This window comes from Neoarius graeffei, chromosome 6 (genome assembly GCF_027579695.1).
Source record: "Neoarius graeffei isolate fNeoGra1 chromosome 6, fNeoGra1.pri, whole genome shotgun sequence".
Classification (NCBI taxonomy): domain Eukaryota; kingdom Metazoa; phylum Chordata; class Actinopteri; order Siluriformes; family Ariidae; genus Neoarius; species Neoarius graeffei.
Window position 1 is genome coordinate 78,093,703 of NC_083574.1, and position 144,179 is coordinate 78,237,881.

The 144,179-nt window shown below is 43.9% G+C and overlaps 1 long non-coding RNA gene across 1 annotated transcript; it reads left to right on the forward strand.

Moving 5' to 3' along the window:
- The first annotated feature begins 18,597 nt into the window (after nucleotides 1-18,597).
- LOC132887526 (uncharacterized) lies at nucleotides 18,598-81,347 on the forward strand. The gene is made up of 3 exons (XR_009654851.1): nucleotides 18,598-18,667; nucleotides 80,691-81,133; nucleotides 81,229-81,347. It is a non-coding gene; the product is annotated as an uncharacterized LOC132887526 (long non-coding RNA).
- The last annotated feature ends 62,832 nt before the right edge of the window (nucleotides 81,348-144,179 follow it).

The following is a 144,179-nucleotide window of genomic DNA, read 5'->3' on the forward strand; positions in this document are numbered from 1 at the left end:
ATACGCTCGGCTCCGCAGGCATCCTGCGCTCCAAATCACTCCGCCCTGAACAGCGAGTGCCCTCTGGAGGGTGCGCACTCCGGCCCTGCGCAGCTCACAGAGCGCGCAAGTGAAGTGCACGAGCCACGATTCGGGACTGAGCCGCTGTGTGTGTGATCCCAGTGCATATCACTTACCACTTGCAAATGGAAGGATGGCAAGCCTAAAGACAATCATAACTACACAATGGGCAGTATTTGCATCAGTATTTGCAGTATTTTCATACTTTTATACTCTTTAATGAAAGGTGACACAAGGCGGAAGTCCGCGCCGTTTTTCAGCAGTCGCGTCACATGACCAACGCCAGCAAATCAGGAAGGTGGATGTCACAGTGACGTTGTCCAATGACGACGCCAGCTAGAGCTCAGCACAGCGTATCCGCATATTCTCAATGTTTACACAGCACCGGACCAGACACGATCTAGATTGAATACGTGGACCCTGGCGGATTCCCGTTTCCCGGCGTTTCCAGGCGGTTTAATGTAAATGGACAGTGCATCTGCGAAGAAAATGAGACAGGTACGGTCTAATGTAAACTTGGCCTGACTTGGCCATTCCAAAACATTAACGTCATTCTTCTTTAACCATTCTTTGGTAGAACGACTTGTGTGCTTAGGGTCGTTGTCTTGCTGCATGACCCACCTTCTCTTGAGATTCAGTTCATGGACAGATGTCCTGACATTTTCCTTTAGAATTCGCTGGTATAATTCAGAATTCATTGTTCCATCAATGACGGCAAGCCATCCTGGCCCAGATGCAGCAAAACAGGCCTAAACCATGATACTACCACCACCATGTTTCACAGATGGGATAAGGTTCTTATGCTGGAATGCAGTGTTTTCCTTTCTCCAAACATAATGCTTCTCATTTAAACCAAAAAGTTCTATTTTGGTCTCATCCATCCACAAAACATTTTTCCACGTGACCAAGTCATGTGATGCTGCCATTTTGGACGGCACGGCTCAAATCAGTTTGAATGCGAGGAAGGCGACAAACGAAAAACATAAAAGAAAAAGGAGCAAGATGCAGAAAACACCTTCACTATCCAGCGACGTAGGGCATTTACAGGGCGAGCAGAGGGAGAGGTATTTGCAAAAATTGAGGTTAGCAGGCTTAGAGAATGACGTTTACCTGCTTCCACCAGGATTGTTCACTGACCCATCGCCATACACAGGTTTGGACGATTAGAATAGAATATTGAATAGAATATTATTTTCCTTTTGATGAATAAAGTTTATAAATACTACTTATATCATGTCATAGCCAGAGCGCGCTAGCGAGCTCCGGCACCCGGGCGCGTTAGCGAGCTCCGGCGCCCGGGCGCGCCAGCGAGCTCCCCGGCGCACCAGCGAGCTCCCCCGAGCACGCCTGCGAGCTCCCCTGAGCGTGCCAGCGAGCTCCCCCGGCGTGCCAGCGAGCCCCCCCGGCGCCCCAGCGAGCTCCCCTGACACCTGAGCGAGCTCCCCCGGCGCCCGAGCACGCTAGCGAGCTCCCCCGAGCGCGCTAGCGAGCTCCCCCGGCATGCCAGCGAGCTCCCCCGGCGCGCCAGCGAGCTCCGGCGCCCGAGCGTGCCAGCGAGCTCCGGCGCCCGAGCGCGCTAGCGAGCTCCGGCTATGACATGATATAAGTAATATTTATAAACTTTATTCATCAAAAGGAAAATAATACATGACAAACAGGAGAACAAAATGTCTGCTACATGCAACCCTAGACAAATTAACACTGCCTTGTTTCACTGCTCAGATGGGTTAACAAACACTGACCCATTTACTTTTTGCTATATATTTTATCAAAATTGCGTTGACTGATAAACTAACCTGAAATTAAATGATCACTGCAAAGTCTGGAGTACTCTGTTGGCTCCCAATCCTGTCTCTTCACAGCTGCAATCCATTTGACCCTCTTGTCTGGGTCAGTAGGAAACCGGTAAAAGGAGAGTCCTGCACGCTGTCCCTGTCTGTTGTGGCAGCCCACAGCACAACAAGCAAACACCATGGTTATTTATAGAGTGCTTACTGACAAATTAATCTATTCTAGGTGTCTGTAACATGTTTTTTTTCCAAGCTGGTTCTCCCTCTCTGTCTGCAGCGTTAGTATGTAGCTTGCTGTCCAAAATGGCGGACACCAGGGCGTCATGTGACCCTGTGATGTCAGGTGAAATACCTCAATAGCCTTCTGGCTTGTCCACGTGATCTTTAGCAAACTACAAGCAGCAATGTTCTTTTTGGAGAGCAGTGGCTTTCTCCTTGCAGCCCTGCCATGCACATCATTGTTGTTCAGTGTTCTCCTGATGGTGGACTCATGAACATTAACATTAGCCAATGTGAAAGAGGCCTTCGGTTGCTTAGGAGTTACCCTGGGGTCCTTTGTGACCTCACTGACTATTACACACCTTGCTCTTGGAGTGATCTTTGTTGGTCAACCACTCCTAGGGAGGGTAACAATGGTCTTGAATTTCCTCCATTTGTACACAATCTGTCTGACTGTGGATTGGTGGAGTCCAAACTCTTTTGAGATGGTTTTGTAACCTTTTCCAGCATGATGAGCATCAACAATGCTTTTTCTGAGGTCCTCAGAAATCTCCTTTGTTCGTGCCATGATACACTTCCGCAAACGTGTTGTGAAGATCAAACTTTGATAGATCCCTGTTCTTTAAATAAAACAGGGTGCCCACTCACACCTGATTGTCATCCCATTGATTGAAAACACCTGACTCTAATTTCACTTTCAAATTAACTGCTAATCCTAGAGGGTCACATACTTTTGCCACTCACAGCTATGTAATATTGGCTCATTTTCCTCAATAAATAAATTACCAAGTATAATATTTTGTCTCATTTGTTTAACTGGGTTCTCTTTATCTACTTTTAAGACTTGTGTGAAAATCTGATGTTTTAGTCATATTTATGCAGAAATATAGAAAATTCTAAAGGGCTCACAAACTTTCAAGCACCACTGTATGTTTCAAACTGTGGCCTTAATGAGAGGCAGGAAAGGTCAGACAAGTGGTGTTTCCCTGTCAACAGTGTCTGCTTTTTCCTCTGCTCTTTTTTCCTTGCTGCATCCATCACTCTCTTTTTTTACTCTCATCTTTTTTCTTTTTTTTAACCTCAGTGCACCATTATGTAATAGATTTTATCGGTCTGTCTCTGTAGCTCACATTCCCCTGAGCACAGTGATGAGGGCATCAACCACTGAGCTGGAAAATGGCTTAATTATAGCTGGTGTTTAAGATGGAGAAAGGAGACATGTGTTAACCCAGAGATATGTCTCTTTGCATGCATGCCCCCCAGTCGTGCTCTCCCAGGTACTCAGGTCCACTTTGCTGCTTCCTTAATATGTAATTTCTGGCTGTCTCTTCAACTTTCTAAAACTCAGGAAAAATTATGTCCATAACTTAAGGCCACAAATTAATAATAATAAAAAATATATATCCCCGCTAATATAAGTTATACACTTTGACATTTTGCACCTTATTATGGCTTTTTGCAACAACAACAAAAAAATCTTTACAAGCGGATTAACTTCAATGAAACTGTTCTCACAAACTCCACTTATAAACTCAAGTATAGACTATCATGCTAATGAGCTCACAAAAAAGGGTACTGGAAACAGCACACTAGTTATGTGATGAATTCTAATGATTTTTGATGTTATCTATGACTTAATTGCTTGAGTTGGAATTCAGATCTAAGTAAATGCCAGAGATCTGGGGACAAGTGAATGGACAGACAGAAAAAAAAGAGACAGACTGGTAATCTCGTGGAAACGCTCTCAAGCAAAAATTATTCAAAGTCAAAGAGGTTGGTGAAAAGTTTAGACCTTTATTAAATCAATTAATAAAAGCCATACAGGCTGCAGAATGAACTGGTTCCAAATCTCAAATCATCCATTTTTTTAGTATTCCACTAATGCCAGACTTACAGTATACAGTTCCTTGCAAAAGTATTCATCCCCCTTGGTGTTTTTCCTGTTTTGTTGCATTACAAGCTGGAATTAAAATGGATTTTTCGGGGGTTAGCACCATTTGATTTACACAACATGCCGACCACTTTAAAGGTGCAAACTGATTTTTTTATTGTGACACAAATAATAATTAAGATGAAAAAGCAGAAATCTGGAGTGTGCATAAGTATTCACTCCCTTTCATATGAAACCCCTAAATAAGAGCTGCTCCAACCAATTCACTTTATAAATCACATAATTAGTTGATTAAGATCCACCTGTGTGAAATCAAAGTGTCACATGATCTGTCACATGATGTCTTTATAAATCAACCTGTTCTGGAAGGACCCTGACTCTGCTACACTACTAAGCAAGCAACATGAAAACCAAGGAGCATTCCAAACAGGTCAGAGACAAAGTTGTGGAGAAGTATAGATCAGGGTTGGGTCATAAAAAATATCCCAAACTTTGAATATCTCACAGAGCACCATTAAATCTATTATAGCAAAATGGAAAGAATATGGCACCACTACAAATCTGACAAGCGAAGGCCATCCACCAAAACTCACAGACTGGGCAAGGAGGGCATTAATCAGAGATGTAACAAAGACACCAATGATAAAGCTGAGGAAGCTGCAAAGATCCACAGTGGAGATGAGAGTATTTGTCCATAGGACCACTTAAAGCCATACATTCCACAGAGTGGGGCTTTATGAACAGTGGCCAGAAAAAAAGTCATTGCTTAAAAAATCACGTTTGGAGTTTGCCCAACAGCATGTGGCAGACTCCCCAAACACATGGAAGAAGATGCTCTGGTCAAATGAGACAAAAATTGAACTTTTTGGCCATCATGGGAAATGCCATGCGTGGCACAAACCCAACACTCTGAGAACACCATCCCTACAATGAAGCATGGTGGTGGCAGCAGCATGCCGTGGGGATGTTTTTCATCTGCAGGGACATGAAAGCTGGTCAGGACTGAAGGAAAGATGGATGGCACTAAATATAGGGCAATTCTGAAGGAAAACCTGTTTGAGTCAGCCAGAGGTTTGAGACTGGGATGAAGGTTCACAGTCTAGCAGGACAATGACCCTAAACATACTGCTAAAGCTACACTGGAGTGGTTTAAAGGGAAACATTTAAATATCTTGAAATGGCCTAGTCAAAGCCCAGACCTCAATCCAATTGAGAATCTGTGGCATAATTTGAAGATTGCTGTACACCAACGCAACCCATCTAACTTGAAGGAGTTGGAGCAGTTTTGCCTTGAGGAATGGGCAAAAATCCCAGTGGCTAGATGTGCTAAGCCAGTGGTTCTCAAACTTTTTTCACCAAGTACCACCTCAGAAAATACTTGGCTCTCCAAGTACCACCATAATGACCAACATTAAAATACAGTCGCATAGTAGGTCTAAGTATTCATTAAAAACAAGGCGGAGGTTTTATTTAACAAGTATATTTAATATTGTTGGCCACTGTAACATTACGCACAGTACTTTGAACAGTAACACTGTGTTTAAATATAGGAAAATAAAACACTGTCCTTAAATAATGAATCAAATAAAATTAATTGCACATAAAAGTAAAATAAACATTGTACTAAAATAAATCAAGCTGTATGGCAAAATATCTACTGTTCTTAATGCGCTCAATCAGTGTCTTTTTAACATCGTCAGCCATGTCGTTTATTCTCCTTGACATGGTGTCATTTGAAAGCGGCACCAAGTTTAACTCTCTGGCAGCTTTCTCTCCACACATGATATGTGTCATCTCTTTGGCTAATGGTAAACACAGCAGTTCCCCGATTGTGTGCGGCTTACCGGCTCTGGCAATCAGGAGGCTGGCACGATATGAAGCTTCCTGTGCTTTGGCTACGGGTGTACGATAGGACAGAATGGTGGACTTGGACTGCTTCAGTTCATCACGTTTTCGTAAGAAAAATCCATTGGTTTGTCCTTTAGTGCTGTGTGTTTGGTTGTAAGATGCCGTTTGAGATGCGATGGTTTCATGGACTCATTGCTCAGAACGTCGCCGCATACAACACACTGCGGCCTGGGCAGCTCCTCTGTCCCGCTCCAAATGAATCCCAGTTTTATGTATTTTTCATCATACTTCCTCCTTACTGGTTTCTGCCATTTGCTAGCAGTTCTGGGGCTGGTTTTGCCACTGTCGTTAGCATCCGTGCTCGGCTCACGCACGTCCTCTTCATTTCTCCCTCTCTCCTGATCCACGCTCCCATTCATGGATTTAAGCCACAACAGTAATTTTGTCGTACTCGTCATAATTAGCAAAGCCTTTTCCCACCTTTTCCCATCACAGCCTTGTCTACCAATGGCGGATAACCGTCTGTCAGCGGAACCGGCGGGAATGCATACGTATGCTACGTATGGCTACCCAGAAGCACTTGCAAACTTTTTTAAATTATTAACTTAATTTGTATTTCCTTTCATTTTCTTGTCATCGGTTGATAAGATATTTTCATCCATTCGGATATTATGGATAGTATTTCACTTTTTTTTTAATTTATATTTAATTAAGTGATTCTTTGGCGTACCACTAGAATGGAGCCCGCATACCACTAGTGGTACGCATACCACAGTTTGAGAATCTCTGTGCTAAGCTAATGGAGACATACCCCAAGTGACTTGCAGCTGTAATTGTAGCAAAAGGTGGCTCTATAAAGTATTGACTTTTTTTTGGGGGGGGGGTCTGTGTGTGAATACTTATGCTCACTCCAGATTTCTGTTTTTTCATCTTAATTATTATTTGTGTCACAATAATAATTAAAAAATGTGCACCTTTAAAGTGGTAGGCATGTTGTGTAAATTAAATAGTGCTAACACCCCCCCCCCCCCCCAAAAAAAAAAAAAAATTCCAGCTTGTAAAGCAACAAAACAGGACAAACACCAAAGGGGATGAATACTTTTGCAAGGCACTGTATAAGCATACATTTCCACTTCTCTCTTCAATCACTTCTACAGGAAGGGACAGAGCAGGCTATACTTCCTTAGGAGGCTGTGGTCCTTTAACATCTGCAGGAAACTCCTGTGTATGTTCTATCAGTCTGTGGTCGCCAGTGTCCTGTTTTACACCGTGGTGTGCTGGGAGGGCAGCACATCCAAGAAGGACACATCCAGGCTGGACAAACTGATCAGGCGGGCTGGCTCTGTGGTCGGCATGAAGCTGGACTCTCTGGTGACGGTGGCAGAGAAGAGGTCTATGGACAAACTGTTGAACATCATGGACGATGCCAGTCACCCTCTGCACACTGTCACCAGCAACCAGAGGAGCCTGTTCAGTGACAGAATGCTCCTTCCCAAGTGCAGGATGAACAGACTCAAAAACTCCTTTGTTCCTCATGCCATCAGACTGTACAACTCCTCTCTAGGGGGGCGGAGGGGTGACAGGAGGACAGAGGACAGGAAGGAGCAGTAGCCTAGCCTAACAATAAGCAATACCAGACAATGTGCAATATAATGTGCAATATAAAGTGCAATATCTCTCCTGCCACTGCCCCCCTTTTTTTCTTCTTCTTTCCTTCCTTCCCCCCTCTCTCCCCTTCCTCTCTTCCCCATATCTTATTCTTTTTATATTTGTATATGTAAATACTTAATTTATTTTAATTTATCTAGAAGTTTTCCTCTATTTCTTTTCTCTGTTTATCTGTAATGATGCTGCTGGAATCTTAATTTCCCTGAGGGAACCCTCCCAAAGGGATCAATAAAGTTTTATCTAATCTAATCTAATCTAATCTAATCTAATCTAATCTAATCTAATCTAATCTAATCTAATCTAATCAATATCCCCAAACTGAATTGCACTGTTCTTAATTCAAGGACAGACTTCCCTGATTATTCTTAATATTAAAACTAACCAATATGTATCCAAACAAGGCTTTTCAGGTCATTCCAATAATATACATCCAAATAAGTCTTGGTTCTTGTTTAAGGTTATTTCTAGTTCAACACATGCTTCAGGGTTCTATTAACAGTATAAAGCTTTGACAAATCTATTTGTAATATCAACTTCATTAACTCTTTACTGAAAATCAACATGACTGGCTTTGAATCAAAATACAATCATAAACCAAATTATTGCTTATATGATGACATCAATGTCAGCCCTGTGATGACCTGGCGACTTGTCCAGGGTGTACCCCGCCTTTTGCCCGTAGTCAGCTGGGATAGGCTCCAGCTTGCCTGCGACCCTGTAGAAGGATAAAGCGGCTAGAGATAATGAGATGAGATGAGATGATGACATCAAGGCATGTGTGCATGGTTACATATGTGTGTGGTTATATTAAGGATATAAAATCACCACATTAACTCACCAGACATACAAGCAGATAAAGAGTGATAAACACACAGACAGATCGAGAACAAGTAAACATGGACAGTTGAATGGACAGACAGGATGATGGGTAAATGTACAGACAGACTAAAGGACAGGTGAATGGAAAGACACATGGATGGATGGATGGATGGATGGATGGATGGATGGATGGACAGATACAGATGCACACATACATTGTTTTTTAAACATTGTTTGAATAATGCCAGTGTTCCTGCTGCCTAACCCCCCCATAGGTGACAGTATCTGGAGACCAGAGAGCAGCCTTTGACATCATGGAGAGGCAAAGTTTTTGGTGTAGTGATTAACAACCAGCCAATCAGCATCACATCGCAAAATGTTACACTGATCAGTAAAATGGAACCATCTCTGAGTCAATCAGGTGTGAGCTCTTATGTACTGTAGTTTCAATGCACTTTAACAGAAATTTTAAATGACCACAAAACCACCATGGAAACAGCAGCAATATGACAAAATGGGGAGTGGGAATATGCACATTGCAACCATTTGTGCTGTCAAAGCATGTAAATGCAACCTTGGGCTGAAATATTTTAAAATGATTCCAGATAGCTGAGATAAGTCAGAGACATTTGTCAGAGAGGATTTAGCTGGGGGGGCAAAAAAAAAAAAGTTCTACGAATTGCAGCTACAGTGTGCGAAACCCACAGTGTCTTGCAAAAGTATTCATCCTCCTTGGTGTTTGTCTTATTTTGTTGCATTACAAGCTGGAATTACAGTGGATTTTTGGGGGGTTAGCACCATTTGATTGACACAACATGCCTACCACTTTGAAGGTGCTATATATACACAGTATATATTTTTAAATTGTGACACAAACAATAATTAAGATGAAAAAACAGAAATCTGGATTCTGCATAAGTATTCCCCCCAAAGTCAATACTTTGTAGAGACACCTTTTGCTACTATTACAGCTGCAAGTATCTTGGGGTATGTCTCTATTAGCTTAGCACATCTAGCCACTAGGATTTTTGCCCATTCCTCAAGGCAAAACTGCTCCAACTCCTTCAAGTTAGATGGATTGCAGTGGTGTACAGCAATCTTCAAATTATGCCACAGATTCTCAATTGGAGTGAGGTCTGTGTTTTGACTAAGCCATTCCAAGACATTTAAATGTTTCCCTTTAAACCACTCCAGTGTCACTTTAGCAGTATGTTTAGGGTCATTGTCCTGCTAGACTGTGAACCTTTGTCCCAGTCTCAAACCTCTGGCTGACTCAAACAGGTTTTCCTCCAGAATTGCCCTATATTTAGTGCCATCCATCTTTCCTTCAGTCCTGACCAGCTTTCCTGAAAAAAACAGAAATCTGGAGTGTGCATAAGTATTCACACACAGACACCCCCCCCCCCCCCAAAAAAAAAGTCAATACTTTATAGAGCCACCTTTTACCAGCTGCAAGTCACTTGGGGTATGTCTCCATTAGCTTAGCACATCTAGCCACTGGGATTTTTGCCCATTCCTCAAGGCAAAACTGCTCCAACTCCTTCAAGTTAGATGGGTTGCGTTGGTGTACAGCGATCTTCAAATTATGCCACAGATTCTCAATTGGATTGAGGTCTGGGCTTTGACTAGGCCATTCCAAGATATTTAAATGTTTCCCTTTAAACCACTCTAGTGTAGCTTTAGCAGTATGTTTAGGGTCACTGTCCTGCTGGAATGTGAACCTTGTGAAGGAAATTTAGTGAATGAACATTCCTGTTCTCTGTGTTTCTGTGTGTTGAGCTCAAGTGGCCTAGTGTACTGAGAAAAGTTGTTTTCCCACATGCTGTAATCGCCTTTCTGTGCCCTTGGCTGGTGATAAGCAGGGTGTCTGGGTTCTCCCTAACCACGCATTCACCTGCACATCCCAGAGCACACCAGGTGCATGCTTTAACAAAGCTTCATAGAAAGTCTTGAGCCAATCACGTACAGACGCCAGCAGTAAGCGAATGCCTTTAGAGTATAATAGATAACAGCCACTAAGACACAACTCAGAGTGCGTACTTTCAGCATCATCCGAAGTGGTGTCCTCTTCTTCTTATTATTATTATTATTATTTTCCCTTTCCTATTTTATATCTCTGTTTTATATAATCTACTATAATAAATAACTGAAAAGACAACTGCTAAGCATTCTGAAGTGTTTATTAGAAGTTTCCTTTACAACCTTCATCCCAGTCTCAAACCTCTGGCTAACTCAAACAGGTTTTCCTCCAGAGTTGCTCTGTATTTAGTGCAATCCATCTTTCCTTTGATCCTGACCAGCTTTCCTGTCCCTGCAGATGAAAAACATCCCCACAGCATGCTGCTGCCACCACCATGCCTCACTGTAGGAATGGTGTTCTCATGGTCATGGGAAGTATTGGGTTTGCACCACACATGGCATTTCCCATTGTCTCATCGATGGCGGCGTGAACGGACGCAGTGGCCCCTCTCTTTCCGCGTTTAGTGTCTAAAAGTGTGTGTTATAGTGCATGTCTGTGTGCTTTATGTCTATGCACGTGTGTGAGTAGTGCACCGACGACGTCACTCACAAGATATCGTCACCACTGCCTTCTGGCTATAGGAAACAAGAACAAACATCTCGTCTTGGACCAGAAAATCACAGAGGAACTTCGAGGCCTGGGTCTTCTTTGCCGGACTACTACATCACTGGACTCACCTGCTGTGTCTCACCTAGAGAGGAGGTGCCAGAAGCGGTGTGAGAAGAAACAGAAGCATGGCAAGTGCAGAGGCATCCAGGTTAGGCTAGCTGCTAGACCACACAGACCTGCGATACCATCCCTCATTCTGGCCAATGTATGCTCACTAGGCAACAAAATAGACTCCATAGAACTCATGAGAGCTGCACTACATGATGTGGAAGACTGCTGTGTTTTCATCTTTATGGAATCCTGGCTGAATGACAACATCCTGGACTCCTCTATCCAGTTAGCTGGGCTAACATGCTACCATACCGACTGAGCCTTTACGGAAGGAGGCAAGACCTGCTGCGGGGGACTGTGTGTTTACATCAGCGATGCTTGGTGCCGGAATGCTACTGTTGTGCACAAACACTGTTCTCCACTGCCGGAGTTTATCATCATCAAGTGCCGACCCTTCTACCTACTGAGGGAGCTTACATTGATCCTGCTTGTTGCGGTTTACATCCCTCCCACCACCAACACCAACATTAGGAGTGAGGCACTCAATGAACTCTACCAGGTCATCAGTGAACAACAGACAGCGCACCCAGATGGATTCCTCATCACAGCAGGAGACTTCAATCGTGCAGATTTAAAGGTTTTACTGCCCAATCTACATCAATGTGGACTTTCCAACAAGAGGAGACAACTTACTGGACTTGGTGTACACAACCCACAAAGGACCTTACAAGACCTCCCCCTCTCCCACCTGGGTCTCTCTGATTACATCACCATCATGCTGAAACCTGCATATAGACCCAGAGTGAGAGCCATCAGACCAACACAAAAGCAGGTACATGTGTGGCCAGAGGGGGCCTCCCATGCTTTGAAGGACTGTTTCACACTACACACTGGGACATTTTCAAAGAAGCAGCCACTTACAATGACCACATAGACATAGAGGAATACACAGAGGCTGTCACAGCATACATCGCAAAATGCACTGATGATGTCACTCACTGTAAAACCATCACTGTTTGTGCTAACCAGAAGCCTTGGCTGATAGGAGAGGTTCACAGGCTCCTGAGGGCTCAGGATGCAGCCTTTAGGGCCAGTGACACTGCAGGACTAGCAACAGCCAGAGCCAGCCTGTCCCGCGGCATCAGGGAGACAAAATGTCAGTACAGAAAAAAAAAATTATTTGGACACTTCAGCAACACCAGAGATACACAGTCTCTCTGGCATGGCATCCAAACCCTCACAAACTACAAACCACCACCATGGACCTGTGAGGGTGACAACACATTGCTAAATTGCCTTAATGACTTCTTTGGACGCTTTGAAACACAAGACAATACACCAGCACAGAAGACCATTCCTCCCCTGGACAAGTAGGCCATATGTCTGGCTCCAGTCAGTGTGGAAAGGACCCTCTCCAGGATTAACCCACGTAAGGCAGCTGGACCAGACAACATATCTGTTTGTATTTTGAAGGACTGTGCCATGCAGCTCAAGGATGTCCTCACTGACATCTTTAACATCTCCCTGAACCAAGCTGTTGTCCCCATGTGTTTCAAAGCCACAACCATAATACCAGTGCCAAAGAAGCCCCTCCCATCCAGCTATAATGACTATCGGCCCGTAGCACTGACTTCTATCGTCATGAAGTGCTTTGAGCGGCTGGTCATGCAGAACATCAAGTCCATCCTCCCTCCCTCCGATGACCTGTTCCAGTTTGCATATAGGTCAAACAGGTCCACAGAGGATGCTATCTCCACTGCTCTCCACCCAGCCCTCACTCACCTGGACTCAAAGAACACCTACAGTATGTGCGAATGCTGTTCTTGGATTACAATTCTGCATTCAACACAATCATTCCCCAGCAGCTAATACAAAAACTCAGACATTTGGGACTCAACACCTCTCTCTGTAACTGGGTGTTGGACTTTCTTACAGGGAGGCCACAGAACGTGTGGGTCAGCAGTAACACCCCCAGGACCATCATGCTGAGCACAGGGGCCCCACAAGGGTGTGTGCTCAGCCCACTGCTCTTCACCCTGCTGACCCATGACTGTGTACCAACCTACAGCATCAACCATATCATCAAGTTTGCAGACAATATGACTGTGGTAGGCCTCATCACTAATAACAATGAAGCCAACTACAGGAATGAGGTGAGCCAATTGATCCAGTGAAGCAAAGACAGCAATCTTTTCCTGAACTTGGGGAAGACCAAAAAGATTGTGGTCAACTTCAGGAGAGGTACCTCACAGCATCCCCCTCTGACCATCGATGGTGCTGCAGTGGAGAGGGTGAGCAGCACCAAATTTCTGGGGGTGCACATCGCTGAGGACCTCTCCTGGTCCAAGAACACTGCATCACTGGCCAAGAAGGCTCAAACTCACCTCTACTTTCTCTGCAAACTGAGGAGAGCATGAGTCCCACCCCCCATCATGTGCTGATTCTACAGGGGCACCACTGGGAGTGTCCTCACTGGCTGCATTACTGCATGGTATGGAGGCTGCAATGCCTCCTGCCAGAAGACTCTGCAATGTGTAGTGAACACGGCCAGTAAGATTACTGGTACCCCTCAGCCCTCCCTTATGGACATTTACCACTCCTGCCTCACCCACAGAGCCATCAGCACCGCTAGTGACACCTCCCACCCTTTACACTAACTCTTCAGCCTCCTGCCCTCAGGGAAAAGGTACCAGAGCCTCTCGGCCTGCTCCACAAGACTGATGAACAGCTTCATTCACCAGGCTGTCAAGATGCTGAACTCTGTCCACTACCTACCCCCTGCCCTTGGACTGTAACACATTAATTTATACAAGAACTGTATCTCAGCTGTTTGCACATCACACCACAATCATTTGCATCATTGTTGTACCTGCTGCTATTGGTCATTTGCACTACTGTCCATGTACACCTCATAAGCTGCTCTTCTAAGCACCTTCTCCATTACGGTTATTGTATTGTATTTGCACTACTGTTATTTTGTATATTGCTTGACTTTAGAGTGTATTTTTACCTATATTATCTATTTTTAAAAATATTTTTACTTGATTGTATAAGTAAGGTGAGAGAGAAACTGCATTTCAATTCTCCTATATTTCCTGGATATATAGTGAATTGACAATAAAAATCTTTGAATCTTGAATCTTTGAATCTTGAATGATGGCCAAAATATTCAATTTTAGTCTCATCTGACCAGAGAATCTTCTTCAATATGTTTGGGGAGTCTGCCATATGCTGTTGGACAAACTCCAAATGTGTTTGCATCAAAAAAAAAAAGAAATGATGTTTTTCTGGCCACTCTTCCATAAAACCCTGCTCTGTGGAATGTATGGCATTAAAGTGGTCCTATGGACAAATTCTCCCATCTCCACTGTGGATCTTTGCAGCTCCTTCAGTGTTCTCTTTGGTGTCTTTGTTGCATCTCTGATTAATGTCCTCCTTGCCTAGTCTGTGAGTTTTGGTGGGTGGCTTTCTCCTGTCAGGTTTGTAGTGATGCCATATTCTTTCCATTTTGCTGTAATGGATTTAATGGTGCTCTGTGGGATATTTAAAGTTTTGGATATTTTTTAGCAACTCAACCCTGATCTTTTTCTTTTTTTTTAAATTATTATTATTATTTTTTTAAATTCAAGATTGTGGCATGCACGGATACAGCGGCCCCGAGCTCCCCATGCAGAAGCAATGTATGTTTGTTAGTTTACTTCTAGTTACAGTGGGCCACTGTTTATCATCACAGCAGGATCATGTAATTTACAGTCCAGTGGAAATTCAGAATATTGGCTTAAAAAGCTTCATTCCACCACCACCTCCTAACATCCCAGAGGAGCTACTCAACACATCAGTGCCTACCTGCATTGGCGGAGCTACAGGGGTGGCTGGGGGGGCACTAGCCTCCCCTGGAATCTGATTGGCTACCCCAGGTGCCCCCCCCAGATGATTGACATGTTACGGCACCGCACGAGAAAAGCCAGTTGCATTGAAGTCTGTGACTGCTAGGTTCCTCCTGTACAGTAGATGGCGCAATGCAAGCTACCACAAGGCGTTGCAATCCAATTTACAATAGAAGACATGGGAAAGAAGAAAAAGAAGAAGAAGGAACCATTGAACAGAAAAGGCAGCTGCTCCTCAGCGAGATGGATTTTAAGACTGACCTATATCGGTGAGTACACGACCACAGTTTATCCCAAAATAAGTTAGATGAAGCTAGATGCCTTCTGCATGTTCTTAATAAACAGTGGCATCTTTTGCGTCATTTGTAGAGGCTAGCCGCTAGCCACGGATTACAGCTTCTCTGCCTTAAAGCTAATAAAAACACATCTCAGGACAGCAATGGTCGATGACCGGTTAAATCATCTGGGTATTCTAAGGGTTGAGTCCAGGAGGGCACGTGCCCTTAACATGGATGACTTTGTCAGTTATTTTGCCAATTCTCATCACAATAGAAGAATTATGCTTTTTTGAAGCTAAGATGGGTATTGTTAGTCTTTGGTTATGACCAAGCTCTGCACTGTGTCCTGCTTACCTGTGTAGTACGTTCTACTTAGTTAAATCTTGGTGGTCTTCATATGTCATGTCAAATTGGTAATTGGCAATTTATTTATTTATTTTTTTGTGAAAAGTTGATGGTTTGATGGACTACTGGCTGTGTGAACAACTGACTATATGTGCCTGTGTGTGTGAGTAACTGTGTGACTGTGTAACTGACTCAGTGTGTCAGTAACTGTGTGACTTGAGTTACTATGTGCATTTTAGTTCCAGTCAATGGTGTCAGGGTGTTGGTAAATGCACCGTATTCATTTTGTACATTAATAAACTACAAATTACTCAAAATTACATCTGTGTGCTTAATACGTAGCTACTTAAACATGGTTGTAAATTGAAAGTATTGTTTATAAGTTTATTTATTTAAGAAGGATCAATGTGTATTAATTAACATGTAAATGCACTAGAAATAATCACTGACTAGTTTTCTTTCATCTGTAGTCCCTGGAATTTTAATGTTGAAAGAAAGAAAGGTGTGTATGTATATATAACAAAAAGACAAAAATAATTAGAAGTCATGACATGGCCAAGAACACAAGACAAGAACAGGTGCAACACCATGTAAGAATAAATAATAATAATAACAATAATGCATAATTTAAACACATAAGATAAAAAAACAGATATACAGCACATAATCGCTAACATGAATCGTGAGTGCTCGTGCATATTTGTGTGTGTAGTAGTAGGAACCATTGACCCCCCTGAAATAGTCCTGGCCACCCCCTTGCCCCCCCAAGGAAAAAAGTCTAGTTCCGCCACTGCCTACCTGGATTACCACCCAACAGAGAGGTGGCACAGGTGGAGACGGAACCGGAAACAGAAGCGGGGTAAGAGAGCTAGCATTCATGTTAGGCTAAAGAACTCCCCAAATAAACCTTCTCTACCCAGCTTGTTCATCATGAACACTCAGTCCATAGTGAACAAGATAGACGAGCTGAGGCTGAGGATTTCATCATAAAAGATGAACACCTGCACTTCACTTTTCACAGAAACTTGGCTAAATGCTAACATCCCTGACTCAGCTATTGAGCTATCTGGCTGGACTGTTTACCGGGTGGACCAGACTGCTGAATCCAGAAAGGATAAAGGTGGCGGCATGTGCATTTATGTGAGTAATTCCTGGTGCACTTCCACAGTCATTACTGAACAATAGTGCTTACCAGACCTTGAATTTATCATACTGAGGTAGAGACATTTCCATCTACCAAGGGAATTTACTACAGTGTTTCTCACTGGTGTTTACATGCCCCCTCATGCTAATGTTAAGTTAGCACTTGCTAAGTTGCATGATGCTAGACTGCAAAACACCCATCTAGATGCGTGTTCATTATTGCTGGTGGCTTTAATCATGCCAACCTCAAAATTGTGCTCCCCAAATTTTACTAGTTTGTTGATTTTCCAACCAGAAGAGATAGCACATGGGACCACATATTCTGTAATGCAACAAAAGCATACAAAGCATCCCGCTCCCCCCACCTCAGATGTTTTGACCACGTTTCTTTGTTCTTGACAAACAAGGACAGTAGCCACCACCACACCATGCCAACCCTGAAGGAAGCCCCACCAAAAGCACTGGTGCTTACCTCACATGAGGTGAGACAGACCCTCAGCTACTTCAACCCTAATAAAGTAGCTGGACCTGATGGCATGCCAGGATGGGTGCTGAAACACTGCACAAGTCAACTGACTGCAGTCTCCACCAGCCTGTTTAAAATCTCCCTAGAACAGGCAATGGTCGCCACCTGCCTCAAGTCCACCACTATTATCCCTGCCCCAAAACAGTCAGTGGTCAGGACCCTGAATGACTATCGCCCAGTGGCCCTGACCCCACATTTGTCATGAAGTGCTTTGAGTGGATGGTCCAAGCACACATCAAAAACAACATCCCCCCCCCGGACCAACACCAATTTACCTACAGGTCAAACAGGTCAATGGAGGATGCCATTTCATTGGCCCTTCACACTGCCTTGCAACACCTGGAGGGGCGGGACAGTTAAGTGTGAATGCTGTTCATTGACTACAGCTCTGCCTTTAACACCATCTCCCCCCCCCCATTAAACTGGCCATCAAACTGAATAACCTTGGACTGAGCACACACCTACAGTGGTGCTTAAAAGTTTGTGAACCCTTTAGAATTTTCTATATTTCTGCATAAATATGACCTAAAACATCATCAGATTTTCACACAAGTCCTAAAAGTGGATAAAGAGAACCCAGTTAAACAAATGAGACAAAAATATTACACTTGGTCATTTATTTATTGAGGAAAATGATCCAATATTACATATCTGTGAGTGGAAAAAGTTGTGGAGAAGTATAGATACAAGATACCAGATGCCTTTATTGTCAATGTACAAGTACAGCGAGATGACATGGACTCAAGTCCAACTCATGCCCTAATTTTAAGGGCTCTTGACTTGGACTTGAGCACTGATTACTCGGTCTTGGACTCAGACTCGTGCATTAACTGCATTTAAATTCGTAAATTGGAGATGAGGACTCAAATTTTTTATTGATTTTTTTGTAACATGCTTAAATGCAGAGAAGTCAGCAAACAACAGTCTGGCTGAAGTGTTTGGGAATTCCAGGTGTTTATGTATGGTGTCTGTGATGAAGATTTTTACATCATGAACGCCTTTGCCTGTACGATATGCAAACTGGAGGGGGTCCATCTGGGTGTCTGTAACCTTGATGATGTGATTTTTGACCACTCTTTCCATTGGTTTCATCCCGAGGAAAGTGAGAGCCACAGGCTTGAGGTCGCTCAGCACCTTGATGGTTCCTTTCTTGGGGATTGGAATGACTGTGGAGTGTTTCCACAGCTGGGGGACTGTGCAGCTGCCCATGGAACTCTGGAACATGCCCCCCAGCTGCTCAGCACAGTGCCTCAGAATGTGATCTTTTATGCTAATTTCCTGGAAGAGAATGCAGATTAACCTGTTCATACATCATATTCAGGAACAAATTAATGTTAACAGCACTAAAATGCCTGGAGAGAATGCCCCAGGATTGTCTGCTTTGCTTATACAGACTTCTCGTGCAGTGAGAAAAATGCACTGCTATGTGTTCCTTGTGTAGAAGAACTATCGAGGAGAAGACGGGAACACCCTCAAACTTCAATCATCATTTGACAAGACTCCACCCAGAGAAGTAAGTGACACACTATGTTCATTGCACTGTTGATAGCGGGGCTTGCTTGCTGACCAATGAACTAGTTAGTGTTAACCGTCTCTCATGTTATTTGCCCTGTTGATAGCGGGGCTTGCTGAGCAATGAACAAGCTTTTTATCTGTAGCCTATTAACTAAAATGGGGCAGTCAAGCAGTAACCGTAGTCCAACACAGTAGCAGAGATGGTTTCACATAAAGGCAGCAACAGCCACTGTCAAATGATGCAGTTGGAGTCTTGTTCTCGGACTTGACTTGAAATTTTCTTTTATGATTTGGACTTGACTCAGACTTGAACACTGGGGATTCAAGACTGGACTTTGCAGACAGGATGAACCAAAGATATTTCATCTTTTGTCTGGTCAACTTCATTTCATTTGTTAGTACACATCCATTCCTGCATTTCAGGTCTGCAACACATTCCAAAGAAAGTTGGGATGGGGTAATTTAGGGCTAGTAATCAGGTAAAACAATTGATTATGAAACGGGTGATGTTAACAGGTGATTGTAATCATGAATTGGTAGAAAATCGGTATCCAGGAAAGGCCTAGTCTTTGAGGCGCAAAGATGGGCACAGTTTGTCAACAAATGCATGACAAAATTATTGAAATATATAAAAACAATGTTCCTCAAAGAGAGCTATGAAGGGATTTGGATAGTTGACCCTCTATGGTGCATACCATTAAACTATTCAAGGAATCTGGAGGAATTTCAGTGCATAAAGGGCAAGGGCTCAAGCCACAGCTGAACCCCTGTGGATCCTTCAAACAGCACTGCATAAAGGACATTCATTCATCTTCAGCTGATATAATCACATGACCTCAGGATTACTTTGACAAACCTTTGTCAAGCCCTACAATACAGATTTACATCCACAAATCAAAGTTAAAACTATTCCATAGAAAGGAAGCCTTATGTTAACTGTGTCCAGAAGTGTTGTCAACTTCTGGGTACAGAGGCATCTGGGATGGATCATCACATAGTAGAAACATGTCTTGTGATCAGATGAATCAATATTCCAGGTCTTTTTTTTTTTGCAAGAAATGGACACTGTGTGGTCTAGACCAAAGATGAAAAGTACCATCCAAACTGTTACCAGCAAGAAGTCCAAACACCAAGATTTGTCATGGTATGGGTTGTGTCAGATCCCTTGGCTTACACTTGGCTTACACAGTAACTTACACTTCTGTAATGTCAGCATTACTGCAGAAAAGTGGGACCCAGTCACCCACCTATGGAAGGAGAGTGCACCACTGTGTGTGAGTGCACCACTTGGACACAAATCAGGGACAGCTCACCCCCTGCCTGGGTCATTGGGGCGAGGGTTCTGTCGACTAAAGATCCGAAACACCCTATGACTCAGGGTTCATCACTGAAGAAGTGTCCAAACAGCAGTTTAAGATGGTGAAGGCTGGAGTGCTTCTTGGAATGGCAACGTACTATATCATACCTGTGAGAAATCCTCTGCCCAAGCCCTGGGTTCTCTCATATTCTCTCTCTCTGTTTCTTTGTGACTGTGTGTGTGCGCACATGTGAGAGATCTCTCTCTCTCTCATATTATTTACATATAACACACACACACACATATATACACACATTATATATATTAGGGCTGTCGAAGTTAACGCGATAATAATGCGTTAACGCGATCTCAATTTATCGCGATTAAAAAAAATAGTGCCGTTAACGCAAATTCTAATTTGGCCCTGCGAGTCACCCATAGTTCCTGTTGAGGCTTGTCGCGCGCTGCTTCAATAAAAGTGTGAGTGATGGAGAAAGGTCTGTTAAACGGGAAGTTTAATTTCAAAAGTAGAGTGTGATTGAGCATAGACATATAAACATAGATGCCGCCTTCTGCATAGAATCATACGTCATCCTCGCTGCCATATTGGATGTGGCAAAGTGGAGATTCTTCAACCGTCTCTGGTATAGCGTCTAGACAGTAGCCGAGAATAAAGATGCCTCATTCATGTGCTGTGTTTAACTGTACCAACAGGTACAAACGAGATCATATGGGATTACCTTTCACAGGTGAGACTGGAAAAATACTTTTCATTGTATTTGGTCATTATAACGTAATTTTACAAATAGATTTTCCTGACTTTGTGGCTAATATGAAGTCTCGTGCATAATAGCCGCTCGGTGAAACCTGTCTCCAAACAACAAAGTATTTCCTTCGTAACTACGCTGATAACACTTTGTGTTTTTGTCAAACATTGGAGCTTTGTATTCATTCTGAAGGTTTATTGTTATTAATATTGAATAAAAAGTAACTGGGATACATCATTGTTAATTATTATTCAAATTTTAGGTAAATTATTTTAATTTGCATCTTATATGGATTTTATAAGGGAAATAAGGATTTTGGAGGTTGGTTACACAGGTTTGATTGACCAAAGGTTGACATGTATGTTTATAACCATCACATTAAAAGTTATATGTGTTGTTTTGATGCCTGTTTGTTTCCCAAATATATACGTGTGTGTGTTAATGGGTGAATAAAAGGCATCAAGTTAAATATTATTGTAGAAAGGGGCTTTATGAAGTTCAGTCCATTTACTTTCATTGGTTTACGGGGAAGATTTGCCACATCCAATATGGCGGACATTCTGACGTATCCCAGCAACGGGCCACCAGCTCAATGCAGCGTCTATGTTTATATGTCTATGGTGATTGAGTTGGTTTTGGTATGCACTTATACTTTTGCAAAGTGAGATTTCAGTATGCTGTAGCACTGTGATATGACACTAAATGTCTTTATTGAAGTCCAACTGCAATTTATTTTTGTTTGCACAGTACTGTGAAGTCCTATAGCCTGTGACTGAATACAACTCCAACACAATTGAAGTTTTATTTCATTTTTATTTTCTTTTGTCACACGTCTGAACTGAGACACAGTAGTATGTGACTACATGTTTTATATTTGAGACTACAGCTCCCTAATCCATCACAAAATCCAATTTTGTGTTTTGTATGTTCAGTACTGCCTAGTATGTGAGTGAATAAACTCCCTTACCATTTTCTCTTGTCCCAGCAGTTTTTAACAAGTACTTTTAGCATAAAATATGTTCACCATTTTAATTGTAACATTTCACTTTAAAAGCCTTATTCATTTACATAGATTTTTTTTAAAAATGTGATTAATCACGATTAACTATATGAAATTCTGAGATTAATCGCGATTAATTTTTTTAATCGTTTGACAGCCCTAATATATATATATATATATATATATATATATATATATATATATATATATATATATACACACACTGGACAATTCATTAAATAATTCACTTTATGTCCTTTCCTATCAAAGCTCTCTTCTCATGATGCTTGACTCTTTTGTTATCTTCCTTTCTGTTGATGTCTATCTTTTTGCATATGTTGTATGTGCACTTCTGCCATTCTGTCCTCTTAGTTACAGTATCCTTCCATGTGTGCAGTGCATCACCACATCTCAGGATATCCTTGATAGTATATTTGTATCTAAGAAAAGGGTGACCAATCTTTCTGGAACCTTCTGCAAGTTCACCATAGAGTAGTGCTTTGACTGACCGGTCATCTGGCAGGCGTGCAACGTGTCCCCACCCAATGCAGCTTGTTCCTGATTAGTATGTTTTCAATGTCTTCAGTCTTAGCATGCTCTAGAACTTCATCATTTGTGATGTAGTCATCCCATTTAATCTTGAGAATGGATCCAAGATGCCATTGTTGGATAGTTCTTAGACTTTTGACTTGGTGACAGTATAAAGTCTAGGTCTCACTTCCGTACATCAATGCTGGAATAACACACTGGTTATACACTTCAAGTTTGGTTTCTTTTGTCAGTTCCCTGCAGTTGAAGACTCTGTCCCTGAGCCTGCCCATAGTACATGAGGCAGCTTGAATATGCACAGTAATTTCTTTATCTAACTTGCAGTCATTACTAATGTAGCTGCCAAGATATTTGAAGTGATCAACTTTTATCAGCGTCTATCCATTGATGTAAAAGTCATCTCATTCTCCGACACTCATAGTTTCTGTTTTCTTGGTATTGATTCAAAAGACCCATTTTCTCTGATCGGCAGTTGTAAGCAGACAAAAGGAGTTGAAGTGAAGCAGCATCATGGCAAAAGATGACAATATTGTCAGCGTACTGGGCTTCTCTTATATATCTGGTAAGTACTTTGGTTTTGGATTTCAGGTGACGAAGACCAAATAGGTCGCCATCATATCTGAAGTGGACCTTGATACCATGCATAGGACTGATGTTCTTGATAGCAAGGAAGAGCAGTACAGCAACATATATACCAAATAGAGTAGGGGTGAGCTTGCAGCCTAGCTTTACACCACTGTTGTACTGCTGTCTGTCAATTATCAGTCTTGCATGCATGTCTGAATATAGCTTCTTGGTTATACAACAGAGTTTGGCAGGGCAGCCCAATTTTCCCAACATCTTGAAGAGGAGCTCATAATTTATGCAGTCAAAAGCCTTGGTGAAGTCGATAAAGGCGATGTGTAAGTTCTGTTGTTGCTCTCTGCACTTCTCCATTATCTGACAGAGGGTGAAAACACCATCGATAGTGCCCCTATTTCTTCTGTATCCTGATTTGAGATTCAGGGTAAACCAACTTAACCAGGTGCTGAAGCCGCTGTAAGAGAATGTCACCAAAGGTTTTTCCAACAACACTAAGCAGAGACACACCACGATAGTTTCCACATTGACTGCGGTCACTTTTCTTGAATAGGATACAGATGTTGGCATCAACCCAGTCAGATGGTAGATCTTCTGTCATCTACAAGAGATTAAAAATGTCCAACAAGAAAGATTGCAGGGCGTTGCCACCATGCACAAGAATCTCTGATAAAATACCATCTGGTCCTGGGCTCTTTCTAAGTCTGGTGTTATTGATTGCTGTCTCAACCTCGGCCATAGTAATAGGCCATCAAGTTATTCCATAGTTGGATATTCCTCAATTTCATCAAGGATATCCCATTCAACATCTGTTGGTAGGTTAAGAGGCTCATTAAAGTGCTCTACCCATCTGTTCTTAATTTCCTCTGATGATGACAGAAGCTCACCACTCTTTGTTGTCACTGGATGCAAATTTTTGGATTTGTGTCCATAAACAGCTTTGATAGTTGAATAGAACTCTATGATTTTTCTTCCTTGCATATTGCTCTGCTTGAAATGCTTTCTGCTGGTACCATCTGGTACCATATATGGTCATTCAAGAGCTGACCACACTAGCCTCTTCATGGTGAAGACCAACCATATGTCCTACTCGTGATGCCTCTGTTATCGTCGCAGAACATGGCAGAACTTGGGGAGTAAACCCTGAAAACAAATCCCACTATCTGTTTTGGTGGTGCAGCAAGTTTTCTCTGCTTTCTGTTCTATCATGATGCTTTCCATTCTACTCTATTCTGTCAAATTCCCTCATTTTCTCTTATAGTACATTCTGTTTTCTTGTCATGCCTGTCTATTATACTCTATATAGAATGTGTAATATTTTTGTTGTTCTGTTCTATACCATCATAAAGCTTTCTATTCTATTCTGTACCATGATAATACATTCTGTTCTATTTTGACATGTTCCCTTGTTTTTTTTTCTCTTGTGATGTAATCTATTGTATTGTCATGGCTGCCTATTCTGTGGATAATATATGGAGTGTTTTGTCATGTTCTGTGTCTTCGTGATGCTTTCGATTCTGTCACATTCCCTTCTTCTTTCTTTTAATCTATTCTGTTGTATTGTAATGACTGTCTGTCTATTCTTTTCTACAAACTAAAAATAGTATGTAGTATTTTATCATATTCTTTTCTACTTCTTCAAAATGCTTTCTATTTAATCATATTCCCTTCTGTTCTCTTATAATATACTCTATTATATTGTCCTAATGTCTATCTATTCTAGATTATTATTTTTGTCATGTTCTTTTTTGTTCTGTGCACATACATTATATTCTCTATGTTCAATCTTAATATATATTAATTTGTCATATTCTATTTTATTCTTTCCTAAGTTATCCTACTCTATTTCTATCCATAATGCATTATACTGTCATTCCTAGTCCTGGGTATGACTTTAAACTGCAACCGGTGGTGAGTCTCAGGTCCAGGAGGACTTGAGTATTTGGGGAAAGTGGAATTACCCCTTAAATCACCATTGCTCCCAGGTCCACTCTGACCTGGAGTGGTAGCACCTGCCTGGGTTCCAGCTATGGGTTAAATAGTACATCACTAATAAGGCACTGGCAGCAGGGCACCTTTTGGTACAATATGGCAGATGAACCCAACAGGGTCAATGGCACACCACCTGATGACATGCAGAAGAGCCACTCAAATGGCATCATTCAGCAAGTCAGTTGTCACTTCAGGGCAACTTCCATACCTGTGAGGTCCATGGCACTTTTTTGCACCACTTGGCATCAGGTCTGGAGGTCCAGAGAGACAACACAATGGGGGCACAACATCATTTGCCTTACCTTACTGTGCAAGGCACTTCATTAGGAAAGGAGAATAAGAAAGCCCTGTGGTGATGGAGTAAATGCAACAACAGCAGGTATGAGAAGCTGGAAGTTGCTAGCAGGAACTTTACACACAGGCGGCTCGCATTTGATGGTCGTAGCCTCACTGATGCTCTAGGTAACAGCGGGCTGAGGCAGCATTGTGGGTGTCCAGGCAGCCCTATTTAGGGAGAGCACTTCCTGTCCTGGAAAGGGAAGCCCCAAGAAAAGGTGGGGTAAAGAAAGCTTACCCAGTCCTTACCTGGCTGGCTCACCAAAGCCAGCAGATCTCCATAATAGCAGTAGAAAGAGGAAGAAATAATCCAAGTTGGATTATTGTAATGCCTTACTGTCTGGATGTTACAATAAGTGCATAAACAAGCTCCAGTTAGTTCAAAATGCAGCAGCAATAGTCCTTACTAGAACTAGAAAATATGACCACATCACCCCATCTTATCCACACTGCATTGGCTCCCAATCAAATTTCGTATTGATTATAAAGTACTACTATTGACCTTTAAAGCACTGAATGGTCTTGCACCACAGTACCTGAATGAACTTCTGGTCCTCTATGACCTGCCACGCCTACTTAGATCAAAAGGTGCAGGCTATCTGTTGGTACCTCGTATAGTGAAGGCTACATCAGGGGGCAGAGCCTTTTCTTACAAAACCCCATAGTTATGGAACAGCCTTCCAAGTAGTGTTCAGGAATCAGACACAGTCTCAATGTTTAAGTCTAGGCTGAAAACATATCTGTTTATTCAAGCCTTTTGTTCATGGTGTTTATGAGGTAAAGGTGTAGATCTGGAGGGTCTTCAGACATAGAGTGTTTTGGTAAACTGGGATGTATGGATGCTGTCAGTCCCCACTCGCTTGCTCACTCGAGTTTGTTGACAGTGTAGTGGCTGGCTGCTTTATGTCCCGGGGCTCCCTCATGCCTGTGTTACCTTCTGGTTCTCCCCTTTTAGTTATGCTGTCATAGTTAGTTGCTGGAGTCCCCCCCAAATCTGTCCCTCTGAGTTACATGTCGGTCCTGGGATCGAGATGCTGACCTCTTCTGCTCCTTTGACCTGCCTGATCCATCCTGGTGCTGTGTGTCTGGTTGGAGTCTCATTGCATCGCTCCTGTGGAGGACGGCCCCATGTGGAGAGTTGGGGGTCGCACCTGGAGGTTGCTCTGGACTCTTGCAGTGGTGCTTTTGTGGCTAGGGACTGCAGTTGACTTGCTGACTTTGGGATTGTGGTTGCCATGAACAGTTTTGCGCTCGGGTTTCCATTGGTGTGGGGGGGGGGGGGTTATAGCCTCAACGAAGCTGACTTTATGTTAGGACTGTTAATGTTATAGTCATGTTGTCTGTTGTTGCCCAAATGAGGATGGGTTCCTTTTTGAGTCTGGTTTCTCTCGAGGTTTCTTCCTCATGTCGTCTGAGGGAGTTTTTCCTTGCCACCATTGCCACAGGCTTGCTCATTGGGGGATAGATTAGGGATAAAATTAGCTCATGTTTTAAGTCATTAAATTTCTGTAAAGCTGCTTTGCAACAATGTTTATTGTTAAAAGCGCTATACAAATAAACTTGACTTAACTTGACTTGAAAGAGATTCTGTCAACAAAGGTAATGTGAAGAGCTGAATGCTCAACAGACCACTGTACGGGCCAATCAAAGCTGAGACTCAGACTTGTATTTCCTAGACACAAGAGAGCAGCCTCCACAAAAAAAAAAAACTAGACATAGACAAGTTGAAGAATGATGAGACACAGCACAAACTCAAAATAGTTATTATAATTGCTGTACAGGAAAACGCTCCTGACCAAGAAGACAGAAAATGTCGAGGACATGTGGCAGTGGCTGAAAGATATTGTGTACACAACTGCAAGTGATATACCATATTTGGACAGCAGAAGAAAAGTACACCAGACTGGTTTCAAGCATAGGCTGATTCTATCTGAGCTTTGTTAGAAGAAAAATGCAAAATTTACAACTTGCATCTAAAAGAGAACTCCAATAAAAGCATGAAAGCTTTCAAAGATATTAAAGTGAATGTGCAATGAGAAATCAGAGCCAAGAAAGACAGATGATGGTGCAAGAAAGCTGAGGAACTACAAGAACTGGCAGACAGGAAGGACTACCATGGATTATTCACTGGAATGAAGACTCTATATGGACCAAGAAGCAATGTAGTGGCATCAGTGAAAAGTGCTGATGGAAGTATACTCCACACAAATCTGGAAGACATGAAAAGAAGGTGGAAGGAGCATTTCTCCAATCTCCTAAACCAGCAAGGGTCAGCCGATCCTGAGGCATGTTGCTGGCTTGAGAGGAGACCAACAAGAGAAGATCTGTGTGTACCCATCATATCAGATGAGCTTGAGAAATAACTCAAGGATACTAGATGTGGCAAAGCACCTGGCCAAGATGGCATCCCAGCAGACGTGCTGAAGCAAGGCAGCCCCAGCCTAACAGCAGCACTCTTAAAACTGTACAGTGCATGTTGGGAGAACATGTATCTTCAACAAGACTTCAAAGATACACTAATTGTGACCATCTACAAAAAGAAAGGAGAAAGAAGCAAATGTGAAAACCACCGTGGCATATCTCTGCTTTCCATTGCAAACAAGATTCTGGGCAAGATGGTTCTAAACTGAAATAAAAATATCTCAGAAGATGTACTTCCAGAAAGTCAGTGCAGTTTCAGGGCTGGCAGATCTACCTCAGATAGAATTTTTACCCAGAGACAACTCCAAGAGAAAGCCATTGAGCAATCTCAACCTCTGTACATGTTTTTTGTAGACTTCTCAAAGGCCTTTGACACTGTTGACTGAGAGATGCTTTGGAAGATACTTGAAGGGTATGGAGGCCCAGAAAGACTGATACGGCTCATTAAGCTGTTTCATGAGAATATGTCTGGGAAGGTTTTGATCGGAGGAGACATTAGTGAAGCTTTTCTTGTCAATCATGGTGTCAAACAGGGATGCTTGCTGCAACATTGTTTATACTCTACCTTACAGCAGTCCTAAAGACTATGGGCACTAACCTATATAAAGGAGTCTACATCAGGACTCAATCGGAAGGCAAACTTTTCAATCTTTTCAGACTCAAGTCCTCAACCAAAACTCGGCAAATTTGCACGTGAGAACTGCTGTACGCAGATGACTCTGCATTTGTAGCAACAGATTTGGATGACATGCAGGAATTTTTTTTGTCATTAACATTTTTTATTTATTTTCATTTATGTTCATAATGCAATTACAAGAAACAAACAGTAACAAAAACACACAAACAGGCAGCCATACAGAACCATCACAGCCCTCCCCCATTACATACTGATTGATATACTGACACAATATACACAATGCCCTGCACCCTCCCTAGGAGTTTAAACCAATACTGTAATCAAAATACATCCATGCTTGGCTATTTTTACTTGGGACATTCTGCACCCTTCCAATCATAAATTCAAAGGCAGCCGTCTCTGACATAAGCTGAATCCATTCCTTAACTTCTGGTCTATGTGGGCTCTTCCATTTATGCAGAATAATTCTGGCAGCTACAATAAGACCTGTTATCATTAGCCCAACTTCAGCTTTCGTAAGGCCCTTAGGCATAAAAGACTTATCCCCTAACAGGCACATTTGTGGGGACTCCAGTAAAGGTTGACTGAGCCAGCCCTCAAACTTTTGCAAAACTGCTTTCCAAAAGGGCATCATCAAGGGGCAATCCCATAATGCATGGAGAAGTGTCCCCACTTCCTTATTACACTTCCAGCATTTATTATCCTGGCTTAACCCCATTCTAAACAACTTATATGGTGTATAATAATACCTATGTACAATTTTGTAGTGAATGAATTTATTTCTAGCATCCCTTGTAGCCCTTCCCACATTTGAAATAATGTCTTGCCATCTGTCCTCATCAATATCCTTATCAAACTCTTTTTGCCATATTGCCCTTAAGTTTTCACACAGTTTGGTTTGGATGCTTAACATTTTCTTATAAAATGCAGAGGCAGAGTGTAATACATGTGGAGAATTAAGGGAATCCTGTACCACATTTTCTTTTCCATTTTCTCTCCTCAAACCAAAAACAGACCCCACAGTACTTCTCAACTCTAGATACCTCCAAAAATCCCCTTTGTCAATTAAATTCTTTAAGATCATCAAAAGACATATCTCCATACAGATCTTGAACAGTGCGTATGCCTTTCGCCAGCCATGTTTGCCATAGGAATACCTTTTTCCCGATACAAATTGAGGGATTATTCCATATCAATGAGTAGCTTTGCTTATTGTGGCAGTGGGGGCATGGTCAAGCGTCGGTCTGTGACCGGAGGGCAGAGTCAGGGAAGGTAAGTGGCAGAATCACTACACCTGATGTGAATTAACCTGTGTTTGTGTGTCTTCCCAGCAACCACACCCTATATAAGAGAGAGAGGGCAGAGGAAGGGAGCTCTCTCCCGCACCAGATGACTTGTGTGTGTGTATGTGTGTGGCTGGGAGAATATATGTGGTACTGAAAAGTGCAAATAAAAAAAAGAGGTTTTGGAACTCAGTTCTGGCCTGCCATACTTCTGTGCTTCACCCACCCGCTCTGACTTCTACAGTCGTGCCGAAACCCAGGACCGATCACAGAAGAGAACAGCCCCATGGAGTCTTCCACCTTCGCAGACCTGATCCATGCCCTCACCACGGCCCAACAGAACCAGCACCAGGCGCTGCTCGCCCTCCAAAAGGAGGCAAAGTACAAAGTATTGACGCAGCGGGGCTGAATACTAATGCACATCACATTTTTCAGATTTTTATTTGTTTAAAATTTTGAAGACCATTTATCATTTTCATTTCATTTCACACTTATGTGCTCCTCTGTGTTGGTCTATCACATAAAATCTCAATAAAAAAAACTTTTAAGTTTGTGGTTGTAAGGTGGAAAAATGTGAAAAAGTTCAAGGGGTATGAATACTTTTTCAAGGCACTGTATGTCCTCTATCAGAAGCTCATGCCATTCTATCTTTTGGTACAATATTAGAAAAAGTGGTTTTGTCCAAAACTCCATCCAAAACTTGGTTGAAATCCCCAGCTATGATAACATGCCCTCCACCATCATTCCCAACTAGTTTATTTTATGAAAGAAACTTGGGTCTTCCGCATTAGGGGCATAAATATTGCATAACGTAACATGCACTCCATTCATTTTAGCTTGTAAATATATAACCCTTCCTTCTTTGTCCTTTTGCTCTTTTACAAGAAAAAAAAATCAGATTTTTGTGTACCAAAATAGCTACTCCATGCTTTTTACGAGAATATGAGCTATGAAATATCTGGCTGTGGCAGCAGGGGCGTGGTCAAGCGTCGGTCTGTGACCAGAGGGTGGAGTCAGGGAAGGTAAGTGGCAGAATCACTGCACCTGATGTCAGTTAACGTGTGTTTGTGTGTCTTCCCCAGTGACTGCGCCTTATGTAAGGAGAGAGAGCAGAGGAAGAGAGCTCTCTCCCCAACCAGACGACTTGTGTGTGTGCATGCGTGCGTGGCTGGGAGAGTGAATACTAAACTGAAAAGTGCAAAATAAAGAGTTTTTGGGAACTCCATTCTGGCCTGCCATCCTTCTGTGCTCCACCCACCCGTCCGAATTGCAACAGTGGTGCCGAAACCCGGGATCGGAGCACAGAGAAGAACAGCCCCATGGAGTCCTCCCCCTTCGTGGACCTGGTCCACGCCCTCGCCACGGCCCAGCAGAGACAGCACCAGGTGCTAGTCACCCTCCGGAAGGAGCAGGAGCAATGGTTCAAGGCCCTGGTGCTGGTGCAGCAGGAAGATCATCAGGCATTCCGGCACCTCCTTGCGTTGGCGGAGTCCACCACCTCCACTGCCGTGGGCCCTCCCCACCTCACCCTAACGAAGATGGGCCTGCACAACGACCCTGAGGCCTTCCTCATGCTCTTTGAGCAGGCAGCAGAGGCCTCAGGCTGGCCGGTGGAACAGCGTGCGGCGTGCCTCCTCCTCCTGCTAAAGGGTGAGGCACAGCTGGCCACGCTACAGCTCCCTGCCGACAGCCGGCTGGTCTATGCAGACCTCCACTGGGCCATCCTCCAGCGTGTGGGGTGCACCCCCGAACAACACCGACAGTGCTTCCGTGCTCTGCGCCTGGAGGAAATCGGCTGGCCGTTCACATTTGGCCAGCAACTCTGGGATGCCTGCTGGCGGTGGCTGAGGGCTGACAATCGCGACCCCACGGTAATCGTCGATCTGGTGGTACTGGAACAGTTCATCTCCTGACTACCCGAAGGGACAGCGGAGTAGGTCCAGTGCCATCGCCTGGTGTCGCTGGATCAGGCCATCGAGCTGGCGGAGGACCATTTGGCGGCTGTTCCGACGGCAGGACAGCAGATCTCCTCTTCTCCCCTCTCTCTCTCTCTCTCTCTCTCCCTCCCCTTCTGTGTCTCGTCCTTACCCCGTTCCCCCACCGCAGAGGTGGGGGCCGGCTCCACCCCAGCCGGCCCGCTGCCCCCACGGTGCCCTCCCGTTTCCCGCTTCCGTGTCTGTCTCTTGCCCCCCTCAGGTGAGTGAGCTCCAGACCGTGGGTGCAGACAGAAAGCCCGGGCCAGTTTGCTGGTGCTGTGGGGAGCCGGGGCACCTCCAGCAGCAGTGCTCGGCAATGGAGGTGGGTGCGGTGGTCCAGATCCCCGATGTGCCAGGAGCCGCCCTCGATCGGGCCAGAGCGTATTGCATACCGGTGAGTGTCCAAGGGGATATGTTTCAGGCTCTGGTGGACTCTGGCTGTAATCAGACCTCAATACACCAAAGCCTGGTGCAAGACGAGGCATTGGGGGGAGCACAATTGGTGAAGGTGTTGTGTGTGCACGGGGATGTTCACAACTACCCTTTAGTGTCGGTCCACATTCTTTTTCGAGGGGAAAAATTTAGTGTAAAGGCAGAGGTTAATCCTCGCCTTACCCACTCAATAATTTTGGGGACTGATTGGCTGGGATTTCAGGAGTTAATGAGGCATTTAGTGAAGAGTGGGGCCTGCCGTAGTTCAGCAGGGGGAGGTCCCGGTGTCGCTTTGGCAGGAGCAGCTGTGTCAGAGTCATCTACGTCATCTCTGCATCAGAGCGAGGAGCCGCAGGCTCCTCCTCCTTCTCTTGGGGAATCCCTCATGGATTTCCCGTTAGAACAGTTGCGGGACAAGACTCTGCGACATGCGTTTGACCAAGTGAGAGTAATCGATGGTCAAACGCTCCAGCCAAATGCCACCCTGTCCTTCCCTTATTTCTCCATTATGAGAGATAGATTATACCGAGTGACGCAGGACACTCAGACTAAGGAGCCGATTACACAGCTTTTGATTCCAAAGAGCCACCGGGAATTGGTATTCCAGGCAGCTCACTTTAATCCCATGGCTGGAGACTTAGGGCAGGATAAGACACTAGCCTGAATAATGGCCTGGTTCTATTGGCCAGGGATTCGCGGCGATGTCCGTAGGTGGTGTACAGAATGCTACAGATGCCAGTTAGTAAATCCAGCGGCCATTCCAAAAGCGCCTTTGCACCCTCTACCATTAATCGAGACCCCGTTTGAAAGAATTGGGATGGATCTTGTCTGGCCATTAGATCAGTCAACATGAGGGTATCACTTTATTTTAGTTCTGGTGGACTATGCAACACGATACCCAGAAGCAGTGCCTCTTCGCAATATCTCAGGACACAGTATTGTGGAAGCGCTCTTCCGCGTCATCTCCCAAGACGGAATCCCCAAAGAGATTCTGACTGATCAAGGCACCTCGTTTATGTCATGCACACTGAGCGAACTTTATGGGTTATTGTGAATTAAGCCGATCTGCACCAGCATTTATCACCCACAAACGGACGGTTTAGTCGAACGGTTCAATCGTGCACTCAAGAATATAATTAAAAAGTTTGTTCATGAGGACGCACGCAATTGGGATAAATGGCTCGAACCCCTGTTATTTGCAGTGCGAGAGGTCCCACAAGCCTCCATGGGGTTCTCCCCATTTGAATTATTATATGGGCGTAAGCTGCGCGGCATCCTAGATATACTACGAGAAAATTGGGAGGAGGGACCTTCCCCGAGCAAAAATGAAATTCAATATGTTATTGACCTGCGTGCAAAACTCCACACACACCCCTAACCCAGGAGAATTTGCGGCAGGCCCAAGAACGGTGAACCCGCCTGTACGACAGGGGTACACACTTTAGGGAGTTCACACCAGGAGATAAAGTACTCATACTGTTGCCCACATCGAGCTCCAAATTGATCGCCAAGTGGCAAGGACCCTTTGAGGTCACATGGCGAGTTGGGGATGTCGTCTATGAGGTGAGGCGAACCGACAGGGGTGGGGCGCTACAGATTTACCACATCAATCTACTCAAACTCTGGAACGAGGAGGTCCCTGTGGCGTTTGTTTCAGTGGTTCCGGAGAAGGCGGAGCTGGGGCTGGAGGTTCAAAAGGGAACATTGACATCGCGTACCTCTCCGGTCCCCTGTGGAGACCACCTCTCCCTGACCCAACTCATGGAGGTTGCAGACCGAATTTTCGGACTTGTTCTCGCCCCTGCCTGGCCGCACTGGCCTCACAGAACACCACATCGAGACGTTCCCGGGGGTGGTAGTGCGCAGCTGCCCTTACAGGCTATCCGAACACAAGAAAAAAGTGGTTCGGGAAGAACTCGAGGCTATGCTCGAAATGGGCATCGTCGAGGAGTCCCACAGTGACTGGAGCAGCCCAGTGGTCTTGGTTCCCAAGGCCGATGGGTTGGTCCGGTTCTGTGTAGACTATAGAAAAGTCAACACGGTGTCTAAATTCGATGCATACCCAATGCCTCGTATTGACGAGTTGCTGGATCGACTAGGCACAGCTCGCTTTTACTTGACACTGGATTTGACAAAGGGTTATTGGCAGATCCCCTTGACTCCACTATCCCGAGAAAAAACAGCCTTTTCCACACCGTTTGGCTTACACCAATTTGTTCCACTTCCTTTTGGGCTGTTTGTGGTGCCCACTACGTTCCAGTGACTTATGTACAGGGTCCTCCGCCGCCACGCCACCTATGCGGCCGCATGCTTAGATGATATCATAATCTATAGTAATGGCTGGCCGCAGCATTTAGAACACCTAAAGGCCGTCCTTAGGTCGCTGAGGTGAGCGGGTCTCACGGCCAACCCGAAGAAGTGTGCGATTGGGTGGGTGGAAGTACGGTATCTGGGCTTCCACTTGGGCAATGGGCAGGTGCGTCCCCAAATTAACAAGACCGCAGCGATTGCGGCCTGCCCGAGGCCCAAGACCAAAAAGGGGGTGAGACAGTTCCTGGGGCTGGCTGGCTACTCTCGTAGGTTTATACCTAATTATTCGGATGTCACCAGCCCGCTGACTGATCTCATGAAAAAGGGGGCACCAGATCCGGTCCAGTGGATGGAGCAATGCCAGCGGGCTTTCTCAGAGGTGAAGGCTGCACTGTGTGGGGGGCCACTGTTACAGTCCCCTGACTTTTCTCTCCCCTTTATGTTGCAGACAGATGCATCGGACAGAGGGCTGGGGCTGTTTTGTCCCAAGAGGTGGAGGGGGAGGACCGTCCAGTGCTGTATATCAGCAGAAAGCTGTCAGTGCATGAGGGGCACTACAGCACCATTGAGAAAGAGTGCCTAGCCATCAAGTGGGTGGTCCTTGCCCTCCGCTACTACCTGATGGGATGCCCTTTCAGCCTCTGTTCGGACCACGCACCCCTCCAGTGGCTCCACCGCATGAAGGATGCCAACGCGCGGATCACCTGTTGGTATCTGGCACTCCAGCCCTTTAACTTCAAGGTGATCCACAGGCCGGGGGCACAGATGGTCATGGCGGACTTCCTCTCCTGTCAAGGGTGGTGGTGGGGGGGGAGTTGGCTGCAGGCCGGACAGCCGCCCGGCCTGAGTCGGGCGGTGGGGATATGTGGCAGCGGGGGCGTGGTCAAGCGTTGGTCTGTGACCGGAGGGCGGAGTCAGGGATGGTAAGTGGCAGAATCACTGCACCTGATGTCAGTTAATGTGTGTTTGTGTGTCTTCCCCAGTGACCGCACCCTATATAAAGAGAGAGAGAGCAGAGGAAGAGAGCTCTTTCCCCAACCAGATGACTTGTGTGTGTGCATGCGTGCGTGGCTGGGAGAGTGAATACTACACTGAAAAGTGCAAAATAAAGAGTTTTTGGGAACTCAGTTCTGGCCTGCCGTCCTTCTGTGCTCCACCCACCTGTCCGAATTGCAACACTGGCCCACCCAATCTCTCTTTAATTTTACAGCCTCTGAATCATTCACATGTCTCCTGAATGAAAGCTATGTGGACTTGTTGAGATTTAAGGTATGATAAACATTTCTTCCTCTTTATGGGATTTTGCAATCCATTCACATTCCAGGACACTATCGTCACATAGTTATTCATTGGTCTTAATTAAGAAATTGACTTTTTAATCTGGCATTGAGGTAAATGTGTGTGTCAATAGCCCATAAGAAATAAGAAAAACAAAATATAGCAATAGAGGGGGCGCTGCCCAGCTGCCAATCCAAATTAACCAATATCCATTCAAAAACCCTTGAGAGCAGGGAACATAAAATATAACACCCCAACCACCCCTTCCTTCCCCTCTCTCCATCTTCAGAGACCCCCCACACACACACAAAACAGGCCCATGACGCACACTGAAGTGGTCATCATAACCCCCCCTCCTTCCCAAAGCATCAAAACATTGTTCTTGACACTCCCAATGTGTCTTATTTTGATACTGACTAGGTTATAGGCAGGCTTGGAAAACATATAGTATGGTGCGGTAGATGTCAGGTTACGAGACCAAACAGATATAGAAAACATGTCCTTATGGTGTTACCAGCACTTCAAAAGTTACTCATCCATTGGCTCACGCTCAGGTGACCCATCCAATAATCTCTGTTGCTCTGTCTCTTTATTAAGAAAGTCCATCACCTCTCTGTTGTCCATGAACTTCATTCTTTTCCCTCACCAGGTAAAGCGCAGCTCCGCTGGATAGGCTAAGGTGAATCGCACGTCAAGTGTGTGTAGCCAACTCCAAACATCCTTGAACTTTCTCCTCTTCTCCGCCATCTCTCTCGCCATGTCTGGGAAGAATGACAGCTTACAGCCTCTCCAAATTACATCTTCCTTATTTTTATATTTCTGCTTTGTGGCCCCCAACACTCTGTCCTGCTCCAAGAAACTCAGAAACCAAATGATAACTGATCTGGGCACGTGCCCTTCTTCTGGCATTGGTATCAGGGCTCGGTGCACTCGTTGAACTGTGACCCATCCAATTCGGCCCCCAGAGCCTCAGAGATAATGGTCTTCACACATTAGGACGGTTCACTATCTTCCAGCTTTTCTTTCAAACCAATAAGTCACAGATTCTGATGTCTGTCTCTATTAGCCGCATCTTCCACAGCATAATGCAAGTCCTCACATTTCTTAGCCGTCTTATCCACTTCTTGATGGAGCTGGTAATTCTCGTCCTCAAGTTGAGAGATTCGGTTTTTGGCTTCATTCAATTGGAGCAAAACACTATCCATATCTGTGCGTAACCCCCTATTGGCATCTTTTATTTCCGATATATCCGCTTGCAGCATTGTCAGAAGCTTTCCAACTCTTCCCATCTCCTTCATAGCTTTCTCCAAAGACTGCTGCATGGAAGCCAGAACATTTTCGCTTTCTCCTTTGCTAGCTCCTGCTGTTGCTGTTAGCCTACTAGTGGCTGGTGTACTTGTGTTTTGCTTTGTCATTCTTGTTGTCATTATGCACAAGACACTGAACTTAAACACTATAAGTATCAGTATCACAGTTATCAGTCAAGTATACAATGATTAAGCATAATTATCTAGCGAATTTCGGGTTACTTTGGTGGGGTTGTGGGAGAGCTCCAACTATGCGACCATCTTGCTTGGTGATCCCACTTGACTCCGACATGTAGGAAATTGTTGATCGCTTTGCCACAGCTACAACCCTCATTGGATTGAAAATAAATACCATGAAAATGGAACTCTTGTACCAACCCTCATCTGAGCCACAGGCAAGGTCAAACAATGTTGTTTTGGTCAATGGAATGCCTCTTAGGAGTTCTGAAAGTTTCATCTGGTTAGGCAGTGCAGTTACCAACACAAACTCATCAGACTTGGAGGTAGACTGCCATATTCAAGCTGCCACCAAAGCCTTCGGTGCATTGCAAAAGCAACTATGGTCTCGCCATGACATCAAGAAAACCACCAAGCTGAAAGTATACAATGCCGCAGTCTTACTATCTATGCTTTACACCACTGAATGCACGAGGCTCTACCATAAGCATTTCAAGAAACTGGCCAGGATACAATTCTGACACCTGCATCAAATCCTCAAAATAAGATGGCAGGACAAGGTCCACAATGTAGAAGTCCTCAGGTGAGCCAATACAGTAAGCATGGAAGCCCTGATCACAGCCTCCCAACTTTGTTGGGCTGGACACATCTGGTGCATGCCTGACACATGACTACCCAAAGCTGTTTTCTACTGAGAACTGAGCTGAGGAAAGAGCAGACAAGGAGGACAGAAACTGAGGTAGAAAGATGTCTTGAAGAACAACATGAAGAATGCTGGAATTAGCAATCAGACACGGGAAAGGGATGCCTCGGCTAGAGTAACATGGTGATGCATAGTTAAAAGCTCAGTGTCCGCAATTGAAGACAAGCATCAAAGTAACTGTACGAGGGCTCACGAAGCCAGACATTTCATGGCAGCTCAGCCAGGCCATTCGTGCCACCTCTGCAGATGACTATCACTCTGGTGTGGGCCTCACGGCCCATCTGTGTTTCTGCACATCCTAATGAAGCAGTTATCATCGCTAGTGATGGACATCCAACAATGACTGCAGAAAAGTACATTGAGGTTTTGGAGCAACATATGCTGCCTTCAAAACAACAAGACATGCAGCATTTCAGCAAAATTTCAACATATTTCAACAAGACATGCATTCTGCATGAATTACAAATGAATGGCTGTGGAAGGAGACTGTTCCTGCCCCTTCTGTCCCCAGTAGAGAATGTGTGGTGAATTTTGAAATGAAAATATGACAATGATAACCTTGTACTGTTGCACACCTTAAGACCTGTTTGCAGGAATAATGTGACAACATCTGAAACACTTCATCACTTCGTGTCTTCAGTCCCTAAACAGCTTTTAAGTGTTGTGAATTACAAAGTGGTAAATGATTTACCGTTCCAACTTTCAAAAACAAGTGTTGCAAGAATCAAAATTTAAATGTGTTTATTTTGAAACACAATAAAATTCATGAGGAAAAAATTCAAATAATCTTTTGAATGCAATAGAGGTCAAATATTTACAAATCATTGTTTTCAGTTTTATTTCAGTTTCATCATACTGTCCCAAGTTTCTGATTCGGTGTTGCAATATGTTATCGGGGAGGGGGGGAGGGATTTCTGGCAGAGAATCACTGATGTACATTGCTTAGAATTTAAAAATGATAATAATAAATTAATAATGAAACATGTCAATCTCTCTGTGTGAGGTGCTTGGTGTCCAGGATCATTCTTTTCACCTCACTTATTTCATGTGTAATTCATTGTAGCACTTCCTGATGTGGGTGGAGCACAGAAGCACGGCAGGCGAAAGCTGAAGTTTAAAGGCAAGCACTTTATTCAGCTTTTCAGCATTCCTGCTTTCACTTACTCACACATGCATTGTGGTCAGGGAGAGAGCTCCTTTTCTCTTCTCTCCCTCTCCTTTTATGCTCCATCCCTGTAACAAACACACACACACAGACACATTAATTGACAGTAGGTGGAATGACTTACCTTCCCCGACCCCGCCCTCCATTCACAGACTGCTGCTTGGCCACGCCCCCGCTGCCACATACCCCCACCGCCCAACTCAGGCCGGGGAGCCGTCCAGCCTGAAGCTGACCCCCCCCCCCCGATGGGACAGGAAGTCCGCCACCACCATCTGCACCCCCGGCCTGTGGATCACCTCGAACTTAAATGGCTGGAGGGCGAGATACCAACGGGTGATCCGCGCATTGGCATCCTTCATGCAGTGGAGCCACTGGAGGGGCGCATGGTCTGAACAGAGAGTGAAAGGGTGCCCCAGCAGGTAGTATCAAAGGGTGAGGACCGCCCACTTGATGGTGAGACACTCCTTCTCGATTGTGCTGTACCTGCTTTCATGCATCGAGAGTTTCTGGCTGATGTACAGCATGGGGCGCTCCTTGCCCTCCACCTCCTGGGACAAAACGGCCCCCAGCCCTCTGTCTGATGCATCAGTCTGCAAAATAAAGGGGAGAGAGAAGTCAGGGGAGTGTAAAAGTGGCCCCACACACAGTGCAGCTTTTACCTCAGAGAAGGTCTGTTGGCACTGCTCCGTCCACTGGAACGGATCTGGAGCCCCCGTTTTAGTGAGATTGGTTAGTGGGCTGGTGACATCCAAATAATTAGGTATAAACCTACAATAATAGCTAGCCGCCCCCAAGAACTGTCTCACCTCCTTTTTGGTCTTGGGCCTCGGGCAGGCCGCAATCGCTGCGGCCTTGTTAATTTGGGGACGCACCTGCCCATGGCCCAAGTGGAACCCCAGATACTATACTTCCACCCGCCCAATCGCACACTTTTTTGGGTTAGCTGTGAGGCCCACTCGCCTCAGTGACTTTAGAACGGCCCTCAGGTGTTCCAGGTTCCACAACCAATCTCATCTCATTATCTCTAGCTGCTTTATCCTGTTCTACAGGGTCGCAGGCAAGCTGGAGCCTATCCCAGCTGACTACGGGCGAAAGGCAGGGTACACCCTGGACAAGTCGCCAGGTCATCACAGGGCTGACACATAGACACAGACAACCATTCACACTCACATTCACACCTACGGTCAAATTAGAGTCACCAGTTAACCTAACCTGCATGTCTTTGGACCGTGGGGGAAACCGGAGCGCCCGGAGGAAACCCATGCGGACACAGCGAGAACATGCAAACTCCACACAGAAAGGCCCTCGCTGGCCATGGGGCTCAAACCCGGACCTTCTTGCTGTGAGGTGACAGCGCTAACCACTACACCACCGTGCTGCCCAGCGGCCAATCATTACTGCAAATTATAATGTCATCTAGTTAGGCGACCGCGTAGGCAGCGTGAGGGTGGAGGACCCTGTCCATAAGCCACTGGAACGTAGCGGGCACCCCAAACAACCCAAAAGAGAGCGTGACAAATTGGTGTAATCCAAACGGTGTGGAAAAGGCCGTTTTTTCCTCGGGATAGAGGAGTCAAGGGGATCTGCCAATATCCCTTTGTTAGCTCCAGTGTCGAATAAAAGCGAGCAGCACCTAACTGATCAAGCAACTCATCAATGCGAGGCATTGGGTATGCATCAAATTTAGACACCGTGTTGGCCTTTCTATAGTCCACACAGAACCGGACTGACCCATCGGTCTTGGGAACCTGGACCACTGGGCTGCTCCAGTCATTGTGGGACTCCTCGATTATGTCCATTTTGAGGATGGCCTTGGGTTAGTCCCAAACCACCTTTTTCTTGTGTTCAGGCAATCGGTAAGGGTAGCTATGCGCTACCACCCCTGGGGTCGTTTCGATGTGGTGTTCTATGAGATGGGTACGACCAGGAAGGGGCAAGAACAAGTTGGAAAATTCCTTTTGCAACTTGGCTACCTCCGTGAGTTAGGCTGGTGAGAGGTGGTCTCCACAGGGGACCGGAGTGGTCTGAAATGTTATCTTTTTTACCTCTGGCCCCAGCTCTGCCTTCTCTGGGACTACCGATGCCAACGCCACGGGGACCCCCTCATTCCAGCATTTTAAAAGGTTGAGGTGGTAGATTTGCAGTGCCCCGCCCCTATCCGTTCGCTTCACCTCATAGTCGACATCCCCAACTCGCTGTGTGACCTCAAAGGGGCCTTGCCACTTGGCGACTAATTTAGAACTCGACATGGGCAATAATACAAGCACTTTTTCTCCCAGTGTGAACTCTCTAAGGCGCGTGCCCCTGTCATACAGCCAGCTTTGACATTCTTATGCCTGCCGCAAATTCTCCTGGGTTAGATGCATGAGGGTGTGGAGTTTTGTGTGTAGGTCAAGAATGTACTGGATTTCATTTTTACTCGGTGAAGGTCCCTCCTTCCAGTTTTCCCATAGCATGTCCAGAATGCCACGCGGCTCATGCCCATATAATAATTCAAAGGGAGAAAACTCTGTGGAGGCTTGCGGGACCTCTTGTACTGCGAATAACAGGGGCTCGAGCCACTTATCCCAATTACACGCATCTTCATGAATTTAGGGATTGTGTTTTTGAGTGTTTGGTTAAATCGCTCTACTAAGCCATCCATTTGTGGGTGATAGACACTGGTGCGGATAGACAATCTCCAGTAACCCATACAGCTCACACAGTGTGCGTGACATAAATGAAGTGCCTTGGTCTGTCAGGATTTCTTTCGGAATCCCAACCCAGGAGATAAAGCAAAATAAGTGCTTCCACAATACTGCATGCTGAGATATTGTGGAGAGGCACTGCTTCGAGATCCATCCCAATTCGCTCAAACGGGGTCTCGATTAGAGGAAGAGGGTGCAAAGGCGCTTTTGGAGCGGCCGTGGGATTTACTAATTGGCATTTGTGGCATGCTGCACACCACCGACGGACATCCCCGTGAATCCCTGGACGATAGAACTGGGCCATTATTCGGGCTAGTATTTTATCTTGCCCCAAGTGTCCAGCCATGGGATTAAAGTGAGCCGCATGGAATACAAGTTCCCTATGGCTCTTTGGGATTAACAACTGCATTACTTGTTCATTAGTTTGAGTGTCCTGCGTCATTCAGTACAATCTATCTTTAATAATAGCAAAATATGGGAAGGTTGGTGCCACGCTTGGCTGAAGAGTTTGACCATCGATTATTCTCACTTGGTCAAACACATGCCGCAGAGTCTCATCTCGTGACTGCTGTAATGGGAAACCCCCAAGGGAATCACCGAGAGAGGGAGGAGGAGCGGGCTGCTACCCGCTCTAATGCGATGTTGACAAAGACGGCTCTGTGACAGTTTCTCCAGCCAATGCCACACTGGGATCTTCCCATGACCTACTAGTGCAGGACCCACTAAGTGTTAAATATTCCATTAGTTTTTTAAACCCTGGCCAATCAGTACCCTAAATCAACGAGTGGGTGAGACAAGGACTAACTGCCGCCTTGACTCTATGCTTTTGGCCCTGGAATAGAATATGGACAGACACTAGAGGGTAATGGTGAACATCCCCATGCGCACACACACAACACTTTCACCGCTTGTGCTCCCCCCAATGCTTCACCTTGCACCAGGCGTTGGTGAATTGAGGTCTGATTACAACTGGAATCCACCAAAGCGTGATATGTATCCCCTTGAATACTTACCAGTATGCAATACACTCTGGCCTGATCGGGGGCGGTTTCTGGCACGTCAGGGATCTGGATTACAGCACCCACCTCCCTTGTGGAGCTCTGACCCTGGAAATGCTCCGATTCCCCACCACACCAGCACACAGGCCCAGGCTTTCCCTCTGCACTGGTGTTATGGGTGTCACTCACCTGAGGGGAAGACAACATAGACACAGGAGAGGGAGAGGGGAGGACACAGGTGTGAGGGGCTGGCTGGGGAGGAGCCAGTTGCCGCCTCTGTGGCAGGGGAATGGGATGGAGAGGGGGATGAGAGATGGGGAGAAAAGAGAGAGAGAGAGAAAAGAAGTGAGGGGAGACAGCTCGTCTGCCTGCCATCGGAGCCGCCTCCAGATGGTCCTCTGTCAGCTCGATGGCTCGCTCCAGTGACACACTGGACCCATTCCGCCATTCCTTCCAGAAGTCGAGAGACAAACTGCTCTAGTGCCATCAGATCGATGATCTCATCGGCATCACGGTCTTCCGCCCTCAGCCACCGCCGGCAGGCATCCTGGAGTTGCTGGCCGAATGCAACAGCTGGCCGACCTCCTCCAATGCCAGCATCTGGAAGCGCTGGCAATGTTGCTCCGGGGAGTGGCCGAGCCACTGCAGGATGGCTTTCCTTAGGACAGTGTAGACCAGCCGGCTGTCAGCAGGGAGCTGCTGTGCTGTGAGCTCTGCCTCGCCAATCAGGAGCGGGAGGAGGCGTGCTGCACACTGCTCTAGCGGCCACCCCCACACCTCGGCTGCTTGCTCAAAGAGAGCAAGGAACGCTTCTAGATCGTCCTGCCATCCCATCTTTGTGAGAGTGGCGGCAGCAGTGGTCGATGCCCCTGCTGACATGAGCAGGTGCCGGAACGCTTGGCGATCTTCCTACTGGGCCAGCATCAAGGCTTCGAAGTGTTGCTCCTGTTCCTTTCGGAGGGTGATCACCGCTTGATGCTGGTTCTGCTGGGTGGTAGCGAGGGTAAGGATGAGCTCTTTGAATGGCGGGGACTCCATGGGGTGGTTCCCTTCTGTGCTCCTGGGTTTTGGCACCACTGTAGCACTTCCTGATGTGGGTGGAGCACAGAAGAACTGCAGGCAAAAGTTGAAGTTTAAAGCCAAGCACTTTATTCACCTTTTCAGCTTTCCTGCTTTCACTTACTCACACACTCACTCACACATGCATTGTGGTTTGGGAGGGAGCTCCTTTTCTCTGCTCTCTCTCTCCTTTTATGCTCCATCCCTGTAACAAACAAACAAACACAGCAGGTGGAATGATTTAGCCACTTACCTTCCCCAACCCCACCCTCCATTCACAGACTGCTGCTTAGCCACGCCCCCGGTGCCACATTCATCTATTCTATAATTTGGCTTCAGATTTTGACCTTTCACATGCTGTTACATGGTTAAATAATGTCTTTTTTTGCATAGATGTATGTCAAAATAGCTTTCATGTCTACATCAGAGAGTATTTTATTGCCTTTCACTCCTCATTTCAGGTGTGTGAGTTTTGCCTTTTATGGACACCTGGTAATTTCCAGGTGATTGGCATTCATCGTTGTATACACTTGGGTACAAAGAAAAGCAGTGTTTCTGATTTTTTTTTGTTTTTAACAATCCAGCAGAAAATTTTAGTTCACTATGACTTATGTAAACATTTATCCACAAATTCACTAAAAGATTGATAAATGAGGCCCAATGGGAGCACATGACAACTTATTTACTTCAGACAACTAGAAATTATACATCTATCCAAAACAATAACTTGGTATGACAAAAAATAAAAGGCTCCTCCTTTCCTGAACTGCTACCCAATGGATAGATTAAAAATTATATGAGACTTAATCTAGATTTATAGTGTCAAAATCTGATTTTATGCAACAGCTCCTCAGCAAGCTTGAATACACTGTTTACTTGATGCTTTGTCCACTTAGTCAGACTGTGTTGATCACTGCACTGATTATATTAACAGCAAATACAACAGCAGCAAATGCACAAGTCTTCACCATAGGTGTGATTTATTATGTAACATATTTACAGCCTTCACTCTGATAAGATAATGAACCAGCCAAAACACACCTGCACACACACATTGTAGAGGCATGATTCCTAAACACAAATTAAATGAAGTAGTATAGAGAACTAGAATTAAGACTCAAAGGAGTTATAAAAGTCCATGAAACTATGTCTAGAATTAGAATTCAGAATTGGATCAGAATTAGGCCTTGGATTAGAATTCTAATTGAACTACTACCAGGACCAAGCAGGATTAGTGCAAGGGCCAAGAAAGGATCAGTGTTCTCTTGGGTAGAACATTGAAATGGACTAGAATTATAGGACTAGACACACAAGCTGGAATAGGACCAAACCTGGACATAGGATCAAAATTACACCAACAATAATGCCAGAACTAAACTAAACATGACATTAAGAAAGCTAGAACAAAACAACAACAAAAAAACCCTTAAATTCTGATTTTAATGTCCTATTTGAAATTCTAGTTCTCTTCCTAGTATTCTTAGTTATGGTTCTGCTAGTAATAATTACATTCTACCAAATCGCAGTGACGTACTTCCGGTTAACATGAGATGCACACGCGCGCTGCCGTGAGTCAGTACAACGTTGGACGCCGTGGAGTTCGGAGCTTTCTTATGGTCTTCTTTCTAGAGCTGTGTTTGGTTTTTTTTTTTTATTAAATTTTGTTTTATACGGGTAATTGATATTTATGGATATATTATATTCCTTTTCTTATAATTTCTATGATTTTTTCTTTTAGAAATTTATGACTTCTTTATGTTTTGGGAGTTGCTTTATTAATGTTAGTCACATGGACTCGTATAACTTCACGAGAGCTTTCATACCTCAGTTGGTGTAAAGCCTAACGAGGAAATTTAGGGAAGTAAGTGATAGTCCCCTTAAAATATTCACTACGAAGGGAAAGTAAGTGATAGTTTCCCTACAGTCTAAATTCGTAATACTGTTATTCTACTTAAAAGTCGACAATCTCATTAAAATTGGTAATAAAAAAGGGAAGTAAGTGTTAGTTCCCTAGCAAAAAAAAAAAAGGGGAAAGTAAGTGATAGTTTCCCTACAAATGATCCACAGTCGTATGAATTTTGGGAAACACTACGTTCATAATCTTCGATCTAGCTTTGCTTCGAAGAATATTCAATGAGTGGCGTACAACTCTGCTGTATGGATGCTTCAAACGAATTTTGTTGTTCTTTTTTGAGACAATGACAATAAATATTCTGAATCTGATCGGAATCTGAATAAGACTTGTGAATTCCTATTCACACTACATATATTTATTACTTGTTTGCAACAATTAATATGTATGACCCAGGAACCTCGACTGAAACCACATCCTCAGAAGATTTGAAAACTTCTGTATCTGCCATGTTTTCAGAGATGAAAACTGATCTGAAACAACATGTAGAACAGTTTGTTGCGACTGCCATCGAAAACTACGCTTATAATGAAGATTTCTGGAGTGATGAAGAGGAGGAATCTGGCGGGAATATCTCTAACACAGATCTTGCTGGTGACTTAGAAAAAAATTCTTTCTCAAAATAAAGATCAACAGAAAGAGAAAAATGCTGCCTCAAGCGAGTTCCAGGACCTCGCCCAGGAGTTTGCCACAAGTGAGAAAACAAGCCCACCAATCGATGACAATCTGGTGAAGATCATAGATGGTCTCATTATTAACAAACTACCCAAAGCAAAACTCGACGAACTTACTGACAAATATGCCAGACTGGAAAATTGTAAGCTCTTACTGGCTCCTAAGACGAACAGGACTGTGTGGACTCAGCTTAAAGACAACACCATGAAAGCAGATACTGGAATGCAGAGATGTCAACGGATGTTTTTGACTGCAGCTTATGCTATCCTTGATGCCTTGAAAACAGCATCCGGAGAAATGAAAACCAAACTAGTCCATGCTTTGGTGCTTATCCTGTTTGGCAATAGAGAAATCAATCTGAAGAGAAGAGAGCTGCTAAAGCCAGATCTAAAGCCCAATACAATGCTTTATGAAATGCCTCAACTCCTATTATAACAGAGTTGTTTGGTGATGACGTGGGGGAAAGAAATTGATGCAGTGACCAAAGCAAACAAGTTGGGAAAAAAGCTTATACCCCCTAGGAAGAGTCATGGTTCACGCTTTCAGCCCTATGGCCAGGGAAGGTCTTCAGATCGCTTTGGCTCAGCGAGGGGTCGTTATGGCAGCCGAGGATTCAACAGGCCTTTTTTAGGGGAAAGATACGCCGACCGCAGGAGGACGTCGGCGAAGTCCGCATCCTAAAACAAGAGCACTCAGAATTAACTCCTCCACAACAGGTCAGCTATGATAACTTGATAAATATACTACTCGGGTCACAGCAGCCTTTTATAGCTGGGCAAATAAGCCATTATTTGAAGGAATGGAGAAAGATCACCACGGATCCTTGCATTTTGCAATGTGTAAGCAACTGTCCCATTGAATTTGACTATGATCCCACCTGTATCTGAAATGTCACTAACTATGAGCATAAATTCTCCCCAGCTCAACAAGAGGCCATTGACAATGAAATGGAGACATTTTTGAACAAGCATTATTGAGCCTGCAGTCCCAGAACCAGAAGAAGTTATTTCACCCATTTTTGTTACCCCCAAAAAAGAACCAGGAAAGTTCAGGGTTATATTCAACCTTCAATCTCTGAATGACGCGGTTACCTACCACAAGTTTAAAATGGATACTGTTGAATCAGCTATCAAATTAATGAAACAAGGATGCTACATGTCATGTATAGATTTATGCGATGCTTATTATTCAGTCCCCATTGAGCCCCAGTTTAGGAAGTACCTCAAGTTTGTCTGGAGGGGTAGATTGTTCCAATATACGGCACTGCCCATGGGTTTATCCAGCAGCCCTCGAATATTTACCAAGATTTTGAAACCGGTATTTGCCACCTTGCGATCCCAGTTTGGACACTCGTGTTTGGGATATATCGATGATTCATTTTATACTGCAGACACACTTGCTCTATGTCAAGAAGCCACCTTGCATGCGGCCCAGTTATTCACTAAGCTTGGTTTTGTTGTACATCCCACCAAGTCTGTTTTTCATCCCTGTCAGTCTTTGGAGTTTCTGGGATTCGTTTTAGATTCTGCCCATATGAGAGTCACTATTCCAGATTGAAAAGCATCCAAAATTGTGAGTTTGTGCCAGAATTTTCTGCGGGACAAACTTTTCACCATTTGCGAGGTAGCTTCGCTTATTGGAACTCTTGTCTCCACATTCCCTGGGGTTGAGTTGGGACCGCTACATTATAGATCCTTAGAGCAAGATAAAGACATTGCCCTATGTAGAGCTTTGGGCAGTTTTGATGAATGCATGTCCTTATCGAAAGAAAGCCGAGTAGAGTTGGACTGGTGGATATGCTCCATCCCTCACAGTTCTCGAATCATTGACCATGGGGTGCCGGAGGTTGTCCTTAACACAGATGCTTCTGGAAGGGGATGGGGTGCTACTTCAGGCAGTTGTTCTACTCAGGGTTTGTGGTCGCCTGAGGAGGCTTCTTACCATATCAATGTTTTAGAATTATTGGCTGTCAAATTGGGCTTAAGAGCTCTTCTTGATCAAACTCGAAATCAACACATCCATATCACTTCAGACAATACCACGACAGTGACCTACATTAATGCCATGGGAGGTTGTAGGGCTCCAGCTTGTGACACCATTGCAAAAGATATTTGGTCATGGGCGGTAGAACGTGAGAACTGGCTGTCCGCAGCACATGTAGCTGGAATTTGAAATACCACTGCAGATCATTTATCACGCCAGTTGAACCCTGAGGTGGAATGGGAACTGAGTCCTAATATATTCAGGAAGCTTACACACTGTTTTGGTGTTCCTGATATTGACTTGTTTGCAAGTAGACTGAACCACAAGGTTAAGTCCTATGTGTCATGGAAGCCTGTCCCGCACTCAACATATATAGATGCTTTCTCATTAAATTGGGGAGAATTTGCTAATGCCTATGCTTTTCCCCCGTTTTGTCTAATTGGCAGGTGCCTACAGAAGGTCACCCTAGAGCAAGCCACCTTGATCATTGTTGTCCCAATGTGGAAAACGCAAGCATGGTTCACCAATTTACTAAGTCTGTTGATCGATCATCCTCAAGTTGTCCGAGTGACCAAGGGAATCCTTTCAAATCCACTGCATGGCAAGGTCCATCCACTGAGTCCCAAACTCCATTTTCTGGTATGCAGAATATCAGGAAGGAGTTCTCTAAGCACAACATACCTTCAGAAATTATCGAGGTCCTCCTATGTGCCTGGCGAGATGGAACACAGAAGCAATATAACATCTACCTGCACAAATGGTCCCAGTTTTGTTTACAAAGGAAAGTGGATTCCATGCAGCCCACTGTGAATGATGTGCTCGAGTTTCTCCACGATTTGTACAAGAAGGGCTTAGCCTATTCCACTATGAACACACCGCACTCAGCTTTATCTAATTATTTAATGGGCACACCCTTATCTGGAACTCGTTATACTGTGGCCAATCATCCATTTATTGTTCGTTATTTCAGGGGTGTTTTCAATTGTCGAAAAGCTTTACCCAGGTACTCTGAAACATGGGATGTTGACATTGTGTTAGATTATATGAAGTTATTATACCCTTTGGACAAGCTTTCATTAAAAGAACTTACGTTAAAGTTGGTGGGCCTTCTTGCCCTTACCTCGGGACAGAGATGTCAAACTTTAGTTCATTTGGATATTGAATGCATGAAGAAAACACAGAATTATTATTTATTCCAACTAACGGAGCACATGAAGCAGAGTAGACCAGGAAATACATTTGATTCCTTCTACGTAATAAAATACCAGGAACAGGAATTGTGTGTTTATACGATTATCTTTAGCGAACTTTGTTACATCGTCAGCCTGGACACACAAAACTGTTGCTTTCGTATGTTAAGCCTTTTTCACCAGTTGGAACCAGCACAGTAGGTCGATGGATTAAAACACTTCTTGACTTAAGTGGCATAAACACTGCTAACTTTAAGGCGCACAGCACTCATTCCGCTAGCGTAAGTAAAGCTAGTCAAACGGTTCCAGTAGATACTATTTTGAAACATGTAGGCTGGTCTGCAGAGTCAACATTCCGCAAATTCTATGACAAACCTGTTGTAACGAATGGTGCTTTCCAAAATGCTGTCCTGGAATAAAAAATTGTTTTCTTGCAAGGATGGTTGTGTCCATAATTGTGCTTTAAAATCTCATGTTAACCGGAAGTACGTCACTGCGATTTGGTAGAACTGAAAATTAAACAAGACTTACCTGTAAGTTGAAGTTCGATGATAATTCTACCAAATCCGCAGTGGTACTGAGGGTTAACATGCCCTCCCTTAATTCACCAAACCCTATTTATTCCTAACTATTATGTCCACAACCTTTGAAGTCTGACGCACGGCGGCGCGCGTGTGCATCTCATGTTAACCCTCAGTACCACTGCGGATTTGGTAGAATTATCATCGAACTTCAACTTACAGGTAAGTTTCGTTTAATTTTCAATTTCTACTCACAGCTATGGTTCTAATTAGTCGAGTGACTGTTTTGGTTTCAGTTCTTTTTTTTTTTTGGAAGAGGCCTTTATTTGTCACATGCACACTCAAGCACAGTCAAATTCGCCCTCTGCATTTAACCCATCTGAAGCAGTGAACACACGCATGCACACACATATGGGACATTCTCACAGAAACATACATTTTCACTTTCAAAAATCTGTCGAAAATATATTTTATTTGTTGATCTGAACATGGGGGCGGCACGGTGGTGTAGTGGTTAGCGCTGTCGCCTCGCAGCAAGAAGGTCCTGGGTTCGAGCCCCGGGGCCGGCGAGGGCCTTTCTGTGTGGAGTTTGCATGTTCTCCCCGTGTCCGCGTGGGTTTCCTCCAGGTGCTCCGGTTTCCCCCACAGTCCAAAGACATGCAGGTTAGGTTAACTGGTGACTCTAAATTGACCGTGAGTGTGAATGGTTGTCTGTGTCTATGTGTCAGCCCTGTGATGACCTGGCGACTTGTCCAGGGTGTACCCCGCCTTTCGCCCGTAGTCAGCTGGGATAGGCTCCAGCTTGCCTGCGACCCTGTAGAAGGATAAAGCGGCTAGAGATAATGAGAATGGGATGAGAATGATCTGAACATGTAGTCACATTAAGGACATGTTAAACTGTGAGAAATGCCTATCGTGTCATCTCAGCAAGTTTTTATACTCTAATAAAACACATTTTAAAGCATAGTTCACTGCTAAAATGTCAGGCCCTGTCACAGACAAATTTGTATCTGGAAATGACATGCCCCAGTGAATTTCTTTGTCAAAAACAGCTTTTTCCTATTTGTCACGTGTCCTTAATTGCATTTAATATGGTTTAGTAAGCCCCATCAAAATATAAATAAATTTACAGATAATTATACTCAAAGATGTCTGTGTCATATCCATCAGGCAGTCACATAATTGTGTAAAAACACCATGTACTTTCAAGATTTTTACAAATACTTAATCATGGATACATGTCCCCATTTTGCTCCACACCGTTGCACAGAGCAATTCCTGGAAAAAATGTAAAATAGTTATTTTTTACTCATAAAACCTTGTGTGACAGGACTGACAATGAGACGTGACAGGACTGATGGTTTTGTGACAGAGCTGACTTGCTGCTATTTTTTGTTGAAGGAAAAAAATTTTTTTTCTCTCTCTAAGGTAGTTTTGATTAATATTCCTGATTAAATTTCTTATTCAGATATTTTCAAGTATGACTTGATTAGAAACTGACTGACAAGTGATTTTGATCAAACACATTTTTAATTGATAAAACGTGAAAACAGTATGGTTCATTTAACAACTAATTTCTTTGTGAAATCACTTACAGTTTCACATTCCAGTTACAGTACAACTCATTTTCATTGTGAAATCATTTTCACTTTTTTAACAATTCACTTCATTGTGAAATCATTTCAAGATCAAGATCAAGATATATTTATTTGTCCCAGAGGAAATTTGTCTTGGACAAACACATAGCTGCCACAGAACATCCAACACGACATTGACAATTTCATACGAATGATGACAATACACATAAAGATACATTAAGTACATAAAGTGCACTACCTAAAGTGCAAACCCAAGGTGCATCCAACGTGCCTCTCCAAACTTACATACACACATGCGCACACACACACACACATGCCCACACACACACATGCATACACATGCACACACACATGCACACACACACACCATTACAGGACAGCAACACCAGTTAACAGCCTGAGTTCAGAAGATTCACCGATATTGGAATGAAAGAAAATTTGTACCTATTCAAAAACCTTTTTCTACTTTTAACTGGGACTCTATATCGTCTGCCAGAGGGCAACAGCTCAAACTCTGAGTGTAATACGTGAGAGGGATCTTCAATTATTTTTCCTGCCAATTTGAGTACAGACTCCTCATATATTTCTTGAGTGGTGGGGTGCTCCCTCACCCCCACCACCTTGAGTGCTGAGCGAGTCAGCACTCCAGGCTGCATTCAAAAACAGTAATGTTTTCCAGTTAACAGTAATGTGGGAACATACAAAAACAGTAATGTAGGCCTTATCATTTTTAGTAACATTAAAGTGTAACACCAGCGCTGAAGCTAAGAAGGCTCTTTTTCATCATGTATACAAGTCAAACTTTTGAAACTTTTCGAAAAAGACCGTTGTTAGCTTCAGCGCCAGCATTTCACTTTAACATGGTGCATACAAAAACAATCAACAATAACTGAAATTAAAGAACCCTGCTTGTATTGTGGCACATGAAACATAAGGCCACATTTTGTTTTGTTAGGCTAGTCATCATTATTCTGCACAAGCTTTGCCCCTGTGGATCTGTGGCCTTCCTCTTAAGCCTACTTCTTCTCTGCTGCATTCTCCATAATTTGCGCCGATGGCTTTTCTCTTGCTCGTTCAACTCATTAATGTTCTTCCTCTTTAATTTCTTCTCCTTCCATCTCTCTTTCTGGAGATGTTGTGCCTTTCTTTCTGGGTCTGCATTTCGTCATGCTCGACATTGCCTTTGTCTCTCAGCAGCACTAACAGGAGCCATCTATCTTCAAACTGCATAAATCATAATTAATAGTCATTGACAATGGCTTTAAATTCATTATTGACATTGACATTAACAATAAAGGCAAGTTAGAAGGAATAATTGCATTCATTTTAATAGAAATAACTGACCATCAGGCCCTGTCACAGCTGTGTGACAGGGCCTGATGTGACAGGGTATGATGGTCAGCCATTTTAAACTGCTATTTCTCTGCCTGCGAAAATGCTACCATTAAAACTCTTTTGCAGGTTGACAGGAATTTTAGTAACCTTTTAAAAAATGTTTGAACAAAAATTAATTCAATTCTCTTCTAGGAGTAATCAGCGTGACAGGGTCTGACTTTTTAGCTCGTACCCCTTAAATTTAGCACGGAAAAAAACAGTTTAAAGTCAGAGAAATCAATGTGAGCACTTACCCCTCATCACTGTTGCCTTCACCTTGGTGAAATGATGTCACACCCTGAGAATCATATCCTTAAAGGCATACTGCATATTTATTTGATGTGTTTGTGTTTGAAGTGAATGGCATGATGAAAATTTGGGGACAGTTATAAAATGCCATTATTTTTTTTTTAGATAATGCATATTTTCATATTTTTAATATACTTACATGAAGAGAACATATTGAAGTTTGAATTTAAGAAGGTTTTTTTTTCATTTAAATCACTTTTTATTTTAAGAGAAATGAGAAAGATGTAGCTCTGTTTTGACTGGGGACAGGGCATTTTCCAGGGTTTCAAATTTTGAAAAATGTTTTTAATAGGGGAAAAAACTGTCATATTCCTTTGCAGATCAACTCTAATAATGTAGACATCTGGTCAGTTTTAGACAATTTTGGATTGTAAACATTTTATTCATCAAAACAAGCCCAGGAGAGGAAATGTACTTTTCTGGGAGAATGTCCCATATACCCAGAGCAGTAGGCAGCTATGTTACAGCACCCAGGGAGCAGTTGGGGGTTAGGTGCCTTGCTCAAGGGCACTTCAGCCCAAGGCTGCCCCATGTTAACCTAACCGCATGTCTTTGAACTGTGGGGGAAACCAAAGCACCCAAAGGAAACCCACTCAGACACAGGGAGAACATGCAAACTCCACACAGAAAGGCCTCCATTGGCCACTGGACTCAAACCCAGAACCTTCTTGCTGTGAGGCAAAAGTGCTAACCACTACACCACCGTGCAGCCCATTGTTTTAACTAGAACAAAAAGTAGGAATAGAAGTGTGTCAGCGGGGGCATGGTCAAGCGTCGGTCTGTGAATGGAGGGTGGAGTCAGGGAAGGTAAGTGGCAGAATCACTGCACCTGATAGGAATTAACCTGTGTTTGTGTGTCTTCCCCAGTGACTGCGCCCTATAAGAGTAGAGGGAGAGCAGAGGAAGGGAGGTCTTTCCCCAACCAGAACACTTGTGTGTGTGTGTTCGCGTGTGACTGGGAGAGTGGAAAGTAACAGCTGAAAAGCTAAAATAAAAGAGTTTATGAGAACTCAGTTCTGGCCTGCTGTGCTTCTGTGCTCCACCCATTGCAACAGTGGTGCTGAAACCAGGGACCGGAGTACAGAAGAGAACAGCCTCATGGAGTCCTCCCCCTTCAAGGACATGGTCCATGCCCTCACCACGGCCCAACAGACCCAGCACCAGGCGCTGATCGCCCTCCGGAAGGAGCAGGAACAACGGTTTGAAGCCCTGGTGCTGGCGCAGCAGGAAGATCGCCAGGCGTTCCAGCACCTGCTCGCGTTGGCGGGGTCCACCACCACCGCGGACCCTCCCCACCTCACCCTAACAAAGATGGGCCCGCATGATGACCCCAAGGCCTTCCTCTGTCTTTTTGAGCAGGCGACAGAGGCGTGGGGTTGGCTGGTGGAACAGCGCATGGCGCGCCTCCTCCCCCTGCTAATGGGTGAGGCACAGCTGGCTGCGCTACAGCTCCCCGCCGACAGCCGGCTGGTCTACACCAACCTCTGCAGGGCCGTCCTCCAATGTGTGGGGCACACCCCGGAGCAGCAATGGCAGCGCTTCCGCGTGCTGCGCCTGGAGGAGGTCAGCCAGCCGTTCGCGTTTGGCCAGCAACTCCAGGACGCCTGCCGGCGGTGGCTGAGGGCCGACAACCCAAGGGAATCATCAATCTGGTGGCACTGGAACAATTCATTGCCCGACTTCCGGAAGGAACAGCGGAGTGGGTCCAGTGCCATCACCCGACATCACTGGATCAGGCCATCGGGCTGGCAGAGGACCATATGGTGGCTGTTCTGATGGCAGGACAGCATGTCTCCTCTTCTCCACTCTCTCCCCTTCTGTTCCTCGTCCTCACCCCATTCCCCCACCGCGGAGGTGGGGGCCGGCTCCACCCCAGCCAGCCCGCTGCGCCCGTGGTGCCCTGCCGTTTCCTACTTCCGTGTCTGTGTCTTCCCCCTCCCCTCAGGTAAGTGAGCTCTGGAACACCAGTGCAGACGGAAAGCCTGGGCTGGTATGCTGGCACTTCGGGGAGCCGGGGCACCTCCAGCATCAGTGCTCGGCGATGGAGGTGGGCGTGGTGGTCCAGATCCCTGACGCACCAGGGACCACTCTCGATTGGGCCAGAGCGTATTGCATACCAGTGAGTATCCAAGGGGATACGTATCAGGCTTTGGTGGACTCCGGCTGTAATCAGACCTCAATCCACCAAAGCCTGGTGCAAGACGAGGCATTGGGAAGAGCACAATTGGTGAAGGTGTTGTGTGTGCACAGGGATGTTCACAACTACCCTCTAGTGTCAGTCCACATTCTATTTCAAGGGGAGAAATCTAGAGTAAAGGCGGCGGTTAATCCTTGCCTTACCCACTCGATAATTTTGGGGACTGATTGGCCGGGATTGAGGGAATTAATGTCACATTTAGTGAAGAGTGGGGCCTGCCATAATTTAGCGGGGGAGGTCCCGGTGTGGCATTGGCGGGATCAGCTGTCACAGAGCCGTCTACGTCATCACCGCATCAGAGTGAGGAGCAGCAAGCTCCTCCTCCCTCTCTCGGGGAATCCCTCATGGATTTCCTGTTAGAGCAGTCACGAGACGAGACTCTGTGGCATGCATTTGACCAAGTGAGAGCAATCAATGGTCAAACACTCCAGCCAAATGCCACCCTGTCCTTCCCCTATTTCTCCATTATTAAGTATAGGTTATACCGAGTGATGCAGGATACTCAGACTAAGGAACCGATAAAACAGCTTTTGATCCCAAAGAGCCACCGGGAATTTATATTCCAGGTGGCTCACTTTAATCCCATGGCCGGACACTTGGGGCAGGATAAGACACTAGCCCGAATAATGGCCCGGTTCTACTGGCCAGGGATTCATGGCGATGTCTGTAGGTGGTGTACGGCATGCCGTGAATGCCAGTTAGTAAGTCCCGTGGCCATTCCAAAAGCACCTTTGTGCCCTCTGCCATTAATCGAGACCCCGTTTGAAAGAATTGGGATGGATCTTGTCAGGCCATTAGATCGGTCAACATGAGGATATCATTTTATTTTAGTCCTGGTGGACTATGCAACGCGATATCCGGAAGCAGTGCCTCTTCGCAATATCTCAGCATGTAGTATTGCAGAAGCACTCTTCTGAGATTCCCGAGTCGGAATCCCCAAAGAGATTCTGACTGATCAAGGCACTACATTTATGTCACGCACACTGCACGAACTGTATGGGTTACTGGGAATTAAGCCTATTCACACCAGCGTTTATCACCCACAAACGGACGGTTTAGTCAAACGGTTCAATTGCACCCTCAAGAACATCTCATTTCATCTCATTATCTCTAGCTGCTTTATCCTTCTACAGGGTCGCAGGCAAGCTGGAGCCTATCCCAGCTGACTACTGGTGAAAGGTGGGGTACACCCTGGACAAGTCACCAGGTCATCACAGGGCTGACACATAGACACAGACAACCATTCACACTCACATTCACACCTACGGTCAATTTATAGTCACCAGTTAACCTAACCTGCATGTCTTTGGACTGTGGGGGAAACCGGAGCACCCGGAGGAAACCCACGTGGACACGGGGAGAACATGCAAACTCCACACAGAAAGGCCCTCGCCAGCCACGGAGCTCGAACCCGGACCTTCTTGCTGTGAGGCGACAGTGCTAACCACTACACCACCGTGCTGCCCCCTCAAGAACATAATTCGGAAATTTGTAAGTGAGGACACACGCAACTGGGATAAATGGCTCGAGCCCCTGTTATTCACAGTGCGAGAGGTCCCACAAGCCTCCATGGGGTGCTCCCCGTTTCAATTATTATATGGGTGTAAGCTGCGTGGCATTCTAGATGTGCTGCGTGAAAATTGGGAGGAGGAACTTTCAACAAGCAAAAATGAAATTCAATACGTTATCGATCTGTGCGCCAAACTCCACACACTCACGCACCTAACCCACGAGAATTTGTGGCAGGCCCAAGAACGTCAAGTCCATCTGTATGACAGGGGCACGCGCCTTAGGGAATTCACACTGGGAGATAAAGTAATCGTGTTGTTGCCTACATCGAGCTCCAAATTGATCGCCAGGTGGCAAGGACCCTTTGAGGTCACACGGCGAGTCGGGGATGTCGACTATGAGGTGAGGCGAACAGACAGGGGTGGGGCATTACAGATTTGCCACCTCAATCTGTTAAAACTTTAGAACGAGGAGGTCCCCGTGGCATTGGTGTTGGTGGTTCCAGAGAAGGCGGAGCTGGGGCCGGAGGTTCAAAAGGGAAAATTGACATTGCCCACTGCTCCAGTCCCCTGTGGAGACCACCTCTCCCTGACCCAACTCACGGAGGTTGCCCAGTTGCAGACCGAATTTTCTGACATGTTCTCGCCCCTGCCTGGCCGCACCCACCTCATAGAACACCAAACTGAGATGCCCCCGGGGGTCGTAGTGTGCAGCCGCCCTTACAAACTGCCCGAACACAAGAAAAAGGTGGTTTGGGAAGAACTCGAGGCCATGCTCAAAATGGGCATCATTAAGGAGTCCCACAGTGACTGGAGCAGCCCAGTGGTCTTGGTTCCCAAGGCTGACAGGTTGGTCCGGTTCTGTGTGGACTATAGAAAAGTCAACGCAGTGTCTAAATTTGATGCATACCCAATGCCTCATATTGATGAGTTGCTCGATTGACTAGGCATGGCCCGTTTTTATTCGACACTGGATTTGACAAAGGGCAGATCCCCTTGACTCCACTATCCCAAGAGAAAATGGCCTTTTCCATACCGTTTGGCTTACACCAGTTCGTCACACTTCCTTTTGGGCTGTTTGGGGCACCCGCTAAGTTCCAGCGGCTTATGGACAGGGTCCTCTGCCCCCATGCCACCTACATGGCCGCATACTTGGACGACATCATTATTTATAGTCATGACTAGCTGTGACACCTAGAACACCTAAGGGTCGTCCTTAGGTCGATGAGGCGAGAGGGTCTCACAGCCAACCCGAAGAAGTGTGCGATTGGGTGGGTGGAAGTACAGTATCTGGGCTTCCACTTGGGCAATGGGCAGGTGCGTCCCCAAATCAATAAGACACCAGCGATTGCGGCCTGCCCGAGGCCCAAGACCAAAAAGGGGATGAGACAGTTCCTGGGGCTGGCTGGCTACTATCGTAGGTTTATATCCAATTATTCGGACGTCACCAGCTGACATCGGATGTCACTGACTGATCTCACTAAAAAGTGGGCACAAGATCCGGTCCAGTGGACGGAGCAATGCCAGCAGGCTTTCTCTGAGGTGAAGGGTGCACTGTGTGGGGGGCCACTGTTACACTCCCCTGACTTTTCTCTCTCCTTTGTTTTGCAGACAGACACATCGGACAGAGGGCTGGGGGCTGTTCTATCCTAGGAGGTGGAGGGGGAGGACCGTCCAGTGCTGTAGATCAGCCGGAAGCTGTCGGTGCGCAAGGGCCGATACAGCACCATAGAAAAGGAATGCCTTGCCATCAAGTGGGTGGTCCTCACCCTCCGCTACTACCTGCTGGGGCACCCTTTCACCCTCTGTTTGGATCACGCACCCCTGCAGTGGCTCCACCGCATGAAGGATGCCAAAGCACAGATCACCTGTTGGTATCTGGCACTCCAGCCGTTTAAGTTCAAGATGGTCCACAGGCCGGGGGTGCATATGGTCGTGGCAGCTTTCCTCTCCCATCAAGGGTGGGGGGGGAGTCAGCTGCAGGCCAGACGGCTCCCTGGCCTGAGTCGGGCGGTGGGGGTATGTGGCAGTGGGGGCGTGGTCATGCGTCGGTCTGTGAATGGAGGGCGGAGTCAGGGAAGGTAAGTGGCAGAATCACTGCACCTGATGGGAATTAACCTGTGTTTGTATGTCTTCCCCAGTGACCGTGCCCTATAAGAGGAGAGGGAGAGCAGAGGAAGGGAGCTCTCTCCCCAACCAGAACGCTTGTGTGTGTGTGCGCGTGTGACTGGGAAAGTGGAAAGTAACAGCTGAAAAGCTAAAATAAAAGAGTTTATGAGAACTCAGTTCTGGCCTGCCGTGCTTCTGTGCTCCATCCACCTTAAACTATTGCAATTAGAAGCAAACTAAATTAAGTCTAGGACTAGAAGTCACAAATGGCATTTAATCCAGATGATTATAGAACACGACACTTCCGGGGTCCTCAGACTGAGCACAGGTGCCCCCCACCCCCAGGGCTGTGTGCTCAGCCCGCTGCTGTTTACTCTGCTAACGTATGACTGTACTGCTCCGCACAGCTCAAATTACAATCACTTTTGCAGATGACACAACAGTAGTGGGTTTAATCCATCACAACAAGTCTGCAAACTGAGCAGAAGTCAAACACCTGGTGGAATGGTGTCAGGACAACAACCTAACTCTTAATGTCAAAAGCTAAAGAGATGGTTGTTGACTTCTGGAGGAATCCTGCTGCTCGCTCCCCACTGCATATCAATGGCTCCACTGTTTAACCTGCCAGCAGTGAAGTTCCTGTTAGTGCACATGGAAGACAACCTCTCCTGGACCCTGAACATCACCATCATCGCCAAGAAAACTCAAGACCGTCTACACTTTCTGCGACAACTGAAGAAAACCAGCCTCCCTCCTCACATGCTCACATCCTTCTACCGAGGGACCATCTAGTGTTCTCTGCTATTATATCACTGTCTGATTCAGGAACTGCAATGCCTTTGAACAAAAGTCCCTGCTGCAGATAATGAGGACAGCAGAGAGGGTCACTGGGGTCTCTCTCCCACTCATCTCCAAACTCTATAAGAAGCACATTGTCCATCCTGCCAACAGCATAGTGCAGGACAAGTCCCACCCATTGTATACACTTTTCTCCCTCCTGCCATCTGACAGAAGGTACGGTAGTATCCAAACCATCACAGCCAGACACTGCAACAGCTTCTTTTCCTAGGCAGTCAGAGTCCTCAGCTCACTGTTACCCCAGAAGAACTGACGGTTAAAACTGAAACTACAATTTTCTCATCCATTTCTGATCTATTTGTATTATACTGCCCATTGTGAATGGAATAAAAGTATTTGATGGTAAGAACGCATCTTTTAATTTTCAAGAATTATTATTATATTTTTCACAAATTGCTACTGTCATTTGCCTGTTTGTTTACATTCTCAGTGGAAATGATTTTGTTGGACAATTTGTATAAAGTTTCTATTTAAAGAATTTGCAAAAAAAAGCTCTGTTTCTCAAAATCCAGTGAATGTGGATAGAATAAAACAGTTATTCCACTCAATTTCATTGTATATGGCTTATAGCTGATGAGTCCGACTCAGTTTCATTGAATAACTGTTAAATATACTGTAAGGTATAGCATCACTATGCTGCAGTATTTACTTCTGGTACTTATCTGTAAATACTGTATTTTGCACTTCTGGTTCGATGCAAACTGCATTTCATTGGCTTTATACCTGTACTCTGCACAGTGACAAAGTCGAATCTAATCTAAATAATAACCAAAAGGTCTTAAGGTGTTCAATAGTATGGAGCTGTTGTCATATTCTTTGCTTCAAAATTTGCTATGCATTCTTTATTGGAGACTGAGAGTGCAGGCACCGTCTTCTTCCACCATGATGCAGAAGGTGTTGGTCCAAAATCTCAAAGTACTTTTCTGCATTCATGCTGCCATCAGAGAATTGTAAGTTACCTTTGGCAAGGGCACTGATACAACCCCATACCATGACAGAACCTTGCTTTTGGACTGTATTGCTGGTAATGATCTGGATGGTCTTTTTCTTTTTTCATCCAGAGCACGTGACATCCATTTCTTCCAAAATATCGTAGACCTGGAATACTGATTCGTCTGACCACAATGCATGTTTCCACTGCATGATGGTCCATCCCAGATGCCTCCGAGCCCAGAGAAATCAATAATGCTTCTGGACACAGTTAACATAAAGCTTCTTTTTTACACAGCAAAAGTTTTAACTGACATTTGTGGATGTAAGATAATATATTATTTTATTGATCCCCATGAGGAAAAATTTAAGTGTTGTAGCAGCTCAAGTACAGAGTAAAATACAGATATAGACTAAGTTTGTATATATGCACATACAGTATATATATAAAACAGAATAAAGACAATGCTAAATAAGGATAATTGCTCACAAAGAGAGCAAGAAACAAGAACTGATAGTGAATGGCACTACATCTACTAGTGGTGTACCTAATCTACTGGTGTAGAGCCATATAAAGTAACACAGTGAAGTGAGGTAGCTGTAGCTATGGTGGAACTGTAACAATCGTGCAAGATATGATACAGTACATGATGGCAGTGCAGATAAGGGGGTGGGGGAGTAGTACTATGGCAATTGAGAAAAGGACAAAATATACAGAATATGTACATGTGCACTGTGCGCAATTCCCCACTTAAGTCCAGTGCAGAAGAGAGAGAGAGAGAGAGAGAGAGAGAGAGAGAGAGTCTGTGTATATGCAATGTTCTACATGTGTCCACTGCAGAAAGAGTGTGTGTGTCAGCATGATGTCAGTCTTTGTTCTCAGCTATTATACAGTTGTTATACAGTCTGATGGCAGTAGGCACAAATGAGCATCTGAAGCACTCCACCTTGCTCTTAGGTGGAATGAGCCAATGACTGACTGAGCTGCCCAACTGCCACAGTTCCTCATGGAGAGGGTGAGATGGAATTCTCCAGAATAGCTTCATTCCCCCCCCCCCCCTCCTCTCAACCACTAACTCCAGACTGTCCAGCTCCATATCCACCACAGAGCTGGCTTTTCTCACCAGCTTATTGAGTTTGTTGGCCTCTCCAGTCCTGGTGCCACCACCCTTCCTTTTTGTTAGCTCTCTTGCGTCTTCGTAGACAATCTTAGCAGCTGTTTGTAGATGAATGACATGCATGCTCATGGCTAATTTGTCCAATGTTGTTGTGGCATGGGCGACTGCATTTGTGGCAGGGGAAGATCGGCTCGACAGATGTTGAGGAGGAGGCAGCTCTGACCTTCCTGTGTTGTCACATTGCTTCATGGTTACTATGCTGTTGTCTCTCGTACACTGAGGCTCCCCTGTAGACCATTGCACTCCATTTGCTCCTGTCTTTAGCCATTCCCTCCCATGCATCAGGGTTGATCTGGAGGTTCTTCATTGTATCCTTGCACACATCTTTGTAGTGTAATTTAGGGCATCCTTGATGATGATGTCCTCCAGCAAGAATGCCAAACAGAAGCTGCTTGGGGATACGAGTGTCCTCCATTCTACTGATGTGGCCCAGCTGTCTTATTCTTCTCTTGCTCAGGATGGTAGGAATAGAGCACTGGCGAGACATTTCAAGCACTCTGGTGTTAGACACATGGTCCTGCCACTTGATGCCGGAGATTTTGTGTCAATAGCGAAGATGGAAGGTGTTCAGCTTGCATTCTTGGCTCTTGTATGTGGTCCATGTCTCTGATGCTTAGAGAAGAGCACTCAGCACACATGCCTCATAGATCTGGATTCTGGTTTTTGTGGTGAGGTATCTGCTCTATCACACTCGTTTGGTCAGCTTGCCGAAAGTAGAGGCTGCTTTGCCAATCCTGCAGCTGATCTCCTCATCCAGAGACACAGAGATGGTGACTGTAGATCCCAAGTAACAGAACTTATGTACATTGTCGAGAGGCTTGTTGTCGAGTGTTATTGGGGTCTTTGATTGTACCTTGGTGGAGCATGACGGTTTTCTTAACACTCACAACCAGGGAGAAGGCCTTACAGGTTTCATTTAGGCTGTTGATCATCTCCTGGAGGATGTTGGGGTCATGTGCAATGAGTGCGGCATCATCTGCAAACAGCAGGTCGCGAAGCATCAACTGTCTCACCTTGGTTTTGGCTTTGAGTCGAGCAAGATTAAACAAGGAGTCATCAGTCCTCCAATGTAGAAGAACATCCCCTCGAGAGCCCCAGAATGCTGTTTCCAACAGTACTGCGAAGTAAATGCCAAAGATGGCAGGCACCAGTACGCATCCCTGCTTAACCCCACTTCTGATTTCGAAGGCCTCTGATCTTGCTCCGTCAAATTGGATAGTGGCTTGCATCCCATCGTGGATGAAGGATATTAGCTTCAGCAGGTTCAGGGGACACCCTGAGGATCTTATATAATCCAGATCTGCTAACCATATCAAATGCCTTGGCTAGGTCTACAAAGGCAATGTGGAGGGGCTTTTGCTGCTCCCGGTACTTTTCTTGCAACTGTCTTAAGGAGAAGATCATGTCAGTTGTTGAACATTTAGCATGAAAATCACACTGACTTTTGGGCAACACTCTTTCAGCTAACTGTTGCAGTCTTCTTAGGATGACACGTGCAGGGGCTTTGCCTGCGATGCTCAGTAGAGAGATCCCTCGGTGGTTATTGCAGTCTCCTTTATCGCCCTTCTGCTTGTAGGGAGTAATGATGTTGGCATCCTTCATAGCTGATGACACTGATCCTTCTTGCCAGCACAGAATCAGAAGTTGATATAAGTGTGGCAGGATGGCTGCTTTGTTCAGTTTAAGCAATTCAGCAGGTATGGCATCAGTACCTAGGGCTTTGCCGCAGGTGAGTTGGTCAATTGCTTTGCTCAGCTCCTCTATGGTTGGCATGGTATCGAGTTCAGACATCTCTGGGAGAGAGATCAGTGGTACGTGGTCTTCAAAATGGCGTTCCACTGAGCAGAGGTCTGAGTATTGTTCTACCCAGTGCTCTAGCTGCTTCTTCTTGTCCACTATGAGTTCACCAGTTTTAGACTTGATGGGAGCCACTTTGCTCTTGCTTGGTCCAACAGCAACCTTGATCTTTTCAAACATTGTTTTCATGTCTCCACTGTCCATGGGGATCTGAATGTCTGAGTAGAGCTTGGTCCAGTATGAATTGGCACATCTATGGGATTCTGTTTGCAGTTTGCTTTTGGTGAACTTAAAGGTCATAGGCAATGGTCAGAGGTGAAACGTAGAATATCAACTTCATTGTGTAGAAGAACAACCCAAAAAGCGAATTCAATCTTCCGAGTGTCTAATTTGCACCCTAAAATTGAATAAAATGGTTAAAATATACTGTTTTGCCCAAATTCCGAAGGTTTGTTTACATCTCACTTATTCACACTTTCACCATCAGGGGACCATCACCGTGACATCATTTAAGCCAAAGAGACTGGGAGCAGTTCTGTGTTTACTTGTGAACCGAGCACACATGTACGGACTTTGGTCATGAGAGGTTGTGTAAAATGTCTGAAAGCGATAGCAATTTTGAGGTAGGAACTCTCCAAATTGAATATCAAGAGGTGAAACCATACATGTATGAACCTATGGCCGTTGTGAAGCAATCAGTGAATGTGGCTCACTGGTTTGACTGTGCAGCCTCAGAATCTTCTCCTTTTTGCTTGAGCGTTGCTGGTCCGTTTCTTCTTTGACTGCTTGATTTTGTTTCACGCGCACAATCCACTCTCTCCGCCTCTTCTCCTCTTCCTGAAAAAAACAACCCTCTGGCTTCACGCCACAGGCGTAACTTTAATAAGGACAGGTGGGGACATGTCCCCACCAACTTTGACAGGGCAGGGGACAGTCCCCACCAACATTTCACGCCTTTTCCGAACGTTTAGAGGCACGCGCGACTGTTTTCCCCTGTTTTATCCCATGAATGACAAGCCCCGCTGTTGCCGCCGCTTAGCTGCTGTTTTGAGAGCTGTAACCTGATTGGCGGCAGCTCTCTGCTATGTGTGTAGCAACCAACGACTCATTGGACCAAACTGGACAATGTGAACATTAAAGACATTTGTCAGCAGTTTGTGGAAGTAAGTGACAGGAGAAGGAAGGTGTTTGGTACTTTTAAATGAATACTGTGGTGCATAGTCTTACATGGAGGGCAAGGGAAGTTTCATTTTTTTGTTTCTTTTTAATTATTATTATTTTTTAAATAACTGTAAACTGGAGGCTTTTTTTACATTATTGTGATGTTCGTCCCTAATGTTGAGATGTTCGTTTCTTTTTGAAATGTTTTAAATTTTGTAATAATTTGAATTGAATTGTTTGACTTACAAATACATTTTGTGGTTTGCACAAATTACACAGATTATAAAATCACCTAGATTTCCTTTATATGTAAGATTATATTATTAATTTGTGCCTTGTTGAAACTGCTACACCTGTTTCTTCCCAGACCTGGTGTAATCCTGGTTTAGTCCAGGTATAATCTAGTTTATTATTATATTAATTCTAGTTTAGTTTGCTCTTGTTTGTGGTTTAGCCTTGGTTTAGTCCTGATGTGATCCGTGTTTGCCCTGGCTGAAACATTGAAGTTCTGGTTTAGACCTGGCTCGTGTATAGTCCTGGTTTAGTTTTGAGTAGTCCTGTTTATGTGCTATCCCTTACCCCTTAGTTTGTATCTGTTTTGACTGAGCATTGTTGGTGGCCCTATTGTTTTTTTGTGACACTAGAATCAACAATAAAAAGAAGGCAATGAATGTTTTAAGATGATACTGTTTATTGTGTATTTTTTCATATAGCAGTTGTACTGCAGGACACAAGTCCTTCCACAGAATCTAGTAATAATGTGTAATGTGTATATAGTTCATATGTAAAGTATGTTCAATCAACCAGTGTGCAAGAGAGTATTTGGTAGGTGTATTTTACCACCTTTTACCCATCAGAGTGCATCAAATTGCTTTATTTATGTGTGAAGATTCACAAAATTTTCTGGGGCAGGATCCCCCCCAGTTCTACATTTGTTTGGTCCATCATATTTCCAGCCTTTCACTGCATACCCATTGACAGCCTGCCCTGAAATGGTTTTCATAAAAGTAGTGAGGCCATAGTACGCATCTCAAAATGCATCAAAATTAAGCCTTAAAACGGGATCTTTCTAAATTTTCTCCAGGGGGACCATGCCCCCTGACCCCCCTTGAAAGGAAGTATCGTGCCTGGAAATGTCCCCACCAACTTTGAACACAAAGTTACGCCCTTGCTTCACGCACACAACCCACTCGCTCCGCCTCTTCTCCTCTTTTGGAAAAAGCCAACCCACTCACTCCACCTCTTCTTTTTCGGAAAAAGCCAACCCACTCACTCTGCCTCTTCTCCTTTTTCAGAAAAAGCCAATCCTCTTGCTCCGCCTCTTTCCTTTTTCAGAAAAAGTAAATCCTCTTGATCCGCCTCTTCTCCTCTTCTGGAAAAAGCCAATCCACTCTCTCTGCCTCTTCGCCTCTCTTGGAAAATGGTAAAAACTTCTTCCTGAACTGGTCCCGTTGTTACAGTTCACTGCACAACAATAAGGCATGTTTTTTCTTTGGAAATTCCCGAACGCATGTCTGCACTCAAGCCGAACGCCAATGTAAGTAAACGGAAGTGGACTCAACTTAAGTGGTTTGTTTGTCTTAAATGACGTCACGCGCCAAATGGTCACGAAAATAGCCAAACAGAAATTCGCCATGATCCGCGCTAACTTATTTTAATTATTACTTATTAACAATACTTCTGGGGCGGCACGGTGGTGTAGTGGTTACCGCTGTCACCTCACAGCAAGAAGGTCTGGGTTCGAGCCCCTTAGCCGACGAGGGCCTTTCTGTGCGGAGTTTGCATGTTCTCCCCGTGTCTGCATGGGTTTCCTCTGGGTGCTCCGGTTTCCCCCACAGTCCAAAGACATGCAGGTTAGGTTAACTGGTGACTCTAAATTGACTGTAGGTGTGAATGTGAGTGTGAATGGTTGTCTGTGTCTATTTGTCAGCTCTGTGATGACCTGGTGACTTGTCCAGGGTGTACCCCGCCTTTCGCCCGTAGTCAGCTGGGATAGGCTCCAGCTTGCCTGTGACCCTGTAGAACAGGATAAAGCAGCTAGAGATAATGAGATGAGATGAACAATACTTCTTGGGACCAGAAGAAAATTACAGAAGTTTTTTTTAACATATAAAGTTTCAAATGTGCATAAAATTAAAACTGTTGCCTATGAGCTTTAAGGCTCATTAGTTCAAGTAGTTTTGCTATACTGTTCTTTTTCCCATAAACAGACGACAAAGTACAACATACATTAAAGGTAGAAATACCAATCTATTTAAAGAACTTAGGATAGCCCCCCTATTAATGCCTGTACAGCAAAGGGGCACTACATGAGGAAACACATTACTACCCTTTCAACCATTCTGAATCTTAAAAGCACTACCACCTTCCAGAGGGTACCCTCCAGCTATCTAAGATAAGCAAAGTTCTCCTGGCATTGGAACAGGGATGGCTAGGAGAATACAAAGGTAAGAGTCTGGATGAAATTCACCTTGATGTGAACTGTATTAAGTCTTAGTATATTTTAATGTAAGAAAAAAGTGAAAAAGGACAACCTTTTCAATCTATAAATCCTACTCTTCAAGAATATAAATATTTTACCTTATTTGACTTATGAGGAGGACAAGTTTAATAGGGTTTATAGTTTGACTATAACGACACAATTTTAGTCACACTATTTATATTATCAGTCCAGATGTTTATGTAGTACATTTGTTCACTCATCAAATTGATCACAACAGTTTTAAATTTCCAGCTCATTCATCTCATCTCATTATCTCTAGAAGCTTTATCCTTCTACAGGGTCGCAGGCAAGCTGGAGCCTATCCCAGCTGACGACAGGTGAAAGGCAGGGTACACCCTGGACAAGTCACCAGGTCATCACAGGGCTGACACATAGACACAGACAACCATTCACACTCACATTCACACCTATGGTCAATTTAGAGTCACCAGTTAACCTAACCTGCATGTCTTTGGACTGTGGGGGAAACCGGAGCACCCGGACACGGGGAGAACATGCAAACTCCACACAGAAAGGCCCTCGCCGGCCACGGAGCTCGAACCCGGACCTTCTTGCTGTGAGGCGACAGCACTAACCACTACACCACCGTGCCGCCCAGGCTCATTCATATTCTATCAATTACCCTTTTTGAGACTGTTGACATGGAAATGTGTTTACAAGAGAACATGGAAGGTATGATTTTTTTTAAACTGGTTATGAATTATCTTTCATTGGATATGAATATTTATGACCACTGCGTGTGCATTTTGTTTTGGAGTATTGAATGCCTACAGGTTTCCCTACTTATTGACCATTTTTGGGAATACACAACTGGTTAAGAGGATAATTCCAGTATTTTTCAATCTAGCCTCTATATTGTATTCTCTATGATTTCAGTCAGTACAAAGGAGCGTTTTGTTGATTAGATGTCCTCAAGTTTTCAACCATGGAAAACAGTCAGCTACTTCCTGTCAATGAGAATTAATGTCAATCCACAGATCTCATCTCATCTCATTATCTCTAGCCGCTTTATCCTTCTACAGGATCGCAGGCAAGCTGGAGCCTATCCCAGCTGACTACGGGCGAAAGGCGGGGTACACCCTGGACAAGTCGCCAGGTCATCACAGAGCTGACACACAGACAACCATTCACACTCACACCTATGGTCAATTTAGAGTCACCAGTTAACCTAACCTGCATGTCTTTGGACTGTGGGGGAAACTGGAGCACCCGGAGGAAACCCACGCGGACACAGGGAGAACATGCAAACTCCACACAGAAAGGCCCTCGCCGGCCCCGGGGCTCGAACCCAGGACCTTCTTGCTGTGAGGCGACAGCGCTAACCACTACACCACCCCCCAATCCACAGATGTTTTCTTAAAAAAAAAAGAACCTGCCCCCCCCCCCACTAACTTTAACCATTATGGTAGTGCTTATATATTTATCCTGTAACTGTAGTCAGATCATTGAACTCTTTCAGCAAGGATTCAAATATATATTGGGACTACATTGAATTATTCTGGTTCAAGGATGGAACCACTAACCAGTAGGTCAACCTCCCACCCCGACTAGCAAACCACTGTGACAAAATTAAAGGGCAATAACAAGTCATTTTGCATTGTTTCCATAGTTCTACAATATATACAGACAGTGCAGGTTTAAATCCCCCTTCATTCAGAACCAGACTAGTGCTCACAAAAGTTGTTCATCACCAGGAGACAATCTCACTCACTTATCCACTGCGATGTATGGCAAGTCTAAAATTCAGCAACTATGATTTGAAACTAAAATATTCTGTTAAAGCAATGAAATATGTGAAAGCCCTAATGGAGGATCCTTATGTTTATTTGTAAATTTAATTCTGGCACAGCACACCAAACTATAATGGCAAAATGAAGACAGGACATTACCAAAGGTTCATGCTACTCTCACAAATTGTTTACATGCTACCAACAATTGAGATAAGACTCAATAAACAGGGACTTCCTCTTTGTGGTTCATGTGCAGTAAGCACACATACTACAGCATGAGACACACCACTCTGAAAAGCTTTAGATACTGAAAAAAAGACAGTTCTAACGTGTCAAATGTAGATGTCTTATTAGTCTACCTTTAGGGATTCCACATATTTGGTTGTTGCTTTAATAGAATCTTTTAGTTTCAAATTAAATTCCTGGATTTTAGACTTGCTGTCTGTCACATTGGAGGAGCGTGCAACATTGTCTCCAGATGATGTGCTACCTGTGTGAGTGCTCATCTGGTTCTGTATGAAGGGGAGGGGTTTAAAGCTGTGCCATCTACCACTATATTGTAGAGCTATGGAAGGAATATGAAATTACTCTAAACTGTTGTTCATCATAGACACACATGCCATTGTGGCAGCGGGGGCGTGGTCTAGCATCGGTCTGTGACAGGAGGGCAGAGTCGGGGAAGTTAAGTGGCAGAATCACAACACCTGTTGTTAATTGATGTGTTTGTGTGTCTTCCCAGTGACCGCGCCTTTCTTAAGGAGAGAGAGTGAGAGCAGAGGGACTGTCTCCACAACCAGACAGCTGATGTGTGTGCGTGTGTCTGCGTGTGTGTTTGCAGCTGAAAAGCTGAATAAAGAGAGTTTTTGTGAACTCAGTTCTGTCCTGCCGTCCTTCTGTGCTCCACCCATTTACACGAACTGCCACAGTGGTGCCGAAACCCGGGAATGAGCACAGAAGACAACAGCACCATGGAGTCCTCCACTTTCGCCGACCTGATCCACGCCCTCGCCACGGCCCAACAGAGCCAGCACCAGGTGCTGCTCGCCCTCCGAAAGGAGCAAGAACAATGGTTCGAGGCCCTGGTGCTGGCGCAACAGGAAGATCGTCAGGCGTTCCGGCACCTCCTCGCGTCGGTGGGGTCCACCAACTCCACCACCACGGGCCCTTCCCCCCTCACCCTCACGAAGATGGGCCCGCAGGACGACCCTGAGGCATTCTTCATGCTCTTTGAGCAGGTAGCAGAGACCTCGGGGTGGCCGGTGGAACAGCGCGCGGCGCGCCTTCTCCCCCTGCTAACGGGAGAGGCGCAGCTGGCCGCGCTACAGCTCCCCGCCGACCACCGGCTGGCCTACGCGGACCTTCGCCGGGCCGTCCTCCAGCGGGTGGGACGCACCCCGGAGCAACATCATCAGCGTTTCCGCGCTCTGCGCTTGGAGGAAGTCGGCCGGCCGTTCGCGTTTGGCCAGCAATTCCGGGACGCCTGCTGGCAGTGGCTGAGGGCCGACAGCTGCGACTCCGAGGGACTCATTGACCAGGTGGTACTGGAACAGTTCATCGCGCGTCTACCAGCGGGAACCGCAGAGTGGGTCCAGTGCTACCGCCCGGCGTCGCTGGATCAGGCAATCGAGCTGGCAGAGGATAATCTGGCGGCTGTCCCGACGGCAGGACAGCAGACGACCTCTTCTCTCCTCTCTCTCTCTCTCTCCCCTCCTCCTGTGTCTTCTCGCCCCATTCCCCCACCGCGGAGACGGGGGCCGGCGCCACCTCAGCCGGCCCGCCGCACCCGCGGTGCCCTTCCATGTCTCCCTTCTGTGTCTGTCTCTCCCCCCCCTCAGGTGAGTGAGCCCCAGAGCACTAGTGCAGAGAGGAAGCCCGGGCCGGTTTGCTGGCTCTGCGGGGAACCGGGCCACCTCCAACAGCAGTGCTCGATAATGGAGGTGGGCGCGGTGGTTCGGATCCCCAACGCGAGCTGCCAGGAGCTGCCCTCGATCAGGCCAGAGTGTATCGCATACCGGTGAGTATCCAAGGGGCTACATATCAGGCGTTGGTGGATTCAGGCTGTAATCAGACCTCAATCCACCAAAACCTGGTGCAAGACGAGGCATTGGGGGGAGCACAATTGGTGAAGGTGTTGTGTGCATGGGGATGTTCACAACTACCCTTTAGTGTCGGTCCACATTATTTTCAGAGGGGAAAAATTTATAGTGAAGGCGGCGGTTAATCCTCGCCTTACCCACTCTTTAATTTTGGGGAATGATTGGCCGGGATTTCGGGGTTTAATGACACACTTAGTCAAGAGTGGGTCCTGCCATTTGACAGGGGGAGGTCCCGGTGTCGCTTTGGCGGGAGCAGCTGTCACAGAGCCGTCTACGTCATCTCCGCGCCAGAGTGAGGAGCCGCCGGCTCCTCCTCTCTCTTGGGGAATCCCTCGCGGATTTCCCATTAGATCAATCGCGAGACGAGACTCTGCGGCATGCTTTTGACCAAGTGAGAGTAATCGATGGTCAAACGCTCCAGCCGAACGCCACCCCGTCCTTCCCCTACTTCGCGATTATGAAGGATAGATTATACCAAGTGATGCAGGACACTCAAACTAAAGAGCGAGTCACGCAGCTTTTAATTCCGAAGAGCCGCCGGGAATTGGTATTCCAGGCGGCTCACTTTAATCCCATGGCTGGACACTTAGGGCAGGATAAAACACTAGCCCGAATAATGGCCCGATTCTACTGGCCGGGGATTCGCGGCGATGTCCGTAGGTGGTGTACGGCATGCCGTGAATGCCAGTTAGTAATTCCAGCGGCCCTTCCAAAAGCACCTTTGCGCCCTCTACTGTTAATCGAGACCCCGTTCGAAAGAATTGGGATGGATCTCGTCGGGCCATTAGATCGGTCAACACAAGGGTACCGCTTTATATTAGTTCTGGTGGACTAAGCAATGCGATACCCAGAAGCAGTGCCTCTTTGCAATATCTCAGCATGCAGTATTGCGGAGGTGCTCTTCCGCGTCATCTCCCGAGTTGGAATCCCGAAAGAGATTCTGACTGATCAAGGCACTACGTTTATGTCACGAACACTGAATGAACTGTATGGGTTATTAGGTATTAAGCCGATCCGCACCAGCGTTTATCACCCACAAACGGACGGCTTAGTGGAACGGTTTAATCGCACCCTGAAAAACATAATTAAGAAATTTGTAAGTGAGGATGCACGTAACTGGGATAAATGGCTCGAACCCTTGCTCTTTGCAGTGCGAGAGGTCCCCCAAGCCTCCACGGGGTTCTCCCCGTTTGAATTATTATATGGGCGTAAGCCGCGCAGCATTTTAGACGTGCTGCGAGAAAATTGGGAGGAGGGACCTTCACCAAGCAAAAATGAAATTCAATACGTTATTGACCTGCGTGCAAAACTCCACACACTCACACAACTAACCCAGGAGAATTAGCGGCAGGCCCAAGAACGGCAAACCCGCCTGTACGACAAGGGTACGCGCCTTAGAGAGTTTGCACCGGGAGAGAAAGTACTCGTACTGTTGCCCACATCGAGCTCTAAATTAGTCGCCAAGTGGCAAGGGCTCTTTGAGGTCACACGGTGAGTCGGGGACGTCGACTATGAGGTGAAGCGAACGGACAGGGATGGGGTGCTACAGATTTACCACCTCAACCTACTCAAACTCTGGAACGAGGAGGTCCCCGTGGCGTTGATGTCGGTGGTTCCGGAGAAGGCGGAGCTGGGGCCAGAGGTTCAAAAAGGAACATTAGCATCACGTCCCTCTCCAGTCCCCTGTGGAGACCATCTCTCCCCGACCCAACTCACGGAGGTTGCCCAGTTGCAGACCGAGTTTTCGGACGTGTTCTCACCCTTGCCCGGCCGCACTAACCTCATAGAGCACCACATTGAGACGCCCCCGGGGGTGGTAGTGCGTAGCCGCCCTTACAGATTACCCGAACACAAGAAAAAGGTGGTTCGGGAAGAACTCGAGGCCATGCTCGAAATGGGCATCGTCGAGGAGTCCCACAGTGACTGGAGCAGCCCGGTGGTCTTGGTACCCAAGGCCGACGGGTCGGTCCGGTTCTGTGTGGACTATAGAAAAGTCAACGCGGTGTCTAAATTCGATGCATACCCAATGCCTCATATTGATGAGTTGCTCAATCGGCTAGGCACGGCTCGTTTTTACTCGACACTGGATTTAACAAAGGGTTATTGGCAGATCCCCTTGACTCCATTATCCCGGGAAAAAACAGCCTTTTCCACACCGTTCGGCTTACACCAATTCATCACACTTCCTTTTGGGCTGTTTGGGACGTTTCAGCAGCTGATGGACAGGGTCCTCCGCCCCCACGCCACCTATGTGGCCGCATACCTCGACGATATCATTATTTATAGTAATGACTGGCAGTGGCACTTACAACACCTGAGGGCCGTCCTTAAGTCGCTGAGGCGAGCGGGTCTCACAGCCAACCCAAAGAAGTGTGCGATTGGGCAGGTGGAAGTACCACCCCGATTCCAAAAAAGTTGGGACAAAGTACAAATTGTAAATAAAAATGGAATGCAATAATTTTCAAATCCCAAAAACTGATATTGTATTCACAATAGAACATAGACAACATATCAAATGTTGAAAGTGAGACATTTTGAAATTTCATGCCAAATATTGGCTTATTTGAAATTTCATGACAGCAACACATCTCAAAAAGGTTGGGACAGGGGCAATAAGAGGCTGGAAAAGTTAGAGGTACAAAAAAGGAACAGCTGGAGGACCAAATTGCAACTCATTAGGTCAATTGGCAATAGGTCATTAACATGACTGGGTATAAAAAGAGCATCTTGGAGTGGCAGCGGCTCTCAGAAGTAAAGATGGGAAGAGGATCACCAATCCCCCTAATTCTGCTCCGACAAATAGTGGAGCAATATGAGAAAGGAGTTCAACAGTGTAAAATTGCAAAGAGTTTGAACATATCATCATCTACAGTGCATAATATCATCAAAAGATTCAGAGAATCTGGAAGAATCTCTGTGCGTAAGGGTCAACTCCGGAAAACCATACCGGGTGCCCATGATCTTCGGGCCCTTAGACAGCACTGCATCACATACAGGCATGCTTCTGTATTGGAAATCACAAAATGGGCTCAGGAATATTTCCAGAGAACATTATCTGTGAACACAATTCACTGTGCCATCCGCCGTTGCCAGCTAAAACTCAATAGTTCAAAGAAGAAGCCATATCTAAACATGATCCAGAATCGCAGACGTCTTCTCTGGGCCAAGGCTCATTTAAAATGGACTGTGGCAAAGTGGAAAACTGTTCTGTGGTCAGACGAATCAAAATTTGAAGTTCTTTATGGAAATCAGGGACGCCGTGTCCTTCGGACTAAAGAGGAGAAGGATGACCCAAGTTGTTATCAGCGCTCAGTTCAGAAGCCTGCATCTCTGATGGTATGGGGTTGCATTAGTGTGTGTGGCATGGGCAGCTTACACATCTGGAAAGACACCATCAATGCTGAAAGGTATATCCAGGCTCTAGAGCAACATATGCTCCCATCCAGACGACATCTCTTTCAGGGAAGACCTTGCATTTTCAACATGACAATGCCAAACCACATACTGCATCAATTACAGCATCATGGCTGCGTAGAAGAAGGGTCCGGGTACTGAACTGGCCAGCCTGCAGTCCAGATCTTTCACCCATAGAAAACATTTGGCGCATCATAAAACGGAAGATACGACAAAAAAGACCTAAGACAGTCGAGCAACTAGAATCCTACATTAGACAAGAATGGGTTAACATTCCTATCCCTAAACTTGAGCAACTTGTCTCCTCAGTCCCCAGACATTTACAGACTGTTGTAAAGAGAAAAGGGGATGTCTCACAGTGGTAAACATGGCCTTGTCCCAACTTTTTTGAGATGTGTTGTCATGAAATTTAAAATCACCTAATTTTTCTCTTTAAATGATACATTTTCTCAGTTTAAACATTTGATATGTCATCTATGTTCTATTCTGAATAAAATATGGAATTTTGAAACTTCCATGTCATTGCATTCCATTTTTATTTACGATTTGTACTTTGTCCCAACTTTTTTGGAATCGGGGTTGTACGGTATCTGGGCTTCCACTTGGGCAACGGACAGGTGCGTCCCCAAATTAACAAGACAGCAGCAATTGCGGCCTGCCCGAGGCCCAAGACCAAAAAGGGGGTGAGACAGTTCCTGGGGCTGGCTGGCTACTATCGTCGGTTTATACCTAATTATTCGGACGTCACCAGCCCGCTGACTGATCTCACTAAAAAGGGGGCACCAGATTCAGTCCAGTGGACGGAGCAATGCCAGCGGGCTTTCTCTGAAGTAAAGGCTGCACTGTGCAGGGGGCCACTATTACACTCCCCTGACTTTTCTCTCCCTTTTATGTTACAGACGGATGCGTCGGACAGAGGGCTGGGGGCCGTGTTGTCCCAGGAGGTAAGGGGGAGGATCGTCCCGTGCTGTACATCAGCAGAAAGCTGTTGGTATGCGAGGGTCGCTACCGCACGATAGAAAAGGAGTCCCTCACGATCAAGTGGGTGGTCCTCGCCCTCCGCTACTACCTGCTGGGACGCCCTTTCACCCTCTGTTCGGACCACATGCCCCTCCAGTGGCTCCACCGCATGAAGGATGCCAACACGCGGATCACCCGTTGGTATCTGGCACTCCAACCCTTTAATTTCAAGGTGATCCACAGGCCGGGGGCGCAGATGGTTGTGGCGGACTTTCTCTCCCGTTGGGGGGGGGGGGGGGGGGGGGAGTCGGCTGCAGGCCAGATGGCTGCCTGGCCTGAGTGGGGGTATGTGGCAGCGGGGGCGTGGTCAAGCACCGGTCTGTGACAGGAGGACGGAGTCAGGGAAGGTAAGTGGCAGAATCACTACACCTGATGTCAATTAACCTGTGTTTGTGTGTCTTCCCAGTGACCGCGCCCTATATAAAGAGAGAGAGCAGAGGAAGGCAGCTCTCTCCTGATCCAGCCAACTTGCGTGTTCTGTGTGACTGGGAGTATATTTGTCTCTGAAAAGAACAAATAAATTGAATTATGGAACTTTATTCTGGCCTGCCGTCTTTCTGTGCTCCTCCCCCTCCTACAAACTGCCACACTGGGGTTTACTGCCAGAGCCATAGATATGCTGGCCATAAAAGACCTCCATCTAGTCAGTAGTTTTGAGTGCCTGCACAGGTATAATAATAACTAACTTTTTTTTTTATACTTTTTTCCAATGCAGATTGCACTTGGGTTTCATAACATCTTAGTCATGGTTTGTGCATAAAAGAGGTATAAAGCACCCATTTAGTTTGAGGTCTGTAAGCATACAATAGTCTAAAGTACAGAAAAACTCTTCACAACTGTTGTGGAGAATAAAATTATATATATTTCTCAGTGACTGTGGGATGGTGCTTTGTGGTTTCTGAACCAAGTCAGTACTGCAATGAATGACCTATGCGATTAATCCAATAGTGTTTTAGTACCAATTAATTTAGTTTTTACACCTGCAATGTGTTCTTTTTAAGCCTACATAGTTAACCTGCTGTCAAAAAAAGCTGGACACCAGAGGAATCTCCTGCAGTCGAAAGGCATGTAAGGAAATTAATAGCGAGTAGCTAAGTTCCAGGGAAAATGGACTGTCAGTGTTGCATTACTGAAGAACCTGAAGCCCTAGGAAATGAGACCGAAAAGCAGTTAAATATTTAATCAAAAATTGAATTTCTGCCATGAGAAGAAAAGTAGAGTTACTGGCTGCAAGATGTGAGTGGTGAAGATTCTACTTTATTCAGTCTGTACCTGCCAGGTAGTTCTCAGGCTGCAGGCACTTACAGATGTATGTGCAGGGGAGAGCGGGGAATGCAGACTGGCAAGCAAATCCAAAACGCTAGACAAAATTGAAGTCGAGGGACAGGCAGTGGTCGATCGATCAGCAGACAGAGTAATAAGGGCTAAAGTGTATTTACTAGAGTGAAGAATGACGACAACAACAAGGGTCAAGACCATGATAAGGTAGGCAGAATAACCAGGCTTGGTAAGACACTGAACAATACTTTGCATTGAGTGAGTGTGGGAGAGGTGTTTATATAGCATGGGCTGATTAACCAGGAAATGAGTGACAGGTGTAATTAATAGACAGGTGATAGAGGGCACTGTAGTTCTTGGGTGTTGTAGTTCAGATCGGCCATGTTTGTAGTCTGACTGGAAGTGGCGCTCTCTATCATGATACTGACCATAGTTAACACTAGCTAGGCAGCTGTATGTAGAAACCAGTTCTTCCCAGTCTGAGAGTCAGGCATTCAACCATGTGATGGTAATTCCAGTTTTTCTTGTTTTATCCTGTTCAAGTTTTTTCTTGATCTTTTGTTAAGATGGACCACAATAGGGGCGGTAAAAAAATTCAATTTTGCAATACATCACAATTCTTCCTCTTTTTGTTTTCTGTTAATTTTCACTGAATAAAGCAAGACATAGTTGTGTGCTAGGTTTTCTTTGTTTTATTTTGTAGTCAGTTAATTGCCAATTTACATTGGAATAATGCTTCATGTCATGGACCAGTTGCAGTTATTAATAAATACATAATTACTGCTTTTTTCTTTGTAAAGGATTTTTTTTTCAATCACAATTAATTGTCTTGCAATATATTGATTATCACATAATTGCAATATTAAGATAGTATCATTGTCATGGGGCAAGTATCATAATGGTATCGTGAGTTACCTTGTGATTCCCACTGCTAAACCACAGTGGTGATTGTGCTAACCAGGGATGTGAATTGATTGGTGTAGAGGGAAAAGAGAGGAGATGCAGGATATAGAGGATGTAAATTAGAATGTAAATCCCTGATGCAGTCTTACAATGTGTTTGGACAAATAATGGAAACGATGAATGTTAAGATATAAAAACTAGAAGTGTGTGTGTGTGTGTGTGTGTGTGTGTGTGTGTGTGTGTGAGAGAGAGAGAGAGAGAGAGAGAGAGAGAATGTCGACCTCACAAGTTCTAAATGCTAGAAATGGCCCCACAAGTGACCAAAAAACTGGTGTGGAGAAAAAAAAAGTTTTGAACTCTGTTAAATTGAAATTATTATTATTATTATTATTAGGGCGGCACGGTGGTGTAGTGGTTAGCGCTGTCACCTCACAGCAAGAAGGTCCTGGGTTCGAGCCCCATGGCCGGCGAGGGCCTTTCTGTACGGAGTTTGCATGTTCTCCCCGTGTCCACGTGGGTTTCCTCCGGGTGCTCCGGTTTCCCCCACAGTCCAAAGACATGTAGGTTAGGTTAAGTGGTGACTCTAAATTGACCGTAGGTGTGAATGTGAGTGTGAATGGTTGTGTGTCAATGTGTCAGCCCTGTGATGACCTGGCGACTTGTCCAGGGTGTACCCTGCCTTTTGCCCGTAGTCAGCAGGGATAGGCTCCAGCTTGCCTGCGACCCTGTAGAACAGGATAAAGTGGCTAGAGATAATGAGATTATTATTATTATTATTATTATTAGTGGTGGTAGTAGTAGTATTTTATCTTGCCTGATTTTTTTACAGGTGTGTAGAACCAATGGAAAGGGTGGACCCCACAATTGGGCAAAAAACCTTTGGACCCTTCAAGGGAGGAAAATGTGTGTGTGTGTGTGTGTGTGTGTGTGTGTGTGTGTGTGTGTGTGTGTGTGTGTGTGTTAGATTTTTAGATTATATTTAGCAATTAGTCTTATGATAATGGAAGTTAAAACACTGCATTTTTTGTGCTTCAAAGGGTGTCTATAGTGAAAATGCAGCCTGGATACCAGAATACTGCAAAGCTTTGAAGGCATTCAGGGAACATTTACATTCATATGAGCCCAGCACATATTATTCCATAGAATATCTCTCATACTTTATTTATTACTAGTGTGTGTATGCAACTCACTAGTAATAAATTACCCACAGGACCTAAATTAACTTCTTCATACACAAGCAGTTTGAAGGAATGGTAGAAAGCCCCAGATGCAAATTTCTCTCTTTTGTATATCATGCATGTCATAATAATTTGCAAATTTCAGTGTGAAAAAGCCTCAGGAACAATGTCTTCCACTGTCCTGGGAAAGAGAGAGGAAGTTTATTTCTTTTCTTTTTTGATTAAAAAAAAGCAATGAGTGTTAGCAGTGAGAGAGTGAGAAACAGCAAGAGCATATCAAATATTTTTCAGTATTATGCTAGATAATTAGGACCACAGGGAGCTGGAGAATAATTAAACTCAGCGAAATAGTTTACTAATCCTTTGAGAGAACACTAATAGTGCAGCATTTACATCAAGCATGCTGGTTTGAATGATAAACTTTTGACTTGACAAAGGATGATCTAAAAATGTTATCTAATTATAAAGCCCATAATGTTCACTGCTGATCATGTAAGCCAGCACCAGGCCAGAATAATAAATAAGATGACAAATACATAAAAATACACAGCAGGAGACATTTAGAAGAGCTCTCTTGCACATACAGGGTAACACTGTGTCACAACTGCAAATTATAAGGATTCACATGAGCCAATTTGTGTGTAAAGTTAGCCAGTTTTGGTTAGCATAAAGAGTATACTTAGTGCTTTTATCCTCTAGTAGTGAATGAGAACAATTTTGATGCATTTTATATGAATGCATTCAGAATTAAAATTGAGTGTTAATTCTCCTTTCTAGGGGTATAACGCAATGTCATTATCTTTATCCATTTAGTGCTTCAAATATATACTGGTATCTGTGTATGCTGAATTCACTCAAGGTAAAAAGGTAATTTCTGACCTAGGAAAATTAATTTACTACTTCAGAAATTAACTAGGAAAAAACAAAGAAAACACCAATTCAGTATTCATTCAGTATTCTACTTAGGATCTTGGGGTGGTGTCTTCAATGCTGAGTTCAGCAAGTGATGGAAAAAAAAATAACATGGCTGCTCAGAGCATTAGCAGTAAACACAGTAGCAGTTCTTACCTTTAAATGAGGTATGCTTTATTTTATTCTGTCTCCTCTGCATGTGCTTTGCAGGAATCAACAGAGCTAAACACTGAGGTCTGGAAGGCTTTAAATGAGGATAACTACTAAAGTAATGTTCAGTATTCTTTATTTGTACATTTTGATCAGCATGAGCTTCATGAACTAACACTGGATTTGGAGCACAAGATAGATAAATAGTATAATGATACAGGAAAGCAGTTTGTAAAATAGAAATCTAAACTACAACATAACACAATCCCATACATAGATATTAGTAACTAACATTGTAAATAGACAATATATTTACATTTAAGACTGCAGTGATTGCAGCCTGCCTGAGACCTAAGACAAAAAAGGGGGTGAGGCAGTTCCTGGGGCTTGCTGGCTATTATAGGTGATTCATGCCTAACTGTTCAGATGTTATTAGCCCGCTGACTGACCTCACTAAAAAGGGGTTGCAAGATCCAGTCCAGTGGATGGAGCCATGCAAACAAGCTTTTGCTCAGGTAAAGGCAGTTTTGTGTGAGAGCCCACTGTTGCATTCTCCTGACTTTTCTCTCCCTTTTGTTTTACAGACCGACACATCAGATAGAGAGCTGGGGGCCATTTTGTCCCAGGTGGTGGAGGCGAGGAGCATCTAGTGCTGTACATCAGCCGCAAGCTCTCCATACGAGATTCAAAGTACAGCACGATAGAAAAAGAGTGTCTGGCCATCAAGTGGGTGGTCCTCACCCTCTGGTACTACCTGCTAGGATGCCCATTCACCCTCTGTTCCGACCATGGCCTGCTCCAGTGGCTCCACCCCATGAAGGATGCCAATGTGCGGATCACTCATTGGCATCTGGCCCTTCAGCCCTTTAAGTTTGAGGTGGTCCACAGGCCAGGGGCACAGATGGTGGTGGCAGATTACCTCTCCCACCGGGCAGGGAGTCAGCTGCAGGCTGGACGTCTCCCTGGCCTGAGCCGGGCAGTGGAGGTATGTGGCAGCAAGGACATGGTCAAGCATCAGCTGTGAATGGTGAGGAGGCATTTTGAACTAGTAGGTAACGTGATGAGGTGCACCTGTGTTTAATTACTGGCTGTCTTATTAACCTGTGTTTCTGTGTCTTTCAGACAGCCAGAAACAAGAGACAGAGCTGTGACACCCAGTCGCATGTGTGTGTGTGTTTAGTGTGTTTATGGTTTGTGAATAGTCACTGAAAAGTGTGCACAATAAAAAGAACACACCTGTTCTGAAGTCTGTTCCCATGTTTCCCAAACATCTGAAAGTTGTTACAACTATATTGTCAGTTCTTCAGTTCAATTCCGACATCGACCAACCTATAAGCTAGCCAGCTATCAAGTATATTCTAAGTATTGTCCTGTTCATCTGTGGCAGTCTAGGTTTTAAAGTACAATATTAACCACAAATTACAAACATGGGAAGAAATACAACCCAAATTCCCAAACAGTTGGGATGCTGTGCACAATGTAACTTAAAACACAATATGATGATTTACAAATCATAGAAACCCTATACTGTATTTAATTGAAAATAGTACAAAAAAACAACATATCAAATATGGCAACTGAGAAATGTACTGTTTTTTGAAAAATATATGTTCATTTTGAATTTGATGCCAGCAACACATTTGAAAAAAGTTGAGACAGGGGATGTTTACCACTGTGTTGCATCACCTCTACTTTTAACAACACTGTAAATGTTTGGGAACTGAGAAAACCAATTGTTCTTGTTCTGAAAGTAAAATGTCCCATTCTTATCTGATGTACAATTTCAGTTGCTCAACAGTTCTGAGTTTCTATTGTTGTAGTTTGCACTTAACAATCTGCCAAATATTTTCAACTAGCAGGTTACCTAGCATTGCCTGGGTTTTGCAAAATTCTGGGTTGCCCCAGACTTCCATGTCAAATTTGGCGAAGATCTGTAGAGAAATGGTGATGTTAACCCAAGACAAACAAAAATCCAAACATCCACCATCCAATACAAAAAAAACCCAATACATTTTCTGAGTTTCAACATTTGATACGCTACCTTTGAACTATTTTCAATGAAATATATGGTTTCCATGATTTGCAAATAATAGCATTCTGTTTTTATTTACATTTTACACTTTATCACAACTGTTTTTGGAAAATGGGGGCCTTTCTGTGTGGAGTTTACATGTTCTCCCTGTGTCTGTGTGAGTTTACTCTGGGTGCTCTGGTTTCCCCCACAGTTCAAAGACATGCAGTTAGGTTAACATGGGCTGAAGTGCCCTTGAACAAGGTACGTAACACCTAACTGCTCCCTGGGCACTGTAGTATGGCTGCCCACTGGTCTGTGTGTGTGTGTGTGTGTGTGTGTGTGTGTGTGTGTGTGTGTGTGTGTGTGTGTGTGTGTGTTTTTTTCACTGCTTCAGATGGGCAGACATCCGAAGTCTCCCGGAAGTTCCGGGAGTCTCCCGCATATTGATAGTGGCTCCTTGATGCCCGCAAATTGGATAATATCTCCCGGAATCTAGAGCAAGCAAGCAAGAGCATGCACGCGAAACATTAATGTCTGCATCGCACATATGATGGAGTGCGCGAGGGAGAGCGAGAGAGACTGCATGTGTGCCTGTTCATGTAGCGCATGCTAGACAAAGAGCATCCTGATTTGTTTACAGACATCCCAACCTGCAGAAACTCAATCCCCCGCTGATGGGAAAAAAGTCATGCAGCATGACTTTTTTTCCCATCAGCGGGGGGGTTCATGACACCTCCCTGAAATGAGTTTCTGCAGGTTGGGATGTCTGGATGGGTTAAATGCAGAGGATGAATTTCACTGTGCTTGAGTGTGCATGTGACAAATAAAGGCCTCTTCTTCTTCTAAACACAAACACAACATTGCCCCCCCCCCCCCCCCCCGTCCTATTAAAATTAAATCCTGCCATATTTAATGTGCTCATGGAAAAAAAAAACTGCTCTACTATAACACAAGAATAACTGTCATAAACATTTGGAGGCTGCTGGATGACATCTGAGAACTGATACCATTGGCTCACAACAATAAACATGACCCAAGCTAAAGCTAGTTAGCCTTTACATTTTTGTGAATGGGAAATCTACTACAATTGCTATCTCCCCCTTTTAAAAACATCTCTGGAACTGCTTTCTGTATACTGGCTTATGTGACGCACGATCTTAAGTCATATGACTTGAATTAGCTAATAAAAATAAATTAGAACAACAAATTAAGAATGAAGCTACCTTGCAGTTCTTTGAAAATGCCACATGATGGTGCTCAAATGAACAGCATGCACTATAACACTCCATCCATCCATTATCTGTAGCTGCTTATCCTGTTCTACAGGGCCCCAGGCAAGCTAAAGCCTATCCCAGCTGACTATGGGCGAGAGGCAGGGTACACCCTGGATAAGTCGCCAGGTCATCACAGGGCTGATACAGAGACAAACAACCATTCACACTCACACCGACGGTCAATTTAGAGTCACCAATTAACCTAACCTGCATGTCTTTGGATTGTGGAGGAAACTGGAACACCCGGAGGAAACCCACGCAGACATGGGGAGAACATGCAAACTCCACACAGAAAGACCCTCGCTGGCCACTGGGCTCGAACCCAGGACCTTCTTGCTGTGAGGCGACAGTGTTAACCACTACACCACCATGCTGCCCACTATAACATTCCTCACATTTTATTAGATACAATATGACTATAAAATTTACAGAATGCCTAAAGATTCAAAACATGACAACCAAACAAATGTTCAGGAAGACATAAGTACTTCTTTTTGTAATAGGCCTAAATAAATGAAAATGCATGGAAAATACAAGATTGCGCTTAAACTGGATGCAAATCCATATTCCATGTCAACCCTGAGAGGCAGCCTGCTGCCACTCATGCCTAAAATTAAACAGGAGCTGAAATACAGTGGTGCTTGAAAGTTTGTGAACCCTTTAGAATTTTCTATATTTCTGCATAAATATGACCTAAAACATCATCAGATTTTCCACACAAGTCCTAAAAGTAGATAAAGAGAACCCAGTTAAACAAATGGGACAAAAATATTATACTTGGTCATTTATTTATCAAGGAAAATGATCCAATATTACATATCTGTGAGTGGCAAAAGTATGTGAACCTCTAGGATTAGCAGTTAATTTGAAGGTGAAATTAGAGTCAGGTGTTTTCAATCAATAGCATGACAATCAGGTGTGAGTGGGCACCCTGCTTTATTTAAAGAACAGAGATCTATCAAAGTCTGATCTTCACAACACACATTTGTGGAAGTTTGTGGAAGTGTATCATGGCATGAACAAAGGAGATTTCTGAGGACCTCAGAAAAAACATTGATGATGCTCATCAGGCTGGAAAAGGTTACAAAACCATCTCTAAAGAGTTTGGACTCCACCAATCCACAGTCAGACAGATTGTGTACAAATGAAGGAAATTCAGGACCATTGTTACACTCCCCAGGAGTGGTCAACCAACAAAGATCACTCCAAGAGCAAGGCATGTAATAGTCGGCAAGGTCCCAAAGGACCCCAGGGTAACTTCTAAGCAACTGAAGGCCTCTCTCAAATTGGTTAAGGTTAATGTTCATGAGTCTACCATCAGGAGAACACTGAACAAAAATGGTGTGCATGGCAGGGTTGCAAGGATAAAGCCACTGCTCTCCAAAAAGAACATTGCTGTTCATCTGCAGTTTGCTAAAGATCACGTGGACAAGCCAGAAGGCTATTGGAAAAATCTTTTGTGGACGGATGAGACCAAAATACAACTTTTTGGTTTAAATGAGAAGCGTTATGTTTGGAGAAAGGAAACCACTGCATTCCAGCATAAGAACCTTATCCCATCTGTGAAACATGGTGGTGGTAGTATCATGGTTTGAGTCTGTTTTGCTGCATCTGGGCCAGGACGGTTTGCCATCATTGATGGAACAATGAATTCTAAATTATACCAGCAAATTCTAAAGGAAAATGTCAGGACATCTGTCCGTGAACTGAATCTCAAGAGAAGGTGGGTCATGCAGCAAGACAACAACCCTAACACGCAAGTTGTTCTACCAGAGAATGGTTAAAGAAGAATAAAGTTAATGTTTTGGAACGGCCAAGTCAAAGTCCTGACCTTAATTCAATTGAAATGCTGTGCAAGGACCTGAAGCGAGCAGTTCATGTAAGGAAACCCACCAACATCCCAGAGTTGAAGCTGTTCTGTACGGAGGAATGGGCTAAAATTCCTCCAAGCCGGTGTGCAGGACTGATCAACAGTTACCACAAACGTTTAGTTGCAGTTATTGCTGCACAAGGGGGTCACACCAGATACTGAAAGCAAAGGTTCACATACTTTTGCCACTCACAGATATGTAATATTGGATCACTTTCCTCAATAAATAAATGACCAAGTATAATATTTTTGTCTGAGTTATTTAACTGGGTTCTCTTTATCTACTTTTAGGACTTGTGTGAAAATCTGATGATGTTTTAGGTTATATTTATGCAGAAATGTAGAAAATTCTAAAGGGTTCACAAACTTTCAAGCACCACTGTACATAGAGGATTTAGGAGTCATTTCAAAGGCCAAGCCTACTAACTGGTGTGATGGCATAGTACCAGTGTCCCAACCAAACTCTGAGGTCCACAAAAGTGTTGACTTGACAAAACTGAAACACTCAGTGAAGAGAGAAAGCACATTCTTCCTCTTCCTTTGGCGGGAAAATTCAGAAAGGCAGTGAGGTGAACAGCTGGCTGTGCTAACAGCTGACGGCGAAAGCTGGTTGTCCCAGCAACTTGCTACCGGGCTATATGGGCCCAAAGAAGATCCCCACTGCTGAGGAAGTCGATGACATAAAAAAGTCACTCGACTTCATCACTGAAGAAGTTTCTGCTGTCAGGCTGCAGCAGAAGAGCATACTGGACTTGGTGGAAGAGGTGAAAACACTGCGGATCCAAAATGTGGAGAAGGATAAGCGGCTCGCCGACCTGGAAAGCTGAGTGGCTGACCTGGAGCAATACTCCAGAATGAACGACGTTGTCGTCACCGGGCTCCAGGTAAAATCTCGGTCATATGCTCGGGTGGTGACTGCTATCAGCGGGGAGGAGCCCGGGGAGCTGGATGTGAGCTCCACGGAGCAGCAGGTAGCTGCTTTCCTGCAGTCCAGGGGAATTCACCTGGACTGTGATAACATCAAGGCTTGCCACCCGCTACCAAGGAGGAACACCAGAGACAAGCAGGCCATCATCATGAGATTCATCAGCTGGAAACATAAAGCTACACTACTGAAACAAGGAAGAAAACTGAAAGGGACAAACATCTACATCAACGAGCACCTGACAAAACGCAATGCTGACATCGCCAGAAAAGCATGACATCTGAAGAAGGAAAATAAAATTCAATCTACATGGCTCACCAACTGCAAAGTATTCATTAAGCTGAACGGGACACCGGAGGAGGCGAGAGTTCTGGTCATATGGAACATCGAGGACTTGAACAAATACCAGTGATGCTATCGGGACTGTACGGTAATCAATACCGACGTGACCCTACACCAAACCCAGCCATGACACACACCGAAATAACTCCTTCATCCATTACCCGGAACACTACTCGGCTCACGCAAATGCTTGTTCATTATGAAAACCTGGAACTGAAACCACATGAATTCACTGACCATAAAGTATTGGATATAGATAATGACATAGACCTGGACAATAACTTTTTTTCAACCATTAATGACAATTGCCACTATTACACAGAGGAACAGTACAATCAGTCCACTCAGGCTGTGGGGAAATTATCAATAATACACTTCAACAGCAGAAGCATGTACACTAACTTCAAACACATCAAGAAATACTTAAGTCAGTTTACTCATCCATTCAACATAATTGCCATAACGGAGACCTGGATTGACCTGGAGAAAGGAGTGGATTTCGAACTGGCTGGATATGAATTTAATTATATAAACAGGAAAAATAAAGGTGGAGGAGGAGTGGCGGTGTATGTGGACTGTAATTTGAATTATAAGGTAATAGATGGCATGACAACAGTGATAACTTATTAGAATGTTTAACAATTGAAATTAATATTGAAAAAAGTAAAAATTTATTAATTAGCTGTATATATAGAGCGCCAGAAACTAGTATAGAGGCATTTAAGGACTGGGTAGAAAAGACATTTACAGTAGATAATAAAAAAGTTATCTTCATTTGTGGGGATACTAATATTGATCTGTTGAACCCTAATAAGCACAGTATGACTGAGGAATTTATTAATACCATGTACAGTATGAGTCTCCACCCAAAAATTACCAGACCCACCAGAATTACTGACCATAGTGCTACCTTAATAGATAATATATTTACCAATGATATAGATAATAACATTATAAGTGGAATATTAATCAATGATATTAGTGATCATCTACCAGTTTTTACAATTTATGACTGTAATCATAAGAGAAATGTGACAGACCATAAACTTAAGTATAGAAGAGTTAGGACTGAGGAAGCCATGTTTACATTAAATAATGATTTATTAATGCAAGACTGGGAATCAGTTTATATAGAGAATAGCATTGATAGAGCATATGATAACTTTTTAAGTATATTCAAATTATTATATGATAAAAATTGCCCACTGAAGCAATATAGTACAAAACAAAACTATAATGACCAACCTTGGATTACTAAGGGATTACAAAATGCCTGAAAGAAGAAAAACACTCTGTATAGAGAATTTATAAAATTAAGAACCAAAGAGGCAGAAAATAAATATAAAAAAATATAAAAACAAGTTAACGAGTATCATAAGGAGATGTAGGAAGGATTATTATGGTAAATTAATATATAATAACAAAAATAATATTAAAGGAATATGGAATATATTAAATAGTGTTATTAAAGATGGTTCTGGACAAATACATTACCCTAAATATTTTAATGACAAAGGTATCGAAAATTATAACATGGATGTAGTTGCTAATAGTTTTAATAATTTTTTTGTTAATGTTGGACCAAGATTAGCTCAAAATATCTCTGATCCAGTAACAAATGATGATTGTATAGATAATATTATTAAGAGGAATTCTTGTTCTATGTTTCTTACACCAGTAGATGAGAAGGAAATTATTGATATAGTTAATAAATGTAGTAATAAAATATCCACAGATTGTAATGATATTGATATGAAACTAGTGAAAACTATTATTGGGGGGATTTCTAAACCATTAACATACATCTGTAACTTGTCATTTCAAACCGGTACATTTCCAAGCAATATGAAAATAGCAAAAGTAATTCCATTGTATAAATCTGGGGACAAACACAACTTCACAAATTACAGACCTGTTTCTTTACTTCCTCAATTCTCCAAAATTCTTGAAAAACTATTCAATAACAGATTAGATAAATTCATTGAAAAATACAAACTACTCAGTGATAGTCAATATGGATTTAGAGCAAATAGATCAACAGAGATGGCACTAATGGAATCAGTTGAAGAAATCAGTAACTCTATAGATGATAAGAAACATGTCGCTGGGATATTTATTGATCTTCAAAAAGCTTTTGATACTATTAATCATGATATATTAATTAATAAGATGGAACAATATGAGATAAGGGGAGTTGTATTAAATTGGATAAAAAGTTATTTGAGCAACAGGACACAATTTGTGAAGTTGGGTGACTCTGTCTCAACTAATTTGAATATTGATTGTGGTGTCCCTCAGGGGTCAGTATTGGGTCCTAAACTGTTTATTCTTTATATAAATGATATGTGCAATGTATCAAAGATATTTAAGATGGTATTATTTGCAGATGACACAAATATGTTTTGTTCTGGAACAAATTTACATGAGTTAGAAAACATAATCTCTTCAGAATTGTGCAGGTTAAAAAGTTGGTTTGATCGAAATAAATTATCATTAAATCTGTCTAAAACAAAAATCTTGTTATTTAATAATTATAAAATAAATAGGGCAATAAATGTACAGGTAGATGGTGTTGATATTGAAAGAGTTTCTAATAATAAATTTCTTGGGGTAATAATAGATGATAGAATTAATTGGAAATCACATATAAAATACATACTAATGAAACTATCTAGAAGTATATCTGTGTTGAGTAAAGCTAAGCATGTCCTGGACTATAATTCACTCCACATTCTTTACTGTTCCCTGGTTTTACCGTACTTAAATTACTGCTCAGTGGTGTGGGGAAATACATATAAATGTTCACTTCATGCAATAACTATACTTCAGAAAAGAGCTATAAGAATAATTCATAGTGCTGGTTACGGAGATCATACTAATTCACTATTCTTAAATTCAAAATGTTTAAAATTCAGGGATATTATAGAATATAAAACTGCCTTAGTAATGTACAAAGTAAGGAATTATAAAGTACCAAGGAATATCCAAATAATGTTCTCGGATAGAGAGGGGGGGCTATAATTTTAGGGGGAAATTGAAATTTAAAATTCGCAGTGCTAGGACAACATTAAAAATGTTCAGTATCTATTTGTGGAGTAAAGCTATGGAACAGTTTGAATGTGGAGCTCATGAAATGAACGTACAACTATAAACCAGTTCAAAAAAGGTATAAGGAACAGATCTTTATGAGGTATAGGGAGGAGGAATTACAATAACATGCTATTGATAATATAAGTGTATATGTGGGTATGGGTACATTCGGATATATTATATAAGAAGTGAGTATTTGTGTGTGTATATATATATATATATATATATATATATATATATATATATATATATATATACACCACACACAAATACTCACTTTTATATATATGCTTATATATTATATACAATTATGCAATATATATATATATATATATATATATATATATATATATATATATATATATATATATATATAGTGCATAATTGTATATAATATATAAGCATAATATGCATAATTATGATATGGGTGTCTGTGTACATATGGATGTGTATAGTTATAGGTATGTGTATATGTATGTACTGTATATATGTATTGTACGTATAATGGAAATTTTCAGTAAACACTTCAGAACGCTTAGCAGTCGTCTTTTCAGTTATTTATTATAGTAGATCATATAACAGATATATAAAATAGGAAAGGAAAGAGAAGAATAGAAGAAGACACCACTTCTGATGATGCCGAGAGTACGCGCACTCCGAGTTGTGTTTTAGGAATGTTATCTATTATACTCTGAAGGCATTCGCTCACTGCTTGTGTCTTCACATGATTGGCTCAAGATTTTCTTTGAAGCTTTGTTAAAGCGTGCACCTGGCGTGCTCTGGTATGTGCAGGCGGATGCGAGTTAGGGAGAGCTCAAGCTCCCTGCTTATCACCACCGAGGTCAGGAAAGGTGGTTACATCATGAGAAGATGCGTAGTTAGGACGAACTCAAGCACCTTGCTCATTACCACCAAGGCCACAGAAAAGCGATTACAACATTGGAAAAAAAACATCTTTCTCAGTATATTAGGCCACTTGAGCTCAACACACAGAAACACAGAGAATAGGAATGTTCATCCACTAAATTTCCCTCACATATGTGTGTATATTTAGGGTTGCATCGAATCCAAGATTCGGTTTCGGATTCGGCCAAACCTTGGCCTTTTTAATAGGGGTTTCTGGAATCTTCAGATAGCAGAACCTGCCAAAAGCTGGAGTTTTTATCTAATTTGGAAACACTTTGGCTCCCTCTACTTTACCTAAGGTATGCTCTACTGATAGCAGAATTGATTGATTGATTGATTGATTGATTGATTGATTGATTGATTGATTGATTGATTGATTCCGAACAGTAAAGAAGATATAAAAACAAACAAAAAAACAAAATATAAAAATAAAAAATGCAATCATCAAAACATCGTCATAAACAGAATAGCGTAGCCACAAGGCAATAACATAATAATGTTCGGAAAGGATTAGGAAGAAGTAAATAACTTATCAAATCCTAACCCTCTATACCACCTTAATCATGCATCACTTTCCACCATAATAAACTATATATACAAAAGAAAGCAAAATCAACAAAAAAAAAACATACCAACATACCAAGACATACCAACATGGTATAATATCGTCCAAATCAAATCATATATATGCATATATACTAGGGATGTACCGAATCCTGATTTTTAAGGTTCTGCCAAATATCGAATCCACTGCTTAAGATTCGGCCAAATCCGAAACCGAATACCGAATCCTACTCCGAACATCAGCTAGTACATTATAATGCAGTGAAAAACATTGCACATTTCCTTTTCTTAATAGTAAGATAGAGATACTTTATCCAGAAGGAATATTTTATTATTTTATTTTAAACTGTAAAAACATAGGCAATAACTTCATCTCATCTCATTATCTCTAGCCGCTTTATCCTTCTACAGGGTCGCAGGCAAGCTGGAGCCTATCCCAGCTGACTACGGGCGAAAGGCGGGGTACACCCTGGACAAGTCGCCAGGTCATCACAGGGCTGACACAGACAACCATTCACGGTCAATTTAGAGTCACCAGTTAACCTAACCTGCATGTCTTTGGACTGTGGGGGAAACTGGAGCACCCGGAGGAAACCCACGCGGACAACATGCAAACTCCACACAGAAAGGCCCTCGCCGGCCCCGGGGCTCGAACCCAGGACCTTCTTGCTGTGAGGCGACAGCGCTAACCACTACACCACCGTGCCGCCAGGCAATAACTTCTGCCACTATTTTGTATTTGAATAGTCACACTTAGAGAACACCACTGAAATTTTCAGCTTAAAGTAATTCAGTGTACAGGCTTTAGTATACTGTCCATTATAAAGAACAAAGAAAAAGAGCAAAAAGTGACATTATTGCTAAAAGAATAAAGCTTGTCAGTAACAGTGAGCCATTGCTAAAGTGCTCTTTGTTGAACAAAAAATAAAAAGTAAAAAAAAAGAATCTCGGGATGTCATGGCTCAGGTGGCTAAGGCGCCATACCATAAATCCGGGGACCTGGGTTCAATTCCGACCTGAGGTCATTTCCCGATCCCTCTCTCTCTCTCTCTCTCCCGCTCATTTCCTGTCCTGTCTCTACACTGTCCTATCCAATAAAGGTGAAAAAAGCCCAAAAAAAATCTTTAAAAAAAAAAAAGAATCTCTGCAGATAGAATGCAGCAAAACGCTAGTTACGAATGTAACTGTGGTTCTATGAATGCCGGATGACCGCCAGAGGCGGCGTAGCCTGTGAATGATATCCTTCGCGTAGCGTAAGTCGAGACCTATACCAACAAAGCAGTCGTGATGACGCACCTCATGCTCAAGAAGCCCTGCAGTACGCCATCCCTCCTCAGAAAACTTCTCGCGGATGCGATGTCCGAGTGACTGGGCACTCTGGCGGTCATCCGGCATTCATAGAACCACAGTTACATTTGTAACTAGCGTTCTATTTCATGCCTCCTGACCGCCAGAGGTGGCGTAGCCTGTGGATGACATATACCAGCACTGTCATGAGGACGAGTGTGCCAATCAATTTTGCTGTGTGGTTGAAAGAATGGCAGGGCCGAGGCCTTTAGGCGATGCTACATTAGCACTATAAAATCTAGTAAATGTAGATGGGCTGGACCATGTTGCTGCTGCACAAATTCTGATAGTGGAGTTCCCCTCAGGGCTGCCCATGAGGTAGCCAGGCTTCTGGTGTTGTGGCAAATGACACTGCCTAATGACAGGTTACCAGTTGATTTGTGTGCAAGAGAAATCACCTCACAAACCCAGTGTGAAAGTCACTGCTTAGACACAGGTGAACCAATTGTACAACATCCATAAGCAACAAACAGTCGGTCCGACCGTCTTGTGGATTCGGTCTTTGACACATAATGCCTCAAGGCTCGCACAGGGCATAAGCATATGTGTTCCTCATAAGCAGCAAGCTCAATGGATTGGTTAACAAAGGATGGAGATAGGACTTTTGGCAGAAAGGCTGGGTTTGGCCATAGTGTGACACCGGAGAGCTCTGGTCTCCATCTCATACAATCTGGGCTGACTGACAGTGCATGCAACTCACTCACACGTTTTGCAGAGACTATTGCCAACAGAAAAACAGTCTTCAAGGAAACCCATTTCATATCTGCTTCAACCAGGGGCTCGAAGGGAGCCTGACACAGAGAGTCCAGAACCCGATGTAAGTCCCACTGTGGGCTGCGAGGGGCTCTGTAGGGGTGGAGGCGCCTAGCACCCTTAAGAAAATTACGAATAAGACTATGCGAACCAATAGTCGAACCATCCACTTTAACATGTTTTGCAGAGATAACTGCTACGTAAACTTTCACGGTAGATGGGGATTTGCCCTCATCAAGAAGTTTCTGTAGGAATCTTAACAACAAGGGTACAGGACAGCATGTGGGAGAAACCCCTAAAGCTTCACACCAGTTAATGAATAGCTTCCAGCGGTTTTCATACAATAACCTAGTTGAGGGGGCCCTTGCATTTTTTAATGTGTTGACAACCGCAGGATCACACTCTAATAGGGGGTTGTTGGACCCAAAGGCCACACCCACAACTGGAGACGTTCCGGGCAGGGGTGCCAAACTTTGCCCTCCATCTGAGACAATAGATCCCTTCTGTGTGGTAATTGCCATGGAGTTCCTATCAGCAGGGAATGGAGTATTGCAAACCACAGTCTCGTTGGCCACCGTGGTGCCACTAACAGAACACGGTGCCTGCACTGGCGTATTCGAAGTAGCACCTCCAATAGGAGTGGAATTGGTGGAAAGGCATAAAGCAGTTCATCCGGCCAGTTGTGCGCTAAGGCATCCAGGCCCAGCGCTTCGCTCTCCTGCATGCGAGAGAACCACATTTGGCAATGTGTGGACCTCTTGTTGGCAAACAAGTCCACCGCTGCTGTGCCAAAGCGATCCCATATCTGTTGCACTACCTGTGGGTTCAGGCACCACTCTCCCGGATCGAGCTGTTGTCGTGACGGTGAGTCTGCCACCGAGTTCAGTTTCCCTGGTAGGTGGACTGCCCTGAGTGACGCTAGTTTGGGAAAAGCCCATTTTAACAGACACTGGGTCAAGCGGAAAGCGGGGGGAGATCGTGTTCCCCCTTGATGATTGATGTTGTACACCGTCGTTATGTTGTCTGACCGGATGAGCACATGGCGTCCCTATAGGAACGGCATGAAGTGCCTTAGAGCCAGGTGTACTGCTCTGAGCTCGAGAAGATTGATGTGTTCGGTCATCTGCTGTTTGCTCCACAAACCACTGACTGCTCTGTGTTGCCACACTGCGCCCCAACCTGTAACAGAGGCGTCTGTAGTCACAACTTCCCTGTGTGTGGGTGCTGCACCCAGTGGCACACCTGATGTTAAAAAGGTCTGTTGTTGCCATTGGCTGAGAGCAGACATGCACTGTTCGGTAATAAGGACGAGTGTATTATTGTGAAAGACTACATTGAGGCCGAGGCCAGTTAGCCACATTTGCAGAGGCCGCAGCTCCAGCAGGCCCAAGGGGAGAATCTGGGCTGCTGCTGTGAGCATACCCTGGATGCGCAGCAGCAGTCTGAAACGTAGGCTTTGTCCCAAATGCACCCGTGACACTAATGATGTGATGTCCGTCACACGCCGCCTGGTCAGGGTCATGGTCATTGTCTGTGAATCGAGAATCATGCCAATGAATTGTACCGATTGGCTTTGAACGAGTGAGCTCTTCTCTCGATTGACTGTCAACCCCAGTTTTGAGACATGTCTCTGAAGAGCTGCTATATCTGCCAGGCTGTGTTCCCTTGACTGGGAGCATACCAGCCAGTCATCCAGGTATGGCAGGATCTTCATACCTGACTCCATGAGAGGTGACAGTACTGCCTGCATGCATCTCAAAAACACTCTTGGTGATAGTGCGAGGCCGAAGGGGAGTACTCTGAATTGGTACAGATGGTCCAGGAAGGCAAAACGGAGGAAACAGCGATGTGCTTGTGCTACCGGGATGTGAAAATAAGCATCCTTTAGGTCCAGGGTCGTGAACCACTCGGCTGGAGAGATTACCTTCAGCACATCTGCCGTGCGCAGCATTTTGAATGGTAGTTTTTTTAGATATTTGTTTAAGCCCCGCAGATCTAGTATTGGACGGAAACCACCATCTTTTTTTGGAACGACAAAGTAAACTGAACAGAAGCCGTCGAACATAGGAGAACACTCTACTTCCTCTATGGCTCCTTTCTGTAGAAGAACGGTTATCTCTGCCTGAAGAACAAGAGATTGCGTTGAACTTTTTACAATTGTGGGCCTGAGGCGGGCCCTTGGAGGGGGCCGATGTTTGAACTGCAGTCTGTAACCCTCTGACACTGTTTTTAGAACCCATGGGTCGTGAACGATTTTGGCCCATGCAGCCAGCTGAGTTTCTGTGTACAGTCCAACCGACGGCCCGGGACCTTCAGCAGGGTGTGTGGTTGGGCTTTGCCCCAGCGTTAGTGGGGGTAGGGCGAGGCATTGGGTAGGGTTGGCAGTGAAACGGTGCAGGGCCCCTGGAAGCATGTCTGTTCTCTCTGCGCCGGGGAGGTGCGGCACGCTGAGGTGATGAAAAGTCACGCCGTGGTGCAGGGTGCTGTGGTGCCTGGAAACGGGTCGTCTGGGGTATGCCCACTTGCTGCCTCCACGACTCAGACACTAGAGCGCGGCGTTCCAAGGCGTCCTTGGCCGCTGACCCAAAAAGTTGGCCAGGTATGAGGGGGAGCTCACGTAAGGTGGCTCTGCATGCATCCGGGAGCAGTGTTTGAGAAAGCCAGACCTGACGGCGGGCGCGCACCAACACTGCCATGAGACGACCCAACTCCTGGGTCATGAAACCAACACCGTGCAGAGTAGCCTCACATACGGCTGGATCTGCACCCGTCTGGAGCAGAGAAGACTGGGCGGCCAGCAGGAGGTGGGAAATTGCGTTGTCAATTTGTCCAATGCGTGCCGCGTGGTTATAGGCCCTGACCAGATCATCGTCAGTGCACCTACGGGCCTTATTCGGGCAGCATACCTGAGGATGCACTGCTTCGTCTGGGGAGACCACCAGAGATGAGACGCAGGGGTCCACCGATGGCATCTTGTCCAATCCGAACAGGCCTGCATCAGCCATGTTACCCATGGCGCGTGCTGCTGAAGTGGGATGAAAACGTGCGGCCGCCGTTTTAAATGCTGTTTGAAATTCATCCACAAAAGCGTCACATTTGGGGATTAGGGAGGAGGTGTCCACCGAGGGTTGCCTAAAGTAGGTGCTCACCCCAGAACCAGGCTGCAGCGGTTGCAGCCCACGCTGTGCCAAAGCCGAGGTAATTGTGGCCAGCAAGGATTGGGGCCCACCTGCCATGCCGTCCCCACTCTCATCAGAAAGCACGCTCGGGAGGGCATCGTCCAAGGACGTGCCAGAGCAAGGAGAGTCAGGCGGCACAAGGGAATCGTTATCTCCCAAAGAGGTAAAGAGAGAATCAGTGGCAGCAGTGGAGAGTGCATCATCATCCGGCTCTTGCTCTTCCTGGGGAGGCAGGGTGGGAACAGTAGCAACGGCACCACCTGCTGGTGGCGCGGCCGGCTGCACACTCGCCTGAAGGGGTTGGAGCTGAAGCAGCAGCGTCTCTATCTGGCTTACAGCCGTGGAAAGATCGTCCACCCACTTGTTGAGCACGGAGGTGGCGTGTGATTTTGCCCTCTTCTTAGCAGGCTATTTAGCCTGCAGACCTGTGCTGCCACGTTTTACAGCTTTAGCGGCGCATGCAGCCGGAGTCTCGGTTGCCGAGAGCAGCGCATCGTTTTTCATTACAAAATTAGTTAGCCTGGCTTCCCGTACCATGAGCGGTAGGACGGCACAGCTTGGACAAGGATCCGTCAGAGCAGAGCAGAGGTGAGCGATGCCCAGGCAAGACGAGCATTCCAAATGGCCGTCCTCGGGTTCCAGCAGTGCAAAGCATGTTTTACAAATGAGGGAAAGGGCATTCATTGTAACACAAACTAACGCAAAAAACCTGAAAACTAACACACGACGCAGTAACAACAACACAACCAACAGGGCTAATGAGTAGGCTGTCTAGTAAGCCACGGGGAGAGCCACGGTGCTAATGTGGGCTATCTAGTTGGTCACGGGGAGAGCCACCATGCTAACGTGGGGATACATGACACACTTATTGGCCAAACGGCATGTGTGTGTGTGTGTGTGTGTGTGTGTGTGTGTGTGTGTGTGTGTGTGTGTGTGTGTGTGTAGGTGAACACGGGGTGAACCACCGCGCACTTCTCCTGTGCTTATGACCTTAGTTTGGGAAGGGGGGGGGATCACGGGGAGAGCCTCCGTGCACTTACCTTTATAATTCTTCAGGTTTTTTTTGACGGGGAGACCACCGCAAGTAATTCCGATTCAGATAGTCCTTCAATACTCAGGTGAGGGGATAAGAAGTAATAAAAAGATCAGAGATGAACACTTGCTTATTAATTGTCCTGGGATGCTCGTACCAGATGCGAGAAGAATAAGAGGAGGGATGGTGTGCTGCAGGGCTTCTTGAGCATGAGGTGCGTCATCACAACTGCTTTGTTGGTATAGGTCTCAACCTACGCTACGCGAAGGATATCATTCACAGGCTACACCGCCTCTGGCGGTCAGGAGGCATGAAATAGAACATAGCACATTTACATTTTAACTCTTGCATGCATGTAAGCCTACTTAATTTTCAAACAAAAAGGTGATATTTAATGCTGAATCTGTTTTCCTCAGAAAAAAAAAATTACTGGGGATCTTGATCATGTTTAATGCTTACACTCATGGAACATAAATTATAGGCTATTTCACTTCAATTTCAAGCACTTACAACTGTAGGCTTAATTAGATACATTAAACAAAGTGTAGCACAAAAAAACTCGAACATGTCTCCACATAAGCTATTTTATTAACAACCTAGTTCTATAGCTAGCATTGGTAATGGTGGTCTGAGTACCACTTTTTATCTGTGACTGTGCGGTTGCGGTACCTGAAGCCTCACTGATGTTAGATTCGGCCATGCACAACTCGTACTCCGTCGGATGCTTTGAGCGAAGATGTTTTAACAGTGGAGATGTTGTGTACTGTTTAGCATCTTTCCCACCACGAGACAACTCTGTACTGCAAAGTGTGCATGTTGCGCGACTTGAATCTCCCTCTTTCACTTGAAAGTACTGCCACACAACACTCTTTCGGCTGACTGCTTCCATTTTTTATTTCGACTGCAAGCACAATGGAGGCTATCTTCTAAACATTGACAACATAATCACATGCACGTGTGCCGCACGTAGGATTCGGTTCGGTCAGCGCTCTAGGGTTCGGCCGAAACTGAACCCCTTTAAAAAGGCCAAGATTCGGCCGAATCCAAAACTGAATCTTGGATTCGATGCAACCCTAAATATACACACATATGCAAGGGAAATTTAGTGGATGAACATTCCTATTCTCTGTGTTTCTGTGTGTTGAGCTCAAGTGGCCTAATATACTGAGAAAGATATTTTTTTCCAATGTTGTAATCGCTTTTCTGTGGCCTTGGTGGTAATGAGCAGGGTGCTTGAGTTCGTCCTAACTATGCATCTTCTCATGATGTAACCACCTTTCCTGACCTTGGTGGAGATAAGCAGGGAGCTTGAGCTCTCCCTAACTCGCATCCGCCTGCACATACCAGAGCATGCCAGGTGCACGCTTTAACAAAGCTTCACAGAAAATCTTGAGCCAATCATGTGAAGACACAAGCAGTGAGCGAATGCCTTCAGAGTATAATAGATAACATTCCTAAAACACAACTCGGAGTGCGCGTACTCTCGGCATCATCAGAAGTGGTGTCTTCTTCTATTCTTCTCTTTCCTTTCCTATTTTATATATCTGTTATATGACCTACTATAATAAATAACTGAAAAGACGACTGCTAAGCGTTCTGAAGTGTTTATTAGAAATTTCCATTACAATTTGGCGTCCCCTGGGTGGGCCCTATGCGTCTGATCCTCGGACGACGGAACACTCCCAAGGTTACGGTGTGGAGCTGAGAACTTGGACGAGAGACCAGGTCATCAGGGCTCACCGAACCAGTAAGTGATAACTTTGCATTCTTATGTAAAGAAATTAGTGGAAACAGTATTTAAAGAATGATATAAGAAATGGACAGAGATTTGTCCTAGTATTTAAAGCATGATATAAGAGATGGACAGAGATTGTCCCAGTCAAGGAAGACTGATATAAGAGATGGACAGAAGTTTGTCCGAGCCCAGGAGGACTGCTAAGCTGTGGTATCATCACTATGTTTGCAGAAAACGGATAAAACACAATTTTGAGACAATAAACTGTGAGTAGTTTATTGGGTTGTGTAAGAGAATTATCCGCCCAAGTGACGACTGGGTAACGGCTCACCTACTTGAGCGAAGGAAGTACGGGTGCATGTCTCGACAGACTCACGTTCAGCGATTCGTAACTGGAAATAATTGAATCTTGCTCCCTTTGTTCTGTGTGAACAACTGGCCCATCGGAGGAATGGGATAGAGAGGTTCGATCACGAAGTTGCAAAGACACACCGGTGTGCACGCAAAATATTGATGAATTAACAGAGTACTGTCCTCCTCCAAATTCTGAAACAGAGAAACAGCTTTTGTACACATGCGCGAGTTGTCTTTGAGGTTGTTGTGTTAAATGATACCTACTTTGGTTTAAGGTAAATGTCAGATAAATTGTTTACTGATAAGAACACACCTAAAAGATTATTGTGTCGCATTTTTGGACATAGTCCAACCTGTTCTTTTTGTGATCCTGATAAAGAAACTCAGCCGCTGTTGTCACAGCCTATTAATATAACAGTGTACAATGGGGAACAGAAGCAGCAAGTTAGAGAAAGGAAAGGAAGAAGCAAGTAAGCCTGAGGCTACAGGTGCTATAATAAGAAGTGGGTGTTCCTATGACAACCCAAACATCCAGTTTATGAAAACCTCATATGGCAAGGATTGTTTGGCACAGTTTGACATTTGGGTAAAGGACTTAGGATTCCCTGAAAAGGGCAATTTTAGTCCCAGGCAGATAGAACAGTTAGAAGAAAAGTTGAAACAGAAGGAAAAAGAAGAGCCTGCAGATAATGTTAAGTTCTTAGGGGACTGGAGGGTGTTTTCTGCATGGAAAGAAGAAACACTTAAGAGAGAGTACAAAAGAGAGAAACGACAGGCAGGGCTCTCACCCTCTTCTCAGTGTTTGAAATTTCAGATGGACCCTGACCTGGAGTCTGCCCCACCACCCCGACACACACTGCCTCCTCAGCAAGGCAGAGCATCATTCCCACAAGCACCTCACCCACAGAGAAGGGGAGAAGTCGAAACAAAGAAAAAACTAAGCCTCTGGAATCTCTCCCAGCCTACCAGCCGCCTCCAGCATCAGCGCCTCTCAGCGCTTCTCCATCACACACGAGATCCGGTCTTACATATGGCGATGGAAAAGACACTCTCCTGGATCTGACCACGTGCTCACCAGTGGGTCCACAAGGCCATAATCTAAAGTCTGAAGTCCTTCATCTTCCAGTGGTGGAAGTGGCTGGAGCTGACGGCGTGCTTTTAGTCCACAGACCCTGGACGACAGCTGACATGAAGGAAAGCATGGCTTCTCTTCCCAACGTGAGAGCGGTAGGAGGAAAGAGATTTGGTAATGAACTGTTGATGTTTTGCAGAGAATTCCGACTGACCACCTATGAACTTCGCCACCTACTCATGATCAAGATGGGTATAGATTGGAACAAAGTTTCCAAAGAGTGGCCAGAAGCTGACCAGTGAATAACTACACCAGACTGGAGCGCGGCTGGCAATAGTGAGTATAGAGATACCATCACTGCTCTCTGTGCTCGTCTGGACAGTGCTTTTCCTTTGAACATAGACATGACTAAGATCAGTATGTGTAAGCAAGAAGATGGAGAAGGGGTGTCAGCGTTTCTCGCCCATCTCACCGCCGTGCATGAGAAACACAGTGGCCTGACCAGACCCGCGACCCTGGCTGGAGTGGAAGGCGCTCCTGAGGTCTGGGAAGCGCACCTGCGGAACAGTTTCATGAGCGGTGTGAATCCAGCAGTGGCCAAGTTAGTAAAGCAGCTCTGTCTCCTGTGGGAAACCACCAGTCTCACCAAGATCGAGCAGTACGCTGTGCATGCAGAAAAGCTGCTGAAAGAGAAGGAGAAGACAAAGTTGGCACAAAGAGACCAAGACCTACACGCTGCCACTCTCACTCTTTTCCAGACTGTTCAGCATGGACAAGGAGGAAGAGGAAGAGGTCGAAGTAGGGGCCGAGACAGGACAACCTGGAGTTACCCGTCCTGGATAAAGGGTGCAACCTGCTACAACTGCAATCAGAAGGGACACATTGCTCGAAATTGTCTCCACAGAAGCAGCCAGAAGCCCTGTGAGGAGTACAGCAAAGCAGACTGATGGGCGGACTCCGGGAATGGGCCTCACACAGAGAACAGGGGAGGTAACACACACACATCTGATGATACACATACACATAGACAGGAGCATTCACATAACGTTAAACACATTAGTAGCAGCACCTGCATGCAACAGCAAGACTACACAGAAACGCCCGATGCACCAGTCCAGATAGATACACCTGAAGTTGCAGTAAGTTTGTTAAAATACACAACTACTCCCTTTTCTAAACTCTCTTGTATGCCCCTCACTGTGTGTGGGCATGTGCTAACCTTTTTAGTAGATTCTGGAGCAGGACACTCAGTGATACAACATGGGGTACTTCCAGTAGACCCACCACTCAGCTCAAATTCTATTCAGACAATGGGCATCTCAGGACGACCTGTAACTGAAACTTTCTCAGTCAACCTCCCGTGTGAAAGCAAGGGAGGAATAGTTACATCCCACTCATTTCTCATCTCACATACATGTCCAGTAAATTTGTTAGCACGTGATTTAATGTGCAAATTAGGAGTAAATCTCACGTCCACTCCAGATGGACTAACTATTGAAGTATGTGAAATGTGCGGTGTGCAGTATGGGTTTGGAAGCCCCCTGTATGTGTATGTCTGGCGGTTCTGCTCAGATCAACTCACACAAACTCCAAAACACCTTGTACAGCTCGCACACTTGAACACCTCATCAGTTGACACAGATTATATGAAAGAGGAAGATTTGCATTGCACAGCACATGTTCACCAAGGGCAAGATGTAGAGTTTGAAAAGACTTGGTTTGCAGACCCCCACACACGTGAAAGATTGACCCTCAAAACTACATATTGGTCTAAATATTATTGTGCTGTGCAGGTCCATTTTACTTGTTGTCCAAACAGCTGCATCAATGCTCATCGCAGTGTTCTCAAACATGTTATACACGGCCTCATGACAGAGGACTCTGAGGTTGACTGCTACCAACATGATTTCTTTGACATCTTTAATTCTATACCCCATGTCTCATTAGCAAAACCGTGAGCCGCCCATTGGAAAGACGTGGGGAAGTGGGTCAAGAAGTGTGCAGCCAATGACAATGAATGATCCCGAACAGAGGACCCTAGTGTGTTGTTTTGTCAAAAGCTTGGGGTCTACAAGCAAAGTCAGGCTATGTGTGTGCATGTTAAGTGCAGTGTAATATTAGCCACTGATGACCAGGGTCCTGGGGACCCCGGCCATAGTGGCCTGTTTGTCTCTGTTTCCACAGGCATAACTCCAGCAGAGGTGCACCCCAAATTGGCGGGAGTTCCAAATTCCGTTTGGGCAAAGGGTAAACATGATGTGGGCCTAATAAAGAATGCTGAATCATCCCCAAATCAGATTTCAGGCCCAGACAGACCCAGTACCCACTCAAACCAGAAGCAATCACAGGTATAAAACCGGTCTTTGATTCGTTGCTGAAGGCAGATGTAATTGTCCCTTGCCCGGACTCTCCAGTGCGCACTCCTATTTTTCCAGTTAAGAAGGCAAGACAACTGTCCCAGCCCGATGAGTGGAGGTTTGTCCAAGATCCGCAAGCAGTCAATGCTGCGGTTGTTCCGCGCGCACCTGACGTCCCTAACCCATACACCATTTTGGGAAAGGTGCCCGCTGACAGTAAGTGGTTTTCAGTGGTGGATCTAGCAAATGCATTCTTTTCTATTCCTATACATAAAGACAGCCAGTATTGGTCTGCCTTTGTGTATGATGGTCGTCCATACACTTTCACTCGTTTGTGCCAGGGTTACTGTGAGTCCCCAACCATATACAACCAGTGCCTCAGAGACAGCCTCGCTTCATTAACTTTGTCACCAAGATCAGCTTTGCTGCAGTATGTTGACGATTTAATGATTTGTGCCCCAACTGAAGCTCAATGTGAGGATGACACCGTAACGCTACTGTGACACCTGGCTAAGGAAGGTCATAAGGCTAGCCTCACAAAATTATAGTTTGCAAAACAGAAGGTGCATTTCTTGGGACATGATATCACAGGGGAGGGAAAAACGCTGTCTGCGGACAGAGTCTCAGCTATTCAGAAAATTCCCAAGCCGATCACTGTGAAACAAGTTTTGTCATTTTTGGGTATGTGTTCCTATTGCAGAGCATTCATTCCAAATTATTCCATCCTGGAAAGTCCAGTTTTTTTGGACCACTCATTGTAAAGTTTTATCCTGTGTTCTCGAGATCATCAGTGGCACAGGCACCAGAATGACTTCCATGGCACTCACTGCACCACTCTGCAAATGTAATCTCACGTAAATACGACTGACTGGAAAGACAGATCTCTAGAACACCTGTCTATGTGATAACACTGAAGCTTATAGTTTATAGATCTGCTCAATCGCGTTTATATGATTGTCTTCCGCGGGCCGGATTAAAAACGCCAACGGGCCGGATGTGGCCCGCGGGCCATAGTTTGCCCACCTTGGCCCTAGAGCCATTGCTGTGTGTAAGTGTGCTGCCCATACTAACAATACTGATCTTGTGTCTCAAGGGAATGCCAGGGCGGATGCGGCAGCTAAGTGTGCAGCCTTGGCTTCCAGTTCACCCTCTAACCTTGCCTTTCCTCAGGTTTCTACCCCTTGTTTACAGCTAGCGGACCTTCAGAGCACTGCCACTCAGGACGAGAGACGAGTCTGGAAACAGGCAGGCTGTATCTTTGCAAACTTGGTCTGGGTTTGTCCCTCAGGCTGTCCCTGTCTACCAAAATACATGTTCCTTTTCTGTGCAAAATTGGCACATGGGCTCACCCATGTGTCAAAAGGGGGGATGGTAGCAGAAGTAACAAAGAGATGGTTCACAAAGGGGTTTTCAAATTATGCTGTGAAATTTTGCAAGCAATGCTTGATATGTGCACAACATAATGCAGGTCAAGGTATCAGACTAGCTCAAGCAACACACCCAATACCAGACAAACCATTTGATCACCTCCAAATGGACTTTATTGAACTGACACCTAGTGAAGGGAAAAGGTACTGCCTGGTAATAGTTGACATGTTTTCAAAATGGGTTGAAGTATTCCCCACAGCTAAACAAGACTCAGAGGCGGTAGTCAAAGCACTCCTAAGAGATGTAATTCCTAGGTGGGGTATACCTAGCAAAATCTCAAGTGACAATGGAACACCCTTTGTTAATGCAGCCCTAAAGAAAATAGGAGCATTCCTAGGGATAGACCTGAAACAACATTGTGCCTATCATCCTGCCAGTGCGGGAGCAGTAGAGAGGGAAAATGGGTCCCTTAAAAATAAACTAAGCAAAGCTTATGCAGAAACAGGGCTAGGATGGACAAAGGTCCTCCCTGTAGTACTCACACAAATGAGGATGCAAACTAGGCCTAAACATGGGTTAAGCCCATTCAAAATTCTGTTTGGACAAGTACCCAACACGGGGATAGGGCCAGTTCAAGGAACACTGCCAAACAGCAGACTGTGTGATGATGCAATGTTGAATTACTGTGCAACGTTGTCCTCTGCTTTGAAATCCATCCACAAACAGGTAAAAGAAGCACTTCCCAAACCCGCTGAGGGACCTCTGCATGATCTACAACCAGGGGATTGGATAGCGGTGAAGGACTTCCGACGAACCAAGTGGAACAAGCCACGGTGGAATGGCCCATTCCAGGTCCTGCTCACAACCCCAACAGCAGTGAAGGTCACAGGCAGAGTGACATGGATCCACGCTAGCCACTGCAGGAGGGTTCCTGAACTGGCTGAGCAGGAGGAAAAGGAAGGCCTAAGTGACCCGGATGCTGGTAAAGCTCGTGAGGAAGAAAGGCATCACTACATGGAACAGCGCGATTATCACATCAATCACGCATGCACCCTCAATAGGAAGAGTATTTCAGTGTCTAGCCGATAGATAAGCCTTAGGGTTTCGAGTTTCCTCCAAGTTCCGGTGAGGTGGGACGAGGGCTGATAGGGCGTGCCCACCCTCTGAGCACCAATACACATCAAGAAGGGCAAGGGTTAACTCGGTAACATTACTGAGGCACTGAACAAGATGTGCAAGTTTGCTGAACAATTATGAGCAGATGAACATGGAGGAGTTGAAGACAGCTGATCGTGTTGGTTTAGTGGATGGAAGACTCTAATTCTATCCACCATACCGGTCCTGGGCTTAGTGATTGTGATGCTATGTTTGCTCCCTGTTTTCTGTCAATGTTGTATGTCTGTGTTTCAGAGGCAGCTGACAAATATTGGTTACCAGATGGGAAAATAGACTCAGATGACTTACCTGACTGGCCTCCAAAACCCACATGAAGACCACAGCCCACTGTTCGATGACATCAGCACAGTTGACATGAAACTAGTCCTGACTTAAAACACTTTCATTATGATTGTTTCCTGTTCTATTATTCCTGATCTACAGTGGTGCTTGAAAGTTTGTGAACCCTTTAGAATTTTCTATATTTCTGCATAAATATGACCTAAAACATCATCAGATTTTCACACAAGTCCTAAAAGTAGAGAAAGAGAACCCAGTTAAACAAATGAGACAAAAATATTATACTTGGTCATTTATTTATTGAGGAAAATGATCCAATATTACATATCTGTGAGTGGCAAAAGTATGTGAACCTCTAGGATTAGCAGTTAATTTGAAGGTGAAATTAGAGTCAGGTGTTTTCAATCAATGGGATGACAATCAGGTGTGAGTGGGCACCCTGTTTTATTTAAAGAACAGGGATCTATCAAAGTCTGATCTTCACTACACATGTTTGTGGAAGTGTATCATGGCACAAACAAAGGAGATTTCTGAGGACCTCAGAAAAATTATTGTTGATGCTCATCAGGCTGTAAAAGGTTACAAAACCATCTCTAAAGAGTTTGGACTTCACCAATCCACAGTCAGACAGATTGTGTACAAATGGAGGAAATTCAAGACCATTGTTACCCTCCCCAGGAGTGGTCAACCAACACAGATCACTCCAAGAGCAAGGGGTGTAATAGTTGGTGAGGTCACAAAGGACCCCAGGGTAACTTCGAAGCAACTGAAGGCCTTTCTCACATTGGCTAATGTTAATGTTCATGAGTCCACCATCAGGAGAACACTGAACAACAATGGTGTGCATGGCAGGGTTGCAAGGAGAAAGCCACTGCTCTCCAAAAAGAACATTGCTGCTCGTCTGCAGTTTGCTAAAGGTCATGTGGACAAGTCAGAAGGCTATTGGAAAAATGTTTTGTGGATGGATGAGACCAAAATGGAAATTTTGGTTTAAATGAGAAGTGTTATGTTTGGAGGAAGGAAAACACTGCATTCCAGCATAATAACCTTATCCTATCTGTGAAACATGGTGGTGGTAGTGTCATGGTTTGGGCCTGTTTTGCTGCATCTGGGCCAGGATGGCTTGCCATCATTGATGGAACAATGAATTCTGAATTATACCAGCAAATTCTAAAGGAAAATGTCAGGACATCTGTCCATGAACTGAATCTCAAGAGAAGGTGGGTCATGCAGCAAGACAACGACCCTAAGCATACAAGTCGTTCTACCAAAGAATGGTTAAAGAAGAATAAAGTTAATGTTTTGGAATGGCCAAGTCAATGTCCTGACCTTAATTCAATCGAAATGTTGTGGAAGGACCTGAAGCGAGCAGTTCATGTGAGGAAACCCACCAACATCCCAGAGTTGAAGCTGTTCTGTACAGAGGAATGGGCTAAAATTCCTCCAAGCCGGTGTGCAGGACCGATCAACAGTTACTGGAAACGTTTAGTTGCAGTTATTGCTGCACAGGGGATCACATCAGATACTGAAAGCAAAGGTTCACATACTTTTGCCACTCACAGATATGTAATATTGGATCATTTTCCTCAATAAATAAATGACCAAGTATAATATTTTTGTCTCATTTGTTTAACTGGGTTCTCTTTATCTACTTTTAGGACTTGTGTGAAAATCTGATGATGTTTTAGGTCATATTTATGCAGAAATATAGAAAATTCTAAAGGGTTCACAAACTTTCAAGCACCACTGTATGTATATGGCTTGCTAGCATTTATTTAAGACGTCTATGTCTTATAAAAAAAAAAAACAGCCTTAGCATCATCCCTGTACACTCAATGATGTGTTAAGTTGAATCTCTCTGGGAACTCTTACCACTGAAATTGTGTACATTTTTTTTCTTTTAGCAATTTTTATCCTATAGGATAAAAAAGGGGGACGGCCGAACCCTAGAGCGCCGACCGAACCGAATCCTACGTGCGGCGCACGTGCATGCGATTACGTCATCAATGTTTAGGAGAAGATAATAATAATGTCACTTTTTGCTCTTTTTCTTTGTTCTTTATAATGGACAGTATACTAAAGCCTGTACACTGAATGACTTTAAGCTGAAAATTTCAGTGGTGTTCTCTAAGTGTGACTATTCAAATACAAAATAGTGGCAGAAGTTATTGCCTATGTTTTTACAGTTTAAAATAAAATAATAAAATATTCCTTCTGGATAAAGTATCTCTATCTTACTATTAAGAAAAGGAAATATGCAATGTTTTTCACTGCATTATAATGTACTAGCTGATGTTCGGAGTAGGATTCGGTATTCGGTTTCGGATTCGGACGAATCTTAAAGGACCCATGGTATGGTGGTTTGTTGATGCTTTAAATGGGCTCGTGGAGGTTTCCGGATGTTATATCCGCAGCCTTTCTCGAAATGAACCCTCGGCACGTAGATATAGGCTCCTGGGAGAATGCCCCATTTCAGCCCTTTTCCCAGTGCATCGTTTTGCTAATGAGAAGCATGGAGGCGGGGAAGGGTAGAGGGTGGGGGCGGGCCATGGGGGAGGGGGAGGGGCTTGACCAAGCTGCGGGCATTAGTGAGAGTGTTCAGAGTGGTAGTTTACGAACATATAATACCCTAGGCTTGAACACGCACTCCATAACCAAAGAAGATAGAAGCAGCAACTACAGCAACATATCGCTTATCCAACAGAAGACATGCATTGCGGAGCAACAGTCAAACATAAGCTCATAAGTTACAGTCAATTTCCAGACTAAACTCAGTTTAACAGACCATGCTGCATGCTTTTTGGTTCTGTAGCACAGAGTACCTGGCTAACTGCAGGAAGCGGTTAGCTGCACAGCTAATGTAGCCATCGCAAGGCTAACGCACCGATTTTAAAACATGGCAAAACGACTTAACAGTTATACACTTACTTGTTCGGTGTTTGTGGCTGATGCGGCAGGGATGCTTGGTACGGACCCAGGCTTCATTGACAGTTGATGTGCAAAACCTGCCCTGTACTGTCCCAAGTTGTGGAAACATTCATCAGGAAAATGCTTCCGACAAACATACACTGTCTTAGGTAGACTCGACGGCGTATTATTGGAGTAAATAAAATTAAGCCACTCCGTCTTCAGGGGCTCTCCCGTCGGCAGTAAAAACAGACTCCTTTCTGTGTTGTCACATCCATGTACAGCGCAATTTCCATGTTTCGCTCGCATAGGTCGTGCCATGTTGTTGTGTCCTCTATGGTCTCCTCACTACAAAATTGAAGTGACGTATCTATGGTGGCAACTTTTGAGCTGGGCGGGCAATCCATACAGTGGGTGGGAATCCAGAGGGGGGGGCATGGGGATCATCTCCCGTGCTGATGTAGTAAAGGGAAGAGCCTATCAACGCGCCATTTTGATGCGCCATTCTCAAATGTTGACAAAGGGTGGGCATAGTTTGGTTTACACATTATGACATTTCTAGTCACTGGGGTGACTTAAGAAGGTCAGAGGAACTCATTTTAACGTTAAAAAACCTCAGAAAGTGAAAATTTCATGCCATGGGACCTTTAAGCAGTGGATTCAGTATTCGGCAGAACCTTAAAAATCAGGATTCGGTACATCCCTAGTATATATGCATATATATGATTTGATTTGGGCGATATTATACCATGTTGGCAGAGGTGGAAAGTAACGAATTACATTACTCGCGTTACTGTACTTGAGTAGCTTTTTTGTGTACTTATACTTTTTCAAGTAATTTTTAAAGAGTGTACTTTTACTTTTACTTAAGTATGTTTTCTTTTAAGTAGTGTACTTCGGTACATTTTACATCACAACCGTTACTGAGTAAAAAAAATAAATAAAAAATTTAAAAAAGGCTAAAACGGAGAAGGGGAAATGCGTTCTGGAAATGAATCACGGGAAGGACAGTTGTCGCGCGCGCGAGTCTCACACAGACGATGGCGGACATGCACCAGCGCTTTGGGGGGGGGGGCTCAAGCCCCTGGGACACAGCCAATCAGGGGCCTTGTAATATTAATAAAATAATAAACTGTTGGAATCGTGGGCCTACATTAATGTACGGATAGAAATAAGGTTAGAAATAAATGAGCGCACAGTAGCCTGCTGTAAGAGACATGGTGGATGTGGTTCGCGAAACGAACACCCACAACTGTACCAGAATAAAATGTAACAAAATGTAACGTCACGCACGAAAGCGCGCCAAAGACTGCAGACTACAGAGACACAAATTTAGAGGCTTTGAAAGATGAAGCATTCACATATTAGCGGGGCGCATAAAAGGAAAAAAGAGAGAGATGCAGGTAATGATAGAATCATTGCCTAAAGTCACAGACTTTTTTAAGGTAAGGATCACCAATCTGTTCAGAATATCAGCTACTTATCAGTTATCAGCCTACCAGCAGCTAGGCTATGTGCAGCTAGGCTAGATATGCTATGATCTGTCCAACAGTAAAATAAATCAGTTGTGATTTGAATATGTGTCGTGTGATTTGAGTTATAATCCTGTTAGTATAATAGCATATTTCGATGGGGATAATAAAATGTCTCAAACGGCATCTACTGAAGAAATTGATGAAAAGATTGTAGCCTATAATGTTCACAGTTCGGGCAGCAGACAGAGTAAGCATACTGAGGGGAACAGCAATACAAAACTAGTGCAGATCCACATTTCTCGCTAGCTGTGTTGGGTGTGTTGTTAACTCGTGTGGATTTAAGTGAAATACTTGAGAAGTTCTGTGGTCAAGACAACGTTTTAAGGTAAGGACACTTGATTATTAATGTTTGCCTGCCGTGGCTTGTTGTTGACGAAAGGCCCACATGATTTTGCCTTATGCAGCTACTGCTACCGTCATGCTTTGAACTAGGTTAAGCTCATTTGCGCTAAAGGATGGGTTTATTGAAGGACTTTGATGTAGCTAGTTTCTTTTTAAAAAATCGTATGCTCAAAACAGTATGCCCGTGTTCATCATGTTTAACTTTTTTCTTGATGGAGTGCGTGAAATATTGTTGCAAGTGGTATTTCGATGCAGTCATGTCAAAAAGGCAGTTGAATGCATGGTCTTATTCAAGGAGAAGGAAGACTTGCATGATGCTTGAACATAGATCGGTAAAATAGACCCTAGTAGAACTCGGTTTCGTGTATTTCGGTCTGTAGAGTTATGAGTTTGGCCGCTGTCCATGTTGTTTACGTTTCATGTGGCCGCCGAGCCAAGTACCTTCATCATCATCATCATCATGTTCCCTTGTCAAAGGTTAAACTCTCTAGGGGTGCTTCTGCTGTAGCAGTTGCAGCAGTTGCTCAAAGTTTGATTTGTCCATCATCATATGTCTTATCTGTTGGGTGTCTATGCCCAGCAGATTTTCCCATTTCGTCCATTTATAACCAATTTTGTCAAACAGGAGCTGCTTTTGCACTTGGTTATTGCCCATCCAGCAAATGTGAGCAATATATTTTAGTTGTTGTACATAGCAGGATAGTTTTATATCCTGGGTTCCTGTCAGTTTCCGGAGGTCAGCATTGGACATCTTGTAGCTCCAGTCTATATCTTCATTTGTAGTGTTCTTTTGGTCAGGGGCATTCTTTCGTTTATATCCACCTTTAATCATTTTCCTTAGGAAGCCATGCCACACTACCTCAATTTTGTGAATTTCACTGGATGATAGTTGCCATGCCTGTGTGCTGTACAGGAGACGAGATCGAACGCATGCCACTAGGAACTTTATACGGGTTTTTAGTAGTATTCGGTGGTCAGTTAGAACGTGTTTCAGATCATTCCATTTCATGAATGCAGCACTTATCCTAGCATGCAGGAAGTGTGAGAATTCATCACAGTTGCTGACATTATAACCAAGATATTTAAAGGTGCAGACGTTTTTAATATTAGTGCCGCCAAGGGAAATGATACTTGGTTTACATTTGATATCCTCATTGACGTTAAAAGCCATTGTTTCTGTTTTGACATATGATATTTGTAAACCAAAGTGGGTGTAGGTCTTATCATACAACTGAAGAATATTCTGAAGCTCCTCGATGGATCCAGCAAGTATGGCCTGATCATCTGCGTATAGAATCTCTGTTATGCAACCCTCTCCTGATGCTCGTGCTTTTGTACGCATTTCTCTTGTGGATACCTCATTTGGAATGCAATATCTGAACTTGAAGCCTGTATCTGGGTACAGTTTTGATATCTCATGCTGTGCAATCCTGACAACAAAGTCCATATAGATATTAAAAACTGATGGCGATTCTAGGGCACCTTGTCTTGCAGTGAATGTTTGTTTTCATGCCGCCGAGCTATTTTTATGTATTTTATTTTTTAAAAGGACTTGTCTGTAGGTGTGTGTGTTTTATGTTTACAACACATAGGTCTACATTAGCGCACGCGTGCTTGTGTGGTTATCTCTGGCCATGCCCCTGCGTGAAAGTTACGCAGTATCACTGTCCTGTCCGTGGTAATAATCAGAACCGGCTTTATAATGACAATGCGCGCGTTCTTCTCTCCCTCTGTGGTCGGATGTGTTGAGCAATGTGAGCGTGGGCCTTGCGCAGCTATGCTGAGCCAAACGTAACCTATTGTAGGCTTCTAGGCTAATTACGTGCTTACACTGTAAATGCTTGACACGTATTGCAAATAAAATAAGAGTGTTTTCCTGGCCAACGGTAAGGGTAGGGTTGACAGGTAGCCTATGAGGGGCCTAGCCCCTGGGCCACGGGTGTTGATAAAGCACCCCTGCGGACATGGAGGAGACCAAGGAACCTGTTGTGGACGACCCTGCAGAAAACGCAATTTCTTCCAGTAATGAAGTGCACCCCTGGCCCTACATACGTGATCACTTCAGCTTCGTAGAGAAAAGGGTTTCATTATGCAATGCAGATTATGTGTGCCCAAGAAGACAACCACTGCGGCATACAAAAATTCGACGTCTAATCTGCGCAAGCATGTTGAGGTAAGTATTGTCATTGGCATCATCATAATGTTTCCTTTCCATAGTAAAACCGACAATAGGCTGGTTATATTCCAAAAATAGTGGATGGCATTGCTAATGTTGAAGTAGCAACCTGTTGGTACTGTAACATAATGGTAACTAGTCTGTTATTCGGTTGGCTAATCATGCAAGCAAGTTAGCTCGTCAACCTGACGTGATCAGTCCTCCTACCATTCTACATCCAACAGGCCAGAAAGGAATACTAAGCAAAACAAATAATGTTTGAATTGAATTGTTCAATAACACACAGTGCACACAGGCAAGCTACGAGATTTCGGTGCAACATTTCACTTTCATATTTCGTGTACAATGCTTTGTGTGTGGTCAGGGCGATGTAAACGACATGACTGTGTGCATTGACCTTTTTTGTTTGTCTCAGTTTTAATGCAGCATTATCCTAAGCATTCAATTTGATACACTTCCTTTAAATAAAACATCTGGGTTGAGATGTACATATATCCTTGTTTCCTCTTCTTTTTCATTTTTGCACAACACAATGGAGGCAGAAAACACCCATTGTTAAAAGTAACGTTTTACTTTTACTCAAAGTACATTTTAAATGATCTACTTTTTACTTTTACTTGAGTAGATTTTTTGTCTGGTAACTTTACTTGTACTTAGGTAAAATTTCATCAGAGTAACAGTACTTGTACTTGAGTATAATATTTTAGTACTCTTTCCACCTCTGCATGTTGGTATGTCGTGGTATGTTGGTATGTTTTTTTTGTTGATTTTGCTTTCTTTTGTATATATAGTTTATTATGGTAGAAAGTGACGCATGATTAAGGTGGTATAGAGGGTTAGGATTTGATAAGTTATTTACTTCTTCCTAATCCTTTCCGAACATTATTATGTTATTGCCTTGTGGCTACGCTATTCTGTTTATGACAATGTTTTGATGATTGCATTTTTAATTTTTATATTTTGTTTTTTTGTTTGTTTTTATATCTTCTTTACTGTTCGGAATCAATCAATCAATCAATCAATCAATCAATCAATCAATCAATCAATCAATCAATCAATCAATTCTGCTATCAGTAGAGCATACCTTAGGTAAAGTAGAGGGAGCCAAAGTGTTTCCAAATTAGATAAAAACTCCAGCTTTTGGCAGGTTCTGCTATCTGAAGATTCCAGAACACTCACAGCTTTCATCATTCCTTTTGGCCATTATCGTTTTAAATATCTGTGCCCTGACATATCCTCAGTACCCGAACATTTTCAGCAATGCATGTGCATCCTTGAAGGCTTGGATGGAGTGTTATGCCAGATGGATGATGTTTGCCTGTGGAAAGTTAGAAGAAAATGGAGTCACAATGAAAAGTGAGAAATGTGAATTCTCAGTAGAATCTCAATCTAATTCTCAAATTCCTTTGTCAGATCATTGAGAATCATGGAGTCAGGACAGATCCAGATGAGCTGAAACCAGTGACTGCCATGGAGGAACCAAGTACTGTTAGTGGAGTAAGAAGATTTTTGGGGATGGTAAATCATCTAGAGAAGCACATATCTCAGTTAGGAGAGAATTCAATTAAATTTCATTTGTATAATGCTTTTAACAATGAACATTGTCACAAAACAGCTTTACAGAAATATATAAATTCCAGATAATTTTTACATACAACCCCAAATCAGAAAAAAGTTGGTATGGTATGTTGAAATTGAAATTATAGCTGAAAACAATGATTTCATGAATCATTGAATAATGAATGAATAATCTTTGACCTGTATTATATTCAAAACAACACAGCAATATGTAATTTAATACTTTATCTTGTGAACTTTATTTTATTTTGTGTTTTTGTCCCGAAGGACGGCATGGTGGTGTAGTGGTTAGCGCTGTCGCCTCACAGCAAGAAGGTCCGGGTTCGAGCCCTGTGGCCGATGAAAGCCTTTCTGTGCGGAGTTTGCATGTTCTCCCCGTGTCCGCGTGGGTTTCCTCCGGGTGCTCCGGTTTCCCCCACAGTCCAAAGACATGCAGGTTAGGTTAACTGGTGACTCTAAATTGACCGTAGGTGTGAATGTGAGTGTGAATGGTTGTCTGTGTCTATGTGTCAGCCCTGTGATGACCTGGCGACTTGTCCAGGGTGTACCCCGCCTTTCGCCCGTAGTCAGCTGGGATAGGCTCCAGCTTGCCTGCGACCCTATAGAACAGGATAAAGTGGCTAGATATAATGAGATGAGATGAGATTTTTGTCCTGAAATAAACACATTTCAAAAAAAGTTGAAACGGTAAAGCATTAAGCACTTTGCAATGTTGCCATTCCTTCTCACAATACTTAAAATATGTTTAGGGATTGAAGATACCAAGTGATGAAGGGTTTCAGGTGTCATTTTGTCCCATTCTTCCTACAAAAAGTTCCTAAGATGTGCAACAGTACGAGGTCGTCGACATATTTTTCGTTACAAAATTTGCCACATATTTTCTATCAGGGACAAAGGGGAAAGGAACCCTCTCCTTCTACATCCATGCCTTTGTAATGTGTGCAGCGTTGTTTTGTCAAAATATCCATGAAAAAGACAGCATATATTGCTCTAAAATCTCAATGTAGTTTTCTGCATTAATGCTGCCATCACGGAAGTGTAAGTTACCTTTGCCAAGGGAACTGGCACAGATCCATACCATGACAGAACCTGGCTTTTGGACTTGTTGCTGGTAACAGTCTGGATGGTCCTTTTTGTCTTTGGTCCAGAACATACAGTGTCCATTTCTTACAAAAAAAGATGTGGAATACTGATTTCTCTGACCACAATACATGTTTCCACTGCATGGTGGTCCATCCCAGCTAACTCTGAGCCCAGACAAATTGACAACACTTATGGACATAGTTAACATAAGGCTTCCTTTTTGGACAGTAAAGTTTTAACTGACATTTCTGGCTATAACTCTGTATTGTACTGCTTCACAAAGGTTTGCCAAAGGTGGGCCTATATGCTTATATCAGTTATAGATGAATGATGTTTCTTGATGCAGTGGCATCTAAAGGATCAAAAATCACAGGTGTTCAGCTGAGGTTTGTGTGCTTTCCCTTTACACATGGGAATTCCTTCATCCTTGAATTGTTTAATGATATTATGCACCTTAGAGAGTGAACCATTCAAATCCCTTCATATCTTTCTTTGAGGAACATTTCAATAATTTTCTCATGCATTTGTTGACAAGCTAGAGGTCCTTGGTCCATCTTTGCTCCTCAAAGACAAGGACTTTTCTGGACACTGATGTTGTAGCAAATTAATCACCTGTTGACATCACCTGTTTCAAATTACATCATTATTTAATTGTTTTATCACATTACTACCCCTAAATTGCCCCATTTTTGAAATGTTTTGCAGGCCTGAAATGTAGGAATGGATGTATATTAACAAATTAAATAATGTTGAACAGACAGAAACAGATGTACGGTATCTTGGATTCAAACTGTCTGCAATGAAATACAAGTCAAAGTAAATTTAGAAATTACTGCTTTCTTTTCTTTTTTATTTGCATTTTCCATACCATCCCAACATTTTCTGCTTTATGGTTGTAGTATGCACACTTTTTTTTCACACTTTCTTTTGAGGAATCTTCAGAAACAAAGAAGACAGGGACCATTTGGGATTAACTGAGTGAATTGACATCTAAATATCCTTTTGGTGTAATAATTTTTTTCCTCATTTTCTTCTAAAAAGAAATGAGTGCTCTCTGCAACCGGAATTATGAACACCGCTCTATACTGGATTTTGAAATTAATGTTTGATGAAATATTGCAAAAGTGCTCCTAGATGTCAGAGAAATAATTGAGTTTGATTTATTTTGTATCCTGAGGTGATTCTTCTCACCTCATTTTGAGGTCAGTTTATGAATATTTAATATGAGAAATACAACTCTGCACTTTAAATGAGATTCCATTTATAAGTGTCTTTGCATGTGTATTTGTATCCCAGGGCTGACATTTATGAAACAGTCATATACATAACCATGTGAAGGGAAAAATGAAATAAAAATGAAGCAAATTGAAGGACAAAAAGGAAAAACTTTACATGCCATTAATTTATATGATGTGACATTTACATGATACACTTTGATTGTTTACTCAGTAACCCTTACAAAAGTAACATTTTTCTGGCAGCTTTGCAGCAAACTTGTGTCTGATTAGCAGTAAACATATTAGTTGGCCAAAAAAATTTGCCACAAGTTTGCCAGTGTTGGCCACTCGTGTCAAACTTCCAAGAACATTCTGGCAATAATTAGAAGTTTGCCACTACTGGGAAATGTGTTCACTGGTGGTTTGCCACCACAATTTGCCAGTATTGATGGACATTTGGGAACGTTCTGGTAACAAGTTTGCCACAAGTGGAAAACATATCAGACATATTTTTTAACTTGTTTGCTTTTTGTTGTGTTGCTATAATGGTGTTTATTTGTTTCATTTATTTTCTATAATAATAATTGATGTGTGCAATGATTCTGGTGACACTACACTGTATAAGAGTGAAGTTATTAAATATTTTTGTCATATTTATTTTAGGTGTTATACTTTGTATACAGTTCCTCATAGCCAGCTGCACAGAGACCAATGTTATTTGTCCAGCTCTGAGGATGGCTCGTTTCAATGAAAATTAGGTTGTAGCTCATTGTGTCACCTTACTACAGTTGCAAAGAGGTGTCATTTCTATTTTTTTAAACAATAATTTATTGTCTTTTTTAGAAACAAAACAAACAACAGTTCAGCACCACCAAGTCCAGAGCAAAATACAGTATTGTCCAGAAGAAAACACAGGTCCATGGGTTATAAATACACAGCATAAACATTTTTTACACAAAAGACCCCATTATACATCAATTATGTTTAAAAACAAAATGTGATCCCCCTTTCTGTAATATCTCGGCAAGCTCACTCGGCAGGTGATCAAGCAAAGGCTGCTATATCCTGTAGAAAGCATCACAGTTACCTTTTATAATGGCACTGAGGTGCTCCATCGGAAACACCCTGAATGTTTCTCTGTACCACTGTGTAACAGAAGGGGGCTGCGCCTGAATCCACTGAAACAATATACACCACCCTGCCATATGTAAAAGTTTACACAGTAACATCATTTGTCTAGATGATAAAGAAAACCCCTCCACAGACAGTCCAAGAACAAACAGCACAGGATTCAGTGGGATTGTCTGGTGAAATATTGAGCGAAGTTCTATAGCAATGTTTTTTCCAAAATCTAGCAACTAAAGGACATTGCCATATGCAGTGGTAGTAAGTCCCCACATCCGTATTGCACTTGACACAGAGAGGAGAAATCTGGGGGTGAATTTTATTTAAAAACTCTGGGGTACACTGCAGTCTGTGTAAAATTCTGTATTGGCTTTCCCGGAGTCTGTTACATGTAAACATTTTCTTAGCAGATTTAAATGGTTTTTGACCATGCTTCTATGCTAAGCTCAACCTCCAAGTCTGCTTCCCACCGAACCCTGGCCTTATCTATTGTAATACAATTCAAAGATTGTGATTTTCCATAAAAGAGAGAAATTAATTTCTTTTTAGTGAATACGTCCTCATTATATTTAAGAAGAAAGCTTTCAATCAGATTTAAAACAGGTTGGTTGTCTCAAAATTTAAGAGAATTTACAAAATGTCTCACTTGCAGAAACCCAAAGAAGTGTTTCTGTGGTATACTGTACTTGGTTTGAATTTGTTTAAAGGACATAAGATTACCCCTTTCAAACAGATCACAGACAAATCTTAAATTTTTAGAGTGCCAATCATCAAGTATACTAATGCTGATACCTGGAGGGAAAGCCTTATTCCTAACTAGAGGAAGCAGTGCACTCGAAAAACCTCTTCTTCCAATGTGAGCAGCAATATTATACCAAGTCTTGAGTGTGCACATCAATATAGAGTTATTTCGGACCCCCAGTGGAAGTTGGGCTAAATCAATTGATAAAAGACTAAGAAGAGAGAAAGGGCCAAAACACCAGGTATCTACAAGAGGCTTGCCTTGATGTAAAAAGGAATGTAACCAACCTGAAATTATCCGTGCATGACAAGCCCAGTTATAGTAGAGATGGTTAGGAAGTGCCTGACCCCCTTCATCTGCAGGTAGTTGTAAAATTATAAAATTAAACGAGCCTTACCTGTAAGGTGAAGTTTGATTGTGATTCTACCAAATCCGGGGTGACGCGCTGAGGGCTAACATGAGATGCACACGTGCCGCCGTGGATACTCAGATTTTTAAATGTTGTGGACACGATTATGAAGATACAGTACCAGGTAAGAACACGGCTGGGAAAAAAGGATAACTTTAAGGGAGGGCATGTTAGCCCTCAGCGTGTCACCCCAGGATTTGGTAGAATCACAATCAAACTTCACCTTACAGGTAAGGCTCGTTTAAATTTATAATTCTACCAAATCCCGGTGACGTCACTTCCGGCTAACATGAGACTTTACAGCAATCATCGTGGACACAATGAATTAACATGCAAAAGCAATTTTATTATGATAACGGTTTACTTTAATACAGCTCCAGCAAAGTCAGTGAGCACAGGCTTGTTATAGAATGTCTGGAAGGTTGAAACTTGAGACCATCCTATGTGCTTTAATATTTCATCAGTGGGAATCATCTGGTTTGCTTTGGATGTAGCAGTTGATCTGGTACTGTGAGCCTTGAACTTTGTTGTATCCACACCACTTGCTTGTAGGACAACTTTAATCCATCGTCCTATGGTACTTGTACTAACAGGTCGATAGGGCTTGACGTAAGATATAAGTAGTCATGAATTTCCTTGACTACATAGATTCTTTGTCTTTTCAAGATAGTATTGAAGATTAGAATAAACACAAAGTTGCTGTTTGACGTACTTTCTAACAAAAAATGATGCACAAATCTTTCCAGGTCTGTCTTGTTTGACATGATCCCTTATGTAGAATAAATAGTAATCTGCAGTCTCTTTCATAGCGTCAATATCGAGAAATGATAATGTCTGACATCTTTGTCCAGATGTGAGCACTAGTAAGATAACCAATTTGAATGTTAGTTCCTTTAATGATAGTTTTTCCAGTGGAGACAACAGTTCTATATACTTCAGTACTGGGTTGACATCCCAAGTCTCTTGATAACGAGGAGTGGGTTTGGAAAAATTAAACATGCCTTTGAGATAACGTACAATGAAAGGATGATTAGCGATCATATAGTGGGTACCAGGAAATTCAAAACCCATTAAATAGTTTGATAATGCTGAGCGTGCTGTATTAATTGTGGAATAGGACAATTGTTTGTTATGTAAACTGTGAAGAAACTCTAACACGACAGTGATATTTGGGTGCAGTGGATCAATTTTCCTTTGAAGGCAAAATTCACCCCATCTTCTGATGTGAATATCATATTGTTTCTGTGTACCTGGCCTCCACGAGGCCATGAGTACATTGGTAATGTCCTCAGAAATGCTGTATTCAATGAATTGTTGCCTGATACCTTGCATGCCATGAGTTGTAGCTTGGGACTCAGAGGATGAACATCCCCCCGAACTGGATGGCAAAGCACTTTCCTTGTGACTCGGAATATTCTGGGATGATTGATCAGGAGACTTAGAAGTCTTGTAAACCAAGTTTGTGTGGTCCACAGAGGTACTATGATGATCCCTGTTGCTTGTCTCATCTCATCTCATCTCATTATCTCTGGCCGCTTTATCCTGTTCTACAGGGTCGCAGGCAAGCTGGAGCCTATCCCAGCTGACTACGGGCGAAAGGCGGGGTACACCCTGGACAAGTCGCCAGGTCATCACAGGGCTGACACATAGACACAGACAACCATTCACACTCACATTCACACCTACGGTCAATTTAGAGTCACCAGTTAACCTAACCTGCATGTATTTGGACTGTGGGGGAAACCGGAGCACCCGGAGGAAACCCACGCGGACACGGGGAGAACATGCAAACTCCGCACAGAAAGGCCCTCGCCGGCCACGGGGCTCGAACCCGGACCTTCTTGCTGTGAGGCGACAGTGCTAACCACTACACCACCGTGCCACCCCCTGTTGCTTGTTCCAAAAGTATTTTTGGAGACATCTGCCAATTAAACAGAATGGTGGAAAAATATAACTATTAGTGAACTGGGACCAATTCACAGTAAAAGCATCTACATAGGTTGTATATGGATCTCGTTTCCAGGAAACATAGGCACTCATCTGATGGTTGATTCGACTGGCAAACAAATCAATCTGAGGGACCCCATACAACCCACAAATTTTTTCAAATAGAATAGGATTCAGCTGCCACTCTATCCCATCCTCAAAATGGCATGACAGTGAGTCTGCAGTTGCATTCAACTGTCCTGGGTGATGAGCAGCTGAGAGCCAAAGGTGCCGGTCGATGGCCCATAACCATTTCCTTAGCAATCTGATTGCATTCTTTGCTCTTACAACGTCCCATAGCATTAATATAAGACACTGTTGTCGTATTGTCAGACAAGATTCTAATGTGTTGGTTAGATACTAAGCCAAAAAGGGACACAAGTCCCAGTTTTACTGCAAGAATTTCGAGGACATTGATATGATACTTCCTCTCCTCTTGGGACCATAAACCTTGTGTTTGGCTTTTATGAGTCGCAGCACCCCAACCCATAGATGACGCATCAGGCGAGTCAAACTTGTATTCAGTGCTGTCATGAGTCAGCGTGAGTGTTGCCAGGAAGCGCATGCTGAAGCGTATGTCCTTCTCAATCAAAGCATGGCAAGTGGCATTAAATCCCCACCGCTTCTCACAAACTGCATAAGAGTAATCCTGATGTATAAAGAGTTGTTGACCCTCGAACTTAAGCGCAGGAGTCGCTCTCACTGCTGCCATGATCCGCTGCTTGTCCCTGGAGTTGTGGAGCTTAATAATCACCGGTCTGGGACGTGCAGTCCGTGGGCCTATGCCTCGGTGTGCGCGGTCAACTTTGATGTGGGCTTTTTTGCCCGCGGGGCTGTTCTCAAGACCAAGTATAGTAGGCAGCCAGGCTTCAAAAAACTGAATGGGGCTTTTACCCTCCGCTTCAGTCAGTCTCTGCATAAGATCGGTGGCCGTGTCCTCCACATTTGAAATTCTCTGCTCTGCCTCCATGGTGCGTGTCGAGAGACTTTCAAGTGAGGCCAATATTTTCTCCAGAGTCCCAGATAGTATAGACAGTTTTTGATCCATCACCTCACTAATGCTATTAGTCACTTGGCGGACGAGAGCTGCGGTGTCCACCGGAGGCGAGGTCTGGTCACCTGTTGCTGCTAGCATGTCAGTTTGGCTAGCACTGGTGGTCATGGCGGCTGTCGTCTTTCGTGGTTGTATTTTCGTCTGTTTTGACATCGCTTGTTGTCCCAAAAACCGGTTTTGTGGTATTACTTATTTCAAAAACATCCAGTCATCTCATCTCATCTCATTATCTCTAGCCGCTTTATCCTTCTACAGGGTCGCAGGCAAGCTGGAGCCTATCCCAGCTGACTACGGGCGAAAGGCGGGGTACACCCTGGACAAGTCGCCAGCTCATCACAGGGCTGACACATAGACACAGACAACCATTCACACCTACGGTCAATTTAGAGTCACCAGTTAACCTAACCTGCATGTCTTTGGACTGTGGGGGAAACCGGAGCACCCGGAGGAAACCCACGCGGACACGGGGAGAACATGCAAACTCCACACAGAAAGGCCCTCGCCGGCCCCGGGGCTCGAACCCAGGACCTTCTTGCTGTGAGGCGACAGCGCTAACCACTACACCACCGTGCCGCCCTAACATCCAGTCAATAAACTAAAATAAAAAAATATGGACAGTATCGCGTATTATGCTGTAATAAATACAGGTGGGAGCGGGAGCACAGTGAGAACACGTCTTCTAGTCAGCCATATTCACTGGAAGCTCTTGTCATTTGTATTTTAACAATGTTTCACTTATGGTTTATTGATTCAGAAACTTTGAGTCTATGAATATTTTCAACTTTTTGGAACTTGTCCCTAGTTGGTCAGACATTACTGCTGTGGAAACATTTATAAGGATTTATTCTCATGCCCATCATTAATGAGGATTAATGCTTCATTAAAATAAAATGCTGTTTAACCATGTGTGGAAATTTGGATTTAGTAAGAGAAAATATGCCTCACGAAGAAAAATAATACTATATGATCAAGTTAGTTTTAGATTTGAATGTGAAAGCTTCCTGGTCTACTAATCCTAAACCTTGTTTAGTTGCTAGCTAACTAGCTACTGCAAAGCAACATGATTTTAGGATATAGGACACTATTTTATCAATTTATTGTATTCAACAAAGCAATTTAATCTATGAAATAATGTAATAATTCAGTAAAATTAAGTGAATGTAGAAAATATTTAAAACTTTTTAGGTGCAAAATGCACCTGGATGTGCCTCTCATTCACACTCATTCACTGTTTAGAAGCTAAATTCAAAAGTGGTGCTGTTGCTTTGTATTAATGACATAGTGCATCCTTAATAAATCATTAAAACAATGTATTTTTTAATAAGTCTCAGGTGGAATGGAGCTGGTCATTCAAAGCAAAATGATTAGTCTTGTGGGCCATGTCATTTGTAAAGCATCCTACTGACAGTCCTGACTGGGCTTATAACTTGTTTACAGTGTACTATGCCCAGGAGCAGGCATGGCATGGCATGGCATAAGATAAGATAAGGTAAGGTAAGGTAAGATGCACTTTATTGTCCCCAAAGGGAAATTCATCTTGGACTTCATTGCTGCTACAATGCTGCTTCCATAGAGAATAAATAGATGAACAATACACATACCAACATATACAGGACACACACTGATAAATATCAATACACATACAGACATATCCTACAGACACTAAAAACAATACACATACCAACATATACAGATACACACATAAATATCAATACACATACAGATGTACAGACACACACCTGGAGGTAAGCATAAAAACATATCCAACACATGCACCCACGCACACAGAACCATGAGTATAAATACACAACCAAAAACCACCATGATGAACTATCCTTAGCCCTATTGCACAACACCTTTGGCCTGAGAGGCATTCAAAACTCTGACTGAAGTTGGCAAGAATTAATTTTTGAAGCGGTTAAGCCTGCAGTAGGGGACTCTATAGTGTTTGCCTGATGGTAGAAGTTCATATTCAGAGTGGAGGACATGGGACTCATCAGTCAAAATTCTCTGTGCATGTCTAAGCACAGACTGCTCATAGATGGCCTGCAGGGGCAGCTTTTCAGACCTCCCTATCACTTTCATTGCTGTCTGTACCAGATGGGCAATTCTTGATTTCAAATGGACTGAGAGGTTACCATACCAAGCTGTCATACTATACCTAAGAATGCTTTCCAAGATAGACTGATAAACAGAGGTGGGTAGAGTAGCCAAAAATTGTACTCAAGTAAGAGTATTGTTACTTTAGAATAATATTACTCAAGTAAAAGTAAAAAGTAGTCGTCCAATTAATTACTTGAGTAAGAGTAAAAAGTACTAAGTGAAAAAACTACTCAAGTACTGAGTAACTGCTGAGTAACTTCTTTGTTTATTGATCAGGACGTCATAACAGGCAGAGATTTCATATATATTTCACACATATAAACTGTGTGTGTCGGTGGTGTAGTGGTTAGCGCTGTCGCCTCACAGCAAGAAGGTCCTGGGTTCGAGCCCCGGGGCCGGCGAGGGCCTTTCTGTGCGGAGTTTGCATGTTCTCCCCGTGTCCGCGTGGGTTTCCTCCGGGTGCTCCGGTTTCCCCCACAGTCCAAAGACATGCAGGTTAACTGGTGACTCTAAATTGACCGTAGGTGTGAATGTGAGTGTGAATGGTTGTCTGTGTCTATGTGTCAGCCCTGTGATGACCTGGCGACTTGTCCAGGGTGTACCCTGCCTTTCGCCCGTAGTCAGCTGGGATAGGCTCCAGCTTGCCTGCGACCCTGTAGAAGGATAAAGCGGCTAGAGATAATGAGATGAGATGAGAAACTGTGTGTGTGTGTGTGTGTGTGTGTAGTTCTGTGTATTAACAATAACAACAAGAAGCTCAAGGCAGTCTGCACATAAACCATAACACTGTGTGTGTGTGTGTGTGTGTGTGTGTGTGTGCGCGCATACACGTGCATGTTCACTCCATGAAGTGACTGTTCAGCTTTAACAGCAGCTGGCTCTCAATTTTGCACTGTGAAGCTGTGACCTTTTAGCCGTGAACAGGTGAAAACAATAATAAATTAAATATTAATTAATTAAATCTTTACAAAGTAATATAATAACAAAACAATGGGTAGAGGTTACAAAGAAAAAGAAGAAAAAGGCAGTCAAGCTAGCAAGCGGTCAAGCTAACAAGCTAATGCCCTTCCTTTTGTGAACAAGCACTTGTAGACAAATAATAAAACAAATCTCACAGAAAAAAAAACGCCTAAAGTCTTCACAAATCCCTCTAATCCACAACAAATACAGTAGCTTGAAAAATGGAGATTTCACAAACAATATGTTACGTGTTTTGTTATTTAGTAAGTTTTCACCAGTCTTCCATTCCTAGTTTTTGACCAGAGCCGTGTACAACTGTAACGCTATTGAGGAGCTGACATTAGGCGAGCAACCTTATTTTCATGAGCATTTTTTGGTTTCACACCAATAAAAAGTGATTGTTAGGAAGATTTTTTGTAGTTTTATTTCTTGGTTCTCTGGTGTGTGTGTGTGTGTGTGTGTGTGTGTGTGTGTGTGTGTGTGTGTGTGTGTGTGTGTTATCTTGCTGTCTGAGGCCGCAGTGCGTCAATACATTTCCACAAAACAACGTATTTTACAGTTATTTATGATGTTACAACAGGGCTAACGTCTGCCTACGAAGACAGCCAAAAGCACATAGTCTACTTACCACAATGTGTTTCCTCAAATTCGACGTTGAGTTTTTATAAGCTGAAACATCCACTGGTTTGGGGAGACACATTGTGACACAGCATAACATAACTATTATGTTTTGTTGTTTGGAGAGTGAACATGGTTTGCATGTGTGGCAAGGGGTGTGCCTCTTTGGCTTGATGAGAAACGCTGGCCATTGTCTCTGCCATTTTTCTTCTGCTTCCGTGCTCTTTTCCACCTGGACTGGTCTTGCCGCGGGAATTTTGTGTGCGGGCGCGCGTGGCGGCTTGGCTCTGTTTGACTGGCGAAACGGAGTTAAACCATAGCTGCTACCACTATGGCTCTGGCTGCTACATTTTGTAGGGGACAGAGCCTACTTAAATTACTGGGTTTACTAATAACTATGTGTAGCAACTGGGATATGTATGAGCTTATCAGAGTGGCAGTTACATGGGATATGTGCGTGTGTATGTGTATCTTGGTGTATTGTGTCTGTTTTCCCACCCCACAATTTAGAGTAGTAGGCCAGTTTAAATCAATAAACCAAATGAGTTTATTTTAGAGCCCTATGCGCCACAATTATCGAATGAAACTATGAAATGAAATAATGAAATGTAGAATAAGATTGTAATAAAATAAAAAGCAATAATTAAGTTGTCACAGATAAGCCTTCAATGGCAGTTCAACATTTAAACATTCAACCTTATTAACTCCATAGTACCTTATTTCACCAAATCCCCAACTCAAAAGTTGTATACTCATATTCAAAAGCCTAGCTTATGTCCCGGGACTGTCCTAATAGTAAGCTACTACACTGACTAAATTAACTTAACCAATATCAGTGAACCTTATTGGCAATTACAAAATAAGCAATATGAACTTATTTGGTGTGTCTCTCAAAGACAAATAAACCTCAGCATATAAATGAAAGAAAACCTCCAAAATTACCGTACAAGATTATCATACACACATACAATTTCAGTCTTTAGTGTCACAGTGTTCGAGACTCCGAGTATTCGTAAACATAAACAGTTCCTCTGATAGAAATAAACGTTCTGTAGTTCCGTGTCAACTTAATAAATCCAGTCGAGCCAAAGTTCGCTTGTTAGGCAACTTGTTGAATTGTCAAGGGTTCCTCTTGTTTCAGTTCCAAAAGTTTTTCTCGTATGCATGTGTAATGACACATGCATATGAGCGGAGCGCCCGCAGGGCGCGTAACAAGTCCAATCTGGCTGGGGGTTCGGGGGGCGCTGTAAGCCCCCCGAGAAAATTTTGGAAATTGGTGCTTTTTAAGGGCCATTCTGAGTGAATACAGGTGACTAAAATGAACTGGGACATGTTGGTTTTGGGGGGAGAAAATTGTTGATTTGGTTTTTTTTTTTTAATTTTCTGAAAAATAAAACCAAACCACAATCACTCATGATTTTCTCATGAGTGATACTCATAACTCCCCACATTCACACAAAGTAAAGACTTCTCTGGTAATTTGTATACACCCTAAAAAACTTTCAAACAGTGAATATTATTTTCTTAACTTTACTACACAAATGCAGATTACATATCATCAATATTTATAGATAACATACTGGAACACTCAATTAGCAAATACTCAAATAGTTTACTAAACAAATGCAGATTACATGCCATCAATGTTTATAGAGAATATGCTGGAACACTCAATTAGCAATACTCAAATAGTTGTACTGGAACATGTCTATTTCCTTTTTATTCCCATGATTAATGTCAAGTCACTTTGATTACTTTTAATTTTTATCAACTTCCTTTCACTTTTAATCTCATCAATATCAAGTCAGATTACTTATTCAGTTCTGATTGATTTACTTCAGAAGATGACTGTTTCAGTTCCAAAAGTTTTTCTTTAGTAGCATGTTTGTGAGGTTACCCCTCAATGGAGCACTTGCATGTGACGTCACAGCCGATCCAGATTGTGACAGACGCCATCTTGTCGGTCAAATGCCATATTTCCGCCTTCTACTTCTACCTTTTCTTCTGGAAAACCCTATGTTACGGCCGGCCCTGCAGCCGCACATTGTTAAAAGGCAAGGCGCTGTAGTTGCACTCTCCCTTGCACCATATTTCCTTTGTTTTGTTACATTTTTGCACATTTAGTTATCATTTATTTGACTCCCATTTAACATTACACACTGTTTTATTCAGTTACCGTCACAACTATCTGGCATACACTTTACATAACATACACGCGAGACATTAAACAAACAAACAATTAGCACGCAACACCGATGTCTCAGTTTACACTTTATTTAGTGGTTCATACTTAAGTTACAGCTACGTGCACATAATTGTTTTTTTGAGTTCCGTTACTTACATTTTGTGTTTCTGAGTTTATTTAAGTTATCGTGGTGTTGGTGGAGAAATCCCCGGTGTGAAGCAGCTGCGGCTCCCAACTTCCTCCTGGCGTCATCCGGGCAAAGGGCTTCCTGTTGGTACCGCTTCACGTTAAGAGTCCGGTGGCGTGGTCCAACTCCTCGGGAACGTCATGGGGGAATAGGAAGTGCAGTGTTGTTGGAATTATATTGTTTATTTGTTATTGATGTTAAATATAATTATTTTGATTTAGAAAATTGTTTACTTACCTTTGTCTTTGTTTTTGGCTGGCCTTTGTCTGTGTCGGAGGAGTGTTGTTGACTGTGGTTGGTCTTTGTCTTCCCTGTGTGTCTTCATGGGCTGGCCAGCCAGGTATATGTATCCCTTCAGTGTTTCATTTGGAGAGTCAGTTTTTTTTAGTTCAGTCATGTTTTGTTTAGCTCCTTAATTTACTTTAAATTCTCTTATGTTGACCTTTTTTATAGGCCTAGAACTCTTTTAGTTGAATTTGGTTTTTATTTTCTTTTGTTGTTTGGACGTTTAAAACTTTTGGAAAAAAAATAAATTTGAAATTGGATTTGGAAGCACTCTCTCTCTGCTTGCCGCTCGGTCTCCCACACATGGTGTCAGAAGTGGGATCAAGCAGTAAGAGAGTACAGTTTTCCCTCCCTATTATTATTATTATTATTATTATTATTATTACTTTTTTTTTTCTTCCCAACAACTTCCTGTCTCCCTGGGATGCCTTCAAGAGGAAGAGGGAGAGGTCGGATAAGGGCACAAGAACTAGGAGCAACAGTGACCCAAGACCACGCAGAGATCGGGGAGGAAGAGGATAAAAGTGGAACTGGGGAGAAGCAAGAGGACCCTGAGGCGAGCGATGGCAGCTGTGAACCAACCCTCTCAGACCTGGTGGGCATTCTTCGTGCAAATATGGACCAGCAGAAGGAACAGGAGGCAAGGAGGGACAGGGACGCAGACCATCAGTGGCGAACCATCAAGGACCTCCAAGATCAGTTCCGAGACCTATTCCAGACCCTCCATGGTCAACCCACCACAGGCCCAGGTAAAGCTCAAGAGGAACACCCGAAGTGCAAGCCAGAAGCAGGGAAGTCAAAGGGAAAGCAGTGGGCCAACTACCAACAGCCCTTGTCAGCACCTTGGAGGCAGGCCCACCACCAGTGGTCAGACACCTCAGAAGAGGAGGAGGATCATCACACTGCTACTGCATTTCGGCATGAAGACCAGGACAGGTCAGACCATCCCAGTCGGACTCTTCACCCAAAGTTATTGAAGCTAACGGATGAAGACGACATCGAACACTTTCTAATCACATTTGAAAGAATCGCTAGAGCCTGTCGGTGGCCCAGAGCCGACTGGTCTTTTTATCTGATTCCTCTTCTGACTGGCAAGGCCCGAGGTGCTTACGTGCACATGGACGTCTGTGACTCGGAAGACTACAGCAAGGTAAAGGCAGCCATTTTAGAAAAGTATGACGTCAACACTGAATCTTACAGGCTGAAGTTCTGTGGCCTTGAGGTTGACCCTGATGAAAGCCCCAAGGAGCTCTACGTCTGGCTTAAAGAACTCTATAACAAGTGGATTCTGCCTCAAAAGAAAAGTGTAGAGGAAGTTGGTGAGCAGATAATCCTTGAACAATACCTACGTATGGTAGCCCCGGATCTGCAAGTTTGGCTGAAGGAGCATGGCCCAAAGTCTGCCTCGGATGCTGCTACACTGGCTTCCACATACGTGTCTGCTAGGAGGAAAGATCAGCCCTGGAGCTTCTTGTCCTGGAAGAACGGCCGAGATGCCCAGAGACCAACTCAACACAGTCCCCCTTCAAGACCACCTGTGCATGCTGGTAGGCCTCAAAACAGGTTTTATGGCTCAGGTCTGAGCAGAAGACCACTAATCTGCTACCTGTGTGGAGAGGAGGGCCATGCAAAGCCAGCCTGCCCAAAGAACCCAGCAAAGCTGACTCAACTCTGCTGCGTACCCAAGAAGGAACCATCATTGGGTGTGACCAACCAGTCCCTGCAGCTCAGGTCAGTCGTGGTGAATGGGAGGACGGCAGAGGCTCTTCTTGACACGGGTAGTGACCAGACCCTCATCCAGCCACACTATGTCCACTATGTTCACCTGGACACTATGTCCAGGTGAACAGGTTCGACACAGTGTCCATCCGATGTGTCCATGGAGATGAGAAACCTATACCAACTGCTGATGTCTACATAAAAGTACAAGAACAAACGTACCTGATAACTGTTGGAATGGCAGGAAACTTACCTTATGATGTCATTCTGGGCTGTGATTTTCCTGTGTTGCTGGATCTGCTGCAGCCAATGGCAACCTGCAACTCTGTCGTCACCCACTCCCAAGCCAAGTTGGTGGAAGACCCATCTCCCACTCTAAGTGCCCTCCCCTTTTTCAATGTAGACATCGAGGTACTGCCTGGGAAGCCGCGAAAATCACGCCGACAGAAGAGGAGGGAGAAGTTGGCTGGAATGCCAGAGCAATCCACTGTGAGGGGAATTCTGGAACCTCCAGTTGATGTGCAACTGCCTGGTGACATTGACAAGAAACAAAGAGAAGATCCTGGCCTGGATGAGATGTTCCGGATGGCGGAGTCTATAGAGGACACAGAGGTTGGAAAGGAGCAGTTTGTGCTGAAGAAGGGGGTGCTTTATCAGCGTCAGGGCAATGTGGAACGGCTGGTAGTGCCAAAAGAAGTCCGTGAGCTGGTGCTAGGCGTGGGACATGCTATTCCCTGGGCTGGCCACCTGGGCAAACACAAGACTAGAGCTCGCATCGGCAAGCACTTCTTCTGGCCTGGAATGAGAGCTGATGTGGAGCGGCTGTGCAAAAGCTGCCCTGAATGTCAAAAGACTGCCTTGAGAGCTCCCTGTAAAGTACCTCTGCAGCCATTACCCCTCATCACTACACCATTTGAATGCTTGGGGATGGACATTGTGGGCCCGGTGGAGAAGAGCAGCTCTGGGAACCGCTTCATGTTGGTGATTACTGACTATGCCACGAGATACCCAGAGGTCTTCCCCCTGAAGTCAGTGAAGGCGAGACATGTGGCATCTTGTCTAGTGCAATTCTTTTCTCGCGTTGGATTTCCAAAAGAGATTCTAACGGATCAAGGCACAAATTTCATGTCCACCTTACTGAAGCAAGTGTACCAGCTCCTGGGCATTAGGAGCCTTTGAACGACACCCTACCATCCCCAAACAGATGGTCTCACTGAACGCTTCAATCAGACTCTGAAGCAAATGTTGAGGAAGTTTGTCAATGAGACGGCTTCTGATTGGGACCAATGGCTACCCTTCCTCCTCTTTGCTTACAGGGAAGTACCCCAGGCCTCGACCGGCTTTTCTCCTTTTGAGCTTTTGTATGGATATGAGGTTAGGGGGCCCCTATCACTCCTAAAAGAAATCTGGGAGGGAGATGAGGGGAGGGGGGAGCCTGTTAATGTTGCTGCTTATGTCTTGCAGATGTGTGAGAGACTGCAGAAGATGTCCACCCTGGCACAGGAGCACATGGCCCAAGCACAGCAAGGACAGAAGGCCTGGTATGATCGAACAGCTCGCCAGCGCAGCTTTGCACCAGGTCAGAAGGTCCTGGTTATGCTACCTAGTAATGAGAGCAAGCTACTCGCTAAGTGGCAAGGGCCATATGTGGTCCAAGAAAAGATTGGGCCTACTACTTACCATGTCTCAGTCCCAGGGCAGTGTCGATCCAGTAGAGTCCTGCATGTCAATCTGTTGAAAGAATGGGTGTCTAGACCTGGAAAAGAAGCAAAGTCAATGTTCATCAGACGAGTGGTGGAAGAAGATGATGATGAAGAACAATACTTACCCCAGATGGTGTCATTGGACCTGGACCTTCAGCACCTGTCGGAAGACAAACAGCAGGAGGTGAGAGCTCTATGTAGTCCCGATGTTTTTTCTGAGGTGCCTGGATTGTCCCATGTTGTGTCTCATGACATTGTCCTTAAGCAAGATGCTTCAGTGCGACGCATGAGCTATCATGTTCCTGAGCGGCTGTTGGGTCCCCTGAAGGAGGAAGTGGACCAGATGCTTTCCCTCGGAATCATCGAGCCATCCAAGAGTGAGTGGTGCCACCCAGTGGTGTTAGTGCCAAAGAAAGATGGCTCAATTCGGTTTTGCATTGACTTTCGTTATCTTAACTCGGTCTCCAAGTTTGATTCTTACCCAACACCCAGGATTGATGAACTGATCGACCGCCTTGGGAAAGCCCGCTACCTAACCACCATCGACCTCAGCAAAGGCTATTGGCAGATAGCGCTCACTAAAAGATCCTGCGAGCTGACAGCGTTCCGAACACCATGGGGCCTTTTTCAATTCAAAGTCCTCCCATTTGGCCTTCATGGGGCACCTGCCTCATTCCAAAGACTAATGGATCAGGTATTGAATGGCTTGTCAGAGTTTGCGGGGGCTTAGCTTGATGATGTTGTGATTTACAGTGAGTCCTGGGAGCAACATCTGGAACATCTGCAGACTGTCTTCACACGGCTCCGGGAAGCGGGGCTGACCATCAATCCTGGTAAATGCTCTTTTTCCAAAGCAGAAATTGAATACCTTGGCTTTGTCATAGGAAACGGCCAGGTCAGGCCCCAGGTAGCCAAGGTGGAAGCCATTAACAACTGCCCTCTGCCTCGAACCAAAAAACAGCTGAGGTCCTTCCTTGGTATGGCTGGCTTTTATAACCGCTTCATCCCCAATTTTTCCTCTAGAGCTGCCGTGCTGACTGACATGGTGGGTTCCCGGTGCCCCGTTCAGGTGCGGTGGACCCCAGAAACACAGGCCGCTTTCCATGATCTACAGCAAGCTCTGAGTAACACTCCTGTTCTTTTCAGTCCAGACTTTGAGCAGGAGTTTGTGCTGCAAACAGATGCATCGGAAAGGGGGCTTGGTGCAGTCTTGCTCCAGGGACCACCAGATGACCGTCGCCCCATTGCTTTCATAAGCAGGAAGCTGTTTCCACGTGAGTCACGCTACTCAACAATAGAAAAGGAATGTTTAGCTGTCAAATGGGCTCTGGACTCCCTTAGATATTACCTTCTTGGACGGCAGTTCATCCTGGAGACGGACCACAAGGCTCTGGCCTGGATGCAGAAGATGAAGGACACAAACAGCAGAGTCACCCGCTGGTACCTGGCCATGCAGCCCTTTAGCTTCACCATTCGTCATGTCCCGGGTCCGGTCAACGTGACTGCAGACTACCTCTCTCGCTGTTCCAGCGTCACTTCAGAAGGGGGGGAGGATGTGACGGCCGGCCCTGCAGCCGCACATTGTTAAAAGGCAAGGTGCTGTAGTTGCACTCTCCCTTGCACCATATTTCCTTTGTTTTGTTACATTTTTGCACATTTAGTTATCATTTATTTGACTCCCATTTAACATTACACACTGTTTTATTCAGTTACCGTCACAACTATCTGGCATACACTTTACATAACATACACGCAAGACATTAAACAAACAAACAATTAGCACGCAACACCGATGTCTCAGTTTACACTTTATTTAGTGGTTCATACTTAAGTTACAGCTACGTGCACATAATTGTTCTTTTGAGTTCCGTTACTTACATTTTGTGTTTCTGAGTTTATTTAAGTTATCGTGGTGTTGGTGGAGAAATCCCCGGTGTGAAGCAGCTGCGGCTCCCAACTTCCTCCTGGCGTCATCCGGGCAAAGGGCTTCCTGTTGGTACCGCTTCACGTTAAGAGTCCGGTGGCGTGGTCCAACTCCTCGGGAACGTCATGGGGGAATAGGAAGTGCAGTGTTGTTGGAATTATATTGTTTATTTGTTATTGACGTTAAATATAATTATTTTGATTTAGAAAATTGTTTACTTACCTTTGTCTTTGTTTTTGGCTGGCCTTTGTCTGTGTCGGAGGAGTGTTGTTGACTGTGGTTGGTCTTTGTCTTCCCTGTGTGTCTTCATGGGCTGGCCAGCCAGGTATATGTATCCCTTCAGTGTTTCATTTGGAGAGTCAGTTTTTTTGAGTTCAGTCACGTTTTGTTTAGCTCCTTAATTTACTTTAAGTTCTCTTATGTTGACCTTTTTTATAGGCCTAGAACTCTTTTAGTTGAATTTGGTTTTTATTTTCTTTTGTTGTTTGGACGTTTAAAACTTTTGGAAAAAAAATAAATTTGAAATTGGATTTGGAAGCACTCTCTCTCTGCTTGCCGCTCGGTCTCCCACACCCTACTATATACAATTCTACTACAATGGCTGCGGCTACAAGCTCTCCCTACCTGTGCACATTTTTTATGTTTTTTGTGTGTATTTTTGCGTGTTGTTCGTCTGTACCGGACTTCAATATCCACTACAACCGTATGGACTTACTAGACATTGGTTTCCAGCAGAAAATGACGGTTTGTAGCGATTTCCATCGCATGCACAACATTCCGGACGAGATAGCGAGACCAGCGGGGTCTCCGTGGATTGTTATCGGAAGCAAAGCGAAGGAGGCGGCGCCGGGAGCGGAAGCAAAAGCGAGGCTGCAGAGCCGGCCTGTTGACTAAGCTCAGAAAACAGCTACTCAAATCTCCACTGCTAAGCCTCTATCTCTCCAACGCCAGATCCATGGTAAACAAGACGGACGATTTGGAATTACAGCTGGAATTACCTTATTCTATTCTATAATCGGCTGGTCAGTGCTATACTCAATACTTAAGTGACTTACCCGTCCAATGAGGATTATTTTCTTGTTTACAAGATGCCGCGGCTGACAAATCCTGAATTTCTGTAAAGATAACTGTCCAGAGATTTATAAGCACGCAGTGCTTCACCACTAAACAGCGAGTGAAAGTTGATGAGGTAATTATACACGTCTGGGTATTCCGCTGGCAGTTCAATATCCACTGACACGGTCGTGAAAACTCCGTCCGGTAAGCCATAAGGGTCACTAATCTGTAGATCGTTTATTTTAGACATATATCTAGTTATCTCTTTATTAGAAAAATGAGCCGTGTAGTCCGTCGGTTGAAATTGATCCATTCTGTACATGAGTGCAGTAGTATTCAGCTGTGTTTTTTACCGACAAGATGGTGGCTGTGTACTTTCCGGTCACGTGACTGCAAGATCTCTATACCTAGTGACATGGGCTGCTCGAAATTCCATCGCGGCATCGATAATTAATTCACGCATGCGCAGAACGCTTGTCAACAAAGATGGCAGCGCCAATCGAAGCAAACTTTGACCATAAATACAGTCAAAATATTGAATTATCAAGCGATAATTGGCCTCAAATGTACCGAACACCGGCAAAATATCATGAACCCTTATAGATTCATGCGTTTCGAACCGCATCAATGCTAAAATCATATGAATCCCATATAAACTGAATAGACGGTCGTAGCCTCGTAGTGCTACTGTCAAAAACGTAGTGACTACGCACGAATCGTAGTGACTGGCATCTCTGCTTATCAGCACTTTTACTTTTAAAACTTTTACTGCTTCACAGTTTACCGGCTGCCAGTGCTCGCCGCCATGTTCAACCAACTCAAATCCCAAAAATTTGTTGCATTCTGGCCCGCCTCCTCATTCTCCCTCCAGGCCAGTCGTGCCCCCTATTTGGCGGAAGAGCGAGTCAATCACAATCTCCCCCACAATTTGATCGGTGAGATGCGGTCATGTGACAGAGCCTCTGCTGGAAGTCTCGACAAAACATAAACACACAGACCACGCATCGCACGGATCAATAAAAATAAAGTAGTGAGTAACGAGCAGAATATAGCCCAATGTAACAGAGTAAAAGTACCACTTCTTCTTCACAAATATACTCAAGTAAAAGTAAAAAGTATGCTGCATTAAAACTACTCTTACAAGTACGATTCATCCAAAAAGTTACTCAAGTAAATGTAACGGAGTAAATGTAGCGCGTTACTACCCACCTCTGCTCTTTTCTATATGTAGCATGACTCACTTTTTATCAGCTCTCTGCTTGACTCCAAAGTAAGCATCCACCAGAGGATTTCGTGCTGTCTGGATAAAATTAAAACCACAACACAACTCATCTCATCTCATTATCTCTAGCCGCTTTATCCTGTTCTACAGGGTCGCAGGCAAGCTGGAGCCTATCCCAGCTGACTACGGGCGAAAGGCGGGGTACACCCTGGACAAGTCGCCAGGTCATCACAGGGCTGACACATAGACACAGACAACCATTCACACTCACATTCACACCTACGGTCAATTTAGAGTCACCAGTTAACCTAACCTGCATGTCTTTGGACTGTGGGGGAAACCGGAGCACCCGGAGGAAACCCACGCGGACACGGGGAGAACATGCAAACTCCACACAGAAAGGCCCTCGCCGGCCCCGGGGCTCGAACCCAGGACCTTCTTGCTGTGAGGCGACAGCGCTAACCACTACACCACCGTGCCGCCCCCACAACACAACTGATGGGAAAAATCTGGATTTCAGAGAGGAGATTAAAATGTAAACGCGTGGTTTACAGCCATATATGAGTAAGATTGTGGATATCTCAATGCCTACAGGCGATAGGGGCAGCAGAGAGCAAAGTATTACCTCATCTCTCTCTGATACTCAGGCATGATTTAAAAATGTTATTCACTCCTTCTGCTGAGTTTGGGATGGCAAAAAGAGAGATGCAGTAACGGTGCAAATCCATCTCCTCAGCTGCAGCACATATGAAAGAGAGACAGATTATATGATAGGTGGAGTCTGAAGAATATTTCATCAAAGTACAAAGTGTAATCAGTGTAAAACAAAGATAACAGCATGCTTGAGACAATGCATTTGAGACAGAAAGGAATTAATATTGGGGAAAAAAATAATTAGCTATTTGCCTTATTTAATCCAGCCACTGAGGTGCACAAGCCAATGCAGTCTTAGCACTGGTCCCAAGCCTGGATAAATGGGGAGGGTTGCATCAGGGAGGGAATCTGGTGTAAAACTCATGCCAAATCAACTATAGGGATGATGAAGAGAACTTTCATATCAGATTGGTCAAGGCCTGGGTTAACAAGGACCGCCACTAGAACAGTTTCCCAGTAGGGTACCAGTGGAAACTATGCTACTGGTGGGAAAAAGGAAGAGAAAGAGAGATGGAAGGTGCATTCGGAAGAAACGTAAGAGTGTAACAGGTAGGAGAGTGGAATTGAAAGTTGGAACTTTAAATGTTAGCACTATGACTGGGAAAGGAAGAGAACTGGCTGATATGAAGGAGAGGAGAAAGATTGACATCCTATGTGTACAAGAAACAAAGTGGAAGGGAAGTAAGGCCAGGAACATCTGAGGTGGTTTCAAGCTTTATCATGGTGTGGATGGGAGAAAGGGTGTAGAGGTAATCCTGAATGAAGGGTATATTAAGAGTGTGTTGGAGGTAAAGAGTGGGTGACAGAGTGATGAGTGTGAAGCTGGAAATTGAAGGGGTGATGATGAACATTGTCAGTGCATATTCCCCTCAAGGGTGATGTGAGAGGAGAAAGTAGAATTTTGGAGTGAGTTGGATTAAGTGGTTGAAAGTATACCAAAAAAGGTATACTTTAAGGAATGGTACAGTGGTGATTGGAGCAGACATAAATGGACATGTTGGAGAAGGGAACAGGGGTGATTGGGAAGTGATTGGTAGGTATGGAGTGAAGCAGAGAAATGTGAATGGGCAGATGGTGGTGGATTTTGCAAAGATGATGGAAATGGCTGTGGTGAATACATACTTTAAGAAGAAAGAAGAGAATAGAGTAACATAAGAGTGGAGGAAGGTGTTCTCAGGTGAACTATATTTGATGTCGGAGATGCAATCCAAAGGAGATTGGAGACTACAAAGTGACAGCAGGGGAGAGTGTAGCTAAGCAGCACTGGACAGGGGCGTAGCTGGGGGGGGGGGGGTCCTGAGGTGCCCGTGACCCCCCCCCCCCTTGTCGGACCATACATTTTTTCAATAGCCACATAAGAATATTAGAAAAGCGCCCACTGTAATTTTTCTAACAATTTTTTTTTAACTAGATTGTCATCTCAGCCTCATTAGGGTTTCTATAACCTTGTATGGACTTCCTGTGGTTTTGACGCAAAAACCCAGTTCTGTGCAAACGCAACATGATCGCATTAGAAAGCATGGTCAATCTGCCAGTGTAGCTGCAGTCTTTTTAGTTGTGAATTATGAGTATTTCCTCTTGTTTTAATAATTTGCCATGTCAAAACAAGCGAAACTTTCCTCCTTCTTTCGATGTGAAGAGAGGTAAGCAATTTATTATATTTTTTCCATCAAAGTTGCATTTTGTGGCTTTGAAGCTAAGTTTTAGTGTGCCGTTTCTAGAACACATCAAGAAAACGTGGAAGAAACAGCAATAATGAAAAAGCCGGTTTCTAAGCTACCTAAAACTAGCAATGGTAATTATTTTTGTTACATACTTTTCATAGTCGGGACTGCCTCCCTTGCCTCCTCAGACAATCTGCCACTGTACAGCAATTGCTCATCACTTACCCAAAGTACTCTATTAGCCCAATCAATTAACAAATGGGTAATGCTCTGCTTTTGTTCAACATAGAGCTCAAGTTCAAGTATAAATGACTCACCTTTGTAAACAGAAAATAAAGGAAATTATGGCGACATCAGATAGAACGCGTGATTACTGTGGCTAGAAAGATGCTTGTCCAGGAGTCTGCATAGGTGGATGATGGCTTCACAGTTGAGATGAAATTGCTGGATGCACTGTGCATCATTGAGCTCCAGTATATCCAGATGAGTTCAGAGTACTCATGGCCCTCATCTTTGCACATGCTGAGCTCTTCATCTTTCCCACTCTCTCAGGAGCATGAACAAATGCAGTGCAATCATTTTGCTTTAGGATTGTTCAGGCATACCAGAAGGTTGGTCCTATTTATACTCACCTTAATTGAGATTTCTGTTTTACTCTAACTGAACAAATTTTTTTACCAGGCTTTTTCACACCACCATGTGGAGTAAAATAATTTGTTTAACATTGTAATAAGGTTACAAGAAATGTTATTGTAGCTTAAAACAAATGACACAAATTTAGGAATTTTTAAACTTTATTTGTACATGTATAATAACCTTAAAAGTAGGTCAACTTAAAAGGCAATAAGATGTTTCACCATGTGGTGGCACTTGATTTACTGTGGCCTTCAGAAGTGCATAGGTAAGAAATGCCCATAAGAAACAGATTTTGGATTTGCTCTGCTCATGTGACTGCCTTCATGGTGCATAAGTCATAAGTCCCCTTGACTTAAGTCAAGAGGAGAATATGCATAGACTGAAAGTGCATAGCTTTTTTTTTTGCACGCATGGGAGTATTGTGCCCTAAATGAATATATGTTGACATTTTCTACATTTTGTGGTGTTACAACCTAGAATTTATACTGACAATTTTAACCATTTGATTTATATAACAGGGTGGCACGGTGGTGTAGTGGTTAGCGCTGTCGCCTCACAGCAAGAAGGTCCTGGGTTCGAGCCCCGGGGCCGGCGAGGGCCTTTCTGTGCAGAGTTTGCATGTTCTCCCCGTGTCCGCGTGGGTTTCCTCCGGGTGCTCCGGTTTCCCCCACAGTCCAAAGACATGCAGGTTAGGTTAACTGGTGACTTTAAATTGACTGTAGGTGTGAGTGTGAATGGTTGTCTGTGTCTATGTGTCAGCCCTGTGATGACCTGGCGACTTGTCCAGGGTGTACCCCGCCTTTCGCCCATAGTCAGCTGGGATAGGCTCCAGCTTGCCTGTGACCCTGTAGAAGGATAAAGCGGCTAGAGATAATGAGATGAGATGAGATTTGTGATGGATGTGGTGGATGATTGTCAAAATAAAAGCTTAAAAAAAAGCAGCTGTTGGCTGCACAAGTATTTACTTGTTAGACCCACTTTTGGTAGCAGTTACAGCTGTAAGTATTCTGGGGAATGTCTCTATAAGCTTTGTTCAACTAGATCCACATTTTTGCTCATAATAAAATAAATAATAAACTTTATTTGCCAGGTATGTGAACACACAAGGAATTTGACTCCGGTTTCACTTAGCGCTCTTAGTATAAACAGATAAAAAAAGGCGTAGACAAACAAAAAGCTATGTACATGTAGAAGGGTAAATAGACAGCATAGTGCAAGGATGAGTTAGTAAATATAAACACAGTGTGCACAGAATGACGGTATGTGTGCAGATACTGTATTTCACAGTTGATGTTACTGATATTTGAGTCTGGTTTTAGCTGTTCATCACAGACAGCCTGAGGGAAAAAAAACCTGTTCTTTCTGGCAAAATTACTCAACCTCTGTCAGATTGGATGGAGACTATTGAGCAATAATGTAGGTGCAGTGGGCTTACCAAATCAGTCTGAAATTAGTCAGTCAGTCATTAGTGTATCTAATAGTTTATAGCTAAACCATTAAGATCAATCAAATCAGTCTCATGTAAAAAGGTATCAGTCTCAAATTCATTAACAAAACGGGTGAAGGCAATTAGAGTTATTTTCTTGATAGAGGTTGGCACTTCAGTGAATATTGTTACAATAAACAGGACACAGTTTATTCCAAAGATACCATTTATTGAAATAGCTTTCACAGCGCTCGAATTAAGTGGTCTTGCAGTCTTGCCGCAACAGTTATTTCCTCTGTGCGAGAGTTGTTCAGAAAGTCAGGTTGGCCCTGCTTGAAAAATCAAGTTGCGCGTGGGGCAACCTGACTTTCTGAACAACTCTCGCACAGAGGAAATAACTGTCACGGCGAGACTGCGAGACTACTTAATTCGAGCGCTGTTTCAGGACTTAGCAAACTAATACTGATCAGATATAGCAACAATAGCAGCCAAAGTGATCAGAAGTAATAGCTATAGACCTTGTGCATGTGACATCATGGTCACGTGATTATCTGTTTACACCGCCATATTGGGGATCACGCTTTCGCAAGTTTGTAAGTGATACCCGCTGTTGCGATGTCGTCTTCTCAAGTCTGCCTCTTGACTTATGCTGAATCCCTGGATGTCACAGCAAAAAAAAAAAAAAATTGCTATAGAGATAAGATTGCTGTCTTAGGGGTCGACCCATATATCATTAGTAAGAGTGAAACCAAATCTGCGCTTGATTGTTCAAGTAATGAGCTGCCAGACATAAGTTACCCCGATGTATATCACTATCTAATCAACACGCCAGGGGGTTACATTGGTCAGTCACTAAAAGCCTAAAAGTCACTAGAAGCTTACAGATATTTCTCCTCAGGATGGGTACGGAACGTGCTAGTTCATATGCGTGAAAATCGTTTTGTTATTTCTTCACAGGTGCGTACCATACATTGACTTTTCAGAATAGATCTTATTTGCATATCGCGATTATCGATGTTGAGTGTTCGCTTGGTTCCCAGTCAATACGTTTAATGGCAGCAATCCACTTCTTCCTCCACTCTTGATCAGCGGGGAACTGGTAAAACGATAAACCCTTCGTGCTTTTTCTGTTAGAGCACCCTACTGCCACACAACAAGCCATTCTGACTGAAAATGTTAATCACTCTCCAAAAATTTCCATGTGTGAAGTGAGCTGTGGCTTGATACCCAATATGGCGGATAAACAAACTTGACCTCTGACCTATGACGTAGGTGCACAAGGTCTATAGTCAGTGTTAGTGTCGGGGTGAGTGGATGTTAAAATGTGTGGGGGGGAAGAGAAATCACGTGGTTAAGTGTGTGCGTGTGTATGGAATGCAGCTGCGCCCAAAAAGGGGGTTGGTCAACACAGCGTGGGAAAAACAAACAAAGGCTCTGTGGACAGTGTTGCCAGATTGGGTGGTTTCCCACCCAATTGGGTGGTTTTGAATTCTACTTTGCGGGCAAAAAATGGCTTGGGCTGGTTGACAAAAATTGGGCGGGTTTTTATCAGATGTTTATAAATATTTCGCACCAACGTTCTGTGTGAGAATGCAGCCAGAGACACTTATATAGCCTTAGAAGGACTTTGATGCAGCACATTCTTTGTACTATCTACGTCCACTTGTCTACATCCAATCCATATTAAACACTTCTGTGACCCAATCAGAGATCGTGGGCATCACACGACACAGAGTGCAGTTAGTGAACGACGGCTAGTCAAGATGCCAAAGTGGGCAAAATACAAAGAAAAGAAAAAAAATCAGTATCAGGATAACAGCTGAAGAAAAATACATGGATGTAGACACAAATAAATTAAGCAGAATGACTAGGTCTATAAAATAAAACAGGATAAATAAAAAGATAAATAAATAAAAGAAATAAAAAATAACCTCAGCAATGCAGATGTTAGATATGCATCGTAGCCTAACATAGCCTACGTAATGTTATGCGTGTGCGTCACCGACTGGTGCATGTAGGATTCAGAACACAGCAGATGATTGCAAAGTTATAATCTGATTCAACCATGCGTAGCCTAGTACCAGACAGCAGATTTTTCACCTCCAGCACTGATGGTCTCATGTTGCCATTTAGAGGTTGTTTGCATTGTTGTTCGATTTACAAATAGTATACTGGTCTTTAGCTGCATATTTTTACTTTACAAGATAGGCATCAAGTACATTTTGGGCGGTTTTTGAACATGTTTTGGGCTCGAAAGCGTCAGCAGTATCTGGCAACACTGTGGATTAAACTAGCCTTGGTTAAAAGAGAGAAAGCAGGGAGAGAGAGAGAGAGAGAGAGAGAAAATGTACAATCTAGCTAAATCAGACAGTAAACAAAGTTTTTAAAAAAACGGTCTAAGACCGACTGTCACGTGAATCAAAATGCATCCATTTAAAATCATAAATGAATTCCAATAAACACTTCACATTAACTAACTACAAGTAAAACTAACAACTTTTGCCCAGATGCCAGCCTTACTCATTAGCGATTGGAAGTGTGCCTTCTCCGAAGATAGCGCGGCCCACAGATTCAGAAAGAAGACAGTTTTTCCTTATTCGGGGTGATCGCTCTTATTCAGTCCCCCCAGGATTTCACGGGCCTTTTTTGTGATTGTTGCGGGCTAAAATGTCTGATGTTGCGGGGGGTTTTCCAAAAAATTGCGATGAAAGTTGCGGTGTTTTTTAGGTTTTTGTTGCGATTACATTGCGGGAGGAAGTGAAAGTTGCAAGAAATTGTTGCAGTTTTCTCTTTTTGTGATTAAAATTGAGTGATATGTTAAATATTAAGTTATTACTGAAAAACTATTGATTAAAAAAACAAAGACACTAAGAAATGGTCCTATAAAACATCTTTACCAATATAAAGGATTACTAGGACTACAAAAATGCAGAAAAATAGGCTTTACTTATCCAAATGCACCTGTTGGTTCAAAAGTTAAAGTGCATAGAACCTCACAGCACAACATGAAGTTACCTTAAAATATAATAGAAATGCCTCAGCTTTCATGTAAGAAAAAAAACTATAAATACTAGTACTGTGTGCAGGCAGTCTCTCCTGAAGACTAAATTAAACAATAATTATAAACTAATAAAATAAATGCCTCAGGCTTCATAGAAGAAAAAAAACAATTTGAACAGAATCTCACGGTATGATGCTGAAGCTGCCTAAACAATGGAAAATAAAATACCATTTTGGCAAAAATGTTGGCATCCATTAATTTCTTGTATTAAGTAAAAAAATAATGTAAAGTGCACACAGTCCTTCACTGTAAACATAACACACTTTCAGTAACAGACTTTAAGCCTATATAAACACTGACTCACACATGCTGCTTCTCTTGAACGTATACACGGAAGTAAGGCAGAAGGTAGTTTGTCGACGTCACCTCAAGACGACGCCAACGATTGGTCAAATTTGCGGGTAAGTTGCAGTGATTGGATATAATTGCAACACCGCCCTGAATTTGCGGGAATTGGTTGAATTTGTGTTGAAGTTGCAAATCACAACATCGCAAAATCCTGGAGGGTCTGTCTTATTAGCGATTGAAGTGAGCCTTCTGTTATCCGTGAGAAGACAGCGCGGAACACAGATCTGGAGAGAAGACGGTTTGCTCCTTCCGCAGCTCATCAGCTGGAGATCCTCGGCATCTCGTCGGGCACCCGATGATCTAGGATAATTTCGTTGACATTGGAGGAAAAAAAAGGATCTGGTCACCTTTTCTCTCTTTGAAGTACTGTGTAGGCTGCAGAACCGGTTCAGTTATCGTTGCCACTCTGTGAAGGTCAAGCACATTGAACTTTGGCTAAAGTCCGGTATCAATAGCTGGTTCTTTGTTCTCTGCCCTTCTGTAGCGCCAAATGCATTGGCTTCTCTCTTTCACGCGTGGAACCCACCAGA